This window comes from Eurosta solidaginis, chromosome 1 (assembly GCF_040869045.1).
Source record: "Eurosta solidaginis isolate ZX-2024a chromosome 1, ASM4086904v1, whole genome shotgun sequence".
In the NCBI taxonomy this organism is placed as follows: domain Eukaryota; kingdom Metazoa; phylum Arthropoda; class Insecta; order Diptera; family Tephritidae; genus Eurosta; species Eurosta solidaginis.
In genome coordinates, this window is record NC_090319.1 from 3413971 (window position 1) to 3518336 (window position 104366).

Below are 104366 nucleotides of genomic sequence, written 5' to 3' on the forward strand. Positions count from 1 at the left end.
CAATCATACAACGTAATCTCCCTATCCTTCTTTTTCTTCCTTTTATTTCTTTTCCTTTCCTAACCTAAGATGTCCCATATCATTTCTTACTTAATTCCTTTTAAGACATGGGGAAAGGGTAGACCCTTCCAGGTCTTGCAGTAACGAGCCATGGTTGACCGTATCAAAAGCTTTTGATAGGTCTAGCGCTACGAGTACTGTTCTATGGTGGGGGTTTTGATTTAAACCGCAATTTATCTGTGGAGTTTTGCTATGGAGTTTCCTGGAGCCATGCTGATGAGAGGCTAGCTGCAAATTTGCTTGGAAATAAGGGAGCAAAATGGCTTCAAGCGTCTTTGCTACTGGCGATAGGAGAGATATCGGACGATACGACTCTCCTATGTGAGCTGGTTTACCAGGCTTTAGTAGCTTGACCACCTTGGCCACTTTCCATTTCTCGGGTATGACAAAGGTGGAAAGACAGGTTGAAGACCTGCGCTAAATATTTGAAACCCTCTTTCCCTAGGCTTTTAAGCATCGGCATGGCTATGCCGTCTGGGCCCACTGCTTTGGATGGTTTAGCACGACCAATGGCGTCCTCAACCTCTTTAGCGGTGATGGTGATTGGTGACGCGCTGAATTTGTGTTTATGTGCGCGTCTATTGGCTCTCCGTCTATCTTTGTCGACCGTAGAATGCATTATATGTTGTCGGCAGAAAGCGCTCGCGCATTTTTTCGCATCCGACAGCACTTTGTCGCCAAAGGCGATGGAAATTTTGTCTTTGTGCTTAGTCGGATTCGATAGGGACTTTACGGTGGACCAAAGTTTACCCACACCGGTAGAGAGGTTACAACCTCTTAGGTGCTCCTCCCATTTCGCCCGCTTGTATTCGTCCACAAGCAATCTGATGCGTTGGTTTATACCCCTTATTTGGGGTCGCCTGGATCAAGCTGTCTTATAAGGTCACGTTCTCTCGCTAAGTTTGCGGCCTCCGCCGGGAAGTGGGGCCAGATTTCGGGAATTCTCCCGGCGGGAATGAAACGTGCCGAGGCGGATTCAATGACCTTGCGGAAGGCACGCTCGCCTTGGCGGGCATCAGTCGGGATAGGGAGGGCAGCAAAGAGTAGGTTTTGTATTATATGGCATCCATTATAAGGCTTGCAATTTACAGAGGGATAAGGAACCTATTCTATAGCTGTGCACAGCTACCAACATACGAAAGTTTATGTATATTTATTTCCGTGGATATATACTTAAATTTATAGTTAACAAAAATTTTATTCACAAATTAGTATTAAAGCGGTTGGCAATGTTCAATGCTGATATATTAACTATCTAGGGTTTTGTTGAAAATTTACTGAATAAGAACCTGTTTGAGGATCTTGTTGCATTTGGAAATTCTCTGTGGATAAACCAAATGGTTTTAGGAACATGTTGCCAAGATCCTTTAATTTACCCAGCATCTCCGTTTTTAATCGCTCATTGCGCTCATTAATTTGTTCGGGTAAACGTGCCACAGCTTCACGGGCTTCTTTTTGACTTGGGTCTAATTCGCAAACCTTTTGGTAATCTGCTAAAGCATCATCCAAACGATCTTCTTGTTCACAAAGTTTACCACGCCTTTAATTGATATGTATTTACATAAATTAGTAAAAGTTTATTTTAATATCAGCTTAGATATGCGTCTTAGACTAACCTCATTAAAACACGTACATATTCTGGCCATAATTCTATCGCTTTAGAACAGTCCTCCAATGCTGACTTTTTAGAATCCAATTTTATTTTGGCCGCTGCTCGATTTCCATACAATATGGCACGTTCTTTGGTGTATGTGGTGGGACAAATATGCAGTGCGCTGGTATAAATTTCAATTGCACGCAATGCTTCGCCCGTTTTAAATAGTTCATTTGCCTCTAATTTCATGCAATCGGATTGTTCCTTATTTTGTTGTAGCTCTTCAGGGCTCAGTGTTTTTTCCCGTTCGCATAGCTCATCCACATCAATGTCGTCAGTGAAAAGTTTCGCAATTTCATCATGTCTTTCTTTAGGTTCGTCATCCCTGAACTCGCAGTCTTCATCGGGCAGTTTGAGATCAGCTTGTTGTCGTGTAATTTCTTCAATTACATCATGCTTATTTAGACGTGCTGAACAGTCACGTACTTCATAAGCGCTTTTAGATGTAAAGTTTTCTTTTTCCACATCTGCCAGTGCATCCTGAAACTCATCGTCGCTGTCTTTTGGATCAGAATTTCCGGACATATCTTATGATTGTTTAAAGGAATTGAAGGTTTCTATACTTTTTAGCTCACAAAACAATTTACGCAAAAGTCATAATATACCAAGTCTGTGAATAACAAAAACATCTGACAACAGAAACCCACAAATCACACATAGAAGATTGCGCATAGACGAGTTCAAAATTGCTTCGTTCTGCGGAAAACGTCACACTTGACTGCTTGAGCGAATGAAAGAGAGAGAGAAAAAAACAAGAGCTGTGTTGTGAAAATTTACAAATCACCAAACAAGATTGCGTATTGCGCATGTGAACAAAAGATCAGCTGTTTTTTATGGGCAATTTTTACGTTATTTTCCTTTAGCTCTTGTTTCTTTCTCTTTCTTTCATTCGCCCGAGCAGTCAAGTGTGACGTAGATGCGCAGAACGAAGCAATTTTGAACTGGTGACTGCGCAATCTTGATTGATTTGTGGTGAACTGAAAGGAAAAGCCAGATATTTTTAATTATAACCAAGGCGAATCCATACTAGGTGTCGGCAAAGCGAATTCAACCAATTCACCGTACAGAAGAATGTCAAGTCAAAAGAAAAATTTCATTGATTTCCATTAACTGACATGTTGCAGTACAAGGCGTTGTATGGAAAATTATCAAGAAGAAGCAATCAGCTGATGGGATACCACCTGTAATGAATTCGCCTTGAATTGTAACCGAACTGACCTCGCGTTCCAATGAAGCGTGATCCAGATACGGCAGATAGAAATTTAAGGGCCAATTAATGGTGACATAACCATAACGAGATAAAACAGCTGATCGAACCTACCTTACGGAAATCTATGTAATCGATTAATGGTGTCATACCATAACGCTAACGAAATAACCATACCATAGCCAACCAATTGGTTTTTGGTTTCTCGCCATATCCATAACCTAAAAATATTTGAGTTGGTGAATTTAATAACTTTTTGTAGCGTTTTTTCATTGTTTTGGATACGTTATGACTAATAGACTTATTTTTTGTGGACTATGTTTGTAATTTTTTGCGTTTTCTTCATTTTTATGAAATTTTCACGGTTTTTAGGTTAAGGCACCATTAATCGATCACATTGGGGATGGTTATGGATATGGGTATGGTTACGACTATGGCGTTAGGGTTAAGGAAGTTTAATTGGCCTTTTAACATAGAAATGCATTAACAAATTGATCCATGTGGATCACGCTTATTTGGAACACAACATGGAAATGCGGATTTAAGCTAAAGTCACAGCTAGTGGCATCAGCTCTACGTAACGCGGCAATGATCGAAAATACCTTAAAACGCCAATCTCATTAAATCGCATTGCGGCAGTTTTTTGTCAAAAATGTCTCATGCCCATACAAGTTCTATAAGATTAACCGAAATAGAATTTAGTGGGTAAAAAGTTAACTCGATCTCCAACTTTTGTTTTGCGGAGCATTTAACTTTTACGTTTACACGCATGCTATCCATTATAGCAGTAGCATACTTATACTTACTTATATCAAGTTAGGAAAACCAATCGTTTATATTCGCGCGAAGAAGACGGCAAAGCCTTTCGGTTGTACTGTGTTCGCTTTAATGCGAAAATGGTTCTATGTAAGTCCGACATGTATGGAAAATCTAGTTAATTAATTGCCGAATACGAATCAAGAATAACAAGCAAGGACGGGATTGTCTTTGGCTGTGTCGAAGACTTCATACCTTCCATGAATGGGGCTGAACAATAATCTTATTCCGTTCGTAATCTCCAAATAATCGGATGTATAAGAAAAGAAATATATAGTGAACAGATGTACAAACGATTTTTAAGATAAATATAAAAAAAAATGGCAAAAAACCCCGTTATCTGAACGATCGGTTGTATGGGATATATATTATATATAGCTCCGATCGAAATGATTTTTACAGGAAATCTTCCATGATATATTAGAATATATATCACCAAGTTTCAGGTTTTTATGTTGGAAGGGATAAAAAATAAGTGATGAATGGCCAAAAATTATTCTATCTGAACGATCGGTTGTATGGGATAGGTATATACTATATACATATAGCTCCGAACAAAGTGATTTTTTCAGGAAATCTTCTATGATATATTACAATAAGTATCACCAAGTTTAACGTTTTTGTATTGGAAATTAAGGGAGAAATGGCTAAAAATCTTTTTTATCCGAACGACTGGTTGTATGATATATATATTATATATAGCTCCGACCGAAATGATTTTTTCATGAAATCTTCTATGGTATATTAGAATAAATATCACCAAGTTTAACGTTTTTATATTGGAAATAAAGGGTGAAATTGCCAAAAATCTTTCTATCTGATATATCACCGAGTTTCACGTTTATACTTTCTAAATTAAGGGAGAAATGGCCAAACATCTTTCTATCTGAACGATCGGTTGTATGGGATATAACTATATACAGCTTCGATCAAAGTGATTTTTTCAGGATATCTTCTATGATATATTAGAATATATATCGCCGAGTTTCACGTTTATACTTTCTAAATTGCCAAAATCGTCTTGTCGGTTGTATGGGAGATATATGTTATAGTGGTCCGATTCTACCGGATCCGACAAATGTCTAATATAATACAATAATACATCCTTGTGCCAAATTTCATTGAGATATCTCAAAATTTGAGGGACTAGTTTGCGTTCAAACAGACAGACGGACGGACGGACGGACGGACAGATGGACATGGTTCTATCAACTCAGTGCGTCGCCCTGATCAATTCGGTATACTTAATGGTGAGTCTATCTTCTATATTTCTCAACGTTACAAACATCGGACCAAAGTTAATATACCATTTCATGTTCATGAAAGGTATAAAAACGAAATGTAAGCTTGATTATTTGGCGTTTTTATTTCAAATTTTGATAAAGCATTTTTAACTGGCAGTCATGATAATGTGCTTTTCTATTCAGGCATCGATATAATCAGAGTTGCACATTATTCGGAATAATTTTTATGTAGACATTTTTTCGAATAAAAATATATCTTAAGAAAATTATTCAGAGTTAATTTATTCATTAATAAAATATCTCCGTATAAATTTTTGGCGCATGGTCACATAAATAATAAAATAAGTTTTAATTTTAAGCTAAGGACACCCTGAGCTGCAGCAGACTACGTGGCAAAATATTCTTTGCATGTATTCTTATGGATCAATTCATCCTAGGGCAGCAGGATTGCGCGACGCGACCATGAGCGACTATGTTGATCAAATAAGCAAACAAGTGAACGCCACTGCCACTACATGTCGCGCTGCTTAGTATGGCCTTAGCTTTAGTTGCAGCTTTTTTGACAGATAAAAAAAAAAACAGATAGTTTATAGAAAATTATGTCAAAAAGTTGCAACTAAAATTAAAACCTAATTTAGTTTGACTATGACTTTACGCCTATATATTTTTGAATAATTTATTCGTCACTCAAATAAAATTTCTTAAAATGAACAAAATTTTCTGTATTCGTAAATAACCAACAAAAAAATTATTTATCTCTTATTCATTATTCGAATAAAGTTTGCACAACTCCGGATGTAATGATCTATTCGTATATACTATAATAATAGCTGTGTTTTTTTTTACATCTATCTCTGTTTACGCTTAAATTGTAAATGGACTGCTAAGCGTTAAACATTATCTACTCTTCTGAAATTTCTGCGCATAAAATTAGTACTCCTAAATTTCAATACGCATTATACTGAGATGCAACTGAAATATGTGTCTATGTTCCACATCTACACTAATTTTATGTATCACCTCAACAAATGATGTGTGTCCATTATTCATCGCAACCGATTCAGCTACATGTTATACACTATGGCCACCAGGGGTTTGTGTCTAGGGTTTTTGGTACTACATGTTTTGTAGCTACTTGCCGCCAGATGGGTGTCCTCAGGATTATCTAAGCGAGGATAAGCGTATTTTTCTACGCGCATACGTAAACGCATACGAGTGTAAAAAAAAACACGGATAATAACAAAATTATAATACTTGAAACATGTTGAAACCGAACATCTTAAAAAACAATGGCGCATAAGCAAAGTCAAAATAAAATAGGTTTTAAATTTAGTTGCAGTTTTTTGACATAATTTTCTATGAGCTATCTGTCAAAAAAGCTGCAACTAAATTTAAAACCTATTTTCTTTCGACTATGAATATGCGCCAATGAGTTTTAAAAAGAGCGTCAGCGGCGCGACACCTTTTTGGTGTAGTGATGTTGCCGCTTATATAAATTGCTCCATAAGTATACATCCAGAGAAATTTTGTCGCGTGGTGTTGTTTTGCGCAATATGTCCTTAGCTTTACAGAAGGGCCTTTTCGAATTCCCTTAGATATATTCAGGATACAATATCGATAAATTGATTAGTCTCTAGGTATTTATCGATTTTTTTCTTCAATGAGTCAGCTTTGTGTTTGTTGCTGAGGGAGTCATCCTAAATCTTGTAGCATGGTGTGCGCGGTTGAGTCATCTAATTGGGATGTTGAAGGACTTAATATTAAGGACTATATATTGGAAAACTATGTTCCCGCAAATGCATCAGAATGTAATTATACCATTGAATTCGTTGATGATGTAGCTGAACCCAGGGTACGAATATCATAGCATATATACATGTTTTTGTTTTTAATATGTGTCTCATATAGCGGTCCGACAAACATGCACAGCTTCGATGCTCAAATCTTATTTGGCCATTTAGCAGATGTGGAAATTCTCCTACAGAAGTTCCCATTAAGGCTGCTCAATTGCTTACAAAAGCAAATGATGAAAGAAATCCGAAACGTATAATCGAATTAACAATAGCTATGGTAGAATACGAAAAAAAAATCTTTTGGGTAACATTTTTCATTAGTGCACCACGCTTAGATAAAACACATAACCAAGTTAGTAGTGGACCCTAGATGCAAAAATTTATGTTTCATCTTCTAGATGCTTCTAGTTTCTGAAACACCAAATTAAAACAAAATAAATTGTATACATTTTTTACACTGAATCGTTAACGGTGCATTAATGGAATGTGCAGCCCACTTTTGTTTAATATGCATATATATTAACATTGTTTATGTTAGGAATATGCAACTGATTCTTATCAACCAGGAGATACGATTGCCATATTACCATCCAATGATACTAAGGAGATATATAAATTACTGAACCACATGCAACTATCTGAAAAATCCGACAATATTTTTCAACTGCAACTTTCATCCAAGTGCACGAAGAAAACTTTAAAAGTTCCAGATTACATTCCTCTCTATTGCACACCATATCTATTGCTGCGCGATTGTCTTAATATACATGCCATACCAAAAAAGCAATTCCTTAGCGCACTTGCCAACAGTTGCACGAATGCAGCTGAATGCGCATTCCTGAAGTGTTTATCTTCAAAAGAGGGGAGCGGTTTCTATAGCAAACTTGTTTTAGATCTCGGACTCACATTATGCGAGTTGTTAATATTATGCCCATCTTGTAAACCAACATTAGTACAACTCGTTGAGCATTTGCCACGTTTGTTGCCACGGCCTTATTCCATAGCTAACAATCCGATCAGCAATGAAGTAAAAATTATATTTTCCATCCGATCACAAAAGCCTGGAGTTACCACAAATATGCTTAGCACGTTGGCGTTACGAATGCTTAATGATATAAATGTTGTGGATTTGCCCAAAATAATTGCGTTTGGACGACAAACAAATCAATTTCGTTTCACTGCAAAAGAAGCTGGCGAACATAATCATATATTAATTGGTGTTGGTACAGCTATTTCACCATTTTTAGGTTTTTTGGAACTGAAGACACAAATGATTGCCGATAACACAATTAAATCATTTGGTAAAATTTGGCTTTTTGCTGGCGCTACTACAGAGAGAAGTCTACCTCATAGAGAACGTATATTGGCGTATAAAGAATCGAATGTGTTACAACATTATTTTGAATGTCTGTCTCGTGCACCGGATGCAAGCTATCTTTATATACAAGATCAAATATCAGCATTGGGATCAGAATTCGTCGAATTTTTAATGCAAGAAAATACTGTTTTGTACACATGTGCTGATGGTGGAAAAATATCACAATCAATTGACAAAGCCATTATTGAATGTTTAGCGCAAGTGCAGAAAATAACGTGGGATGAAGCTAAGGAAGTTACGAAATCTTTAAAAAGGAATGGCAAATATCGCGAGGATGTATGGTTGTAATTGGTTTACGATTAATGTTGCATACTTATGTATAATAAACTAACGTTTGTACATAGTTTTATGATTTTCCGCTTTCATGGGCATTCGAGCGTCAAAACTCACTTTCACAAAATCGTAAACAGAATACCAAACTATTTTTGTTTTGTGTTTTGTTGTACTTTATTTAATTGATAGAACCGATGCACTTCATTACATTCTTCCGTTTCTTTTGATTTAGCTTATATAATTTTTGTTTAGTTTTCGATTCAGTTCATGTATTACAAAACTTAAAATTAACTTCGTGCAAACTGCAGTTGAGTATTGTTGTTGTTAAGTTTTGTTACCGCTTCGTTTGTGAGAAGAACTACGATTGGTCTTATTATAGGTATACAAATATTTTTAATTTGGTTGTGCCTATTCGTCCGAAAAATTCAGTACAAAAATTTACCAAATTTGAAAAAAAAAAAAAATTTTTTCTGGACGAAGCCACTTCATTTCAATTTTATATAATTTTAATTATTTTTATTTTTTGGCGATATGATTTACTCACTACTGAAAGTTCTATATAAAAAAGAAGTGTGATTTTTTTTATCAAAAATGTATAATAGTGTACATTCAAAATACCGCATTTCGTGAAAAAAGCTCAAAATATCCCCGTGTTCGTATACTTACCTTGTGAATTGATACGCTGTATTTAAGCCAAAATTCTAAAAAAGAATGTGGGTATCTAAATTCTAACTGCAGCTGACACACTGAACTTAATATATGCTCTTTATTTGTTAAAAATAAGTATTTTGGACTGATTTAGATGTGATCTTTCTATTTTCTATATATGGATTATTAGGGAAAGAAATTGCAGAACTAGCAGCAAAATAAGCATCAGGTTACCCACTCATGTATGAAACTTTGTGCGTAGGGACACAAATAACAACTTGCAACGCAACCGAAATGAGACCAACAATTCCACACATAAATTCCATATTCAACCCATTATTCTCTCGCGAAGAATGCTTAGTACTTGCCCCAATGAGGCATGGTAAACACGACCAGCAGGCATATACAATGTATATTATACATACATACCAGAACGGATCCACTCACATGCAGTACTTGCTCGGCCGAAATGAACGTGAAGCACATTGTCCTGTATCCAAAAGTTCACAACCACTAAATGCTATGAACTGCAGCAAAAAAGAAGCAATCAAAAAAGTATTAACTGATGGCAACCTAATTAAGGAAATTCAACCTTTACTGATATACTATCACCTAAATGTCGGGCCCCTATGAATATTTAATAAATTCAGTTATAAAATATTTTACAAAATAAATCAACATATGAAAAAAGGGTTACATTTTTAATTGACTATTCCTAAATGTGACGCCTATGTAAATAACGAATCTTCGAAATAAAAATGCAGATACCTACATTATTTATTAGGACGACAGTATAGATTCTGATATAATTTGATAAATAAATTACTTCTTTTTATAATTTTCTTTTTCATACTAATATCGGAATTTTACTCAGGAGGAACATTTTTAACTTAAGTTTTCTCCGGTCACCATGATACATTCAAATGTACCAACAATGTTTACTATACCATTACCACGTTACTGCAAGACTTGGAAGGGCCCTCCCTACCTCTAAGTCTCCAAAGGTGTACCGCAAATTATCTGTTTGGTCGGCAAGCATCGGTGTAATTCAGGAACGTAACATCTAAACCCAGAAGAATTAAACAACTTTTGTTTAACTTGTACATATCGAAGATCCCTTCGCCACCAGAAGGAATCACCATTGTATCCTACGCCGATGATTGCACGATAATTGCCACAGGTCCCGACCCATGGATACGGCAAATGTCGACCATATTGGACATCCACGTCGATGGCGTTACGTTACCGGCTGTCTTACGCCCAAAAATACTGGGTGTGTCGTTCGATCAGGATCTACATTTTCGCGAGCATGCAACCGCAATTGCACCTAAAATAAAGAGCCGTAATAAAAGGTCAAATCCCTTGCCGGCAGCACTTAGGGGTAAAGACAACGAGACGCTCATTACCAGTTACAAAGCAATTGGCCGGTCGCTTGCATGTTTCACTTCGCCAGTATGGCCATCAAGCCTAAAGTTTACTTACTGGAAGAAAATACAGGCCTGCCAAAACACTGCTCTCAGAACTGCTCCGGGCCGTCTTCTTACGTCACCAGAACACCACCTACACAATGAGGCGAAAACATTCTCCATTAGGGAGAGAAATGAAATGCTGAACAGTTTCTGTTGAGTACCCAGAAGCCAGGGCATCCCAACAGACATTTGTATGATTGAAGAGGCCACCCCTCCCAGGGGATTAAGAAAGTATCTCCGTAAGCATTATGAAGAAATACAGCACCTGAGAAAACGGCCGTATGAAGAAAAAAACATAAACAGGTCCTCAGTGATATCCACAAAAAGCCGTCGTACCTCTATGTCAGGAATTGGCCAGAGAACCCAGTTCTTAAAAATAAATACCCTGAACTCGCAGGAGAGCAAAGCTCTCTCTCTAAGGAAACGCGAGTCACTGTTGTTGTATTAACGACAAAGATACTCCCCGAAGGTTTTGGGGAGTGGTATCGATGTTGAAGGTCCTTTGCCGGATATAGATCAGATGCGTTCCAGTAGCAAAGCACCATTAAGATACTAGCCCGACCATCTCGGAAACAATTTATATGACCACATTAAACCTTCTAGGCCATCTCGCCCCCACCCCCTAGATCCATGAGGAACTTGGGGTCGCCAGAGCCTCACCTGCTAAATATATGTATGATACATTCATATTTGTAACTGGATTCCCCTCGCGTAGGTGAGGTTGACAATTGGGTTGCGGAAGCTTTGTATTGCCCTTGAATCACTCTAGCTGAACTTCGATCTGGATATTGTAACAGGTTAAACTCGTACCTATCCAGAATCAACTCCGACATATGTACATAATGTATGTCCTGCTTGCAATGTGTTCCCACATGACACCAACCATCTATTTAATTGCAATGTTTAAACTGCAAGTTTCCTTGGACTCCCGTTAAAGGTTATTGATAACAATTTGTGAGTGGGCCTATTGGAAGGCGCGAAGCACTGCTACAACAACTATACCATAATAAAAATGTACAGTCATGTTGGGCAAGTGGTGCAGCTATTATACCTTAAGTTGGAAGAGCAGAACCCCTAGTACAAAAGTAGGGGTGGTTGAGAATCTATAGTCAATACACGCCAGTTTAATGCTTCAGTTCGATATCGAACGTTCGAGACCGTTTGGATTTTCGTATCTTGATATAAATACTTTAGTTTTCATATTCCAAAAAGTTTTCAGAAATGGTAGTGTTGCGGGAAACTGGAAGCTAAGTTGTAATCTATATATATATTGTATCATTGTATATATGTAGGTGACATCTTCAGTGTGTGGGAACGGCCCCTTTCGGCGAGTTTCCTCATATGCTAGGAGAGTTGACTTTTGATTTCGATCTATAAGTAGACAATAAAGATTTCCCTTGGAGCTACTTAACGATAAATTGGGAAACTTAAAATCATTGAAAATGGGATTAGCACCGCTTTTTTATGACCAAGCATTCTACCATGTTTAGGAAGCTATAACTCCAAGAAGACTTGATGCATAGTGACAAAATTCGGTATTTTCTTTCGGATAGTTGTTGATTCGTGATTGTACATATGTAATAATATTTACAACAAGGGCAAAAAATAAAATTTTAATTTTGTACAAATAATATATATGTATGTATATTTGAAGTTTGCTGTATTATAAATTACATAGGTTAATTACGTAAAAGTGCCAGTCTAAGGAAAATTTTAAAATTGTATAATGCATTAATTTATTGTAATAGGTAAATGCATACGGAATCAACATTTTTTTTTTTGTTTTTGCCTACCCGTTATATTTTTGCGTTTTATTGCTATTGGAATTTTGCAGAATTTCACGAATTACGTTTTGTGTGTAATTACATATGTATGTATGTAAATACCGACATAATAATACACATTTTTGTATGATACGCCGTGAAATGTTTTCACTATAAAAAAGAACAATTTTACATTTTTTTTCTATAAATAATTTAGTCCTAATGGCACTTTAGCTTACAATAGTGTACAAAAATTTATAAAAGACTTATACATAGTACATGTATATTTACATACGCATATGTCAACTGTATTTTCGTACGCATTACAGTTATTTTCGGTGCGACTGTAATCAGCAAATTAATTTAAATTTTCATTTACATGCACTAAGTTTTAAGTTTTTTTTTGTTTTTAATAAATTTTTATATTTTGGTGTTATTTTTTTTTTTTATTTTGGAATAAATTTTGTTGCTAACTTTTTATTAATATTTTGCAGTACTTTTGTAGCTAAATACTATGTTCTTCTCTTTTTTACCTTAAGTTAATTACAACAACATTGTATAGAACAATTATTTTTATTTAAAATATTTTTTAAGACATTGCATAGCTTTAATAAAATCGCTTAAATCACATTGATATTAATTGATTATTAATATTTATATTTTTTATTTTTATTTACTTATTTTAATGCAATATATTTCCTATTATACATACAGTGACTGCCAAATTAATGGATACAACTCTTATGCTAGGCCAAATTTGTCCGCAAAATTTATCATTTTAATCGAAACAGCTTGTCATATAAATTCAAATGCCTTTCTCGTCCGCTTGAAAATCGATGGCATTACGCTACCGACTGTCTTACACCCAAAAATAGTGGGTCTGAGGTTCGATCTACATTCTGGTGAGCATGCGTTCTCAATTGTTCCTTAAATCCAGAGCCGTGATAAAATCCTCAAATCATTTGCCGGCAGCACTTGGGATAAAGATAGAGACGCTCATTACCAATTATAAAGTAATTGGCCGGCTGATTGCATGCTACCCGTGCCCGATATGCTCGCCGAGCCTAAAGGTTACTCACTGGAAGAAAATACAGGCCTGTCCAAAAAACCACTCTCAGAACTGCTACGGCCTGTATATCCCCAGAACACCATCTACAAAATGAGACGTGAGTACTCCCCATTAGGGAGAGAAATGAAGTGCTGAACATGCAATGAAATGCATGAATACCCAGAAACCTGGGCATCTCAACAGACATCTGATCATGCAAGGCCCCCGCCTCGCAGAGGCTTAAGAAGTCACTTCCGTAAGCAGTATGAGGAAATACGTCACCTGAGAACTCAGCCGTAGGTAGAAGAAAAATACAAAAAGGCCCTCAGTGATATACACAAAAAGCTTTGGACCTCAATGCCGGGACTTGTCCGACGAGCCCCGTTCCTAGTTTTATACCCTGAGCTCGCAGAAGAGAGCAAACTCCCTAGGGAGACGCGCGTCACTCTAGCTCAACTTCGATCTGGATACTGTAACAGGTTAAACTCTTACCTATCCAGAATCAACACCGACATACAAAATTATGTCCTGCTTGCAACGTGTACCAACATGACACCAACCTTTTTGCAATTGCTATGTGAAACCAACACCTCTAACACCCCTCTCCCTCTCTGGTATAACCCTGTTGAAAGTGCTAGTTTCCTTGGACTCCCGTTAGAGGATGTTGATGTCAATTTGTGTGTAGTCGGATGGGGCGAACAAAAACAACCACGAGTGCTACATTAACCATCAATAATATACGAGGAGGACCTATCGGAGTTAGCCTCAAAACTACGCTCATTCCAGCAGACGATTGCGGATATACATAAGTTATCAATTGATCAGACTATTGCCGGCCAGGGCCACAGAGTGCTTATTCTGTAAGTTGATTCGAAAACTGTCAATTCAAATCAACTCCGAAAAAAATTTCTATCGAAACGAGATACAGAACAAGGCCCCTGCATTCTTCCTAATTCCGGGCACAATTTTTTAACCATTACATTTTCGTAAGAGCATTCGAAATATTTTTGCATAAAATTAATTAAAAAAGATTATTAAAAAGGCATTACCAATGTGTATGTGTATACTGTATGTACATAAGTAACTACATACATACATACTATGTAATTTAATAAATCATATTAAAAAGCACACACACGATTTGATTAAAATATAATATATTTACATAGGTATAATTATATAATAACAATAAGTTTGGCAATGAAAATATCGATATATTTGTTTTTGTTTGTGCACGTGTAAATACATATTTAAAAATGCGACTAACTTTTACTAAACATTTAGTTCCTATATTTAAATTTATTAAAACTTGTATTAATTACTGGCATTTATGTATGTGCGTGCAAAGTAAGAAAGCAATACATTTCAGCATACCTAAATATATTTTTTTAAATATGTATGTATAAAAAATAATAGGTGCGAAGAGAATAAAACAAACCGCTTTACTTAAATAAACTTTATGTAAAATCGTATCGAAACTACATAAATACTTACCTACATATTTACTGTAGTATATGTGTATGCATCTGTATGAATGTTGATATACATATGTATGTACGAGTAGTATATATATACTAGTGTTTTTTCCCCTAAATGATTTTTTTTTTTTTTTGTTTTGTTATAATGATTATTTTGTGCTCATATTTATGATCTTTTTCGCTTTTGGCAATATTTAAATAGCCATAGTTATTTTGTATTGATAAAATATAAGTATGTATGTATGGTAAAACTACTATTAATTTATGTGCGTATGTTTGTTGTTTTTGTCATAAAATACACATATGGAAGTCAGACATTTGCTGATATATTTCGTAGTTCTTTGTTTTAAATTTTAGTAATTTATTTTAATAATATTGGCTTAGAGTGCGGTAGTAACTGCTCCTATAGTTGATGTGTTTTTGGCTTGGCTGAGTTCTGTGCGATGTAGATGCAAGTTCCATTTAGCGATGGTACACTAGAAATTGTAATTTTATTATCTGAAAAAGATAAGAAAATACTTATGAAACACACAAAAACAATACCAACAAATAAATACATAATCATTATTTAGGTACATAAATTCTTACTAAATTTTCCTTGTCAGTTTTATCCCATGGTCATACATATATATGTATAATATAAATGCAGCATTACTTTCGTTTTACAGATAGATGCAAAAGAAAAGTGCAAATTTTCCTATTAGTTTTAGGCAATTCTCACAATCGCATGACATAGTTAGTAGACCCTAATGATGAATTAGGTACATCTCCGAACACGAAAATAGCAGCAAGAATTGTAAAGATTAGACTGATATTTATTAGCTGTGTTTTTTTTACATATATCTCCGTTTACGCTTAAACTTTGTATGGACTGCTAAGCGTCAAACTTTAAATACACCTCTGAAATTGCTGCGCATAAAATTACTAAATTTCAATACGCATTATGCTCAGATTCAACTGAAATATGTGTCTATGTTTCACCTCTACACTAATTCTATGTATCGCCTCTTAAAATGGTGCGTGTCCACAATTCATCGCAACTGATTCAGCTATATGTTATACACTAAGCGTTTTTTTACGCGCAAACGTAAACGTATACGCGTGTAAAAAAACACGGCTATTAAGTAATAAAAAAGTATTTTAGCCTCGAATAAAATCTATGCACAGCCGTTTAAAATTCAAAATATTATTCTCTCCTTTGAGTTGAACATGTTAAGGCTCTTATATAATAAGGTGTTTTGGGCTGCAGTAGTCCCCTGTAATCTTAGTCGAAAGTCATTCGCATTCCGGACAGCATATTGGTGTGTATCTCTAAAATTTAAACAGGTCTTATTAATTATTTTCTACTTAACTTTCGTTAATTTTAGAAATGTTCAATAAATTGTGCAACTACAACTATGCAAACAAACCTTGAAAGCTTATAAGAATCAAATCATGCAAATTTTGTTTGTTTAAAGTTTTCGATTTTTTTTCGAGTATGCAGTACAAGCTATAAATAACCTCCGTGTTGTTTTAGGCCGAGCTATCTGGCAAGAACGGGACCTAAGAGCATTTTGCTCTGAGAAGCTTTTCATGGCTTAAATACACTCGGAGTGTTTGCAAAATCATTGTCGGGGTGACCCCGCTTAGAAAAACAATTTCCTAATAATTTTCATGTTGTTTTTTCCACGAACCCAAGGCTCTTAAAACACGCATGGGTTTTTGACAATTTTTTTTCGAAGATTGTTTCAAATTTTCTTCCCTACAAAAACTAAAATTGTGCGGACTTCGGATAGGAGAAACCCGTTTTTAAGCTTGGTTTATATAGTTCTAGCCAGACAGGTTAGGTTAGGTTGAACCATGAAGACCTCACATAAGCTGAATGACTCCACATTGCTACCAGGAATTTACTCAACGACAAAACTAAAAAAAAGTATGTGGCGCCAGAGTCAGTGTCCAGTAAAAATATCCATCATAAGGCTACACTCCTCTCTTTTAGTGATAAGAGTAGCTTTTTTTAGTCTAAGGTTGTAAGTCCTTCTACACTTTGGTTCAACGAATTTTCTGTTTGGTCCATCATGTGGAAGTATCGCCTTGTTTTAATCTCGATCAATCTGATTGTAACGTCTACGGTACAGCTTCGAGGATTAGCTAGCTACACTTTTCAGTTTTTTTTTTAATTAGTGAAAATATAAAAAACGATAAATTAAGTTGATAACTTTGACTGCCTTTTTTGTGCTCACAGCTTTAAGTAGAAGCTGCAAATATTATCCTAACCAAATAACTAATTCGTTTGCTATTTTTGCTGTTGTATTATTTTACCGCTACCTGAACCGAATAACAAAACTGAAATTGTCATTATGTATTTCGCTGCAGCTCTCTATACAAACATATGTATGTATTAACCTGGGTCGATTTGTATGGACGAAAGTTAACAGATATCGCGCCATCGATTTTTCGATAGGATTTGGGCTCAGGAAAAAAAGTTTCACTACCCATACCCAAAAAAATAATTTTCGAACCTGCGAAATGTTTTCTTTGTTGTTGGCGATAACGTTTAAAAGCACGAGCTTCGGAAGAAAAAGGAAAAGGAGGTAAATAAACTAACAACAAATTTAAAACAACAATTAAATGAGGAAGATTCCGTCGTATTTTTCGAGAGTGAAACTCTGCTAAATAACAAACTTACAACAAAAATCAAGAAAACACAAACGGACAAATTTTATAGACTTAAAGACGAACAAAAACAACTACTAAACATCAAACACATTCCCCAGTGGTTTTGTAACACAACATCAACAAATATACCAGCTGACACTCAGTGGCTTCTCTCGTTAGGTCCAAAATATGCTTTGCCAACAAAAACGAAAAATTTTCCACTTTTTAAGATAATAGCAGACGGAGAGGACTGTATACAAACCATCGTAGACAGAGAAAGACAAGAGACAGAAAGAAATAATTTAACCACATTAATACGGGATCACCTGAAAAGACCAAATTATAATACGAGAGATAATTTTGTTTTAGACACCCTACATTCAGCAAAAGAGTTCCTCAGTAACAATAAACACCTACTGGTCCTCAGTGCAGATAAAGGTAATGTTACAGTGGTTTTGGAAAAATCTGAATATGAAACGAAGTTAGGGAAAATAGTTAATGACATCACGTCATACAGAGTTCTGAAAAGAGATCCCACCAACAAACTCCAAGAAAAGAATAATGAATTTGTCGAAAAGATGTTTAAAAACAAAATGATTAGTCTGAGTGAAAAATACCGTCTGCTAAGCAAAACAGCTAATGCGCCGAGACTCTATGGTCTACCGAAGATCCACAAGGAAGGAATTCCATTGAGACCAATATGTTCGTCAGTAAATTCGCCATCATATAGTATGTGTAAATACCTCACTAACATACTTAAGAACATAACAAAATCTTCCATTTTCAACGTAAAAGACTCAATCGAGTTTAAAGACAAAATAAAAAAGACATATATATATGACGATGAAAGTCTAGTTTCTTTTGATGTGGTATCTCTTTTCCCTAGCGTTCCAGTAGACCATGCGATGAAAATTATTGAGAATAAGTGGGATTTGATAAAAAGCCACACTTCGTTAACGAAGGACTTATTTCTTGGGGTAGTACGATTCTGCATAAAGGACAACAGGTATTTTAAATTTAGAGACAAGATATATGAACAGCGCTATGGAATGCCTATGGGATCCCCAGCATCGCCAGTCATTGCAGATATTGTAATGGAGGAATTGCTGAACAAATTCATGGAAGATTTTCCACATAAACCACGTTTGCTAACAAAATATGTGGATGATATATTTGCTATCGTCAAAACAGATAAAGTCCAAGAAACGGTGGCCACTCTAAACAGCTACATGAAGTCTATAAATTTCACGTCAGAGATAGAAGTTGACGGAAAATTACCATTCTTAGATACGATGGTAATAAGACATAACAATAAACTTACATTCAAATGGTACAAAAAACCCACTGCGTCTGGGAGATTAATAAACTTTTATTCCAAGCATGAAAGAAGAATCATAGTAAACACGGCAAAGAACTTTGTCAGAAAAGTTCTATCTATTAGCGACGCATGTTACCATGAAGAAAATGTTGCCCTGATCAAGGAAATATTAACAGACAACGATTTTCCTCTATCTTTAATCAATAGCTACATACGAGCTTTTTACGCTAGACAGAATACTACTGAGATCAGACAGGATGCCAAGAAAATATTCAAGACAGCCACATACATTCCAGGCTTGTCCAACAGACTGAAGAACTCAAATATATATGACCGGGACAAGTTCCAAATAGCTTTCACGTACGACAACACTCTACGACAAATATACAGCAACATGAAAAGCAGGATTGAAAAATACGAGAAATCCAACGTAATATACCAAATTAATTGCAATGGTGACGGGTCCCACTTATGCAATAAAGTATATGTGGGGACAACTAAATCTAAGCTTAAGACAAGGATTTCCGGACACAAGTCGAATATAAAAAACAGAAATAATTTGAACGATAACAAAACAGCCTTAACACATCATTGTAGCGCTACGGGACATTGTCCAGATTTAGACAATGTGAGAATTTTGCAACAAGAGAAGCAATATAACAAGAGATACATACTTGAAATGCTTCATATTATCAATATAGAGAGCGAAAAACGGATAAATTTTAAAACAGACACGGAAAATTGTGCTTCGGCCTATAGGCAGCTAATAAGCAGAAACAAAAAAGCGCTTTGAGAGTAATTTGTTAGTTTAATGTCCCACCAATATTCGTATTATAATTTTAGACAACAACAGTTTACCTGTAGCTGATATATGTACATATATATGTATGCTGAGAGCCACGTACAGTTGGAGAAATTTGTACATGGTTGTTTTTGTCAAAATTTGTTTATATTTACGGTATTTATTTGTTTACATTATATTGTTTATATTCGTTTAATATGTAATCTTTTAAAATTAGTCGATCAGGCACAGCCAAGAGTGTAAGTTGTGTTATAAGGATGTACGTAAAATGCACTTTTTGATGTTTTTATTGTTTGTAATCTTTTCAGTCCTGAGGATGATCTCAGATTGAGGTCGAAATATCGATTAACATTAAACAAGTATATTTATTGAAAGATATAAAATATTTGGTTTTTATTTATGCGTGGCCTTGAGCTCGAAAAATTTAATAATTTAAATATTGAAGGCCGAAAAACAACAAATAAAAATTATGGATCGGAGAGCACACCGAAATGACAACAATGCAATTGGAGTCTACAAAAACATCAAGAACAGGTATGACATGAAGACCAGGAGGTGCACAAAACGTTATCAATATAACACACAACAACTGATTGGGCTGACGGAGTCGATAAAGTTTTTGGGTAGATGCAGGAAGAGCGGCATAATACCAAATTTCATCAAAAATGCCACCAAAAACATTGTATACACCCTTGAATGCAACATCAATAACGAGAAAATTTCATCAAAGATCAACAAAGCAGCGTCATCATATTTGGTAACAGTCCAAAAGAAATTATTAAATATAATTATCAAAATCAAGCACGAGCTTCGGAAGAAAAAGGAAAAGGAGGTAAATAAACTAACAACAAATTTAAAACAACAATTAAATGAGGAAGATTCCGTCGTATTTTTCGAGAGTGAAACTCTGCTAAATAACAAACTTACAACAAAAATCAAGAAAACACAAACGGACAAATTTTATAGACTTAAAGACGAACAAAAACAACTACTAAACATCAAACACATTCCCCAGTGGTTTTGTAACACAACATCAACAAATATACCAGCTGACACTCAGTGGCTTCTCTCGTTAGGTCCAAAATATGCTTTGCCAACAAAAACGAAAAATTTTCCACTTTTTAAGATAATAGCAGACGGAGAGGACTGTATACAAACCATCGTAGACAGAGAAAGACAAGAGACAGAAAGAAATAATTTAACCACATTAATACGGGATCACCTGAAAAGACCAAATTATAATACGAGAGATAATTTTGTTTTAGACACCCTACATTCAGCAAAAGAGTTCCTCAGTAACAATAAACACCTACTGGTCCTCAGTGCAGATAAAGGTAATGTTACAGTGGTTTTGGAAAAATCTGAATATGAAACGAAGTTAGGGAAAATAGTTAATGACATCACGTCATACAGAGTTCTGAAAAGAGATCCCACCAACAAACTCCAAGAAAAGAATAATGAATTTGTCGAAAAGATGTTTAAAAACAAAATGATTAGTCTGAGTGAAAAATACCGTCTGCTAAGCAAAACAGCTAATGCGCCGAGACTCTATGGTCTACCGAAGATCCACAAGGAAGGAATTCCATTGAGACCAATATGTTCGTCAGTAAATTCGCCATCATATAGTATGTGTAAATACCTCACTAACATACTTAAGAACATAACAAAATCTTCCATTTTCAACGTAAAAGACTCAATCGAGTTTAAAGACAAAATAAAAAAGACATATATATATGACGATGAAAGTCTAGTTTCTTTTGATGTGGTATCTCTTTTCCCTAGCGTTCCAGTAGACCATGCGATGAAAATTATTGAGAATAAGTGGGATTTGATAAAAAGCCACACTTCGTTAACGAAGGACTTATTTCTTGGGGTAGTACGATTCTGCATAAAGGACAACAGGTATTTTAAATTTAGAGACAAGATATATGAACAGCGCTATGGAATGCCTATGGGATCCCCAGCATCGCCAGTCATTGCAGATATTGTAATGGAGGAATTGCTGAACAAATTCATGGAAGATTTTCCACATAAACCACGTTTGCTAACAAAATATGTGGATGATATATTTGCTATCGTCAAAACAGATAAAGTCCAAGAAACGGTGGCCACTCTAAACAGCTACATGAAGTCTATAAATTTCACGTCAGAGATAGAAGTTGACGGAAAATTACCATTCTTAGATACGATGGTAATAAGACATAACAATAAACTTACATTCAAATGGTACAAAAAACCCACTGCGTCTGGGAGATTAATAAACTTTTATTCCAAGCATGAAAGAAGAATCATAGTAAACACGGCAAAGAACTTTGTCAGAAAAGTTCTATCTATTAGCGACGCATGTTACCATGAAGAAAATGTTGCCCTGATCAAGGAAATATTAACAGACAACGATTTTCCTCTATCTTTAATCAATAGCTACATACGAGCTTTTTACGCTAGACAGAATACTACTGAGATCAGACAGGATGCCAAGAAAATATTCAAGACAGCCACATACATTCCAGGCTTGTCCAACAGACTGAAGAACTCAAATATATATGACCGGGACAAGTTCCAAATAGCTTTCACGTACGACAACACTCTACGACAAATATACAGCAACATGAAAAGCAGGATTGAAAAATACGAGAAATCCAACGTAATATACCAAATTAATTGCAATGGTGACGGGTCCGACTTATGCAATAAAGTATATGTGGGGACAACTAAATCTAAGCTTAAGACAAGGATTTCCGGACACAAGTCGAATATAAAAAACAGAAATAATTTGAACGATAACAAAACAGCCTTAACACATCATTGTAGCGCTACGGGACATTGTCCAGATTTAGACAATGTGAGAATTTTGCAACAAGAGAAGCAATATAACAAGAGATACATACTTGAAATGCTTCATATTATCAATATAGAGAGCGAAAAACGGATAAATTTTAAAACAGACACGGAAAATTGTGCTTCGGCCTATAGGCAGCTAATAAGCAGAAACAAAAAAGCGCTTTGAGAGTAATTTGTTAGTTTAATGTCCCACCAATATTCGTATTATAATTTTAGACAACAACAGTTTACCTGTAGCTGATATATGTACATATATATGTATGCTGAGAGCCACGTACAGTTGGAGAAATTTGTACATGGTTGTTTTTGTCAAAATTTGTTTATATTTACGGTATTTATTTGTTTACATTATATTGTTTATATTCGTTTAATATGTAATCTTTTAAAATTAGTCGATCAGGCACAGCCAAGAGTGTAAGTTGTGTTATAAGGATGTACGTAAAATGCACTTTTTGATGTTTTTATTGTTTGTAATCTTTTCAGTCCTGAGGATGATCTCAGATTGAGGTCGAAATATCGATTAACATTAAACAAGTATATTTATTGAAAGATATAAAATATTTGGTTTTTATTTATGCGTGGCCTTGAGCTCGAAAAATTTAATAATTTAAATATTGAAGGCCGAAAAACAACAAATAAAAAGTTTAAAAAAATAGTTTTTTTTTTTTTCAAAAACTGTTATCGACAACGTTTTTAGCGGACATTTTTGTGTCGTACAGGGTGTACATGAACATTTTTTAGTAGGTTATGAAAAAAGCCTTAAAAATAAAAAACAAAAAAAAAAAAATTTCGCAGGCTCGAAAATTATTTTTTTGGGTATGCGTAGTGGAACTCTTTTTTTCTGAGCCCAAATCTTATCGAAAAATCGATGGCGCGATATCGGTTAATAAATCGACCCAGTCTAATATGTATGATGTACATGTGCATCAATATACATATGTAAATAATATAAAATGCATTTTAGTAAATAGCACCTCAACAAAACTATGACTGAATACATATGCACATATGTATGTGGATATGTAACGATTGCGGAAAATCCAGCGTAAACTTGTTGTCTAGCTTGATAATTTTAACAATAGCTAACGAAAAATATTTCTTCTTCACTTTGCTATTGTTATTATTGTTTGTTCCAATGCGAATTCAGTAGACAGCACCTTGCACTTTAATATGTCAGTTAATCGAAATATATAAATAAATAAAAAAATTTTAGGCTGAGCTTCTCTTCCAATCTGCGTCGTGCTCCTTTTTTAATTAAACGGTTTTATTTAGCTTGACTTGACAGGCTGGCTGGCCAGCACGAATTTTGTAATTGAAATTTATGTAACTTCCCGAGAAGCTACAAGCTTGAAACTTGGAATATAGTTCAGAACCCGATGATAATGCAATAATAAGAAAAAACTCCGATAGGTGGCGCACGGATCGAAACATTTACAAAAAATCGTATCATGTTTGGTACACACAATACACACATGAATAGAAAACGACCTATGAAAAAAAACGCCGCTAGGTCGCGCAAGGATCGATATTCAATTTTGTGGTTCGATATGGCTCATATTTGGAACACATAATACACACAAGAATAGAGACCTATGAAAAAAATTGCCGCTAGGTGGCGCAAGGATCGAGATATGCAAAAAATCGTATTTGTGGTCCGATTTGGTTCATATTTGGAACACATAATACACACATGAATAGAAAACGACCTATGAAAAAATCGCCTATAGGTGGCGCAAGATCGATATTTTTACAAAAATCGTATTTGCGGTCCGATTTGGCTCATATTTGGAACACATAATACATACATGAATAGAAAGCGGCCTGTGAAAAAAATCGCCGCTAAGTGGCGCAAGGATCGAGATATTAAAAAAATCGTATTTGCGGTCCGATTTGGCTCATATTTGGAACACATAATACATACACGAGTAGAAAGCGGCCTGTGAAAAAAATCGCCGCGAGGTGGCGCAAGGATCGAGATATTCAAAAAATTCGTATTTGTGGTCCGATTTGGTCCATATTTTGAACACATAATACACACATGAATACAAAGCGACCTATGATGTCCGTTTTGGCTCATATTTGGAACAAATATTACATACAGTCCGGTAGAAGTGACATCAAAATATTTTGGAGGTCGAGGAGGGACAAGCATACGTGGCGCAGAATCGAGTAAAGTCTTTCGAAGGATTATGTATTGAGGACTTAGATTGGAACAAATTGTCAGGAAAGAGGCCTTGTAATAATGAGTCACTAAATGAACTAAATAGAATGAGAAATTATAATAGGCAATTAAATAAAGACTAAAAACTTGAAAATAATATAATTAATAAAAATGTTTAAGTAAAACGGTTTTATTGAAAACAATACTTACATGAAGTAATAATAATACTGAAAGCTAGAAAATAATTAGGTAGGTCCTAGATACTAGTCATCACACTCCTCATCAATCTAGGGCGTTGATCAGACAAATAAAAGCGTTAGACGCGTCAAATTTCTATTGATAGTCATATATAAGACCAACTGAACCTTAATCAGGTTATGCTACGCCTCACAATTTTAGAAATCTCACGCACCCAAGGACCTTCTTGTTTTATGCCGGCCCAAGGGGACCTACTTGCTTTCTGCCGGCTCCGAACGGCATATGCAAGGCAGACGAGTTTTCACTGAGAATCTTTCCATGGCAGAAATGCACTTGCTTGCCAAATACTGCCGAGGGGCGACCCCGCTTAGAAAAATCCTCTTCTAGTTGAAAAACTTGTTTCTAAAATTTTGATGTTCCTTTGCCCGGGGCGTGAACCCAAGATAGACGGTGTGGTAGGCGGAGCACGCTACCACCACACTACGGCGACCGCCGAAATAAATTAAAATTTTCTTTTGACTTAACATTCTTCTGCACGGCGAATTGGTTGAATTCCCTTTGCCGCCACCTGGTATAGATTCGCCTTGGTTTGTTCCAAGGTGAGTAAAATAAAAAATGTACCAAAATAGAATGTTTATATACATACATATGTTTTCGCTTTGTAAAACATGTGAAAATGTATGTTTTTAGTACGAAAATGTATTTTTTTTGTGGCTGTCCATTTTTTTGTAACTGTCCATATAGTCCTATTTTATGATTTTTTTGTCCTTTTCACAAAATATTTTGGTCGTAGAAATTTTATTTAGCCATATTTTATTAAAATAATTTGTTAAAAATAAACGATTGTGAGCACACAAAGAAATCTATTTGTATTATAGCACTATTGTGAATATTCGCACTGCATTACTGGCAGTTGCTATCATACGCTAGGTGGCAGCGCAAGCTGTAAGTTTTAATTGATTGATAGAACAGCTGATATTTGATAAGAGACGTTTATATTGGTTCAAGTACGGTGGCGAGGAGTTGGTGCATGCAGCAGCTTCTTAGCAAAATATGGGCGGGCGAGTGCATGCCCGACGGTTGGAATCTAAGTGTTCTTTGCCCAGTCCACAAGAAGGGGGATACTGCAAAATGCACCAACTATCGTGGAATCAGCCTTCTTAATATCGTAATAAGGTCCTTTCAAGTGTATTGTGCGAAAGATTGAAGCCCACCGTGAACCGGCTGATTGGACCTTATCAGTGCGGTTTCAGACCTGGTAAATCTACCATCGACCAGATTTTCACAATGCGCCAAATCTTGGAAAAAATCCGTGAAAAGAGAATCGACACACATCACCTCTCCGTCGACCTTAAAGCCGCCTTCGACAGCACGAAAAGGAGCTGCCTATATGCCGCTATGTCGGAATTTGGTTTCTCCGCAAAACTTATACGGCTGTGACGTTGAGCAACACCATCAGCTCAGTCAGAATTGGGAGGGACCTCTCCGAGCCTTTCGAAACTAAACGATGTTTCAGACAGGGTGACCCCCTATCCTGCGATTTCTTTAATTTGATGCTGGCGAAAATTATACTAGCTCCAGAACTTAAACGCACTGGAACAATATTCTATAAAAGCGTGCAATTACTGGCATATGCTGATGGCATTGATATCATCGGCCTAAACACCCGCGCTGTTAGTTCTGCTTACTCCAAACTGGAAAAAGAAGCGGTAAAGATGGGTTTGATGGTGAATGAGGACAAAACGAAGTACCTGCTATCATCGAGCAAAGAGTCAGCGCATACGCGCCTTGGCAACCACGCTTCTGTTGGCAGCCATAATTTCAAAATAGTAAAAGACTTCATTTATTTGGGAACCAGCATCAACACTAGCAACAACAACAGCACTGAAATCCAGCGAAGCATCAATCTTGCCAATAAATGCTACTTTGGACTAGGTAGGCAATTGAAAAGTTAAGTCGTCTCTCGGCGAACGAAAATCATACTCTACAAGTCACTTATCGTACCCGTCCTGCTATTCCAGAGAAAAGATCTTCGAAAGATTTATGGACCTCTACGCGTTGGCGATGGTGAGTACCGAAGAAGATTTAATGATGAGCTGTACGAGCTATACGCAGACATCCACATAGTCCAGCAAATTGGCGGAGCGAAGGAGCGACTGGCGCGCCTTGTTGGACGGCCATAACCGTTTAGACGGTTAACCGCCAATTAAGTAAGTAAGTAAGTTTATATTGGTTGCGCAAGATGCGCATGGGTCCGGCTCGTTAACCAAAATTTGTTTGCACTAAGTTCCGACATAATACTTTTAAGTGCTTCCTTGCCTAAACTATCTGCTAGCTGAATTGCCTTTGTTCTGACACATTTTATTGATTAAGACACGGAGCAAACGGAGTTGGAAAGGACCTTTTTTGGTTCAAATCGGTAAAGGAGAAGTTTGTTGCCGACAATTCGTATGCGCGTGTGAACGGCGAAATTAATACCTGTGCTTTAAAAGCATAAAACGAGAAGGTTAAAAAGCAATGTCCTTTATTTTTTCCAAGCATACGTGCTTGGCCCCGTTGAGAAATGTAATAACAAAATTTTTTCTCATTGTGTGGCGCCACTTTTTCTTCCACCTACAAATTAGCGGAACGTGTAGAACACGCCGACTACAAACGCGATCTGCAAGCAGATGAGTTTTCGCTTAGATGATATTCATGGTAGGAATACGCTCGGAGTGTTTACAAAGCCACTGCCGAGGGACGACCACGATTAGACAATTTTTTTCTCAATTGAAAAAACTGTTTTCCAAAAATTTGGTTGTTGCTTTTCCTGTGTCTTGAACCCAGGATCTTGGTAGGAGTAACACTCTACTACCACACAACGACCGCCTTTTTTTTATTACTTTACTATTATTTAACCAATTCTTGTATTTTTATTTTGATTTGTATGAAAGGGAAACCTGTAAAAATGGGAAATCAAATAATGCATTAAGAAAATTTACCCTTTTTACGATTTCAAGCTCTTTGCGCAACTTCTAAATATTTTTTGATGGCCAAAATTTTCCACATACAAGATATAGGGTTATTTTCAAATTTCTGGAGAGCTAGATCGAGAATCGGAACACTATGGAAATAAGGACCACCTTAATGTACATATAAACATAATGTGTACCTACTTTTTGATATCAGTTCTTATCAACACTTATCAGTTTTGTGTGAGAATTAAAGGCATTTTCGGCGGATTTAAAGCCTTTTTGACTTCTTAGAAAAGGAATAACGTTCAATAGATTCGGGCACTAAGAGTTGTTACTTATATATAGAGTATGTAAAGCTTTATGTTAACTGAAGACTTATTTATAAAATCGATGTGCAATTTTTAAAAATGTATGGGAGTTTTTACTAAATTAGACCCGTTTGAAATAATAAATAATTTGCGTCTATTCCAATGAAACCAGTATAATCCTGTTCATGGGTCCACACCTCGTAGGACTGCCGTTAGGCATAACGTCACGGGGGAAAGGCGATTTAGTTGCCACTGCTTCGCATACGCATTTCTCTGCGTTCCCTTTCAGCATGCATCAATCGAGTCATAACTAGAAAGGCCATTTTGCTCACAGCAGTCCAGCAATCTATTTGTCTGCATATTTGGGAAACTAAATTCCTTATGGAAGGTTCCTCTCCAAAAACTCTGTGTACAGAAAGTCTTTTGCTGAGAAAACAAGGACAATGAAACATTACGTATTCTGCGTTTTCCAATTCGGTGGGACAGTGTGGACAGAAAGGGATCCTATGCTTATATAAATACTCCTTGAATACTGATGTGCGTGCGGTGGCAGTTTAGTTCGCCGTGCTTCCGCTTCTACTGGGATTTTCCGAGATAAACCTAGGTTCGCGTCGTAGGACGCCGTCCGATAAGCACGTGCTGTTCGTATAGCAGTAATACGGCAGGCTTCAAGCATATCTTTTTGATGGGTAATTTTAGATCCGCGCCTGGTGCGGCGTATAATATTATCGAGCTGGTTCCGTTGGATAATAGCTGACGTGTAGCTTTGCCTGGGCCGCCGATGTTGGACATTATTCGCGTTAGGGCTCCACTAACTCTTGAAACTTTCTCTCCCACCGCCCTGAAGTGCTCCTTAAAACCTAGTTTTGAGTCAATGCTCACTCCTAAATATTTCAAGAAAGGCTTCAACTTTATTTCATAATCTCCAATGGTTAGGACTAACTCATCCACATTCCGCTTTGAGGTATGTAACCAAAACCACTTCTGCCTTATTGCTAGCCATCTCCAGCCCCATATTCGTCAAAAATTTATTTAATCTTCCTACGGCATGCTTGAATCAAATCCCGTTTCTTGGCCACTGCTAGTACGACAATATCAGCATCAGCATAGCCGACAATTTGCCTGCTTCCGGGAAAGTCGATTTGTAGCACACCGTCATACATCGCATTCCATAGCGTTGGCCCTAGAGCAGATCCCTTAGGGACACCTCCGACGATGTTGTACTTTCTTGGTTCCTCATCCGTATCAAAGAAAAGTACTCTGTCGCTAAAATAGCTACCAATTATTCAAAGCAGGTAAGCTGGTGTGCCAAAGCGCTGTCAGTTTCTGCATCCAGGTCGCTGTGTTAAACGCAATTCTAATATCCAAAAAAATCAGTGCACAGAGCTTCCTTTTATTTTGGCCTCCGGTTATGGCTTCACGGGCTATATTGACAACTGTTTGCATTGCATTTATCGTGGATCTTGACTTTCGAAATCCAAACTGAATATTTACAAGCCTCCTGTGCTTTCCAGGGTCTGCTATAGACGCTCACTAATAATACGCTCGAGAATCTTTCCTATCATGTTACATCGAGAATAAAATTTACACTAGTTACTTAATAATTACTGGTACAAAAAGTTCTGCAAATTAAAAAATGCTCATTAAGTGTTAACAGTTACTTTGTAATTTTTTTTTTTTTTTTGAGCATGGAAATACATATTTATATCAATGCCAGGTTCGTTGCCATCCATACACAGAACTTTTCTGAAGAACCCTGAAATCAAGTTTTGTACAAAGGTTTTATCCACTCTTGTCGACACTGTTTACTACATTTTTACTTCTGTAACGGTTTTTGTGGTTTCCCTATTTTCAAAAGTTTTTCTGTTATCAGAGTCCAATATCGCCCAATTGACTGCAGCTCATGTACGTTGGGTGGATTTAAGTTTCTAACATCTTGGAGCCACTTTTGGGTGACAAATCCGGCTAAAATATAGTTGGACCATTATAACGACGTAGAAATGACAGAAGACTTTTTTGAAGACACTATTTCACGTAAATTTCTGCGTTAACGGTTCCCATCATAAGGAACGGCGTGGATTTATGCCCGCATTCACAAATAGCTAGCCAAATCAAAACCTCTCCGCCAACTTTTCTGTCTAGCTACCTGGTATCGTTTTCAGGACCAATTTGAAATACGTTTCTTCGTCCATAATCATATAATAAACTCTGATTTCCAATTTGAAGAGCTTAAGCTTCCATTACTCATACTTAGCATACGCTTGAGTTGACTTGGAAACTTAGCCCTGATTATATTTCACTTAGCACATACTTACGATCTGCATTGTACTTAATTTTTCCCAAAATTAAAAACAAAATGCAAATAATCTGTTATATGCAAAGTATAATCTGTTTATTAGTCACAGTATTAGATCACAGTTCTCAAGTCAAGTCAAGTATATGCTTAGTATGAGTAATGGACGTTTACAAAACCTCACAAAGACTGACTGAGTCCGTAGTGTTAGCAGAAGTTTGTTTAACAACCAAAACCAAAAAACCAAAACCACAACAAAAACTAGGACCCATGTTATAAAACAGCTCCGCCCCCTTGGCAAATACTAGATCCTTTCTAGGACCTATGCCACGTGCTGCTTCTAGATCTGACAGTTGTATCACTCCCAATAGCTGGAGTCGGCTTGGCAAGCGCAGGGCACGAGCGCAAAACGTGCTCGATTGTTTCCTCCTCCAACCGGCATTTCCTTCTGCTGCATTCACTGATCAAGCGTAATTTAAAGGCTTGTGATGCCAGAAGGAAGCGTCCAGTCAGAATACCCGTCATTAGTCTACAGTCCTTTCTTTTTAATGATAGTAACTTTGCTAGTCTAAGGTTGTAAGACCTAAACATGATCTTCGACACTTAACAGCTCCGCGCTTTAGTCCAGGCATTTCCCTCTTGTCGATCTTTGCCACTCTCGCATTCTCTTAATCTCTTTTTAGATGTTGTGCAATTGCTGCTTGGCTTCCAAGCAGCCTCTTACGTTATAAATAATTTTTGTCTTGTATCAGTAAATTAGTTTGTTGTCTTGGGAGTCACGATGGATGCTAAACAAAGTTTCAACCTTCATATTAATGCTACTGTCAATAAGGCTAGAGGTGTTCTATCATTCGTGAAACGATGGTTCAAAGAATTTAGTGACCCCCCAGATTAGTTAGACCGATACTAGAATACGAATCAATAGTCTGCAATACGTGATATCGAGTCATGCAGATGAATTAGAAACAATACAAAAGCAATTTTTACTCTTTTCTTTAAGGAATTTTCAGTGGGACTCTGTGTATAATGGTCCTCCTTATATTAGTCGGTTGAAGCTTATCAATCTTCCTACTCTTGCAAGTCGTAGAGAAATGCTAGGCGTAATATTTATGGCTAAACTACTGAATGGATTGATTTCTAGCTATTTTTTTTTAAACGAAGTAAACTTTAACGTCGCATCACGAGCGTCAAGACATTATAAAGTTCTTCTGAGGCAGTGTAGAACTAATTTCGAATTAAATGAACCTTTTCGTTGTTTGCGTCACGATTTTAACGCCCATTCGAGCTCATTTAATATAGCGGGATCACTTTTTACTATAAAGAAAGCTGTCCTAGCTTATCTTAACTTGTAACAAAATAAAAAATAAAAATAAAATTAAAAAATTATTTACGTACTAAATATGTTCACTTATTTAACCATGTAGTATATGTATACTTTCTAACTGTTATGCATATTACTCAACTGATGATTTTCATATTGTGGCTGACCAGTTTTAGATCTCGCCGCTTAGCAAACCTCCGCCTATCAACAACTTGGCAAAAACAAAATCCGTGCGTCATGCGGATTGGCCGGGATTTGGAGGGTATTAATCCGTTGGGTTTATTATTATTATAAAAGTTTACGCTCTTGCAGTTTAAGCCATTTCTTACCATATAGTTTGGCAGCTTCAATTGAGGTTATGTTGCGAATAGAGTGGAAGGCAGTCGAATGGAGTGGAATGAAGAACAGCAGATTTGCATTGCATCAATAAACCTTCAATCTTTGTATCAATATTAAAAGATAAATGTAGAATAAAATAATAAAATAACAAAAGAAAAATTTTAAGTTAAACGGTTTTATTGAAAACAGTACTTACATGAAGTAATAATAATACTAAAAGCTAATAACTACAGCAGCTACAGCTGCGCTTTCGTCTTTGCCGTTGTCTTTTACACCTTCTGTTTACCCTATACCTACAATGTTATCACCTGTTTTTTGCAATGTCAACAGCACTTCGGCATTCTTACAGTCAAATGGTGTGAGTGTGCAAAATACATGTTCTTTAACAGATGTTACTAAGGGTCATGCAATGTCTGCTAATAATGCTATCGTGAGCAACGTACCTTCTGCCGATGGGACTGTTATTGCTTCGACTGGTGCTCAAACGTTTGCCTCTGCTGTTGCTAACAGTGTGAATGCATTGGCTTCTTCAGCTGACGATGTTTATAATCGTAACAATGCTACTTATACTTCTACGAATCCTGTTAAATCAGATGCTGCTGATACTGCTAATGCTAAAGCATCAAAATCTACAAAGAAGCGCACACTTAAGGAAATACCTGCTGCAATTGCTGTTAACCCTGATGAGTTAAATATTACTGCTAGTGGTGGGAATCCTAATATGCAATCAAGTACATCGTCGGGATTGGACATCCAACCTAGCTCGCCTAATGACAATAATAATAATAACAATAACAAGAATGCCAACAACAACAACAATGTCGGTAACACCAACAATAATGTTAATAACAATCATACGCGTTCACGGAGGCGCGTGATTGGCTCTTGTGTGTCTACTGAACTTGGGGTAGCTGCTCGTTTCAGATGGTTTCATCTTTCTTCTTTTTTACCCTCGGTCAAACCTGAGGATATTATTGAGTATGTGATTAAACATACTAATCTAAATAAGCGTCAACTGCAGTGTTTCAAGCTTGCTAAGGAAGCGGAGTCGATTAACCGTACATATGTTAATTTTAAACTTGGTGTAGATGAATTGCACTTTGATAAAGTTCTGAAGGCTGAGTTGTGGCCAGTCAATGTAACGATCAGCCACTTCCGTTTTTTTCAAAAGGACGCAAAACTACAACAGCGGACTTAGTTCATAGTGTCAATCACATGCCATGCAAATATATCAATATCTTTTTTCAAAATGTTTCTGGCCTTAGAAGCAAGACCGAAAATGTGCGCCTATTTAGTTCTTTATTGGAGTATGATGTATTTGTCATCATTGAGACTTGGCTGAATAGTAATTTCTTAGATGCTGAATTTTTTGATCCTAAGCTTTATCATGTTTTCCGTAAGGATAGAGATGCAACAAAGACTGGCCTAAATAGAGGAGGTGGTGTGCTGATTGCCACCCGGGTCGGTCTCCAGGCCTCGCTTATTTCTTTAACTGTTAGTGACACGCTTCTTGATCAACTTTGTGTGCGGATTCATGGCTCTCTGGGTCAACTGCTCATTTGTGCTTCATACATTCCGCCGTCCAGCCCAGAAAGTATTTATAAGGCTCATGTAAATAATATCTTAAATCTTAAGCGAAGTTCAGGAGAAACGCAGCTATGTGTTCTGGGGGATTTTAATTTAAGTAATGTTAGCTGGATCTCTATTGAAAACAATCTCTATTTAACTCCTACTAATATTAACAGCTCTTATGAATCGTATCTTATTGATAATTGTGGAGGAGTTGGTTTATCTCAAATTAACAGTTTCCATAATTCTTTATATCGCACTCTTGATTTAATTTTTGTAACTAATAATATTAGTTTTGTTATCTCGGAAACTGCGGCTTCAATTTCGCCACCAAACTTGCATCACCTGCCCTTAAAGCTTGAAATTCAGTTCTTTGAGTATTTCTGTATTCCTACATCAAATATGAAAAAATCGTTCAATTTTCGAAGATGTGATTTTAATCGTTTAAATTCTGCTTTACGTGGAGTTGATTGGGATGCTATGCTTGGCGAAAGTGAAGTTGGAAAGTCTTTCAATGTATTTAAAAATGAAATTCATAAGATTTGCGAAAAAATCGTGCCGATATATAAAAATAAAATTTACAAATCTCCCTGGCACAATAGTGCGCTCAAACATCTAAAAAATTTGAGAAACAAGTTCTTTAAAAAATATAAGTTTACTAATCAGCGTCGATTTTATGATTTGTTTATTGTTTATAAGAAAAAATTTAACAATCTTAATAAGTCTTTATATGCTAAGTACGTCAGAAATTTTGAGGTAAACATCAAGAGCAATCCGAAGAACTTTTGGAATTACATTAACTCCATGAAGAGCGTATCTAGCATACCGAAATCAGTAAGCTACAATAATATTACTGCCAACTCTGTTAATGATGCTGCTAATCTCTTTGCTGACTTCTTCTCGGCGAATTTTATCACAGATAATGATTTAACTGTGGAAGATACAGATAACATACACAAGTTAATTAAGTCTCCCTCTGCTAATAATTTTGGGTCACTTACTCTCACTGAGGCAGACATAATTGAGGGGATTGTAAAACTTAAAAATTCCTCCAGAACTGATGTTGATAATCTTTCAGTTATTCTATTGAAAAATTGTCCTTCTCTAGTACGACCCTTAATGATTATATTCAATAAATCATTGGAATCGGGTATTTTTATTGATGACTGGAAACAAGCATCCGTCACTCCCATTTTTAAGTCTGGCAACAAAAGTAACTGTTCTAATTACAGGCCTATTTCCAAATTGTCTACAACTTCGAAGCTATTTGAATGTGTTGTCAATGACAAGCTTTACTTTAGCATTAAACACCTGATTTGCGCCAATCAACATGGTTTTGTCCCGGCCAGATCCACATTAACGAACCTCGCTGTCTTTTCTGAGGATTGCTACGCGGCATTTAGGCGGGGTTTTCAGGTTGATACAATATACCTTGACTTCTCCAAAGCATTCGATAAAATTTCTCATAAAATTTTAATTGCGAAATTAGCTTGTTATGGGTTCCACTCTACGTTGCTACAGTGGATTAAATCTTACATGCACAACAGAAGTAATGTTGTAAATATTGACGGTGTTTATTCGAAACCATTTTGGGCCACCTCTGGAGTGCCCCAGGGCAGTATTCTGGGCCCTTTACTATTTATCTTGTTCATTAATGACATTAGCTCTTGCTTCTCATCTACCAAATTTCTGCTTTATGCTGATGATCTCAAGATCTATTCTGAGATCAGTTGTTATAATGATGTCGTTGTTCTTCAGTCTGAGATTAATAAGCTTTATATCTGGTGTGTTAAGAACCGTCTTTTCCTTAATATAAGTAAGTGCCACACGGTGACGTATGGTAAAATGCTGAGGCCACTTCATACCTCCTATCATATTGCAGAAACCTTTCTTCGAACGAATCTTGAAGTTAAAGACTTGGGGGTATACTTCGACTCAAAGTTTAATTTTAACACTCACGTCAGCTTCACAATTTCTAAGGCGCTTTCAATGCTTGCTTTTGTCAGACGCCATTCCGCAAACTTCTCTGACCCATACACACTCAAAGTTTTATATACGTACTTTGTGCGGTCCAAACTTGAGTATACGGCTTTCATTTGGCGGCCCTACCACACAGTTCACATCAACCGCCTGGAACGGGTTCAAAAAATCTTTATGCGCTTCGCGCTTATTTCATTACGTTTCTCTGAACCGATCCCGTCTTATGAGTCTCGATGCCAACTAATATCCTTATTATCCCTTAACAATCGCAGAATTCTTTTGGCCTCGTTGTTCATTTTCGATCTTTTCACGGGCAAAATTGACTGCGCGCTGCTTCTTGAAAGACTATGCTTAAATACTCCCTGTAGAAACCTCCGCCACTTTGAAATCTTTTTCATAGGGCTGAGTAGAACTGTTTATAACTCAAAAGCGCCTATTAACAGAGCCCTATCAGAAATTAATTGCTTCTCTAGTGTTTTGGATATTGATTTCTCCGACTCAAAATACGCTTTTCAACTTAAACTAAAAAATTACTTAATCTGTAATAATATAAATTCTTCTTGTTAATGTTCTCCATTGCTTAATATAAGCTGGTCTCTGTAATTTAGTCATAAGTGTCTGTACTAAACATTTGTTACTAGACTAAATAAATAAATAAATAAAAAACTAAAAGAAAATAATTAGGTAGGTCTTGGGTACTAGTCATCACACTCCTCATCAATCTAGGGCGTTGATCAAATAATTAAATAAAAGCGTTGGGTGCGCGAAATTTCTAAAAATGTGAGGCGTAGCATAGCATTATTAAGGTTCAGTTGGCTTTACTTATGACTATCAATAGAAATTTGACGCGTCCAACGCTTTTATTTAATTGTCTGATCAACGCCCTAGATTGATGAGGAGTGTGATGACTAGTACCTAGGACCTACCTAAATATTGTCTAGCTTCTAGTATTATTATTACTTCATGTAAGTATTGTTTTCAATAAAACCGTTTAACTTAATTTTTTTTTTTAATTATTTTTTTTTTCAAGTTTTTAGTCTTTAATTACCTATTATTTCACATTCTATTTAGTTCAAATAGTGACTCATTATTACAAAGACTCTTTCCTGACAATTTGTTACAACCTAAGTCCTCAATACATACTCCTTCCCAAGACTTTACTGGACTCAGCGCCACGAAGCTTGTACCTCCTGGAACTCCAGAGTATTTTGATGTCACTTCTACCGGCTGTATGTAATATTTGTTCCAAATATCAGCCAAATCGGACAAAAATACGATTTTTTTATAGGTCGCTTTCTATTCTTGTATGTATTGTGTTCCAAATATGAGCCAAATCGGACCACAAATAGGATATTTTTTAATATCTCGATCCTTGCGCCACCTAGCGCCGATTTTTTTTCCATAGGTCGCTTTCTATTCATGTATGTATTATGTGTTCCAAATATGAAAAAAATCGGACCACAAATACGATTTTTTGAAATATTTCGATCCATGCGCCACCTATCGGAGTTTTTTTCTTATTATTGCATTGTCATCGGGTTCTGAACTATATTCCAAATTTCAAGCTTGTAGCTTATCGGGAAGTTACTTAAATTTCAATTACAAAATTCGTGCCAGCCTGTCAAGTCGAGCTAAATAAAACCGTTTAAAAAATAACTTAGTACTTGAATATAAGCAAAAATTATCTATGAATTACTGCAAATAAGTTGTGCTAAATGATATATTTTCCAAAATTATCACAGTTTATATCTGTTAAAAATGTTTCTTGAATTTCCTTAAAGATTTCGTAATATGGCCATTAGTGATGTTTGTGTGTGTATGCTAGTTTTGAGCGATCAGCTGTTAGTTGCGCTACTTGTTAAGGTTTACAATGGTTTAAGCTGTTTTCATCCAGTGTTTCTATTGCTCTGGTGACGGCTACTAATAATTTTTTTCTTTTTGTTCGTTTTCATGCCATTTCTTTGATTGTGATTTTGGCGTTTTTGGTAGCATCTCTTGTTGACATGGATCAGTCTTTCCTAATTGCGCATAGAACATTATTATCCATATGGGCGTCTGAATATCCCTTTGGGCGAACACTTCTCGGCTTATCCTTTACTTAGCCACCATCCTTGAAGTATCAGAGGATGATCCTGTGATTTCGTGAACTTTTTTTAAGTTATACTGTGATTATTGGTTCAAATGGTTTTTTATGTAGCTCTTCGTTCGTATTCATTTTTCGCGTTTTTGAAAGCTGACTTGAGAAGCTAATATATTTTTAAAAATGCCATGAAACACTGATTCAAAAATAATTTATTCAAAGCGTACTAGAAACTTGTAGAAATAATAAACGGATCTATATTTTGTAGTCGTGTTCTCTCTGTTCTTCCGGCATTTGACTCACAAAAGAACAAAAAAAAAATTAGTTCTGAACTGCATGGCGAACTAACAAGTGTCGTGTATCGGACAAGATAATTAATGTATGTATGTATGGAAAAATTGTATCCCAATTGTATTCAGTTTTATATGTGAATATTTGTTTGTTATTGTTATAGTCCCTGAAGACGATCTCCGAAGGAGATTGAAATATATTGGGAAATATTTAAAAAAGTGTTTTAGTGAACTTTGATATTCAAATTTTAACAACCATTGAAAACTTATTTATGAAGAACAAAAATATAAAGGTGGAATGTAATAAATAGACTTTCGATATAAGCTGTATTTCGTTACTAACTAGTACAATTAAAACACTAGCTAACCGAATTGCATGGAAAGCAACAATAAAAAGTAATCGAGTTGAGTTGGCTAAGCGCTTTCAGTTGAAACCGCTTAGGTAATTGTCGACCTGATTGATAGTGTTGTATAGTGTTGCATATTCAAAAATAGGGCACTATTGTGAACGAGCGAATGAAATGAACATACGAATGTGGAGATAAACAAAAATAACATAATAACAGCGTGGCGGCAGGGTGACATACATACAAACAAACACACGCATTTCATGTATTTTGTTTTTGTAATTCTCTGGTTGAGTGTCAAAAACATACTGCGCTAGAAGTAGAAATGTCATAGCAGCGAAAAAAATAACAATTAGCTGATAAACCTCCACCATCTGTATGGTTTTGGCATAATGAAACTGTTTAGCTAGTTGAAGCGTTTTCTTCAAGCTCGCTTGAAAAAAAATACACCTATAATAGCCGTATTTTTTTTACACGTAAACGTCTATACGCTTAAACCGAAATATACAACGAATATACAAAATTTACAAAAATCTAACTCTTTTGACCAAATATACCAACTTTTTTTCCCTGTTATATTCCCTTATTCAAAGTAATACTATGTTTTTATAATTTAAAAATCTTCTACTGATAGTAACATAATGTTTACAAGCAGACAGACTTTGTGGAGATCGAATAACGGTAGTTTTTTTTTTTTGATTACTTCTGCTTATATTCGTATGTCGCGTCCGTTACCGAAAAACAGTATTTATTGTTCTCATTAGTGCACAAAGTGTTGAAGTGTAAACTGCTTTCAGACTTTAAGCAAATAAATTATTTTACTTAAGAAAAGTAGCCATTGACTCTCGGCAAAAACACGGTAGTTTTTTTTTTTGATTACTTCTGCTTATATTCGCGTCCGTTACCGAAAAACAGTATTTATTGTTCTCATTAGTGCACAAAGTGTTGAAGTGTAAACTGCTTTCAGACTTTAAGCAAATACATTATTTTACTTAAGAAAAGTAGCCATTGACTCTCGGCAAAAACGATTAATAAAATTTATTGGTGTTTGAAATTCGTCGCGTCCGTTGCCGCAATCCTTAAATATTAAATAAAGTCGTAGAAATTGCACAAGAGTAAAATTTTATAGATGGCAAAAACGGCAAAAGAAACAAGAAAAGCAATAACAATGAAATATAGAGAGAAAATGAAAGAAAACGTCGAGAAATAGCAGGAATACAAGAAGAAAGGAGCTAAACGAAAGCAAGAGTACCGAAAAAGATTATCGCAAAAAAAGAAAGTGATAGCAATTTATTAGAAAAGAAGAAAGAAAAGGACCGTGATAGGCAGCAAGTTTTGCGGCAAAAAAAAACCTGAATAGAAAAATGGCTATCCTCAAATCTTTATGCAATAAATATCTTAGGCCAACAGAAACGATGGATGAAAATACTACCAAGTCATCAAAAAGCCAGATGCGTGAAAAATTAATTGAAAAATTCTTTTTGCAAGATGGAATCAGCGTTCAAGCTCCTGGGAGGGAGGATACAATGCTAATCAATGGGAAAGTAATCTCAAAACGTTTTATGCTTATGACCTTAACAGAAGCATATCAACTTTTCAAAGCCGAATATACCGAGGAAAAAGTCTGCAAAACTATTTTTATTCGTTCTAAGCCAACTTACATTCAGTTAATCAATAATTTACGACACAATATGTGTATCTGTAGGTACCATGCAAATTTTAGAAGGCTGTGCAAAGATTATACCGCAGATTCCTGCCAAAGCTGATTTATTTCTTACATCAGTTTGCTGCGACGTTATGAATGAAAAGTGCATGCCCACACGGCATTTAGATGATTAAATTTTGAATTTCCCTACATATAAATACAATTTGATTCTTCTTTCTGACTAAATAATGAGTTATCATACAATTGAACAAAAGAAATAATCAAATATGAATACCTTTGATGATCAAAAACTGAAAATCATTTTTCGATCACGTTTTGGAATCATTTTTGAAGTCCTTTGATGATTAAATTTTAATATTTCATAAAAGTCAACAAAAAGAATAATCAAATATGCTAACCTTTCGATGAACAACACCTGAATATAGTTTTTCAATCACATTTTGGAATCATATTTGAATCAAATGTGTTTACTTTAGGTGATCAAACATTTATAATCATTTTTAATTCACCTTTCTGAATCTTTTCTGACTATATTTGTTAACTGAATAATGAGTTTTATACTTGTTAAAATTTTACTTTTCATTGAAAAACTTATTTTTTTCACATACACACATTTTTTCAATCATGAAGTTCAGAAAAAATATGTATGTTAAATTTTTATTATTAAGACAATTTAATGCAAATGCTGCTCCTGCCCGAAGATTTCTCCAACCATTTCTCCACCTTCGGCTTCCCAGATAATACATAATAGTTGGACAATACAAAAGTTGTGAGCTATTTGACCAGGTAAGTGAAACTCTCTTGACATATGTACCTGGATATGTCTTCAACATCCCGTACCGTATCGTATTTTAAGATATTGACGATCATAGCTGATGTTGGATGTTGTAGTCGCAGGTGAATATCGGTCAAGTTTGTTTGCGAGTGACCTGTGGTTCAAATAGCTCACTTCCGCATGCTTTATTCCCCTGATGAAATAAGATTATTATGTAGTATCTTATTTTGAATGAGATATGAAGAATAAATGCATCATAATCGCATTCAAAAATGAGTCAAAAATCTAAACCAAAACGATTGAAATATATTCACGAATATGATCAGAAAATGGCTGTGAAAAGCAGTCAAATATTACTCTAAAACAATTAAAGCTCAATTTTACAATGATATCAAATATGAATAAAAAGCGTTTCGAAATATGAATCATAAATGATTATTCAAGAATAATCACATTTATGGTACATTTTTCTCCCGACGATACGCTAATATTCGAACAGAAAATGCTTTTAAATTTGAACGTTTTTAATCATCTTAGGGTATGATATTTGAATATTTTTTAATCAAAATTTTCAAAAAATGCTGGTTGGGTGGCTAATACTTGTGACAGCTGTGTGATATTAAAGACGCTCTAGTTCCAATACAGTTTATTAATAAATTTAATACGCAAATCAAATGGAAACAGTGGAGAAAAGTAGACGATCGCATAACTTTAAACTACACTATTGGTCCATTAAGCGACTTAATTCATGATGTAGAGATTCAGCTACCAGCTTTTAAAATACATTGTTTTGTTAAACGTCACCAACAAAATTACTTTGAAACTAAAAAGAAAAATTTAGCAGCTAATGAAATTGTTATTCAAGTTGATTTTGCTGAAAATTATCGCTTGACATGCCAAAACGAAATTCAAGATGCCCACTTTAGTTATAGCCAAGTAACAGTGTTTACATGCGTAGCTTGGATTCTTGGTGAAACCAAGTCCTATGCTGTTATCAGTGATAGATAGACTCACAGGAAATTCGACGTTTACTGCTTTATTTCCAAAATTATCAATATCTTACAAAACCAGTACAAAGAAGTTACCAGCATTTATATTTTCACTGATGAAAGCACTTCCCAATTCAAAAATAAATTTATTCTTTCTATTATTCCAAGACTTGCAGCTGAATTTCATTGCGGAATCTTAGAGTGGAATTTTTTCGCCACTTCACATGGCAAAGGCGCTGTAGACGGAATAGGTGCCGTAGTTAAAGAAAAGTCTTGCAAATCGTTAAAGCAAGAAACATCATTCTCGGTGATGCCTTATGCTTCTATGAATGTGCTAAGAACAACATTGATGGAATTAACATTTTGTATATCTCTGGAACACAAATTGATAGTTTTTCTAATCAACTGTCAGAGTTATGGCAAAATGTTCCAAATATCAAAGGAGTTAAAAGTATGCATTGTTTTTCATATTTCGACAGTAAATTTATTGAAGTTGCTCGGACCGCCTATTCATTAAAGAAAATAATTAAAATAGACCATACTAAAAACTAATAACTTTCTTGTTAATTTTTTAAGTCGTTTTTACTATAATGTTACTTGAGTTTTTATTTTCAATAAAATTGAAGTGTTATAATGAAAAAAATTCTATTTCCTAGCTTATGAAAATTTTTGTCGCGTCCGTATTTCTTCTATACTTAATTAAAAAAAAAAACTAAGAGAAAATTATCATATTTCACAAACCTACGAATAACAGTCATCTGTTCGCATTTATTAACATATATATTGTATATATATAAAAATCCTTAATTTGCTGAATTTTGTATATTTCTGAATGCGCCTCAAAAAAACTGCTATTTTTTGTCGCGTCCGTATCACCTTATAATTGCTTATAACTACATACTTATTTGTAAAATATCCTTCCCGCACTCCGTCAGCCCTTTAAAACAATATCAATATATATAAACTTTTAATTTGTCTTCATTGTTTTGGACGCACTTAAAAGCGTACAAATGTCACGTCCGTTACCGTGGAAATGCCCATATGTAAATGTATGATTAATAGTGTGACTCAGAAGATTTCATTATAGGTAAAGCAGGGAACGGGGTTGAAATAATACATAGCTTTTTTTTTTTGTGTTTGAAATTGGATATGATTTGACATGAAACAACCCCATTTTAATAAATATGCAATATTACAGCTAAAAAGCCCAATTTGGTTAAATGAAATAAGTTATTATTCCTTTTAATACAGGGCCACTTCCTTCATTAGCGAATAATTGTCAGCAATCCCAAAAATATGCATTTTACAAAACAGTAAGAATGGATAGCAGCCGTTGCCTCTTTACTATTAAAGACAACCAAAACAAAATATGTACATATGTACATGCGCAACTTTTCATAGATGCTTCTGCTAATCAAATATGTGCCTATTTTTAAAAGAGACATATTATATTTTGCTGCAAATGATGCTAAAATAAAAATTTTAATTTCTCTGCTGTTTTAATTTTTTTTATAAATTATTGAAATTAACTTATTTTTGATAGTCATTTGTTACGTTGACAATGAAATCCGAAACACCAAGCAAAACCGACAAGATTTTACGCTCTTTACTGACTGCCTAAAGCAATAAATAATGAGAATTTGTGTTTTGTATGGAAGATTGAGCTCAATAAAGGCTTTAATGCAAAAAACTTGACTAATTATTGTATTAAGCCTCTGTGTGAAATTGGCATAAAAATATAAAATGAAGCAGATAATTAAGGAACAATCATACTTAAAATATCTACAACATGCACCGGTTGCATTATAAGTAGTATTGGCATACTCTTAAGCACCTAAGGATATTATAAATATATGTTGATATGTACATATTGTGACGAATATTCACATCACTAAGTGATACTAGCATCCCTAATATGATACTAAGCAGCCACTTGTATGTAGGTAAACAAATCAATCATCATTTACACATGTACATACAAGGCAGCAGAGAGATACTCACCATCAGCCGAAGCAGCACACACATTTACACACGCGTATGGCTATGCGATAGGCTATAAACTACAAATACACGCATATAGCTGGTAACTAAGTAGAATATTCTAGAAGGAGAATCGTCTAGACATTTGGAGAAATATGCGGACAAGGCAACAGAGAGTATAAAAGCAGAGCAAGCTGAGTAGTCAGTAATCAGTTTGATTTAAACACGCTATCAGTTGCGAAGTGAATTATAATTGTGATTTTATATATATTCCGATTGGTTCTTCTTTAATATTAAATATATGTGTAAGTAGGCTTTCCAATCTATATTTTATGTGCGAATAAAACTAAATTATTCCACTGTTTTCCCAACGTTGTGAAGTATAATTGCACTACTCCCAAAGTAATCTAATAAAGACCATTTTGCATAACTGAATATTGGAGTTATTTATTCGACAATTTAGCAGTTCGAGCGTTTGCAGAGGGTGTAAAATAAGCGAAGTTTCCCTAAATTCGTTACAATATGTATATCCAGCCCAATTCTGAACACAATTTTTTTGGAAGATGTTTCCCATCTCCCATTCCCCGTATCACAAACAAATTTCGAAAAAGGGGTGTTGGTATCATGAACGCTAAAAGCATGGGAATTGATTTGATTATTTTTGAAGATAATCTCAAGTAATTTTGAGGGAAACAAATTTTAGTTTTTTAGCAAATTTTCTAAAAATAAAATTTTTTCATGCTTTAAGGTCAAGCAGTTACGAATAAGTACGTGTATAAGGAAAGGTGGAGATCAGATGGCTAGAGGAAGTTGTTCCAAACCTCCAAAGGCAGGGCACGACGTGAGGTGTAAGCGGGTCCAGAGAGGGCCGATGGCCACGATACCAAAGGGCAAACAATCTTTAAATATATGGTCTACTTCTTCTTGTAGCGATAAGGAGACTCCCGAAGGCTTTGACGAGCTTTAACATTAAATTCTAGACTGCCCATCTGGGAAACGGTTTACATGACGACGTTACACCTTCTGAGTCATAGAACTCCCTCCTTCATGGAATATGGTCAAAGTAAGGATTTCACACCAATTAATCTCTCGTCGTTTCCCCCAAAAACGTTGGATCCCATGGTTGGTCTGTACAAAACGTAAAGGATTATCTCGGTGTTTACTATCGCCTTCGCAGCACTTCTACTCTCGAACGGCATCTGCGAGGCAGTTGAGTTTACACTGAGAGGCTTTTCATGGCAGAAATGCACGCGGAGTGCTTGCTAAATCACTTCTGAAGGGCGGTCCCACGTAAAAAAAACGTTCTTCTAATTAAAAAAAACGTGTTCCTTAAATTGTGATGTTGCATTGTCCCAGGATCTTCGGTGTGCGGAGCACGCTACGCCCAGACCATGGCAGCCGTCAATGTCCTCTACGACAAAATCCTCAACAAATCAACCATAATATGGATATAAGCTTGGTAAAATTTTGAGGGTATCTATACATAGAATTGGAACGCCCTATGTTTCGAACGGCCACCGACACAATAATGCATAAAAATGCAGCATTAAGGCATTTGGTACTTAGACTTCAAAGAACACCTCATACACAATAAGTATATAAAAGAGAGCTTGAAGTAATATATGTATAACATAGCTACAAGCAACGGATATAAAAAAGCACTAGTAAATAAGCTCAGAGGGACACATGGAGAACCAAAAAGAAATAATGAAAAGGAAAATAATAACACCTAGACGACTAAGACATAGACTGGGAAAGCAACATATACATAAATTGGCAAACTTTTTTTTTAAAATACAGCATTAACACAGCGTTCAAAACATCGACCTATCTTGGACGAAAACTAAGAACTGACACTAACTCAAGAGGATCCGTTTAGCAGCCACGGCGTATACAAGCTTACCTGCGGATGCCAACATAGTTACTTAGGACAAACAGGACGGCAAATAAGAACGAGGTTCAGAGAACACATTATAGAGATTACAACAAAAAAACATGGAATCCAAACATTATACCAGAGTCCAACTTTGCTCACATGGTCGAAAATGTATGTTCCTCAGCAAACATCATTAAAACAGTCAGGGTCCTTCACATACAAGCAAAAGGCCGACGTCTGGACGTACTATCAAACATGGAAATCTGGAAACAGAAAACTGTCGTCGGTAGAATAATAAACGAACAGATAAATACAATTTCTGACACAGTATTTGAGCCTTTAAAACTTGTTTACAAGAAACATAGCAATCACTCAAAACAATAAACGCACCAAAGCAACAAACCCACAAAGAAGATAAAACGACTAGAACTACTGACTTTTACCTGTCTCAGTCAGCCACACAAATCGACCAGAAAGAACCACTCTCGGCTCTGAATGTCCACACAGCACATGCATTTTGACAATACCTGCTAATGTACCTACGAACTATAAATACAAGACAAACGACAACAACGGATCAGAACGAAAATCGACACTGATAATGGCACAACGCCGAAACCGGTTTTTCTTGAAACCAAATTTGACAAGCGATGACGAAAAATCATTCTAATATACATCATCCAATGCTAACTTTAGTCATCTACCTATATATCTATAATTGGGTAAAAGAAATTTCCGAGTTTTTTCGTTCAACTTTAATTTGTATTGTGATTGGGTTGATTAAGCAGTGGTGGTGAAACTCCACTAACTGCATTTAAACGTAGTGCCCTGAATTTATAGTCGTGGTTTTCACCGCAGTAATACACTCCGAGAAACCACTACTGAGGGCGGACCCCGTTTGGGGAGATTTTCTTAAGAATTATATGTATGTTAGAAGTTCAATCATTTGACCTTCGATATAGTAGCCCCGCTTGCAACCTCTAGAATAAAATATCTATAGAATGCTGGGGGCTTCATTTTCACTTGCATTTAAGGGAATCCAAATTCAAATAAGGGCAAACACTGGCTTTACTGATTACCAACGAATATCGGTAAACTTTTTGTAGCGTCGCACAGTTTAACTTTAAATTAGGAGTTATGGAAGTTAAATAAAATTTGGCACCAATGCTCATATTGAAATTTGGCAGCAATGTCATAAATTCAGAATAATTTGAAGTTTAAGAAAAATAGTACGATAAACCAGCGGTGTTATATGAAAAACGTTGTCCTATTCCAACCAGTTTTTACATTTGGATGACTCTTTATGATGGCTCCATAATATCTCAAAGTTTTAAAAATTCACTCTAAGCTTTAAAAGTAATTATCGCTCAAAATTCATACATGCAGTTTAATTTGTTCGATAAAGTTCTTGTATTTAAAATAATGTCAATAAGAAACGGTTAACGTCAAAAAATCTAGTGATAGCGACTTCGAAGATGTATCCGGATTGGAGACGGTCAAGGTGTGTCTTCAGAGGGTGTTCAGAGTTTTAACTCCCAAGCGACGCGCCTGAACCGTTTTCAGTCGCAACCATAATGTAATGTTATGAATTTCAGAAAAGTTCTTAATTATTTTGCAGCTTCTGTTCTGAACTGTCGAATGAATAACTCAAATATTCAGTACAGCAAAAAGCTATTTATTTACACTACTTTGGATGCAGTACTAGATTACACGCGTACTTCACTGATAGCGTGTAAAAATCAAACTGATTGATTCTTCGGCATCTTGCGCTGATTTTATACACTCGGTAGCCTCGTTCGCCTATTTCTCCTAGGGTCTGGACTTTACACGAACAACCTTCTCGAACAGTTCCTTATTTATTTCTCATTTCGGTACAAATATTCACGTTTACCTTTTTGTTATATGCGTGTAGATGTGTGAGTTATATCTTCTGCTCTTAGATGATAATTACATGATATGTGACTGTTTCTCTTTCTTCTTTCTCTTAGCTGCTGACTTCATGTTTGTGTGGCTGCTTGCTTTGATGGTTAAGTGTATGTGCGGCTGCTTGCTTTGATGTTGTTGTGCATTTATTTACGAGCAGCACAGTGAGGTATCGAAATGCTAATATTTGCCACAGTATATATGACATCCTCAGCTAACGATATTAAGATCAAAAATATATGTACTTAGATATTTTGAGACCGCTTCTTTACCGAAATCTCAACTTTGATCTCTGTGCTACACGCCTTAATTAACTTTGACCTTGATACTACCGTTTGAACTTTTAAATAAATAAAAAAAAAATAAATGTAAGGCGCGATAACCTCCGAAGAGATCTAAGGCTGATCTTCTCTTCCAACTTGCGTCGTGCTCCTCTTGATTTTCCCTACAAATTGGCGGGACGGGACCTACATATTTTATGCCGAGTGGTGGCCGCCACCACTTTTAGGGAATGAAAATTTTCGATTTCCCCGCAGAATTGTTAACAAAAAACGAGCTAAACGGGCAAAAAGGATTTCCGCAAGCCAACAGAGCAAAAATTGCGAAACATCGGAAATAATACTTTTTCGGCTGTTTCTATTCGTCCAGAAAATCAGTACACACATTTTTTTAACTTTTTTTGTGTTTTTTATTCGTTCTGGATGATAAAAAAACATTTTACCGGAAAAAAACTACTTCCTATTTTAAAAAAAATTGTTTTTATTAAAAAAATCCTGACTTATACAAATCTTTTTTTTAATTTATGATTACATTGAAAAAAACTTATATTTTTTCTTAAACTCAAGTAATAACAAAATAATAGAAACACAAAAAAATTTCACCAACTTATAAAAATAAATGGCATGGAGCAAAAATGCATTAATTAATTGGCAATGCCCATATATGGGCTTCGAACTTCGCCATTAATTTTGAATGCTGTCCTTATACTTCCCGAGGAACTAGCCATTTATCCGTTTAATACTGATACTAACCAAAAATATATAAACTTTATGTAAAATTTACATTGGAAGCATCATGTGTAGCAAAAATATGGGCATTAGGTTTCACAGACTCCGCCAAATATGAATAGCTATAGCTTACTTAATAATACCAAAACTGTGCAACTTCTTCAACGGCAATTTGACAGCTACATAACTACTCGGCAGCATATAAAATAGAGAAAATACAGTTCTCGGAAATCTTAAATCATTCCGTTCTTGTCTTTTCGTCTGAGTGGACGTGCAGTGTCATCCTCGGCTCAAGTGCAATATTTTCGGGCTTGTTTTTTTTGGTTGAGTTGAAATCTAAATAGGGATCAAGGTTGGCTTCTGTGCTCTCTTCTGGCGTTTTGGCGGAGTTGGGAGATGCATTGCTTCCCTGACCTGGAGTTAGGGTGGTTTTTTTTTGCATTCCTAACAGGAATCAGTAAGATTTGAAACCTGGCGTGGTGCCATTTAAAAACCAAACTTGTTTTATATACTAAACGGAACGTAACGGGATAGTAGAAAACACATGGCAACAAGCCACACATTGAAACAACATACATTTATATACATACTAAAAAGAAAATTCTCGAATAAATCTTGGTGCTATGGGTTTTTACTTTGCGACATGTGTTAGTTGTTTATGCACGTCCACAGTTGATGGTTAGTTAAAAAAATTATGTTATTCAAAATGGGCTGGTTTCGATTTTGCGTTGCTTTAAATTCCCTCATTTGGGGATACAACCCTCAAACAAAACTTTATTTTATTGTTAAATACGAACCTCCAGTAAGAATGCATTAAGTTGTTGTTGGTGATGTATGCTATGGTTTTTATACTCAGCGTGCTTTGCACACACAGTATATTAGCTTTGATTGGATAACGGTTGGTTGTACAGGTATAAAGGAATCGACATAGATATAGACTTCCAAATCAAAATCATCAGTATCGAAAAAATTGAGCCATGTCCGTCTGTCCGTTAACACGATAACTGGAGTAAATTTTGAGGTATCTTGATGAAATTTGGTATGTAGGTTTCTGGGCACTCATCTCAGATCGCTATTTGAAATAAACGAAATCGGACCATAACTAAGCTCACTTTTTCGATATCGAAAATTTCGAAAAACCGAAAAAGTGCGATAATCCATTACCAAAGACAGATACAGCAATGAAACTTGGTAGATGGGTTGATCTTATGACGCAATGGAAAATTAGTAAAATTTTGGACAATGGGCGTGGCACCGCCCACTTTTAAAAGAAGGTAATTTAAAAGTTTTGCAAGCTGTAATTTCGAAGTCGTTGAAGATATCATGATGAAATTTGGCAGCAGCGTTACTCCTATTATTATATGTGCGCTTAATAAAAATTAGCAAAAACGGATGACGAACACGCCCACTTTAAAAAAACAATTTTAAGTCAGATTTTAACAAAAAATTGATATCTACAGTATATTAGTAAATTATGTCATTCAACTCCAGTAATGATATGGTGCAACAAAATACAAAAATAAAAGAAAATTTCAAAATGGGCGTGGCTCCGCCCTTTTTCATTTAATTTGTCTAGAATACTTTTAATGCCATAAGTCGAACAAAAATTTAGCAATCCCTGTGAAATTTGGTAGGGGCATAGATTCTATTACGGTAACTGTTTTCAGTGAAAATGGGCTCGGTTGAAGCCACGCCCAGTTTTTATACACAGTCGACCGCCTGTCCTTCCGCTCGGCCGTTAACACGATAATTTGAGCAAAAATCGATATATCTTTACTAAACTTAGTTCACGTGTAGGGTTATATTTATATTCCACTTTAAATGGACCTACTTTAAATTAATTGAATTTTTGTTCTTGTTAATTTTTTATATTTCAATTTTAAAATTGTTGTTTCAAAAATTTTCATTCGGTTATGAATTTTAGAACGAATAGTTAACATACATTTAGGAGTGAATATTAAAAGATATTTTATATAAAAATAAATAGTGGTATATTTATTGCATACTACACACGTACTTATCTGAACTCACTTTATCTTGGTATAAAAAATGGCCGAAATCCGACTATGACCACGCCCACTTTTTCTATATTGAAACGTGGTAATTGGATTGGTTTATTGACGCAAAATATAACTTAAAAAAACTTTCTAAAATGGGTGTGACACCTACCATATTAAGTAGAAGAAAATGAAAAAGTTCTGCAGGGCGAAATCAAAAGCCCTTGGAATCTTGGCAGGAATACTGTTCGTGGTATTACGTATATAAATAAATTAGCGGTACCCGACAGATGATGTTCTGGGTCGCCCTGGTCCACATTTTGGTCGATATCTCGAAAACGCCTTCACATATATAACTAAGGGCCACTCCCTTTTAAAACCCTCATTAATACCTTTAATTTGATACCCATATCGTACAAGCACATTATAGAGTCACCCCTGGTCCACCTTTATGGCGTTATCTCGAAAAGGCGTCCACCTATAGAACTAAAGATTACTCCTTTTTAAAATACTCATTAACACCTTTCATTTGATACCCATATCGTACAAACGCATTCTAGAGTCACCCCTGGTCCACCTTTATGGCGATATCTCGAAAAGGCGACCACCTATATAACAACCACCACTCCCTTTTAAAACCCTCATTAATACCTTTAATTTGATACCCATATCGTACAAGCACATTATAGAGTCACCCCTGGTCCACCTTTATGGCGTTATCTCGAAAAGGCGTCCACCTATAGAACTAAGGATTACTCCCTTTTAAAATACTCATTAACACCTTTCATTTGATACCCATATCGTACAAACGCATTCTAGAGTCACCCCTGGTCCACCTTTATGGCGATATCTCGAAAAGGCGACCACCTATATAACAACCACCACTCCCTTTTAAAACCCTCATTAATACCTTTAATTTGATACCCATATCGTACAAGCACATTATAGAGTCACCCCTGGTCCACCTTTATGGCGTTATCTCGAAAAGGCGTCCACCTATAGAACTAAGGATTACTCCCTTTTAAAATACTCATTAACACCTTTCATTTGATACCCATATCGTACACACGCATTCTAGAGTCACCCCTGGTCCACCTTTATGGCGTTATCTCGAAAAGGCGTCCACCTATAGAACTAAGGCCCACTCCCTTTTAAATAATCATTAACACCTTTCATTTAATACCCATGTCAAACAAACACATTCCAGGGTTACCCTGGGTTCATTTTCCTACATGGTGATTTTCTCTTATTTTGTTTGCAAAGCTCTCAGCTGAGTATGTAATGTTCGGTTACACCCGAACTTAGCCTTCCTTACTTGTTTTTTTTTTTTTTGCAAACATAAAAATTAGAATTTAATGAAAGCTACATAACAAAAATTAGGTAATATATACAATTGTACCTGTGTGGGTGCATACATACTTTTGAATTTTTACAACTAATACCGTTTCAACGCCAAAACACTTCTAACAATGAGTAATCGAAAGCTCTTAGTATGTATAAGTTAGCTACTAATATTTATTCATAAGCTTAACGGCTTGCATACACACAAACGCCACTTCACGATCGTCAATGTTATTAAAATTATCAACATTGAATACCAATGAACTCCGTTTACCAAATTTATAAAGGGAAACACTTTCGTTTATCGCTGCGCATTTTGATAAAATGGAGTGAACGAAAAACAGAAAATAATAAAAACAAAGCTTTTTTATGGCGACAAATGCGTGCACTGACAATAAAAAGGCTAGAAAAGTTATTTCAACGATGAGTCCATCGTTTGGTTGATAACTAATTGCGTAAATATGTATACAGTTGTCGACAAAAACATAGGAGCAAAAATCAATTCACTAAAAATATATTCATCCATGATAATGTTCCGGATTTCGAATTAGAACAAAGTCGAATTCAATTGAAAGGCTGGGCCCGAATTGTGTTTTATAATCACGTATCGAAAAACAATTTCACTGAAACCATAAATATGAATCCGTCCAGCTTTTCTTAAACAGCAGCCATTAATGCGTCATAACTGTTCCGTTCGTACTCTGGAATAGTCTGTAAGATTTCGGCAGCTGGTGCTTTCAATGCTACGAAGAGTGCAGCAACTTTATCTTCAGTATTCCAGTTGTTCACTGTTGCGGTCTTCTCAAGTTGTAGCTTAAAGACCTGGAAAGGAACAGAACCGTCAAAGGATGGTGTTTTTACCTTTGGATTACTCGTTGAAACTGCTGTGCGATTTAGTTGCAACTGCTCGATACGTCCTCTCAAAGCATCCACCTCGGCCTCGATTTTTTCTTCAAACTGTACAATTTTTGTATCTTGCGCCTCCAACTTCGAGGAAATACGTCCTTCTTGCTCTTCCAGTTGAGCAGAGATCTGCGATGATATCTGTGCTGAAATTGGCGCCGACATTTCAGATATTCGTGCCTCTTGTTCTTCAATCTTCGCTGTTATTTCAGATGACATTTCTGCAATACGTGTCTTCTGTTCTTCCATCTTGGACGTTATGCGTGTCTCCTGCGTTTCCAGTTGAGATGCAATTTGCGACGACATTGATGTTACTGTCGATGTTTGTGCAGATATTGCAGCCAATATCATGTTCAAGTCTGTGCTCGTAACTGTGCGATGTTTCATTTTTCTCTTCAATTTTTGTTGTCTCCTCGCCATTAAGAGGAAAGCCATACTCTTCCACGTTAATTCCTTCTGCTTCCATTGCCTCTCGTAGTCGTGCTTGAAGTTCGATTTTAATGCCGCTTGTATTCAATCCACGGCCCTCTAACTCCTTCTTCAGCTGCTGGATCTTCAATTCACTCCACTTTGCCATGTCCAAGTTGTATTCGAAGTCTTTGGAATTTATTCAACAATTCCTCTTCTGACACCAATTGTAACGAATTTACTGGAAATCCTCTTATTCGCAACCTTCTACTAACGTTCGTATCGCTAAACTGTTGAACAAATAACTCCAATATTTAATAATGCAAAAATGGCCTTTATTAAAGTACTTCACAATAACACTTATACTTTGTAACCAATAGCTTGCTTAAACCAAACTATTTTCCGCGCCTCTACTGTTGTCGCCTTTTATACTGTCTGGTTTCCTCGTTGCATACTTCTAGGCTTTTCCATTCCAGAACTTACTAGTTAGTTATCAGCTACAAAATCACCAGCCACAACTACGTTTATAGCTTCTCATATGCGCGTGAGTAATACTTGCACAAATTATTGCCCTCTCTTGTGAGCACCTCAGATAAGATATATGCATGTGTTTGTGCGTTGCTTCTCCGCTGCGTGTACGTACACATGTGTAGACATAATGATTGAATTATTGATGTGCATCAAGTCACTGCTTAGCATCGGCTTAGAGATGATAGTATCCCTCAATGCTGCTAATATTCGTTACAATATTTATGAGGAACAAAAATACATATAAAGGTGGAGCACACGTTGCCGTAAAAATTGTATCGAAAGTCTAGTTATCATAAATATTACAACCTAATAAGGCCCAAAGTTTCGTTCAAAGTTTCAGGGTTCTGGGCTTTATAATATACATAAATATATATGTATGTATGTTTGAAAAGAAAAAAAATTTACAATGTCAAATAAAAAAGGTAGGTATTTTTATTACCTTTATATTAAGTCGCTTTCATGTTTGTCCCCTCATTTCCATACGAATTTTTGACCCACGGAAAAGTCTTTTTCGGTAACTTCCCGTTGAGCTAGACACTTGATACTTAGATCATAGTTCAGATTTGGGAGACATTATAATGAAAGTAAAAAAAAATCCGCTAGGTGGCGCACGGATCGAGATATACAGAAAATAATTTTAAAATGGAAATTTTGCGATCGACTTTTAACTACCTTCTCGGTGATCCAGAGACTAGAAAAGTGGTCGAGTAGATGGCACTACAATTCGTGGAAAACAAAATGAAGCCAGGTGCCAGACGAGATAAACGAAAATCCCTGAAAAAACGCAGGGAATCTTGCGATAGATTTTTAAGTAAATTCCCGGTAAGCTAGAGACTTGAAACTTGGGCCGTGAGTCAGAACCCGGTGAAAATGCAATATTTCATCAAAAAAATTTCGCTAGGTGGCGCATGGATCGAGATATTAAGAAAATTAATTTTGATTTGGGAATCTTTCAATCCATTTTTAACTAACTTCCCGGTTACCTACAGACTTGTAACTTAGCACATAGTTCGAGACCCGGTGACAATACAATTAACAGAAAACAAAATTCCGCTAGGTGGCGCGCTAAGTGAGATAACTACAAACCCTTTAAAAACGAGGGCAATCTTGAAATCGATTTTTGAGTAACTTGCCGTGAGCTAGAGACTTGAAACGTGGGCCGTGGGTCAAAACCCGGTGGCAATGCAACACTTGATCAAAAAAAATTGGCCAGGTGGCACGCGGATCGAGATAGCAAGAAAACAAATTTTAATTTTGGAATTTTTCAATCCATTTTTAACTAACTTCCCGGTTACTTAGAGACTTGAAACTTGGCACTTAGTAGAGGCCTGGTGACAATACAACTTATAGAAAACAAAGTTCCGCTAGGTGGCGCGCTAGTCAAGATAACTGCAAATCCTTTAAAAAAAAAAGGGGGGGGGGGGGGGGGGATTTTGCGATTGATTTTCGAGTATCTTCCCGATGAGCTGCCCAGTTTATGACGGTCAAACTGTAAAAAGGTGCTACAAATGTTTAGGGTTTAACCACATAGCTGCCAATTGCACTCTGAAACAGAGATGTAGTAAATGTCTGGGAGAACATGGGGCAGAAAACTGCAAAGAGAGCATGCCCATTAATAAATGTGGTAATTGCGTAGATGCCAATAATCAGTTAGGTTTTAAGCTCAATATAGACCATAACATAATGAGCCATGACTGCACAGTTTATCAAAGGAAGCTTAAACTGGAAAAACAACGAGTTGGTTTTTAGCAACCAAGACGTACAAGCCCAGTAATAAATGTTTTTGATTTGAAATGTGCCTACTTGAATATTTGTAGTTTGTTAGCAAATAAAGCAGAGCTCGAAAAAATGATAGAAGTGGATCCGGAATTTTTTTTATGCTCAGAAATACGTATAACTTCAGATATTCTTGATTCTGAAATTAATATTGCACCGTATACATTAATTCGCTGCGACTCTCATAGTAGACATACGGGAGGGGTCGTTTTATTACTGAAAAAGGAAATCAAGTACAAAGTCAGGTTTAATCGATCAATTTATAGAAATGTATGGTGTGCTATAGTAAAATTAAAGCAAGTGGACGTTAAGTGGCAAACAGGCGTGTTGTACCATTCCCCCAAGTTCTGTGACAGTGAATTTTTAAATCACGTAGAGAGTATTTTATCAGAAGTATTAGAATCAGGTACGAATTCCCTTCTAGTTGGAGATTTCAATATAAACTTAAATATTAACTCTTCTAGTAGCTACAAACTGAATGAAATTTGTGCACGTAGCGCAACGAAACAAAAAATAAATTTCAATACAAGAGTCGCGGAAACTTCTCAAACAAAAATAGATTTATTATATGCAAACTCTGATATACTGTCTGGTGTAAATCTTGAAGACCACAGAATATCCGATCACGAAACTATTTCATTTGCTATAAAAGTAATTCAAACCCGTTACGAAGAGTCATTTCATCAACATCCTGGGAGAATTATTCGGCCGATAACTTGACGACTCTACTGAGGAATTGCGATCTCAGTTTAATAAGAAGCATGAATAACAACGACATGGTCAACTATATAAATACTTGTTTACTAGATTGTATGGGAGTACTAACGTTTGAAAAAAACAGTACGGTAAAGTTAAGAAATAAATGGTATGACCAAGAATTGACAGAATTGAATAAACTAAAATACCGGTTGCACTCACAAGCTAGAGCAACGGGTGACTATACTAAAAACTAATCAAATTTAAAAAGATTAAATACATGGAGAATAATATTGATATCAATTGTTCAGATAGCAAGCTAATGTGGAAGCATCTTAAGCATGCTGTAAACTTAACGGGGCTACAAGAAAAATCTTGACGGTGATCGTAAAAGGTGTGACATATGATACACCTATATCAAGCATGGTAAATTACCAGCCCACCTAAGTGAAAAACTTGCAAAATATATTTTACAAAAGCCTGAAATGTTTTAATGAACTACCTAATTATGTTAAAAATTGTGAAAACTTAAACACCTTCAAAAAAAGTTTATTAGAATATTGCAAAACCCTTCCAATAAGATAAAATATTTTGTATCTGTATTTCATGTTTCTGATCCTTGAGCGTACATGGCAATCCAAATAGACACAGAGGAACCTTATGCATCAGGTCAAATACATATATCGCTCGCAATCAAATTAGGAAAGAATTCCTGAAAATATCGTCCCAGACAAACAGTTGGAGTGTGCACGTGAATCACGTATATTCCTAAAACAATGATATATTATAATTAATTATATTTACATAAAAGCTGGTACAGGGAGGATTGGAAACACCTCCTTTCCAACCGTCCGATAAGAGTGGCTCATTCTGCTGAGCTGCTAGCTTTTGGGTTGACCGGAATCAAATGCATTCCGACAGCATAAATAATAAAACTGTGTAATCATACGTCTTGGAGTAGGGCAGGATTGAGAACACGTCCTTCCAACCTCCCAATGATATGACTCCAAGACTCGCCCGTTGGGACCACCAGTTCCCGTGCTGATCGGAATCTCATGCATTCCGACACCCCAAACGCTAGAAATCCTATTATTATTAAAATGTATTTATAATTGTAATAATCTAAGTTTTAGGCTTAAGACGCCGTAATAATAAATAAATAATAATAATGAGCTAGAGACATGAAACTTGAGCCGTAAGTCAGAACCCGGTGACAATGCAATATTTTATCAAAAAAATTCCGCTGGGTGGCGCATGGATCGAGATATTGAGAAAACTAGTTTTAAATTGGGAATCTTGCAATCGATGTTTAACTAACTTCCTGGATATCTAGAGACTTGAAACCTGAAATATAGTTTAAAACTCGGTGACAGTGCAATGTTTGATCAAAAAATTTGAGCTACGTAACTCACAAGTCGAACTATTTAGAAGATTAGGCCATACCTTCATGGCTAGCCTCCTTAGTGTTGCAGGCGTTGTAGAATTCCACCTCGTTGAAGGCCCAACTCAATGCACGTCCTTGCATACTTTTAGGCGTACGCGACTTTCACCACGATTCTTTTAGACTTTCAGGCGTATGCGAATCTCACCATGATTTTCAGCTGTGAAAATTAAGTAGCTGACAAACGAGATGGAATTCTCTTGTTATGATGCGAGGAGGAATTCTGTTGTTTTCGCCAGTGTTGCCAGCGAAAATTCCACTAATTCTCTTAAATCTTGCTATTTTGAACAAATAAAGATAAGAATTTTCACTTAGGAATTACTTAAATTACTACTCAAATTCGCAATTGCCTTTTTGTAGGCAGTACTAAAAAATTTAAAATAAAAAGATGATAAACAAATTTTAAGGACTACCTTTATATAAATGGACCAAAAAATAGAAGGCAATTTTTCCTTTAATACAGACATAGTCTTGTTGAATTTTGACTAAAAAACTTTAACAATAGCTCTTGTAAAAGAATTTTGGGATTTAAAATTATAAAGGTAGAGCGCGTGTTTAAATTTTAAATAATCAATTAGTTAATCCCAAGTACATGGTTTGCCTTAAATTGAAAGATTGCGCTCCACCTTTTGTAGTTTTAAATACCAAAATTCTTTTACAAGAGCTATTGTTAAAGTTTTTTAGTAAAAATTCAACAAGACTATGTCTGTATTAAAGGAAAAATTGCCTTCTATTTTTTGGTCCATTTATATAAAGGTAGTCCTTACAATTTTTTTATCATCTTTTTCTTAATTTTGAAAATTTAACATACAAAGGTATATAATGATTAGGAAGCGTTCACTTTCGAACTTCGAGAGCCAATACCTATTTTTGGAGTCAAACTTTAATAAAAGGAGGAATTAAGCGACAGTTACCCACCGACGTGTGCCGTACGTACGGACGTTTGTCGTACGAAACACGTTTGACCGAACCCTCAAGCCCGTAGGAATCAATGTGTGCGGCTGGTACATGTACATAACATATTTGTGTGTGTATTGTTTAAGCAAAGCACTGTTGCCATTGGCCAATTTGCACGCATGCTTATGCAAACATCAACTTTTGGAATTACAATTTTTCATTGTGCAAATGGCAGAAACAAATGCTGAATAAGAATTTCTAGTTCACTTATTTGTAACCTCCAATTTTATATAATAATTTTAGGATAATTCAACAAAATTTTAAATAATCATTAGGCCTTTTTGTATAATAACTGCAATTGGTCCAAACATAGCACACAAAATGTCTTGTGAGAGAGCGATCAGCTGACACGTTCTTACGGAAAAAATCAAAATTGTTTTGATTTCTACGTTCCGGGCTACGTACGTACAGCGTTCACAGATTGACGACGCCGTCGTCATTTTGACGATTTTCAACTAGAATGATGCTGGGACGATTTTGTAATGAAAAATGACGATTTAAGCCTGCCTTCTATGTAAGATTTCTTTTAAATATTTAAACACTACCGTGGCGGCCACCGTGGTGTGATGGTAGCGTGCTCCGCTTATCACACCGTATGCCCTGGGTTCAACTCCCGGGCAAGTAACATCAAAATTTTAGAAATAAGATTTTTCAATTAGAAGAAAATTTTTCTAAGCGGGGTCGCCCCTCGGCAGTGTCTGGCAAGCGCTCCGATTGTATTTCTGCCATGAAAAGCTCTCAGTGAAAACTCATCTGCCTTGCAGATGCCGTTCGGAGTCGGCATAAAACATGTAGGTCCCGTCCGGCCAATTTGTAGGGAAAAATCAAGAGGAGCACGACGCAAATTGGAAGAGAAGCTCGGCCTTAGATCTCTTCGGAGGTTATGGCGCCTTACATTTATTTTTTTTTATTTATTTAAACACCAAGAAATAACATACATATATTAAAAATTGAGATACTCGCTTTTTTACTTTTTATGCCATTTCCAAAACTAATAGCGTTTTCTTTTCTGAAATAAAGTGTTGCCTAAGTAAATGGTAAAGCCTTAATAGTGTTACTCCCACCCCAGAAAATTGTCAACATTTATAGTGCATACAAAGAACATTTCATCTCACCATATTCACTCATATCACAAATCACACAATGTGCATATGTGCATTACGCATGTAAACATTAAATCAGCTCTTTTTTATGGGCAATTCTTACGTCATTTTCATTTAGCTCTTGTTTTTTTCTTTCTTTCATTCGCTCAGTCAACTGTGACGTAGATGCGCAGAACGAAGCAATTTTGAACTCGTGAATGCGCTATCTGTGATGCGTGATCTGTGCACTCATATTAACGAAGTATATGTGGAACTCAAGAGCGAATTGAGAGTTTCACAGAGTTGCATTGGCACACCGCCATTTTATACAGGGCAAAGAGGATAAATACAATAAGAGCCGTCACTCGTTATTTTTTTGGCATTTACTCGTTGTATACTGAGAGGTAGTCGCTACTTTTTTTTTTTGGGCGAGATGTTTATAAATGTCTTCTATACATTTTCGTGGGGTATTTGTGTTTGTTTTTCGACTGTATTTAATTAATTTATTTAATTCTCTTTCCAAAAATCACAGTTGCACAAGGGGCCTACACGGCATGGATAAATGCGAGACAATTAAAAATGTCCCTCTCAGAAAACATTCGGCATCAATTTTTTAAATTTCCAGCGAGATACTCGCCACAAAATAACGAGTGACGGCTCTTATTATATTTATCCCCTTTGTACAGGGTAAAAGTGTAACGCTTTTGCGTTGCGACCAGGCAACAATTTTCAAAAAAGAACGAAATACCCCATAAAGGCGTTGCCTGTTTTTTAGAATAGAAGAACCCTTGCGCGGCGTACAAAAAGCGTAACACTATAGCCAGAAAAGAAATCGCTATGTCTTATTGACATTTGCGTTTATATTTTATACGCTTATTAGGACTGTGCAAGAATGAAATTTGATGTATATACGTACAAGCCCCGCAAGAAGACTTTGAGTCATTGTGAATGGTGACTAAGTGTGATATCTTATCTGTCAACTGCCTGACAGGAGACACAAGGCTCTGGTGGCCATGGGGTATAACGTATAGCAGAATCAGTTGCGATGAATTGTGGACACACATAGAATACATAGAATTAGTGTAGAGGGTGAAACAAAGACACATATTTCAGTTACATCTGAGTATAATGCGTATTGAAATTTAGTAGGACAAAATTTATGCGCAGCAATTTCAGAGGTGTATTTAAAGTTTGTCGCTTAGCAGTCCATATAAAGTTTACGCGTAAAGGGATATACGCGTGTTAAGAAACACGGCTATTATCAAACTTTCCTTAACTAAAATATTGCAAATATTTGCGTTGGTAAGTTGTTTTCTGAAATCGGAGTTCCTGGTAAGGCGTAAAAAATGGCGACAAAACTTCTAACCACCTATTGGCGGAAATACATAACCAACTGTATAAATCGGAAATTGAAATAATTAAAATAATCTGGGTACCCAAGTATTGGCATTACATTTAATGAAAAGGCCGATGAGGCGGCTAAAAAAGCTATTGATGTAGGGCAACTTAGGAATCCTAACTTGACCCCAAGTGAAGCACTGCTAAAAAATGATAGGGAAATTTGGGCAAATACGGTGGCAGAAATAAAAGATAAATGACCAAAAGTTGATATAGGGATTATAGATTTGATAGCGCAAAAGGAAAAAAAGCCATGGTTTTAAAACAAAAAAATCCCCTTCAATACATATGACACTAAATTACTGAACAGACTGATACTGGGATACACGTACGGCAAGACGTACTTACAAAAGTTTAGATCAAATATCTCAGACCACTGCCATGTCTGTAACGTGGTAGAAACACCACATCATTTGATCTTTGAATGCAGCAGATACAGCGATTTCAGAAAATTCACCATTTTTGAAAGATCTCTTTTTAACAAATAATCATACATTCTATGGAGAGCTAATTAACTTTCTCCATAATGCCAATCCTGCCAAGTCACATTAATCAAAAAAAAAAAAAAACCTAGGACAAAATATTTGCCTGTAAAGTTGAGAAAAAAAAGATAATCAAATGTATATTAAAAGGAAAATATAACAATATAATTGTTAACATGTACATGCATAGATACATATATGGATTGCCACCTTTCTTTACCTTACCTTACCTTTTACATTGTACACAAATGGTATTAATGCTATAGTTAAAAATAAAAATGTTTATACTGTTATAAACATACAAAAATAAGATTATAAAAAAAAGCATTGTCGTTAGTTTGTAATATTTTTATTTAAAATATGTACACAACTTATAGAAAGTAATACGATACAGTAGATTTGTATTAAACATGTAAACCTACCACCAATGATAGGGACCTGAAGAATGTATTTAAGCACATGACAGCACGCACAGCTGTCTTTTGATGTCTGCATTTTGACGAAGCACAAAAACGAATTTTAACAAATAAAATAATACAGATAATAACCTGGTTTGTAGAGTAAATAAAATAACTCTCCACCAAATCGAGCTGAATGTGCGGCAGCCTCATAGCACAAAAAAAAAAAATAATTAAATCAAAATGGATAAATTTGTGAAATTGAGCTATTGGAATTGCAGCCGAAAAAGATGCTACATCCATGTCAAACTCGCTGGCTATCTTTAGAGGCAGTAGTATACAGAGTATTAGAACTTTATGAGCCATTAAAAATATTTTTTAATTTCGCTGTTAATGTTGACAAAATAGTGTAGAAACCATTCTTGATAACTTGGATGATATTAATGAGATGTATCTCTCCTTCCTGAAGTATATCCTTCAAAATATTAATAAAGTTAATAAAATTTTGCAAAGTTCAAGCTTCAAGTACATAATACATAAAAGGACTTTAATTAAGTATATTGTATTTTAATAAAGTTAATAAAATTTTCCAAGGTGAGGGGCTTCAAATACATAATATGTATTCAGAAATAAAAAGGCTTTATTTAAATATATTGTATAATTTTGTAAAACCGGAATGTAAAAGATTATAAAAACATTTCAAATATATTGGAAAATTATCAGATTTATATAGGAGTTTTTGCGATGGATACGCTTATCGCCACTAACATTTCCGAGCAAGAAAAAAATCAAATTTAAACAAGATTGTATTATTTTTTATATTGAACTGTGTGATCAAATTAAAAAGCGTTTTGATTTTAAATATGTTGTTCTACAAAACCTAAGTCTCATGGATCCCAAAGAAGTTGCTGGAAAAAAAATAGATTCTTTGCATATGGTCTTGCACCATTTTTCGCAAACAATCGATACAGTTTTTAGAATTTAAGACATATTTTGAACACATTTCTAAGGTTCCTCCAGAAGTTTTTTGGAAAACTTTCAACTATCAAAAGAACTGACTCAACATACGCTTTTTCTAATTTATGTGCATTCGTTGCAGATCTAATGTGCTTGCCACACTCATCAGAGAATGTAGAGCGAGTTTTTTTAAAATAAATTCCAACAAAGCAAAAATCAGAAACCGTCTGGAAACTGATACATTAAAAGGAATGGGGAATATTTTGAATAAGGTGCCACGATTTTCCAACTTTTTTTTCGAGGGGTGGCGGGGGTCCTAAAAATCACAAAATTTTCATACGCAACTCTAGGAAACTCTTAGTTTATGAAATATAAGCTTTTTAATTTCCAAATTTAGTAAAATTTCAATTTAAGTCCTGCACTTAAAATTCGGGTCGCACATATCGATAGCGGTATCAAAAGACGCGTATTTGCGTCAAGATTCAGAATCCAAAAGCAGAAACTTCATTTTTTATTTCGTTTAAAAGTTATTCGCGGAAAACCCGTCGGTACTATTGTCGCTTTTTTCGTTGTTGCATTTAAACAAACGAAAACAAATGAAGGTGGTGAATAGTGTTGCCAGCTCCGCAACAATATCTTTTTATCTTGGTAGAACATTATAAGATGGCGACACGTCGACATAAATGCAAACAAACATACACTATCAATGTATTTTGTTTTGTAATTCTCTGAATTTGAAATTAATGTATTTAATTGGAACAAGTGCAGAATACATACATTTTTCAAAAAAAAAAAAAAATCGGACTTTATAGAGGTTTTTATGCTGATTCCAAAGGTAATTCTACGTAGAACACCTTTCTGCATAGGCGGCGTTCGGCCGCGCTTATAAAAAATAACCCTGGGCTACGCCATGCCAAGTCCGGATGTGTGTTATAAACGTGGCTACCGCCACGGTGATGTCCTTCTGCGTAGTACACCCTTCTGCGCAGCACCCCAAATATTCACCCCTATTCTGCATTTCGATTACGTTCCCGTTCTACGCTCCGCTTCAATCGAAGTTTGGTATTCTGCATTACGACGGAATCGTAAAGAGAAGAGGAAGAGCAAATGATTTTTCGAAATCAGCTGTTGGTACGGAATGTGTGAACATTGGAACAAAATAAATTAAAGAAAATTTGTAAAAAACACTGAAAAACGTTTATATTTTATTATCCACGCCATTTTGTACAAAAAAAAGCAATAGAATATACTGCCGCAGTGTTATATTTTTTTGAGTGAAGTGCTTTCATAATTGTAAGTGTGTTTTGTCGTTCTTTTGGCCAATTCCCTGCCGTGGCCACCAAGTATTGTTAAAACGGGTTCCTGCACGAATATAGTTGACATTTTCTGAATTTTAAGGATGCTAATTTAATTGCACTGGCCTAAAATACTTTATAAAGGTTTATTTATTCATTCCGCAAGGATTGTTTACGTTTTCGCTTCACCTTCCTTGTTGTTGTTGTTGTAGCGATTAGGTTACTCCCCGAAGGCTTTGGGGAGTGTTATCGATGTGATGGTCCTTTGTCGGATACAGATCCGATACGCTCCGGTAACACAGCACCATTAAGGTGCTGGCCCGACCATCTCGGGAACGATTTATATGGCCACATTAAACCTTCAGGCCATCCCTCCCTCCCCACCCCCAAGTTCCATGAGGAGCTTGGGGTCGCCAGAGCCTCGTCTGTTAGTGAAACGGGATTCGCCGCTCGAAGGTGAGGTTGACAATTGGGTTGGAGAAGCTATATATTGCGCTACACAACCCCTTGAATCCCGCTTCACCTTCCTCTACGCCGGCAGCTTGCTTTGGCATATAACTGCACCCAACGAACAGACACAAATTATAGCTGTCTATTATAATGGAATCAATAGCCGCGGTATTATTTATGGAGTTGGAAAGCAACGCATACGAAAATTGGCAGGCGAGAATGGAAAGGCAAATATTGCGAGATTTGTGTAATACATTTGAGATGAGTGACGAATTGTAAGAAATTGAACTTAAAATTGGTAAAGTTTAATGACTTATTTTCTTATTAAGTTCAAAAAAAACGTTCGACTTAACAAGGATGCTTTAAAGTATGTGTTAGATACTTTTGCGGGGCAAATACGTCCAAGGACTTCGACATCGACATGTTGTTTTTGACCTGGAAACATATAAAAAACAATCATCATCAAGCCTTCTACGTTTCTTAACAAGTTTTACTTACATTTTTGTTAAAATTCTGTTATAAATTAATAAAAAAATAAAAACAAAATATTTTTCCGCCAACAAATTTGCAACTTAGAAAAACGGAACTACGATCGAAATGCAGAATACAAAAAATCGAACGATTCGAAGTTGGATCGAAAGAGATTGGAACACAGAATACCAAAATTGCCAAATCGAAAAAATTCCAATCCAAGTCGAAATGCAGAATAGGGCTGAATATTAGACTACAAATTATTAGGTGTTTTACAAAAACAAAATACATTGATAGTGTGTTTGTTTGCATTTATGTCGAGGTGCCACCACCTACAAAGGCCTGAAATGTTTTAATGAACTACCTAATCATGTTAAAAATTGTGAAAACTTAAACACCTTCAAAAAAAGTTTATTAGAATATTGCAAAACCCTTCCAATAAGATAAAATATTTTGTATCTGTATTTCATGTTACTGATCCTTGAGCGTACATGGCAATGCAAATAGATACAGAGGAACCTTATGCATCAGGTCAAAAACATATATCGCTCGCAATCAAATTGGGAAAGAATTCCGGAAAATATCGTCTCAGAAAAACAGTTGGAGTGTGCACGTGAATCACGTATATTCCTAAAACAATGATTTATTATAGTTGGTTGTGTGTACATAAAAACTGGTACAGGGAGGATTGGAAACGCGTCATTTCCAACCGTCCGATAATAGTGGCTCGTTCTGCTGAGCTCCTAGCTTTTGGGTTGACCGGAATCAAATGCATTCCGACAGCATAAATAATAAAACTGTGTAATCATACGTCTTGGAGTAGGGCAGGATTGAGAACACGTCCTTCCAACCTCCCAATGAGATGACTCCAAGACTCGCCCGTTGGGACCACTAGTTCCCGTGCTGATCGGAATCTCATGCATTCCGACACCCCAAACGCTAGAAATCCTATTATTATTAAAATATATTTATAATTTGTAATAATCTAAGTTTTAGGCTTAAAACGCCGTAATAATAAATAAATAATAATAATAATAATATAATGTTCTACCAAGATAAAAAGATATTGCTGCGGAGCTGGCAACACTAATCACCACCTTCATTTGTTTTCGTTTGTTTAATTGCAACAACGAAAAAAGCGACAATAGTACCGACGGGTTTTCCGCGAATAACTTTTAAACGAGATAAAAAATGTAGTTTCTGCTTTCGGATTCTGAATCTTGCCGCAAATACGCGTCTTTTTATACCGCTATCGACATGTGCGACCCGAATTTTAAGTGCAGGACTTAAGTTGAAATTTTACTAAATTTGGAAATTAAAAAGCTTATATTTCATAAACTAAGAGTTTCCTAGAGTTGCGGATGATAATTTTGTAATTTTTAGGACAAATCAACAAAAGTTTGAAAATCGTGGCACCTTATATAAAATCCAACCCATATATGCTTAAAAAAAAGAACACGAAAATGTATAACTAAGATACTAAAATGATTTGAGCTCAAAGAAAAAAGAAAAAAAAAACAATTGTTAAAATACCTGAAAACAAGTACCTTTTGTATGTAATACAAAATTTATCTTTTAAGTCATTTTTGTTATTCACAAAATAAAACGAAATTAATTAAAAACGATTTTATATGTTGCATGTGGCAACAAGAAATAACCATCAAAGACAATTTTCAGAAAAGCGCTTTTAAAGTTAATATTGTTGAATGAAATCCGCCGATCTCATTTTGGTTTTCGGCGAATACTATCGCACGTCCCCTGGTAATAACACAACTTCGTCCTAACTCAACTTTGTTATTGGTTGTTGTCATAGATATGACGATTTTTGTCGATTTTTTGGGCGGCGTCTGACGACTTGGAAAAAAAATATATGGTAACGCTGCGTACGTACGTGCGTTGACCGTCGGTGTTTCCGTTTACATTGGACACTCAGATAGGTCGAGTCAGCTGAAACGTTTTTGGTACGTACGTTCGTAACTGCCGCTTTAGTTCTTGCTTATAGCTCCCATAGTGTACCTATACAAGTGTGTTCACTAAGCGATAAACGTCAAAACTACAAACAGCCTCGCTCACCTGATGGAAATCTCAGGTCTAGAGTCGCATTTTTGGTCTCAACGACAACATTTTTGACTACCAATCGTATCGACTTTTTCAATTTTTCAATCATTCGGCGCATTCGGTAATGGTATCCATTTTGATTTCGCTGTCATTCCGAATCCAGCGAGTGCCTGTCAGAATGCTTGACAGATAAGTCAACACACTTGTACTTGTACACTATGATAGCTCCTCTGCAAAACGGCTGGTTTGGTTTAATGCCGAGTCAAGTGCTGTTGGTATTCTTATTTTAGCTGTCCCTATTTTCCAACTATGTTTAGCCAAAATTTCCGAATTTTTTCTATTAAGCCCGTATGGTATGTACAAGGATAATGTTTCAAAGTGATCAATTAAGTAACTGCTAGTTTTCAACTCACCTTTCGACGTCATATTGCTTTGTTGTTCGGCCAGCGATGCTCCAGCAATTACTCGATTAATACACCAATCGATAGAACACATACGGGTACGGGTTCTTGTAGTTTTCCTTTCAACAGCATTTTTCTATCAACAACACAGTACCTCATTCACATTCCACACTTTGCAGATTCACAATTATATCACTCTGTTGCTCACATAGACACATATATATATATATACGCATGTAGGTTTGTGAATATTGACTTAGCGTAAGACTTTGAGGCAGCTACTAGCAACTAGAAAGCATTTTCAGTGTCTCATTCTTAATACTTCTCAAATACGTTCGATCACTACAAGTTATCTATATGTATGTATATAGGTATGTACGTTCTATGTAGATCATAAATAAGTAACTTAAATATACAATGTTCACGCACAGCACGCGCATTCGTACAACTGCACAATTCCATTATTACAATTGCACTTCAATTCATCCAGTGTGATCTGTTTTTTATTTTATTTTATGTAGTTCTTATTGTATGTCTACAATGATGACTCGTTTTCACCCCATCCTCTTTTTATTGTCGTCGCAGCACTTTTTTGGCTGCCTTAATGTTCGGAACCAATGCTTTGACTTCACTGCAGTCGTCAAGGAATGGATGTCGGAGCAATTCGTCAGCTGTTGCACGTTTATCGACCTCAACTTGCAAACAACAATCGAGAAAATCTTGCAGACTTGCGCTAAGTTTATCCCAACTCTTTATATCGGGCCGGCCGTTAGCAGCAATCAAATATAATGCTCGTAGAGGAGTTTCATACAGATATGGTGGTTGTCCTTCGATCATTTCTATTGCCATAATACCTATTGACCAGATATCTACCTTCTTTCCATATTTCTTACGTGTTACAACCTCTGGTGCCATCCAGTATGGTGTGCCGACCATTGTTTGGCGTTTTTCATCTCCCTCAATATTTGCACAGAAACCAAAATCGGTAACTTTTACGGAGCCATCCATGCCTAATAGCACATTATCAGACTTAATGTCACGATGTATGATACCTTTGGAATGTAGAAAACTTATTGCATACAATACTTCCCGACAAACGCATGCAATCTGACGTTCTTTCATGACAGTCTCAGTTACGACATCGGTTAATGGTCCACCATCCATATATTCCATAATTACCCATAGATGATCTTCGGGTTCGAGTAAATATGCATCCAGGAAATTTACCAAATTTTTATGATTAAAATCTTTTAATACACGTATCTCAGTGAGTATGAGATCCTTAGACGACTGATTTTTTAGGTCGATTGTTTTAACCGCAACTTGTGCTTCCGTTTGCAGATCAGCTGCAATGAAAACAATGCCCGATGCTCCCTTACCTACTTCTTGTGTAGTGTGATAACGTTCACGAGGGTCTTCCATATTACAAATGGCGCGCAGCTCATCGTAAATTTCGGCATCTGTTTTTTGAGCGCGTTTATCTTTTGAACGACGTAGGATAGACTCGTCAGCGGGTTCAGTATCACCATCTACTGGTGCAACCGCTTTGAGGATTATTGTGTCGGTGTTGATCTTACTTACAGGTTTTTCTTCAGTAGTTGGTATTGCCGTGAGATCGGACACTCCACGCGAGAGCTGTTGCGTAACAGCTCGTGGTTTGGGTTTTAGAACGGGCTTCGGTGGTAAAGTTTGAAGCTTTTTAGCGGGTAATGGTGGGCGTTCGTCAGCAGTGAATGATGATATTGGTTTAAGTGTTTCACGTTGCGCTAATAAATTTGATTCTAGTTCTTTTATTACCTGATTTAAGCCAGTCATACGTATAGCTTGTTGATTGTCATTAAAGCTGCTGCTATTGCTGTTACCACTAGAAGAGGCACCACTCTCACCTGTCGAACTGCTACCACCATAAATCTCATCATCGTCAGACTTATCGGGATCATGTGATTTATGCTTATTTTTATAATTTACATAGTTATCGATCTCTTTAGATTCTTCGTGTATCGCCTCTTCAGTTATGAAAGGCTTGAAAACATCGTTGTCTTTCTTCTTAATCGAATAATTATAATATTTAACGGCATGATAGGCGGCATCGGGATTTTTATCTTGCTCATCGCGGGTAATCTGTGCATTCATAAGCCTAGTCCAAGACGCAGGCAATCCCTCTAAGTGTCCTGTCTCTTCATTACGCGAAACATGATAGTGTCGCTGGAAGTTCGTTGGATTACCGATTTCGGATATGGGTTCCTTTTTCCGAAACCAACCCTTCAAACTTGTGAAACTGGTCATATTATCGGTAAGTATGTGGTTAATTTCAAATTTATGATTCAAAAAGCTTATAATAGACAAATATGTGTATTTAAAACTACCCCACCATATGATTGAAAGGTTGATTTATTTTAATCACTCTTTCTAGGAGTTATCAATATATACACCTATGTGTATATGTATGTTTGTAAGCTGTTTTCTACCCTTTCTTGCTTATGCTTCGTTTCGGAATATTTGTGTTGACGCTGTTGCTTATTGAAATGTGTGAGTCATACAAGTTTTTGATTCTGCTCTCGTCACCGGTCGCAGGTTAGTCGAACTGCAATGACAATCTTACGACTTTATATATTGGTACGCCCTCGTATGAGATTGCAATGCACTACACATTGCATTTATGTGCTCTATCTTGTGCCTTGTACCTTCTAAGAAGTGGTGGTTTGTGGCAATTTTGACAGAAATCTTTTAGTCTAATCGTTTAGCTGAATGTTCCTTTGTTTTTCGTCAAAATTCTCGCGACTATTGTTTTCCAATTTTAATATTTATTTATTTTATTATTTATAATATCTATGCACATTCCGCACGTCTTTAATTTCCTCGGTGCTTCAATTAATCACAATTTACGTTTCAACTGTGTCACTCTAGACTAGTTTCTTCTCCATTCTCATGATTTTCACACGCACTCGTTAATTTTCCTTATCTACACATATTTCGGTTGCCTTCATTTCACTTTTCGTTGCATTACCTGCATAAAACTTTTTAATCGCTTGCTTTGTTAATATCGCTAAATAATTTTATTTGTTAACCATTCCGTCATTTGCATTTAATTTTAATCATTTGTAATGGCATTGCATTGTTCCCTATTTCTCCGGCAACTTTGTCTACACTTTGGGCACATTTGTCTTTACACAAAGGAGTGGCACTTCGCCTTCCACACTCTATTCTTTTACAACACACACGCCTTGGAATGTTTTTTATTACATCTTCCTTTTTTCTTCCTGGGACTTTGGACCTTTATTGATGAAATTTTATATTCACCTTTTACTGTTATTTTTTTTAAAGACTGAAAAGAGAAGTTTAGATATTTTCTCGGCCGTTTTCGAAACTCCGCTGTCACTTTGCTCCACTACATTTTTTTCTTTGAATGGCGATGAGCTTCTGAAAACATCAGAGATGTGATTTTTAAGTAGCAGAGCTGCAAATATTTTATTTATTGGAAAAAAATAGACTTTTAGCTGAATAAACTTCGACATGTTCTGTATACAGCATACTTATAAAAAAATTAAATACCATATTTAAAATAAATTAAATTTAAATTCTTTGAATATACATTTTCAATTTTTGACTCCTCCGCAGTTTTTCAGACTCGCAACCCTGGTTTTATTTATAGGCTTTCTCCTTTTTACACATGACGATATAGTACAATAATACTTTTATGGCGTTCTAACAGGTAATCGTCGGTAAAGCATTTCCAGGAGTGCTACCATATCTAAAAAATAAAATGAAACCGTTCAAAATCTTATATCGTATTACCTAAAACAAATTTTCACCACTTTTGCCTACAGCACAGCATTGCTAGTTTTGCAGCTACTTGATTGGCTTGCAAACACATGTAGATACATGTAAATGGTAGCTCCCAAGGCGAATTCATTACAGGTGGTGTTATCCCATCAGCTGATTGCTTCTTCTTGATAATTTTCCATACAAAGGCTAGTACAACCAAATGTCAGTTAATCGAAATCTATGAAAATTTTCTTTTGACTTGACATTCATCTGTACGGCGAATTGATTGAATTCGCTTTGCCACCACCTGTATAGATTCGCCTTGGGTAGCTCCATACAGGGACTTATGTCAAGTTTTCAACAATATTTTTAAAAGTCAATAATGCCCGGTTTTTCAGTGCGAATCAAGGCGAATTCAATGCCAGGTGGTGTTATCCCAACAGCTGATTGCTTGTTCTTGATTATTTTCCAAATCAGTTAATCGAAATCCAAGGCGAATTCATTACAGGTGGTGTTATCCCATCTGCTGATTGTTTCTTCTTGATAATTTTCCATACAAAACCTTGTATGGATTCGCTTTGGTGCGAATTTAAACCCCAGTTAAAGCTGACTAGAGTTTAACCTTGCCAATTTGTTCAATTAAATTTTTCTACTCATCTCAACTTAAGAGGCTGAAGTAGCAGGGTTAAAGGGCAAATTAATGGTGACTTATAACCAGAGCTGTAAAAAGATTGAATCAATTGAGTGTGCATTCTCTCAGCATTCTTTTAAAAATTTGTGATTTTTTGGTTGCATATTATAAATCTCCATTCCTGAATGGCTTAAAATACTTTAACTCAAAGCTAAAGTGTGTGTGTGTTATTGAATGGTAAAATATAATTCAATATAGAGTGTGAATGTAGGAACCATTCCTAATCTTTAATGAATGTAAACTTGAAATTAATGCACACTTTATTTCCATTCAGTACTAAATTTTCCACAAGGTTATTTTTTTGTATACTTTCATTGCCATCAGAAATGTTAAATCAATTTAGGAGTTGGGTGGAAAGAAGGCGCAAAATTGGTCAATAGCAAAAATAGCCCCTTCTAATTATTCAAGTAGTTTAATATTTAAGAATTCATTCAAGGAAGAAGCATTTACTGGTATATTGCGACGGTACCATTTCGAAAACAAACAAACAAGTAGTTAATTATAAACCAGGAAAGTCTTAAATCATCGTCATGATGTCCGAACATAAGACATACAAGAAATAGTAAGTACTTCATAGCAGATTTTGTATACTTCGTAATTGGGTTGAATTTTTTCAATTAATCGTGTGAGACCAAAAAATGTTAGGCTCTTGTGGGTTGATTGGTTTCCCTTTTAGGTAAATCTTGCAGATAACTCGCTTACATAAAACCATAGGGCTCTTGATTATATAAAGTATTCAAAAGACATGAAGATATAGTCAAATTTGGCTGAAACTTTGCAGAGACAATCTATTGCTTTCTTGCTATATGTAAAAATGTTACTACTTATTTTGCTATTGTTGTAAAATGGATTTTGTTAATGAACACATTGTGCATTGACCAAATAGAGTGTGGATATTTTTTGTCGATAATATAACAAAACCAGATACTTGAGTTTAAGTCATTTAAATACATCAAAGTGCACAGGTCCATCGGCGATTTCGTTGGAGCTTCCTAATTCCGAGAATTTCGATAAACATATGTCTATTTCCATGGCATCGTCCTACGGTGATTCAGGCTTTTTCTATTCACCTGATTCACCTTCCCTGTTTTCCTTCACCTATGCCACAAAAATAATGTTCCATTGGGAGAAACTCTTCAGAGGTTATTGACTGGCTCCATCTACAATTTTTTTTAAGCTGATATTTTAACAGTGTTTGACGGAATATAAATATAGGACCGGAGTGGTTGAGAATAGTCTCTCCTATTTGCACGGCATTGATAAAAGATTGAAATTGTTTTGGTTGAATTCTATCTTCCTTGAGCAGATTTGTATTCAAAGTTAATTTCCTTGCTATCAAAAAAGCTACTATTACTTATAGAGCCTACTTTAAATGGCTGTAATTACAAACTATTGTGTTTAGATGAACATTTTTCTTAGAAAATAGGATATTGCTATTGCACTTTGCAAACTCACAAACCAGTATAGATACAATATTTGACTATATACCGCTAGGAAAAATATATGGAGGAACTTAAGAGCTTTTATAATGTATTACCTTTTCTTAAATTGTTTAATCACGAATTGAGGACGTGTAACTGTAGGCTAGGACTTTTTAATGCATGCCTTTTATATGGCACATTGGCAACACTCATTTAGAACGATGACAATTTTCGGAACAGAGATGTTGAAATATTTGTAATTTGCCTTTTTTATAATTAAATTTTTAGGAAAATTTCAATATGAATACTTTTCCAGTTAACTTCTTCGTACTTTATTGTCATTTAAATATGGAAAAAACTGATCATCACGGACAATAATTAAATTTAGGTGTTGATATTTTGAAGTGGCTTTAATTAAATGCAACACGTGATATTTGCGCGGGTTTTGTGCATGTACGACATTTTTCATAATTGATTGGTACTAGAAACGTGGGTGCACACCATGGTTCAATTATGTACAGGTTGGCTCATCTCATCAGCTGATTTTATTTATGTCATTGCATGGTCGAAGGGATTGTCAAAAGGAGATGCCAAACTCAAAATGAAACCAACACATTGGCAACATTTTACTTACACATACAAAAACTGCTAAGTTTTATGTTTCCATTCCATACCATTCGCACCAACACCAATACACAGATTTTGACAATTTGAACAGACATATTTTGTTGCTTTACAGATGAGCCAACCTGTATATAGTTGAACCATGGTGCACACTCAGCAAAGGCTGTATTCATTTGAATGCTTATTCTGTTTGAAAAATGTTTATGTTTCATTCATTTACTTCATTCTTTCTTCGAATGAGTTAAGGAGTGCGTTCTTTTTTTTTCCACTACTGAATGAAGAATGGGTTGACTTTTAAGCCACATTCCTTAGCAAGGAATGAATGAATGAAGAGAAAGCATTCTTAAATTTAAAATTTCAAATGATTGCAAACACAAAAAATGATCATGACGAACAGCAATTATGAGAATGAAACTTTCGCCATAAGCCTCAAGGCAATCCAAAATTATCTCGAAATATTTCTCAAATAATACCGAAAAGAAAAATAATACCCCTCTCATTATGGTCCACCCGTGTTGAAACAGAAAGTTTCCTTGGACTCCCGTTAGAGGATATTGATGACAATTTGTGATCGGTCGCACATATTGGATGGGACGAATCACTGATACAACAACAACAACAACAACAACAACAGAAGTAGTGCCCCGAAGATCGTAACAAAGCTCGTACCTCAATAGAAGTTAATACAAAAGAATATATGCGAATGAGCCTTTGGACAGTTAAGCGGACGGAGCCCAAAATAGTCCCAAAATGGTCCTGAAGTGATCCCAAAACACTCTTGAAAGGACCTCTCTATAGTCCTCAAAATCGTCCGGAAATTACCCCAAATTAGATTCGAAGTGATCTCCAAATGACCCCGGCAGGACCCCAAAAATATCTCTAGGTTAGTCTTATTATTTAAGAGGGTTAGGTTAGGTTGAACTAGGCGGTCCATGAGGACCTCACATAGACTGAATGAATCCGTAGTGTTACCAAAAGGTTGTTTTAAAGAACAAACTGAAAAACCCTATCAAACCCCAGGACCTATGTTATAAAAAAAACTCCGTCCTCTTGGCAGTTATTAGAAGCTTTCTAGGACTTAAGCCACTTGCTGCTTCTAGATCTGACAGCGGTATAACTACTAATAGCTGGATCCTTAGCCTGGCAAGCGCAAGGCACTAGCACATAACGTGCTCGATCGTTTCTTCCTCCAACCCGCACTTCGCACATCTGCTATCACTGACCAAGCCTAATTTAAAGGCATGTGATGCCAGAAGGCAATATCTCTAAAATTAACCTGAAGTTGTTTCCCAATGACCCCAAAAAAATCCCAAAAATCATCCGGATGGACACCCAAATGACTCCAGAGGATCAGCAGAGAGTCACCAAAATCATTGCGAAATGACTACGAAGTGCTTCCCAAATAACCTACAAATAATCCTGGAATGAGCCTAATATATCACCAAAAATGATCTCGAGATGACCCCGAAGTAACCCTTAGAACAAGGTTACTCTTCTTGTGCGATTTTATTAACCTGATTCTGGAGAAGATACAATTAAACAACAAATCCAAACGACAATGGTATAATCCTACTATACCGGTCCTGATATATGGCGAAAAATCTACAAAAAGTTATTAAATTCAACAACTCAAATATTGTTAGGTTATGGGTATGGCGAGAAACCAAAAACCAGTTGGTTGGCTATGGTATGGTTATGGCGTTAGCGTTATGGTATGGCACCATTAATCGATTATATTGATTTCCATAAGGTAGGTTCGATCAGCTGTTTTATCTGGTTATAGTTACATGATTATAAGCAGAGCTGTAAAACTGTGCAATCATTTGAAATTTTAAATCATAGATTTAAGAATGCTTTCTCTTCATTCATTCATTCCTTGCTAAGGAATGTGGCTTAAATGTCAACCCATTCTTCATTCAGTAGTGGAAAAAAAGAATGCACTCCTTAACTCATTCGAAGAAAGAATGAAGTAATTGAATGAAACACAAACCATAGTGTACCTATACAAGTGTGTCAGCTAAGCGATAAACGTCAAAAGTACAAACAGCCTCGCTCACCTGATGCAAATCTCAGGTCTATAGTTGCATTTTTGGTACGCAAGAGTACTTCAAGCTGAGTTGCATTTGATAGTTAATAAAACTTTGTACTATTTACAGATGAAATACCCTTCAAAAAACGCGAGTAACCCATAAATAATGTAAGGAATACTCCTTTGGGAGTATAGGAGTATTCCAAAACTAATCTGTATTCATACAAAAAATGTGCTCCAATTAACATTGCGATGTCCTAGGAGAGGAGTAGGTGATGCCACTCTCGCTTTGTTTGTGAGTGTTCCATAGAGTACATACGTGAGAGGACTTTCCAAAGTACTTTCACTGTAGTACTCCATGGATCACCCACAGAGGATCATATGCCAAAGATCTAAAGAGGAATTGTGTCAGAAAGAATTATCGGAGTGAATTTAATTGAAAATGAAAGTAAATGAAGAGGGGCAATACAACTTTTATATTTTTTACTACGAATATTCTTATGTTATTTAGCATTTGCGTGAATAAAGAAACTAATATTTCTCTATACTATAGTATTGTAACGAATTTTCTGCAAATCCTCTTATTTGCAATCCTCTGCTAAGTTCGAATCACTAAACTGTTGAATAAATAACTCCAATTTGTAATAATGCAAAATGGCCTTTATTAAAGTACTTCACAATAAAACTCAAACTGTGCAACGAATAGCTTGCTTAATAACCACACTGATTGATAGCTCAATGAAACTCTACTATTCAAAATAATACTGATATTGCTCGCTAGATATCGTCTTAATCGCAACTGATTGACAACTCAAATCAAACTGAATTACAGCGCCTCTACATCTGTCGCCTTTTATACTCTTTGATTTCCTCGTTCGCATTTTTCTAGAATCTACTAGCATTGTCCATGAGCTCTCAAACTTCTCAGCTATAACTAAAATTGCACAATTTTATATATCTTTTAGGCGCTTCCAGAATCTACTAGTCCAGTAGCTCTCAAACTTCTCAGATATATGCATGTGTTAGTGCATTGATTCTCCGCTGCTCGTAATCGTACATGGTACATATGTGTAGACGCAATTATTTATTCGTTTATGTAGATACATAATGATTGAATTATTGATGTGAATGTTTGTAGTTTACAGTCTCTGGCACACACATAGGCGTATAAGTAAATGCATCTGTGTGTGACATCTCTCGGCTGCCTTATATATGTGTATACATGATTTGATTATTGACGTAAATATCGCTTTGCATGGGCTTAGCTTCGCCTTAGTGATGGTATAGCTTAGTGATGCTAATATCCGTGACACTGCCCTCCACCTAAGTCTGATCGTCCCGATCAAATCTCTCGATCTAAACGCTGCTAGCATCGCCAAATGTACCACTCTTCTACTCCGTGGTTTCCCAATGCTTTGTATGCGGTAGATGGTATCACTGATCTTCTTCACAACCTTGTATGGGCCTTCCCAACTGCACCGAAATTTGGATGGAACACCTTTCCGCCGGTGAGGGTTGTATAACAGTACCAAATCTCCCTCCCGGAAACCTTCCGAATTATTTTCCTTGCCGTACCTGTGTTTCATCTTACTACTCCTTATCCTGGATCGTTTCCTCGCACTCTGTTGCTCGGCCAATGAAGAACTACTTCGCAGAGCTTGCGCTGGACGGATTTGCTTTGCATAATCAGTATTGTTCCGACGCTTCACAACAGTAGTGTTCCTTGGCTTGAAACCACCCTTGCATTCTTTCTTCGTTTTAGTACGTCCGTTAGGGTTTTTCAATGCCAGTGTTTCTCTCACAGGTACCTTCGGTTTTGATTTGTTTGGCCCATTTGTTCCATCAACCTTTACCTTTGAATTTCGTGGCCTTCGTCGAGTCTTCTCCACCAGTACCAGATTACTGCTGAACCCTTTTTCCAAACTAAAGTTAAGTAACAAATCTTGGTTCTCATAACGCATCACCCTTCTCTGCAAATCGATCTTGATGTCATGGTCAACCAAGAAATCCACTCCCAATATAACTTCATCAACAATCTCCGCCACAACAAATTTGTGTAGAACCATGACCTTCCCAATCAATACTTCACATATCACTTCTCCCTGAACTTGGTTATACTCGCCAGTGACCGTACGCAACTTTGCTCCAGGTAACGGTTTTACTCTCCAGTTGACCAAGTCAGATCGGATCAAGGAATGAGATGCGCGCGTATCTACAGTCAGTACTCGTTCTTTGCCATCCACATTCCCTCTGACGGTAAGACTGCTCGATTTTCTATCAATCTGCGACACAGATATCACAGGACATTCAATAGGCGGGGCAAGTTTTCGTCCTTTACATTCGACACGCTCTTGCTCATTTCCGCCAGCTTTGCGTTTACGGCCACCCACATTGTTGGAACTATTAGGACCAAGATCGCAATGACGTGCAATGTGACCGGACTTCCCGCATTTGAAGCATTTGGTAACTTTTTCACTCCGCTTTTGCGATCCTTTCAGCGCCTCCAATATTGCGTCTACCCACTCTGACCTTTCTACTTCCTCACGGCGTGCTTTGAAAACTGACTTACACAGAAGCGACGCTGTTTCCTGAGTCAGTGCATGCGATGCCGTTTCAGCAAACGTTAGCTTTGGATTCGCATATGTAGCCCGCTTCGTTTCCACATCTCGTATGCCATTTATGAAGCTCTGGATTTTTACCCTTTCAGTGTATTCCACGGGTGCGTCCGCATTTGCAAGATGAGCCAATCTTTCAATATCTGAAGCAAACTCCTGCAATGTCTCATTTGCTTTTTGGTAGCGGTTTTGCAACTCAATTTGGAATATCTGTTTCCTATGCTCGCTTCCGTAACGTCTCTCTAAAGCGCTCATCAATGTTTCGTAGTGGTTCCGCTCGTACTCTGGGATGGTCTGTCCGCGGCAGGCCCTTTCAGTGCCACGAACAGAGCTGCAACTTTATCTTCAGCATTCCATTGGTTCACTGCTGCGGTCTTCTCAAACTGTGGCTTAAAGACCTGGAAAGGAACAGAACCGTCAAAGGATGGTGTTTTTACCTTTGGATTACTAGTTGAAAATGTTGGGCGATTTAGTTGCAACTGCTCGATACGTCCTCTCAAAGCATCCACCTCGGCCTCGATTTTTTCTTCAAACTGTAAAATTTTTGTATCTTGGGCCTCCAACTTCGAGGAAATACGTCCTTATTGCTCTTCCAGTTGAGCAGAGATCTGCGATGATATCTGTGCTAAAATTTTAGCCGACATTTCGGATATCCGTGCCTCTTGTGCTTCCATCTTCGATGTAATCTGTGTCGACATTTCTGACATACGCGTTTCTTGTGCTTCAATCGATGTTATTCGCGTCTCTTGGGATTCCATCTGTGATGACATATACGTTTTCTGTTCTTCTAGTTGTGATGACATGTTGGTGGATATTTGTGATGACATTTCTGTTATACGTGCCTCTTGCGCTTCCAGTTGGGATGCCAATTGCGACGACATTGATGCTACTGTCGATGTTTGTGCAGATATTGCAGCCAATATCATGTTCAAGTCTGTGCTCGTAACTGTCTGCGATGTTTCGTTTTTCTCTTCAATTTTTGTTGTCTCGCCGACATCAAGATGAAAAACATACTCTTCCACGTTAATTCCTTCTGCTTCCATTGCTTCTCGTTGTCGCGCCTGAAGTTCGAGTTTAATGCCGGTTGTATTCAAACCACGGCTCTCCAACTCCTTCTTCAGTTGCTGGATCTTCAATTCACTGAACTTTGCCATGTCCTTGTTGTCCTCTGGAATTTATTCAACAATTCCTCTTCTGACACCAATTGTAACGAATTTTCTGCAAATCCTCTTATTTGCAATCCTCTGCTAAGTTCGAATCACTAAACTGTTGAATAAATAACTCCAATTTGTAATAATGCAAAATGGCCTTTATTAAAGTACTTCACAATAACACTCAAACTGTGCAACGAATAGCTTGCTTAATAACCACACTGATTGATAGCTCAATGAAACTCTACTATTCAAAATAATACTGCTATTGCTCGCTAGATATCGTCTTAATCGCAACTGCTTGACAACTCAAATCAAACTGAATTACAGCGCCTCTACATCTGTCGCCTTTTATACTCTTTGATTTCCTCGTTCGCATTTTTCTAGAATCTACTAGCATTGTCCATGAGCTCTCAAACTTCTCAGCTGTAACTAAAATTGCACAATTTTACCAATCTTTTAGGCGCTTCCAGAATCTACTAGTCCAGTAGCTCTCAAACTTCCCAGATATATGCATGTGTTAGTGCATTGACTCTCCGCTGCTCGTATTCGTACATGGTACATATGTGTAGACGCAATTATTTATTCGTTTATGTAGATACATAATGATTGAATTATTGATGTGAATGTTTGTAGTTTACAGTCTCTCGCGCACACATAGGCGTATAAGTAAATGTATCTGTGTGTGACATCTCTCGGCTGCCTTATATATGTGTATACATGATGTGATTATTGACGTAAATATCGCTTGGCATGGCCTTAGCATCGCCTTAGTGATGGTATAGCTTAGTGATGCTAATATCCGTGACAGTATGTATACATAAAACCAGTGCGCTGTTGCATTTTATCAGAGTTGCCATAGTAAAATTTTATTATCAGTTATTTGTATGCAATATTTTACTTTTAGCAACTCTGTTCGATCGTCATCGTGTCGTGATCACGGTCGTTAAAAAACGGGCAATGATCGGCTGATGGTGGTCCGCAAACGCATTGCAAAGGAGTATTGTTAGAGTACTCCAACATGAAGAAAATGGAACACGTAATCCAACAATTTTTGCAGGGTACCCTGCAAAAATCGTTGGATCATGTGGTCCACTGGAGTACTTACCATTGTACTCCACTGTAATGCAGCAATGGACCAAGTCATATTTATACACGAACATATTATAAGCCGATCATTGCTCGTTTTTAACGATTGTAATCACTACACGATGTTTATTGGACTGTGGGTACTCCATGGATTACTCTGATGTAATGCGGAGCTGGAGTATATGGTCCCGTCCTAGGACATCGCAATGTTAATTGGACCATATTTTTTGTATGAATTGTGGTTAATTTTGGAGCACTCGGTTGGTCCATAGCGAGTACTCCATACATGCATGCATATATATGCATATATATTTCCGCGAAAACAAGAATACTAGAACATTTGTAGCCTGCAACGATGCGGAAACATACGGAAAGCAAAATTTATTTAAATTAGAGTCAAAATATAAAGCGCCACACGTTTAACATGGAAAAATTTCACTTCTAAGGCTGTTTACACAAATGCATAAGGGCAAAATTATATAAACGCTTTGGTCGCTTCAAAGCAAAGGTGACGTACGGCGTTTCATTGTTTTTCGTCTGGCGTTGTCAAAGCGTAGGCACGCAACCAAAGCATTTATGTAAATTTTTCGATACTTCGCCTGACAGATGAATTAATGCAACACAACCAAAGCGTCTGTGTAACTCCGCCTTAATTTTTGTAGCTGTAAAAGTCTCCTGCAAATAAAATGGTGCTGTAAGTGCAAGCAAATTAAACTCCTATATGACACTACTTTATTTTCTTTGTATTTTTCTTGTATTTTCTCTTATATTTTTTTGTCGAGGGAGCCAATAAGTTTTCAGTACTGGTAAAAGTGTGTGAACCATATTAAAAAAACTAACGAAATACAAGAAAAATACAACGTAGTTCATTAAAAACAAACAAGCCAATTTGTATTTCGAGAAGGTTTTTGACATTACGCTGTTTTTATTTATTTTTTCTGACAAATGAAAGTTTTGTTTCTAGTTTCAAAATTTTGTGCATAAAAATATAACTAAATTCAAAGTGTAAATTGTGTCTGCAAATGAGTTTTCAATAAGTGTACATTTTTCAGTTTTTCATAGTTAAGGAATTGACCTCCAGATTCTTGTGTTACACAAATATAGTGAACTTGGGAACAGAAATTCAAATTAAAAAGTTTTTAACAATAATTTGAAAATCTCTACTTTTCTCTGCTTTTTACACTTAAAGCAGTAACCCTCCATAATAAATTAAACTTTGAATGAAAATCAATAACTCTGAACACTTTTCGCCATGATATAAAATTAAAATGCTATGGAACAGGAGCAACACTTTTGTGACTACATAAACCCTGTTTCAATCTTTTACGTCTCTAATTGACCGTTTTCAACCGAAACAACAATGGCAACCCAGATTTTCCCGTTATGCTCACTTAATGCGGCAGTTACTCACGAACGTACGTACCAAAAACGTGTCAGCTGACACGACCTATTCTATGAGTGTGCAATGTAAACGAGAACTCACGGACGTGCAACGCCCGTACGTACGTAGCCCGGAACGTAGAAATCAAAACAATTTTGATTTTTTCCGTAAGAATGTGTCAGCTGATCGCTCTCTCACTAGACAGAGTTGCCTAGTAAACTTTTGTGCGCTAATTTTTGACCGTTTGCAGTTATTATACAAAAAGGCCTAAAGATTGTTTAAAATTTTTGTTGAAATATCCCAAAATTATTATATAAAATTGGAGGTTACAAATAAATGAACTAGAATTCTTATTCAATATTTGTTTCTGCCATTTGCACCATGAAAAATTGTAATTCCAAAAGTTGATGTTTGAATAAGCATGCATGCAAACTAGTGAATGGCAACAGTGCTTTGCTCTAAACAATACACACACAAATATGTTATGTACATGTACACAGCCGCACACATTGATTCCTACGGGCTTGAGGGTTCGGTCAAACGTGTTTCGTACGACAAACGTCCGTCCTACGGCACACGTCGGTGGGTAACTGCCGCATAAACGAGTGCCTGTCAGAAAGAAGTCAACACACTTGTACTTGTACACTAGACACAAACATTTTTCAACACAGAATAAGCATTCAAATGAATACAGCCTTTGCTGAGTGTGCACACAACTTTCTAGTACCAATCAATTATGAAAAATGTCGTACATGCACAAAACCCGCTCAAATATCACATGGTTGCATTTAATTAAAGCCACTTCAAAATATCAACACCTAAATTTAATTATTGTCCGTGATGACCAGTTTTTGCCATATTTAAATGACAATAAAGTACGAAGAAGTTAACTGGAAAAGTATTCATATTGAAATTTTCCTAAAAATTTAATAATAAAAAACGGCAAATTACAAATATTTCAACATCTCTGTTCCGAAAATTGTCATCGTTCTAAATGAGTGTTGCCAATGTGCCATATAAAAGGCTTGCATTAAAAAGTACTAGCCTACATTTGCACATCCTCAATTGGTGATTAAACAATTGAAGAAAAGGCAATACATTATAAAAGCTCTTAAGTTCCTCCATATATTTTTCGTAGCGGTATATGGTCAAATATTGTATCTATACTGGTTTGTGAGATTGCAAATTGCAATAACAATATCCTATTTTCTAAGAAAAATATTCATCTAAACACAATAGTTTGTAATTACAGCCATTTAAAGTAGGCTCTATAGGTAGCAGTAGCTTTTTTGATAGCAAGCAAATTAACTTTGAAAACAAATCTGCTCAAGTAAGATAGAATTCAACTAAAACAATTTCAATCTTTTACCAATGCCATGAAAATAGGCAGAGAGACTATTCTCAACCACTCGGGTCCTATATTTATATTTCGTCAAACACTGTTAAGATATCAGCTTAAAAAAAACTGTAGTCCGATGGAGCCAGTCAGAGGTTCTCCGAATGGAATATTTTTTTTGTGGCACAGGTGAAGGAAAACAGGGAAGGTGAATCAGGTGAATAGATGCCATGGGAATAGACATATGTTTATCGAAATTCTCGGAATTAGGAAGCTCCAACGAAATCGTAGATGAACCTATGCACTTTGATGTATTTAAACGACTTAAACTCAAGTATCTGTTTTTGTTATATTATCGACAAAAAATATCCACACTCTATTTGGTCAATGCACAATGTGTTCATTTACAAAATCCATTTTACAACAATAGCAAAATAAGTAGTAACATTTTGACATATAGCAAGAAAGCAATAGATTGTCTCTGCGAAGTTTCAGCCAAATTCGACTATATCTTCATGTCTTTTGAATACTTTATATAATCAAGAGCCCTATGGTTTTATGTAAGCGAGTTATCCGCGTATCCGCGAGATTTACCTTAAAAGGAAACCAATCAACCCACAAGAACCTAACATTTTTTGATCTCACACGATTAATTAAAAAAAAATCAACTCAATTATGAAGTATACAAAATCTGCTATGAAGTACTTACTATTTCTTGTATGTCTTATGTTCGGACACCATGAAGATGATTTAAGACTTTCCTGGTTTATAATTAACTACTTGTTTGTTTGTTTTCGAAATGGTACCGTCGCAATATACCAGTAAATACTTCTTCTTCTTTTTCAGTTGCTCTTAAACAAACATAATAATTCATATTCAATAATTATAAGCCGGTGTTAAGCTCATGAATTCTTAAATATTAAACTACTTGAATAATTAGAAGGGGCTATTTTTGCTATTGACCAATTTTGCGCCTTTTTTGCACCCAACTCCTAAATTGATTTAACATATCTGATGGCAATGAAAATATACAAAAAAATAACCTGGGGGAAAAAGTATTTAGAACTGAATGGAAAAAAAGTGTGCATTCATTTCAAGTTTACATTCATTAAAGATTGGGAATGGTTCCTACATTCACACTCTATATTAAATTATATTTTACCATTCAATAACACACACACTTTAGCTTTGAGTTAAAGTATTTTAAGCCATTCAGGAATGGAGATTTATAATATGCAACCAAAAAATCACAAATTTTATAAAAGAATGCACACTCAATTGATTCAATCTTTTTACAGCTCTGCAATATGGCTACTTTTTAGCGTTTTGACAGGGTGTTCAATATGGCGGCGCATAGGGCCGGCCAGGGATGCACCTTAACGTTAAGCTATTCGTTTATGAAAAAATTTCCACCGTTTCCATTGAAACACTTCGAAATATTATCGATAAAGAATTTATCAAGATAAATTGTATCTCGTTTTTAACCGAAACGAAAAGCTTTCGTTAACTTTATGTTTGAATTCTGCTGGCAATGCTATAGCCATGGTGAAGCCGTAAGGTGGTAACAGCGAGTGGACATACACACAAACTCCATGTAATTTGTTTGTGTAATATTCGTTGGTGGTAATGTCAAAAATACTCTGAGAAATGTTCGTACTGTCAAAATTCATGAGAAAAGTTGCAATCAGCTTGGCTAAAGCTGGAGACATTGGTGCTTTATCGGTAACCGTATCGGTAAACTTTTAACAGCTGATTCGACCAACCTTATGAGAATCAATGCAATCGATTATTGGTGCCGCTAAAGTCGTAACCGTATCGTAGCCAACCAATTGGGTTTTGGTTTACCGTCGTAACGATAAACAGCTGATTACGTTAGGGATACGGATACAGCGATACGACATACGGCACCAATGACTCCGGCTTAATGCTTTAACCTTTAATGACTCCGCCTTCAATCAGCTTTGCCAGCATAGTTTGAAATTAATAATCAACATAAACAATTTGACTTCGTTTTGATATGGAAGAAAACGAAACAAAATCATTTCGTTATTTTAACGTTCTTAACGTTAATAAACGAAATGAAATGACTTTGTTTCGTTTATTAACGTTAATTATCGTAACGTAATGATATCGGTTCGTTGGTTAAGCATGCCTGGGGACGGCTATCTTCAGCGGGTGATAGAAAGAGATACAGAATGAGACAGCGATAGTCAATTACAAATCAGGTGATCCAATTACTTTGGAATTTTGACGTCTATACAGAAGATATCACACTTAGTTTGATTCACAATGGAAGGAACGTTCTGCACTAGCTACAGTGACAGGTATAGTGCAAAAGATACGTAAAGCAACACAAATGTTGGGGAAAATTGTATACAGATTTTGAACATATGTATGTAGATTAGACTGGGTCAATTTATTAACCGATATCGCGCCATCGATTTTTCGATAGGATTTGGTCTCAGGAAAAAAGTTCCACTACGCATACCCAAAAAATAAATTTCGAGCCTGCGAAAATAAAATGGCGAAGGGGTAAATTTTTGGAGCAAAACACTCCCCAAAACCCAAAAAATATTTTTTTTATTTTTCAAAAAACTGTTATCGCCAATGTTTTTACAACAACTGTTTTTCATTCGTTTAAAGTTGTTTCCCATTGGTTCCTGATCAACTTCAAATCAGCTAATAAGGCTTCTAGATGTCGAATCTCAACATCTATGATGGCGTCTCTAGCTTGGAGGACCACGTTTCTTTAATTAATGCTAGTCAGCATTTTGAACCAAATTGAGGACAGCAAGATACATTCGAACTTGTTAATGTACTTGAGAATTCCGGTAACACATCCGTATGCTTACGCAGTCAAATTTGGCTTTTGTCTGAAAGACTATGAAGAGAGCTCGGTACATTTTTTTTAAGGATGTCTCATCGTTGTGGACTGCTGCTGAAAATAGTAAAACATTTTTATACAACTCCGAAGAAAGTAATTGCAGCCGTACAACATTCTGCAGCATCAAGATCACATAAATTCACGCTGTGGGTTGCACAAGGCGATTAATCAGCATTCGTGTTTTTGTCGAGAATGTGACGTTGTGCTCCGTTGTAAGCTCCTTTCATATTGGCGCCGTTATCGTACCCGTGTGCACGACAATCTTTTAATGCGATTTCTTTCATGTTTATCTAGAGTATGGAAAATTAAATCAGCGATTTGGTGGTTGCAATTCACGAAAGCCAAAAACCGTTCTTGAATTGTAAAATTTATTGCTTTCGAATAGAAATGGAGTTAGCGCAAAATGAACGTAGTCAACGTGACCACCAACAGGCATAGCATCAACGATATTAGCAAAATGTTGTTGTTCTGTTGCCCAAACAATACCAAATTTTAGAAACCATATCCTTTTGATAAGTTTTACACAACGCCTTCGTTATTGGTATATTAACGCAAAAAAATTTTTTTTGCTAATAGAGGTATTTTCAAAATGAGAATTAATACCATTTTAGCTAAGATTTAAAGCTGGCATTAATGTCATATCATTTAAGCATCTTAAACTAATTTTCGTTAAAATTGCTGATAGAGGGTATTGAATATAAGCCGACGATATACTTACCGTTTATCGGTACTATTTAGCTGGTTTCTAACCATAAAACCATAACAACATTTTTTCGGGGTTTGGATAGTTATATACATTCAAAAACATTTTGAAACTGGTAAAGATCTAGCTACAATCAAACTAACTATTTTTACCCACGGTACCTCTAGTTCTTTGATATGCATTTTAGTCACTAGCTATAACCTAAAACCCAGTACTCGAACCAATTCTCGATGGAATATTTGACAGTATTCGCAATGGAATCTGTGCTTACATCTTACAAGATTTAGTTCCGATCAAAGCAATATTTGAAATATGTTCTTTTCCAATAGAAAGGTCATAACTTAAAAGCTTTGTTAACAAGGACGTATCTCAAAAATTCTGTTAATAAGGCCGCGTTTCAACAAAGTCATTAATAAAGTCGTATCTCATCAGACCGGTTAAAAACGTTATAACTGAAAAAATAATTATTTTGTCACAAAATCGATGTAAGTTGTTTACGAATTGTGGAAAGGAATTAAAAAGTCAAAACATTTTTTCAATTACAACCTTTTTAACCAGTCTCCTAAGATACGACTTTATTAATGACTTCGCTGAGATACGGCCTTACTAATAAAATGTCTGAGATACGTCTTTGTTAACAATATTTCTTTCTAAAGGATAGGTCGATATGTATGTATGTATGTGCCAGTTTTCCACTCGAATAACAAAACTTGTTAGTCTTTCATGGGAGTTTGAAACTTGCCAGTTTTCGTGGCTTTGTGCCCATGAGTGTGTGTGTGGATATTTCTCATCAGTGAATCAATAATTACCAAGATTCTTAAGATATTGTCACCATCTGGAACTCATAATGATAAACATGCATACATAAACATTAGAGCTGCCGTTTAAAAATAAATTTCTTCTTTCCTTACCACTGCTGCTGGCAACACACAAGGCAGTCCCTCGCAAATCCTAAATTACGCAGCATCAGTTTAATTTTCGGAAACTAGTTTTAGGCGCTCCAAAGCACAACCCTCAAGGTGACTACTGAATAATTGAAATCCTAATCCTGTAACGCCGCCCTTTTATGTTGAATTTAACTTCGACCATCCACCCTAATGTTCACAAATTTCTAAAGTACATTAGAATGGCTAATTTTTTTGTTAAAAACGTATATGACGTATTCAGCTTCTTCAATTCTGTACAGAAATGACGAAAATATATCCCTTCCCAATTTTTTACAGGAAATAGTAGTGAAATAAAAATTGTCTCGCCAAATAACTTTTGCTAAAGAATTTTGTGTATTCACCGTATGTCAGTGGTCAGGCTATCCTATTAAGACAGGCAACCATATTCAGTCTAGAGTAAAATGTATATGTAATATATTGATCGTTTGAGGAAATAAGACTGAAAATAGTCGTTAATTTGATTTGATTTTTAAGGACCACTCTAATGTTCCTATATAATAGTATATACAGCTTTGGATATATAAAGGGTTTTTTTTTATGAATTTTGTTTCCCTAAACGCAGAAAAGCGAAAGCAAATTAAATTTTTAGATCGAAGGCTTATTTACATTGCTCAGTTCAATTTGAATACTAGAAGTGTGTGGTTGTGTGGTTTTAAGGATTTGACTTTCGGAACAATGATTGTAAGAATAAGAATATAAATATGTATACAAAACACAAATTCATAGATTGCAGTAAATAATTCAATTGATTTCAAAATAGGTAGTTAAAATAAATAAATACTTGGTGCTAGAAATATACCGCATGAAGTATTGAACCATTGTGCTAATTTAAAATTTACTGGCAACGGTGGAATCTCGGTTGTTCTTAATAATTTGGCTGCAGTTTTCGAAAAGTCGCTTCTTCTGGAACAAATATCATTTACAGTTGCGATCACTGAAATAGTAGCGCGCACTTGCGAATTGCATAGTTCGAATAATATCGGAAATAATGTAATATTGATATCTTTTTTTTTAAATTATTATCCCTTGCGTATGCTTTAACTATATGCAAAATATAAACAGTTCACCAGCAACACTTTAACTTTTAAGAAGCAATCTATATTGTGAATGGCATTTCAGGCGAGCGGTGGACTAGTAGGGTAGAACAAAAAATTTCACAAAATTTAATTTCTAATAACAATAATTAATTTTTGTAAAAATAAGTAAGTTTGAAATATTTTTTATATATAAAAAAAGAAAAGAAAAATTATTATAGCTTTTAGTAGAACGAGGTGTACACTGCACTCACGAAAAACGCGAAATTATTAAAGCCCTTATTACAATCGCGAAAACATACCAAGAAGTATATACAACTGCCGATTGCTAGGCCGCCATGATAAGAAACGAGATTACTCGTTAAAATAGGCCGGGACCCATGTGGTACGTAGACTACATTTTGCCAAAAAACACCTGGATTGGTATATTTCGAAGCGGAGGAACATTTTGTTAACGGATAGGTCAAAGGTTGTTTTGTACGGTGGTAAAGGCTCTTAGCGGTTTGCTAGACGCTCAACAAGTAAGGAATATCATTCGAGATACATACCTATGATAATTTTGGTTTGTTTGTTTTATACTACTATTTTGCTGCTCGCTGAAATTTGCATGGAAACACATCTTACGTGGACTTAATTTTGTTAGTGCCTATGTATAAGAAAACTATTTTGTCCCTACATTTAGATATGCAACTGTCCTTAAGTTTTGCAATAAAATGAATGCAACTATTATTTTCGTTATCTAGTAATTTCAAAAAATGTTAGCCGTAGGTGTACACTACTATTTCAGTGTTCGCAGCTGTACATCAATCGTACTGGTATCAGTAGCGGAGGTCGAGGTTAGGACAAACTATTGGCCTATTATGGAGACAGGGCTTTCGGAAGATTTATTAATATGTACGCGATGTTGAAAAGAAGTGGCATGATACTTAAACCGAAGGACAATCACGTAGTTCTTGCAAAGTTTACGTCGCTAAACAGGAAGCGAATTAATTATTCCACCTTTTCCATCCTTCATCCTTCTGCCATAAAGAGCATTGTTGAGTAAGTCCCTGAAGTTCGGATAAGTCTTTGGCTTTGGTACTTGACCAGAAGACATGTTATTAGGGACGAACCTGCCCACGGATGTTCTGAAAGCAACCAGCGGAATACACCGGCATGCTTGTATAATTCCATGCTATCTTCCAAAGATGTCGTTTGGTCCTAGGGTTCAGAAGGTTTTTATACCCAGTTGTACGTTTATGCCAATTTCACACAGAAGCTTATTGAAATAATTAGTCAAGTTTTTTACATTAAAGGCCTGATTGAACTCTATCTTCCATACAAAATACAAATCTAAATTATCTAATCATTGCTTTATTGAATGCCTAATCGAGTGAAAAATCCTGTCGGTTTTGCTTAGTGCTTCGAATTTTATTGTCAATGTAACAAATAACAATCAAAAATAAATTATTTTCAATAATTTACGAAAAATAGGAAAACACGAAAAAATTTCAAAATTTAAATTTCGCTGCATTTGCTGCAAAAGATAATATGGCTTTTTCGAAAATAGGCACATATTTGGTTAGGTGCAACATCTCTGGGTAGTTGCGCATGCATTTTATTTTGATTGTATTTTTAGTTAAGAAGGAAACGGCTGATTTCCATTTTAACTTTTTTTTTGTAAAAACGAAATATTTTTTGTAAAAACGTAATATTTGTTTGGGGCTGCACACAGATGTTCGCTTAATGAAGCAAAATGCCCTGTATGAAAAGGAAAACTTCATTATTTCATTAATTAGAATTGTGATTCCATTAAGTTTTTGTGTGAAAACGGTATTAAGTACACAATTTATTATACTATCATCGTACAACGTTAATGGTATAAAGAAATCGAGATAGATATACATAGACAGACTTTCATATATGTAAATTGTCAGTGTTAAAAAAAAAAATTGATTGAGTTATATCCGTCCGTCTCCCCGTCAGCAAAAATTAAAGTACATATATTCAACGAATATCGTATATGGCCTAATCTGGACTTAGAATAGATTGGAATTGAAAATGGTCGACGATAAGCATGTCTACTTTTTCGATATTAACAAATATTTATAAAAGATCAAATTTGGCGAGGGAAGTCATCCCCTAGCGAAAAATAGTGATTACGTTTATTTGGATCAGATTAATGATATTTGGGTATATGCATCCTGAACCAATCTGTATAGATTCACTAAGAATGGGCTGCCCTCCGCGACGATTTGAAGCAAGTACCCAATATTTGGTGTAGAGATTGTATGTATATAATGGCTCGACACGTATAACTTGTGAAGTATAGTTTTTCTAAAACCAAGCTTTTTGCGTACAACCAGTTAATTTTCATCGACCTAGAACAAGGTAATAGGGGCACAAATTAAAAGAGTCGTTAATGAAAGTGAAAATACCGTTAGTTACAGCAATCAAAAGCTAGTGTACTCAATGAGTTTTAGCTGTCATCTAACGACATAAGGAAGTTGGGGTGGGAGAGCAAAATGGACGTGGTGAGATATAGAAGATGAAGGGAAGGAGGACGTTTAAAGCCCTTTTTCAAATACAGGCAATTTGATTTTCGGTCTGGAGAACGTTTTTCGGACTTACCAGTAAATACTTCATAAATATTTGTTCTGTTTTTTTCTTTGCAGTTCAAATTCATATACTCTTTGCTGCTTCTCGCTTCTAATTTACAACTCAATCTTTCCGCAATTGTAAGCAATTCAACCATTCCTGAAGTGTCAACTAATTTTTCCACACTTCCAAATGATTGCGTTAATACTTTAAAGCTGGAACATTTTAATCAAGTTTTGAACCAAATCGATGGGGCCGTTCAAAATTTAGAGGAAAAAGCGCACAACTGGGCCATCTTTCGTCATCACATCGATGCTTGGAATGAGCAAATGAAATCATTGGAACACAAATTGAATATCGTTAAACGTACCCAAGACGAACAACAGGCATACGGAAACAAGCTAGTAAGCCTAGAATTCACACTTAATCATATCTTGAGCAAGGTCGTTTATCTGAGTGATACATGCAATAATCAGCAAGCAAACGCCATTGCTGCAGCTACCGCATCTGGCTCAATTAGATCATCATCAGCATCATCCATATTTAATGATCACACAAACAACAACGGCAATGACAATGGCCGTGGTATTACGCAGCAAGAGCATCAACTCCAACAACAACAGAATACCAATGAACTTTTGTATGAACATATCGCACTGCTGGGGGATTTGAAACAATCGATCGGCGTTGACAAGCAATTGCGTACCGAGCTCTCAACGCGTCTTAATAACATATTGCGACATGTGCAAAACATTGAACGCGACCATTGCCGTGCGGATCAGCGACGGTACCCAAACTCAAATGGTAACAATAAAATGGCGAAGTTAATGACGCCAATCGGTAGCAATTGCAATTCAAATCAAAATATTGAACGCGCGCTGAAATCGCTAGATCATAAAGTTTCAACGCTCAGTGCGCGTACATCAATACCAAAAGATTTGAAACAAATGCCATCATTGGCTAGTAAAAACTCACAACAACTGGATGCCATTTTGAACTGGATAAAAAAAATTGATAAGCGTTTTGTGGAATGGCGTGATGAAAGCGATCGCGATTGGAATCAGTGCCAGACTATGTCCGGGGAATTATCCACTTTTACCGAAAGTTCTGATTTGTTACTAAAACGAATTGAAATGTTAATAAATGATGTCAACGAAAAGTTAGCTAAGCGACCATTTATCCAAGCGGATGCCAAACGCAGCAACACTAAACAACCCATAATAGACGAAGATGATGTCGAAGAAGTTGATAGAAATCATCATCAAACTGACAACGAAACAGACACAGACACCAGTGACGACTCTGGTATTGACGACAATTTGGATCCACCCGGTGGTGTAAATGCTGAAGTAGAAGCTTCGAAAATCGATGATCGTTTCGATATTGTGGGTGAGTATGGCACTGTAAGGAAAGGGAAAAGAAAACGATGGAGCAGAAGTCGGTAGTCTTTTAAATTGATAAAGGGCGTAAGAGAGTTAGAGGAGGTCTAGACAAGAGGGATAATGAACAGGGAGGAAAAATAAAAGAAATGAGAGGAACAGTGAGAGTAAGAATTATAATAAAACTGCAAAGAGAAGAGGGGAAAGATAGAAAAAGTTGTCTCAAAATCAAATTTCTCTGTACGGGTTAGGCTAGAGTTATCAAACAAAAGAGATTGATAGGCCACTTCTTTGCCGATATGAGAAAATCAGATATTGGTAAAAATTTTAAAAAGTTAATATTGAAAAAAAAAAATAAATAAAGGAATGTAAAGCGCGATAAACTCCGAAGAGATTTTTAAGCCGAACTTCTCTTCCAATTTTCGTCGTGCTCCTTTTTAATATTTTCTAAAAATTAGCGGGACGGGACCTACCTGCAAGACATATTAGTTTTCATATTGGAAACTATGTGACCTTCAAGACAATATTTGAAAATTCTTCAGATGTAATCAATAAATGAAAATAAAAATGAAATAATAAGTAATTTTTTAAATTCGGTCATATAAATTGTATCACAGACCAATATCTTAAGCTTCATTCGTGCTTTAAATGAAAAATTTTGTGAGAAGCGATACCCAGTTCTTACATATTCGAGTTCCTACTTTCTTACTTAATTGACGCTTAACCGTTAAGAAAAAAGTGTAAGAAAAATGCAAAATCATTTTTTCCAAAACGTTTTTCAACATTTTCATTTAACATTTTTTTCCAATATCCGATTTTTCTTACATCCCTAAAAAATTGGGGGGGGGGGGGGGGGGGGGGAGGTTGATTATTATAGCTCTACTGTTATGTTGTGATGAATTTCGAAACTAAGAATCCGATTTTCTTGAAGTTAGATGCGTAAATAGCTTATTTTATTGATTATTATATAAACAAGAATATTGAACCGAAGTTGAATATCTAGATAAACGTATTAAACCTTAATAAATTGTAGAATAATACAAAATATCGATACAAGTACATCGACACAGGCCGACAAAATTGGAAAAAATTCCAGGTTTAGGAATGAAAATCTGAGGCCCTATTCAGTAACTATGAGTTTTGAAATGTACATTTTTCTTTCATACAAATTATATGAAGAAAAAGTGTACATTTTAAAACTCACAGTTACTGAATAGGGCCCCTGAACATCGAATCAGATTTTCCATTTTGGTTTTTGCTTTCGAAATATTGTTATATAACGGTACGAAAATTATGTTTTGCCGCTGCATTCAATACGTAATTTTGCCACGAAAACTAATTTTAATTAAAAATATGCATATGCCGATAACACCCTCATTCCCTCATAATCCTCATTTAATTCTTACGATATTTACTTGTGATATATTGAAATTAACGGTTTTGTACTCTACGCAAGGACATTGCTGGGAACAAAAGCAATATGTGTAGCGCACTTTCAGTCATTATCTTATATTGCGTTTGGAGTTGTGTAGGTGATAGAGTAGTCGACATATGTAAATCTTTTCAACTTAAATGTTTTGTTTTTTAAATTTATATCAAGAAGTTTTTTAAATTTAATATAATTTTATGACGAACATGCATGGTTTGCTGAACCCGCCTACAGTGACTAGAGTGCCTAAATGTAGACTTAAAATTTGTGAACAAATTATGTATTATCGCAAACCTAATACAGTTTGAAGAACAATATTTCAAATCAAAAAGGGAGCTTCCCAAAAGAAAATTAAATTTTTAAGGAAAATAGTTTTACTCTTAAATTTTATGTTGCTTTGTAATAAACAGTTCCTGGACGAAAAAGCGTAGTTAGCCTATCAGAAAAACGTGTTTTAAACCTGAGAGTGAAAGAAATATCTCGACAAGAGGAACTAATTTAAAAACTATGCCACCGGATTTAGGGTCAACAAACCGAAGGCATTTAGAAAAGTATTGGCTTATTTTTAGGCCTGAAATATGTCGGCCTGTGTAATCATTGAGCTACATCGCATTTAACATTTTTAATGCTTTTTCCGACTCTGAAAATGTAACTGACGCTCGGTATCTACTTACTTATTAAAAGCTAGAGTACCCCGAAGACTTTGTCCTGCCCGAGAATTGGTTTGCTTAATCTCTTCACTATCTATCCCATTCTCTTCTCCTCTATCTTCCATTTCCTTTATTCCATTTGTCTGCCTTCCACTCCACATTCTCACCACCACCCTCAATCCCATTCCTAATCCCACACCCACTCCTACTTCCGCCAAAATTCACATTCCCATTCTCACTTCCAGTTCTAGTCCCAGTCCTACTACAACTTCCTCTCCCACTCCCGTTCCCAATCCCTCTCACCCTAATTCCTCATATATGGAATCTCTTTGCCAAATATCGAATACCTGCTTCTTCTGGCCGACCGATTTCAATATGTTTGTATAAACCTTTACGAAACTATATGAAACTAATGCAATTTTTAAATTCGCTTTCATTTTTATAAATAAGTTATATGTAGACATATAATTGATCCGTTCTACTGCCCGATGACATTCCTCCTTGAGATGTTATTACTCTACCAGTAACCAGAGGCATTAGACATGTTGTAAAAAAAAAATTGAACTTCTTTCCGCTTGCTCTTTCTCTCCATATTTGACCCCTGTCTCTCCTCCGTATCTTCTGCCTTTTACGTTCTCTATATTTTACACTTCTACCCCCACTTTCATTCCTCTCCCTCAACCTTCCTCTATTCTTCTTCAATTCCCAACATGCACATGCTTCCTATCCTTCCCAACTTCCCCTCGCACTTTCTTCATTTTTATTTCCTTTCTTCTCCCTAACCCTCCCTTATCTTTCTTCCCCTTTTCAATTCTCACTCCGATATCTTATTTTCCTTTTTCGAAACGACTAAATACGATTTTGTCTAATAGGTCAGTCACTGGTCCACTTCCCGGAATGAAAAGTTTCTCAAATATTGAGCTAGACAAAGAGGTCCCCATGTACCAAATCTTAAGCAAATCACAACATGAATACGAACTATAACAAAAGGTCGAGCCCTCGTCCACTTTCCGAAAAGAGAAGTTTGTACTAAATTTCCAACAAATCGCACAATTCCACTTTCCGAAAATTCCACTTTTCTCAAATGCTAAGATAGTCAAATATTGAGCTAGGCAAATATTTTATTTAGAATATGTCGACCTCTGGCCCCCTTCCCAGAATAAAAGGTTTTTCAAATATTACCTTTGTCACAGTTACCCCTGCGAATCGCACAAGTTAGATTTTTTGGTATAGGTCGGTCCCTGGTCCACTTCCCGGAGAGAAGCCATGCCTATTACCGTTATGATGGCAAAATATAGAAAGAACTGTGTACATTTTCGCGTTATTCGGTGGTGTAGTTTAGGCGTGGTGCTCCGACCCCGTACAGATTTTCACATTTATATATACAAATTTTCTTCTATTATATGTAATAGTAAGCTATTTTAGATTTTCATTTCATTTTTAGACTTTTTGCAGCCAGAAAAGCACTCCTGTCATGAATTAAACGGACCATCTGTAGATGGAGTTTACAAATTCTCTACTACCGAAATAAATGAAGCGAGCCGTGATTTTAACGAACGTTACTGCGCTTTCGCTACTGATGGTGCGTCATGGACCGTCATACAGAATCGTGGACCATACTCTGAGCACGAAAATTTTAATCGCTCATGGGTCGAATATAAAAACGGATTTGGTGAATTGACTAAAGAATTTTGGTTCGGTAATGAATTTATACATCAATTGGTCGATCGCGAAGATTACGAGTTGCGCATTGAACTGACCGATTTTGATAACGGTAAGATTTGTGCATTTTTATTGTAAAACACAAGTCATGCTTCCCTGGTAACTTGGTTCAGGGATCAGGTTACTTACACATCTACCATCTACCCTATGTTGAATAACTATTTTTTATTTATATTTTTAAAAAATGTCAAGAACAAGTTTGGGCAGAATACTCATTCTTTCGCTTGGATAGTGAGCAATATAATTACAACTTATTAATTGGCGGATATAACGGAACAGCACCCGATGCGATGCATTATCACAATGAAATGGACTTCAGCACTTTTGATCGGCGCAATGATAGGAGTGTGGACGCTTGTTGCTCATGCGCTACTGGCTATGGAAGCGGATGGTGGTTTGACAAGTGAGTGGAACTGTTTTTAAAAGTTAAGGCAATAAAGTTCGATTTGGGTCACAAACTTTTACATAATTTGGCACTAAGGGAATAAACTAAACTGAAAAACTGTCAAATTTTTAAAAGGGGCTAATGTGAGGTTGGCTTATTATGAGCCAATGGCTAACCGAAAGCATTCATAATTTAAAACCCGCCGTTTCAGAGTGATTCTGAGCTACAGTTAAAGTTGACCTCAGATTCAAAATAATCGATATGCATGTATGTATATGGGTGTTTTCAACGTTACGGACGTTACATCCTGACACTTTTTTGGGTATCAAAACTATAGTAGGCATTGGATCAGAAAATTTTCTTTTGTTATAAACGACATTCGCAGACATCTATTCAAACCAATTACAAATATATTTTCCCAGGGCTCGTATTTACACACACACGTGCAGCACATTTGTGTATTTTTTGCTCTTGCGTATGAGCTGTGCGCTATTAGAAAAAAGGTTTAGTACACAGCTCACACACAATTTTTACCAGTCATTCGGATTCATAAATAAATAGACACATATCAAAAAATATCCTATCAAGCAATCTAATATGTATGAATTTTTGAATCAAATAGCACACTCGCGCATATACTTAAGTAAATTTATTTCATATGGCACACACACGAGTTGCGTGCTCAAAATATTTTCAATATTGCACAGCTCATTTGAGAATTTATTTTCCGCACCTGTGCACCAACACGAACCTACATTTTCCAAATGCCGTACACAGCTACTTAATGGTGACTTAAACCTACTGTTCGGATGTTCCTAACAAGTAATTCATATTTGATATGACAATATTTCCTTAGAACTTAGCGAAATTGGCTTATACAGCATGAAAATGTAGGAGTGGTAAATAAAGGATACATAATTGCATAACTTTTATCTCGCGCTCGGACATTCCACTTCCTTATTCGTACTAAACTCTGAATTTTAAATGCAAATAACAAATGGCATGTTCGTATTTTATTGTAAATGTGCAAAATTTTGTCGATAATTGCATTAACAATTTGAATAAAACTTGAAACGGAGTGGACGTGCAATGTTAGCCTCGGCTACACCAAAATAATCCGGGCTTTTCTTGAGCCGAAAACTAAATGGACTCGATTCTGGCGAATTGGCGGAGTTAAGACGAGCAATGCTTCCCTCAACTGGATTTAGGGAAAGTTTTTGCACTTCCAATAGGAAGTTATGTCAATTAAAATGGTGTGACACCACATAACTGTGAAACAAAAATTGAAGTAACGCGATCTAACGGAACAAATACATACATTTATATACTAAAATAAAATTCTTGAATTAGTGAGATTTAAAAACCGACGTGGTGCCATTTAAAAACCAAACTTGTTTTATAAACTTTAAGGATCGTAACGGGACAGTGCAAAACACATGGCAACAAGCCACATATTGAAATTCTCGTACTTGTAACGCGAACTAACGGAACAAATTAACGGCGTATAAAAGATAATCGATTACATAAGTATATATTTTATGCTGTAAAGCAGCTCGTTTTGTATACATACTCTGCAATTTTCATTGCACTCATCAAATAATGCAATTTTCATTGCACTCATAATAATTACAACATATTGAAAACTAAACTAATTTCAACTTGAAATAACCAGCCAAATGAGTCATAATCTCTGCCACATTTTTATTATTTTTAAACAAATATTACAAAACCACTAAAATTTAAATACTTAATAGCAAACGGCTACACATGGTTCCGGCCTCTTTGGTATTACCATTGTGTACTGGTGGAGCTCAACGTTCTTCAATACAACACTGGAAATTGAATCCACTAAATAAACACCATTTACGACTCATAATAACCTGGAACTGGGACTATTATATATAGACCCATCAACTAAACCAAATCCCAAAAAAAAAAAAACAATTGCATTAATTTTTGCAGAATAAATTTTTTAACTTCACCACAGAGATATGGGCAAATTTGTTTCAAATAAATTTATGAATAAATAAGAGACAATCTTCTATAAGCGTTCTGCTTTTGACTACCTAACAATCTTAACTGCTAATGCTTCTCAAAAAACCAATTATGGGACCATAAAGATACTGAAAACGCCATTTAAGGCATTACCGAATTCGGAAATAGGGCGTTTTTGAAACAGATTCTGAAATAGGTGGTTTTCAAACCTTTTCTGAGATAAAAATAGTTTTTCGGTCAAAGATCGTAAAAGACGATACGGATTATGTAAAAAAATATCAATGCCGTTAATGGAAATTCTAAGCGCTATGTGTATAAAGTCTTTTTTAATGCATCTTAAATCGGAGTTACGAGATAAAAGATCAAGGTGTTATTTTTGAATACATATGTGCCAAATCTTTTGCCATGATTGGTCTCATCAGACGAAATTCAGATGATTTAAATGACCTTAAAGTCGCTGTGTTCCGTTGGTGAGGAGTCTCATTGAATATTGCTCGTAAGTATGGAATCCATACGGTACGTACTCTTATAAAAATTGAACGAGTCCAAAGGTCTTCACGATGAACGCATTATATAAACCTCTGTGCCCTGATGGTCGGTCTTCCGATATATACCAGTAGAAGTAAGTTACTGTAATTACTGGTTTTTCGATTTTGTACAAAAATTTATAACAATATAAATGCAATATAATGAACGGGACATATACATATATGCCCAGAATCAGTTAATTTATTTAAACGCTACCCTCCAACGCGTGATTTTCGATATTATAAATTATCCGTGGAAGATATAAATTCAACAAGCTATGATTTTAATGAGCCGATAGGTACATTCGACTAGAAGTTATTACTTTGTAGACTATATTAAAAAAAAAAAAAAAATAAAATTTAATCGGAAAATAAAATGAATGAATTGAATCCAAAATTCCCATTTTCAGCTGCTCGGAGGCAAACTTGAATGGTATTTACCGTGAAACACCAAACGGTCACAACTATATTGGCATTATCTGGGAACAGTGGCGTGGCGATTACTCCCTGCTTAAAACACGTATGCTCATTAGACCAAAAAACTGGTTGAATATACATGAAAACTCGAAAGAGCACCATGACCATAGCGAGGATCCTTGAGCATGTGAATTAAATATTGTATTTGTTTCTAACAATATTAATGCTATAGAATATACTTATGTTCATAGGTAAATATGTATGTATTGTACATACATATGTATATACTATATTTACATATCGCTCATTTACTTCAATAGTGTCATAACTAAAAAAATATGACTTTTGAGTTAATAACATATAGCCATACCCAATACCATGATCTATGTTGTATAAAAAAATCTTTGTAATCATTTAAAGTTTACCACGTCCTATAAAAATTAAAGTATGCCTCTATATACGCAACATATGGTAGTTAAAATCTTTGAATGGCTCTACTGGAAAATTGTGTTTTTTGAGTTATGACACTATTGAAGTAAATGAGCGATATGTCTAATATTCCCTTATGCGAATGTAATAAAAAGTACTTATTTTTATACATATTATTCAAGTTTATAATTTTGTTTCACGTCCCAAAGAACAAGGGTGGGAGGGGAAGGGGGGGTGGGCTGTATGACCTTCAAAGTTCAATGTGGTAATATTAAATCGTTCCCGAAATGGTCGGGCTTATACCTTAATGGTGCTTGTTACCGGAACCTACCGGATCGGTAAAGGCACATCAACATCGATAACACTCCCCAAAACCTTCGGAGAGTGTCTGTCGCTAAACAACATGGTCGTCGTCGTAACGTTTTTACCAAATTTCGTAATCATTGCGAAAGGGTCAACCAATTTTTTTACATTTTCGTACGTGTCTCAGCCATAGAACTATTGAGTTTTTGGAGAGTGTTTTCGATGTTGATGGTCCTTTATAGATAGGATAGGATATAGATCCGGCACGTTCTGGTAACAAAGCACGATTAAGGTACTAGCCCGACTATCGCGGGAACGATTAATATAACCACATAAAACCCCTAGGCCATCCCGAAAAAAGTAATTTAATTGTATTAATTATATCCCATGAAAACTTCCGAGCGAAAATTTATCTGCTCCCGTTCGGAGTCGGCTTAAAACGTGAAGGTTCAAAAGCATTTATGAAAATTCATGATAAAAATGATAACCCTTAAAACTACTATTTGATATAATGCCTATCTAATAATCCGAATAATTGTAGTTTCTATAAGGGGGAACGAAAAGGCTTAACGTTATTATATATGGTCGGGATACTACCTTTAGGATGATTGTTAAAGGAACGTACGGGATCTATAACCGGCAAAACACCATTAGCTTTGATAACCCTCCCAATACGTTCGAGGAGTGTCCTTATCGGCACAAGATGAAGACGAAGGGCCTTTAAATATTTTCAAAGCCATTTATTCCTGCGAGTGGGACTTGAACCCGCTCTCCTGAGATCATCGATCTGTTGACAAATATACTCGACCAAAGCCATACCACCCCCAGCGGGTTAGGGGGCTTAGAATATACCGCGGCAGTTATGACTGTTGTTGTAGAGAAAAGGACACTCCCCGAAGGACATGGGGAGTGTTATCGATGTTGATGGTCCTTTGCCGGATGCAGATCCGGTACATTCCTGTACCAAGCACGCCCATCTCGGAAACGATTTGTTATGACCACATACGACCTTCTAGGCCACCCCAGCGGGTAAGGGGGTCAGAATATACCCGCGGTAGGTATGCCTGTCGTAAGAGGCGACTAAAATACCAGATTCAAGGGGTGTGTAGCGCAACCCTTCAGGTTGCCAGCGCAATATATAGCTTCTCCAAATCCAATTGTCAACCTCACCTATCCGCGGCGAATCCTGTTTCACTAACAGACGAGGCTCTGGCGACCCCAAGCTCCTCATGGATCTTGGGGGTGGGGAGGGAGGGGATGGCCTGAAGGTTTAATGTGGCCACATAAATCGTTCCCGAGATGGTCGGGCTAGCACCTTATTGGTGCTGTGGTACCGGAGCGTACCGGATCTGCATCCGGCAAAGGACCATCACATCGATAACACTCCCCAAAGCCTTCGGGGAGCAACCTTATCGCTACAACAACAACAACAACAACCTTCTAGGCCATCCCGCCCTAGCAACCCCCTAGAGCCATGAGTACGGGGTCACCAGAGCCTCGGCTGTTAATGAAACAGGATTCGCCACAGATAGGTGAGGTGGCAATTAAGTTGGAGAAGCTATATATTGCGCTGGCAACCCCTTGAAAGGGTTGCGCTACACAACTCCCTGAATCTATTTGGTATTTTTGGCATAACTGCCCCCAGCGGGTTAGAATATTCGAAATAGATTCAGCGCAATTTATAGCTTCTTCAATCCAGCGCAATTTATAGCTTCTTCAATCCAAATGCCAACCTCACTTACCTGTGGCGAATCCTGTTTCAGCCGAGGCTCTGGCGATCCCAAGTTTCTCATGGATGTAGGGCTTGGGAGGGCGGGATGGCCTAGCAGGTTTCATGTGGTCATACTAAATCGTTCTCCAAATGGTCGGGTTAGTACCTTAATGGTGCCTTTTCAGCAACGTACCGGATCTGCATCAGTAAAGGACCATCAACATCGATAACACTCCACAAAACCTTCGGAGAGTGTCCTTATCGCTACAACAACCAAAGCGTTGTTGAGAGTGTACAACTTTTTCTCAAAACAATTTTAATTTTCTATAATATAAAAATAAGTCGGGTTTTCCTTCCTGACGCTATAACTCAGAACGCACGAACCGATTTCCACGGTTTTGCATTCGTTGGAAAGGTCTCGGGCTCCGTGAGGTTTAAAGCGAAGAAAATTCAGGATCGACGTCTCGAGATATAGGCTAAAACGTGGACCCGGGTATCCCTAGAAAGTGTTTATAGAATATGGATATCAAAGGAAAGCTGTTGATGAGTGCTTTAGTAGAGGGTAATTTTCATACCCCTGGGTAACCAGGGTCTCGAGATATAGGCCAAAACGGAACCCCTGGAATGTGTTTATAGAATATGGATAACAAATGAAAGCTGTGGATGAGTGCTTTAGTACAGGGTAGTTTTCATACCTATTGGTGGCTAGGGTCTCGAGATATAGGCCAAAACGTGGATCAGGGTAACACTAGGATGAGTTTTTACATTATGGATATCAAATTGAAGCTGTTGATGTGTGCTTTAGTACAGAGTAAGTTCTATGCCGCTGGGTGACTAGGGCCTCGAGATATAGGCCAAACCGTGGACCCGAACACATCCAAAAACGTGTTTTTACATTATGGGTATCAAATTCGTTCCGTTCTTGTCTTTTCGCGCGAGTGGACGTGCAGTGTCATCCTCAACTCAACGTCAATTTTCGGGCTTTTTTGCGTTGAGTGGAAAATATAAAATAGGCCTCAAGGTTGGCTAGTTTGCTTCCCTCGGGCGTTTTGGCGGTGTTAGGAGATGCAGTGCCTCCCTGACCTGGAGTTAGGGTGGTTTTATGCACTCCTAATAGGAATCAGTGACATTAAAAAATGGCGTGGTGCCAACTAAAAACCTAACCTCAAAATTATAAATACACACATAAACTAACGGAAAACTTGGCGTGATGCCATAAAAATCAAACGGTTTTATATACGAACTTTACCCGGTTCAACCTGGCAAAACTGATAAATATGCATGCGAAGCCGAAATAAAGACATGAATTAATAATGCCCACATATATATTTACATACGCCCTATTCGATTTGCCTGAAATTTGGTATATAAATTTGCCTATGTTAGTATTTTCGATGCTTTTTTCCGGGAAGTAGATCACAGACGGATTGGGACTGGGATTAGGACTAGGACTGGGACCGAGACTGAGACTCGGAGTGGGACTGGAACAAGATACATACCACCCTCTGGGACTGACAATAAGATGTGAAGAAGAATGAGAAAAACTTGAGAGAAGAGAGGAGACTGAGAAAGAGATAGAATGAGACGAAGATGGAGATAGATGAAGCGAAAAATACGGAGGGAGGAGTGAATACAAAGATTAGGA

At 36.1% G+C, this 104366-nt stretch overlaps 4 protein-coding genes across 6 annotated transcripts; 2 read left to right on the forward strand and 2 right to left on the reverse strand.

Moving 5' to 3' along the window:
• Window positions 1-1198: 1198 nt before the first annotated feature.
• On the reverse strand, window positions 1199-2356 carry Ttc1 (Tetratricopeptide repeat domain 1). Its single transcript, XM_067763841.1, has 2 exons — window positions 1677-2356; window positions 1199-1600 (listed from the first exon to the last, which is right to left on the reverse strand). Exons 1-2 carry the CDS (start codon window positions 2237-2239, stop codon window positions 1312-1314), a joined length of 852 nt encoding a protein of 283 aa, XP_067619942.1. The 5' UTR covers window positions 2240-2356; the 3' UTR covers window positions 1199-1311.
• Window positions 2357-6615: 4259 nt separating this feature from the next.
• On the forward strand, window positions 6616-15083 carry LOC137246387 (methionine synthase reductase). Its single transcript, XM_067777483.1, has 3 exons — window positions 6616-6833; window positions 6890-7051; window positions 7313-15083. Exons 1-3 carry the CDS (start codon window positions 6693-6695, stop codon window positions 8438-8440), a joined length of 1431 nt encoding a protein of 476 aa, XP_067633584.1. The 5' UTR covers window positions 6616-6692; the 3' UTR covers window positions 8441-15083.
• On the reverse strand, window positions 8435-71278 carry Pak3 (p21 (RAC1) activated kinase 3). 2 transcript variants are annotated; one of them, XM_067777475.1, is made up of 3 exons: window positions 71080-71094; window positions 67540-70947; window positions 8435-15329 (listed from the first exon to the last, which is right to left on the reverse strand). In XM_067777475.1, exon 2 carries the CDS (start codon window positions 69811-69813, stop codon window positions 68098-68100), a length of 1716 nt encoding a protein of 571 aa, XP_067633576.1. In that variant the 5' UTR covers window positions 69814-70947; window positions 71080-71094; the 3' UTR covers window positions 8435-15329; window positions 67540-68097. The 2 variants fall into 2 exon arrangements, with proteins under 2 accessions (XP_067633576.1, XP_067633570.1); XM_067777469.1 differs by having other exon boundaries at window positions 67540-71278.
• A 17456-nt stretch (window positions 71279-88734) lies between these two features.
• On the forward strand, window positions 88735-100729 carry LOC137238820 (uncharacterized). 2 transcript variants are annotated; one of them, XM_067763843.1, is made up of 5 exons: window positions 88735-88844; window positions 91852-93163; window positions 96677-97006; window positions 97147-97357; window positions 100272-100729. In XM_067763843.1, the coding sequence occupies exons 1-5, from the start codon at window positions 88839-88841 to the stop codon at window positions 100459-100461; spliced, it is 2049 nt and encodes a 682-aa protein (XP_067619944.1). In that variant the 5' UTR covers window positions 88735-88838; the 3' UTR covers window positions 100462-100729. The 2 variants fall into 2 exon arrangements, with proteins under 2 accessions (XP_067619944.1, XP_067619943.1); XM_067763842.1 differs by lacking the exon at window positions 88735-88844 and adding an exon at window positions 91600-91710.
• The last annotated feature ends 3637 nt before the right edge of the window (window positions 100730-104366 follow it).

Coding starts and splice junctions, on each gene's coding strand:
- Ttc1 (XM_067763841.1), bottom strand. CDS start 2,239: ATGTCCGGAAATTCTGATCCAAAAGACAGCGACGATGAGTTTCAGGAT. Junction 1,601..1,676: donor TATGTACGTGTTTTAATGAG/GTTAGTCTAAGA, acceptor TATCAATTAAAG/GCGTGGTAAACTTTGTGAAC.
- LOC137246387 (XM_067777483.1), top strand. CDS start 6,693: ATGGTGTGCGCGGTTGAGTCATCTAATTGGGATGTTGAAGGACTTAAT. Junction 6,834..6,889: donor ATGATGTAGCTGAACCCAGG/GTACGAATATCA, acceptor TGTCTCATATAG/CGGTCCGACAAACATGCACA. Junction 7,052..7,312: donor TCGAATTAACAATAGCTATG/GTAGAATACGAA, acceptor TGTTTATGTTAG/GAATATGCAACTGATTCTTA.
- Pak3 (XM_067777469.1), bottom strand. CDS start 69,813: ATGACCAGTTTCACAAGTTTGAAGGGTTGGTTTCGGAAAAAGGAACCC.
- LOC137238820 (XM_067763842.1), top strand. Junction 93,164..96,676: donor TGATCGTTTCGATATTGTGG/GTGAGTATGGCA, acceptor TTTCATTTTTAG/ACTTTTTGCAGCCAGAAAAG. Junction 97,358..100,271: donor AGCGGATGGTGGTTTGACAA/GTGAGTGGAACT, acceptor TCCCATTTTCAG/CTGCTCGGAGGCAAACTTGA.